General features: G+C 50.8%; 3 protein-coding genes across 6 annotated transcripts; 2 read left to right on the top strand and 1 right to left on the bottom strand.

The window, feature by feature from the left end:
* The first annotated feature begins 15,316 nt into the window (after positions 1-15,316).
* On the top strand, positions 15,317-28,510 carry ACER1 (alkaline ceramidase 1). Its single transcript, XM_054650281.2, has 6 exons — positions 15,317-15,409; positions 23,826-23,940; positions 24,833-24,971; positions 26,304-26,441; positions 27,571-27,708; positions 28,342-28,510. The coding sequence occupies exons 1-6, from the start codon at positions 15,317-15,319 to the stop codon at positions 28,508-28,510; spliced, it is 792 nt and encodes a 263-aa protein (XP_054506256.1).
* Positions 28,511-45,606: 17,096 nt separating this feature from the next.
* MLLT1 (MLLT1 super elongation complex subunit) lies at positions 45,607-80,887 on the top strand. Of its 2 annotated transcripts, none has more exons than XM_077191366.1 (12): positions 45,607-45,801; positions 50,734-50,914; positions 53,701-53,783; positions 62,697-62,840; positions 64,339-64,464; positions 65,648-66,194; positions 71,288-71,383; positions 72,596-72,707; positions 74,167-74,266; positions 74,888-74,959; positions 76,258-76,329; positions 77,060-80,887. In XM_077191366.1, the coding sequence occupies exons 1-12, from the start codon at positions 45,790-45,792 to the stop codon at positions 77,186-77,188; spliced, it is 1,674 nt and encodes a 557-aa protein (XP_077047481.1). In that variant the 5' UTR covers positions 45,607-45,789; the 3' UTR covers positions 77,189-80,887. The 2 variants fall into 2 exon arrangements, with proteins under 2 accessions (XP_077047481.1, XP_054506257.1); XM_054650282.2 differs by having other exon boundaries at positions 45,611-45,801; positions 65,648-66,193; positions 71,296-71,383.
* Positions 80,888-81,328: 441 nt separating this feature from the next.
* Positions 81,329-103,231, bottom strand: ACSBG2 (acyl-CoA synthetase bubblegum family member 2). 3 transcript variants are annotated; one of them, XM_077191401.1, is made up of 15 exons: positions 103,168-103,231; positions 97,924-98,053; positions 95,826-95,905; positions 95,028-95,272; positions 92,762-92,850; positions 92,104-92,224; positions 91,587-91,667; positions 89,822-89,971; positions 88,396-88,572; positions 87,094-87,275; positions 86,167-86,400; positions 85,385-85,602; positions 84,180-84,319; positions 83,153-83,399; positions 81,329-82,616 (listed from the first exon to the last, which is right to left on the bottom strand). In XM_077191401.1, exons 2-15 carry the CDS (start codon positions 98,022-98,024, stop codon positions 82,504-82,506), a joined length of 2,178 nt encoding a protein of 725 aa, XP_077047516.1. In that variant the 5' UTR covers positions 98,025-98,053; positions 103,168-103,231; the 3' UTR covers positions 81,329-82,503. The 3 variants fall into 3 exon arrangements, with proteins under 3 accessions (XP_077047516.1, XP_054506105.2, XP_077047515.1); XM_054650130.2 differs by lacking the exon at positions 103,168-103,231 and adding an exon at positions 98,347-98,501; XM_077191400.1 differs by lacking the exon at positions 103,168-103,231 and adding an exon at positions 98,347-98,501 and having other exon boundaries at positions 95,028-95,269.
* Positions 103,232-105,215: the final 1,984 nt, after the last annotated feature.

The following is a 105,215-nucleotide window of genomic DNA, read 5'->3' as shown; positions in this document are numbered from 1 at the left end:
AGGGATTTTCCCATTTCCAACCTGACCCTCCCCTGGGACAGTGGAAGGTGTCCCTGCCATGGCAGGGGTGAGATGGGGTTGTCCTATACCTGGATTGCCCTGTATCCCAATCTCCTTTCCCCATACCCCAATCCCTTTTCCCTGCCCCCCAATCCCCTTTCCCATATCCCAATCCCCTTTCTCTACCCCAATCCCTTTTCCCATACCCCAATTCCCTTTCCTGTTCCCCAATCCCTTTTCCCTACCCCAATCCCTCTCCCCGTACCCCAATCCCCAATTCCCATACCCCAATCCCTTTCCCCATACCCCAATCCCATTTCCTGTACCCCAATTTCCATACCCCAATCCCCTTTAGCCGTACCCCAATTCCCATACCCCAATCCCATTTCCCCATACCCTAATCCCCCTCCCCGTACCCCAATCCCCTTTCCCCCATACCCCAATCTCTTTTCTCTACCCCAATTCCATTTCCCCATACCTCAATCCTTTTTCCTGCCCCCCAATCCCCTTTCCCATACCCCAATCCCTTTTCTCTACCCCAATCCCTTTTCCCAAACCCCAATCCCTTTCCCCATGCCCCAACCCCATTTCCTGTACCCCAATTTCTGTACCCTAATCCCCTTTAGCCGTACCCCAATTCCCATACCCCAATCCCCTTTTCTCTACCCCAATCCCTTTTCCCCGTACCCCAATCCCCTTTCCCCCGTACCCCAATCCCTTTTCCCCGTACCCCAATCCCCTTTCCCCCGTACCCCAATCCCTTTTCCCCATACCCTAATCCCTTTACCCTGTATCCCAATCCCTTTTTGCCCAACCTGAGCTGTTCCCTCTGCTCCTGTCCCTGTTCCCTGGAGCAGAGCCTGCCCCCCCTGGCTGTCCCCTCCTGTCAGGAGCTGTGCAGAGCCACAAGGGCCCCCTGAGCCTCCTTTGCTCCAGGCTCAGCCCCTTCCCAGCTCCCTGAGCCTCTCCTGGGGCTCCAGACCCTTCCCTGGACACTCTCCAGCCCCTCCTTGTCATGAGGAGCCCAAACTGTCCCCAGGACCTGAGCAGTGCCAGCCCAGGGGCACTGATAGGGCACTGTCCCCACCTCACCTGCACACGGAGTTGTCACCTCCAGCTGCCCCCAGCACCTCCCAGGCCGTTTGCAAGACTTACAACAATTAGTTAATAATTAATTACTGATTTTATAACGTCCCTCAGACCCAGCAGTAACACCAGGAACAAGCAAAATGGCAATTCCTGGTGGCACTGCCAAGGAGCTCTGGATCCCCTGTAAAGGAACCAACACAGAGAAACCTCCTGTTCCCCCAGAACCTTCCAGGCCGTTTGCAAGACTTGCAACAATTAGTTAATAATTAATTACTGATTTTGCAATGTCCCTCAGCTCAGCCAGACAGTAACAGCAGGAACGAGCACAATGGCAATTCCTGCCAAGGGGCTCTGGATCCCCTGTCAAGGAAACAACACAGAGAAATCCCCATCCCAAGGAGCTCACACAGGTGGGAAATGGATTCCAGGCGCCTCTTTAACCCCTGATTAGGGTTAAAGAATGCTGCAGCTGCTGGGATGGCATTTTCAGGGACCCCAAAGAGCACCTCAGTCCAGGATTATGGCACATTCAAGCAAACAGGCAGGAGCTCTCTGCATGTAGCATCCTCAATGTCCTCACTTTGGGGTTTACAGCTCTCAAATGGGGTTTGAAGCAGCACTCGCATCACCCTGTCCTGTCCTGCACCACTTTGCTGCCACCTGAGCTGTGCTCCAGCTGCATCTCAGCCAGCTCATGACATTTCAGCTCAGCATGGCCAAGGACAGCTGAACCCTGAGGTCCTGCCCTTCTCTGGCCTGGGCTTGCACTTGTCTGGAGAATTTCTGCGAACAGGGAGGAAAAAATCAGGATTTCTGTGTTTGCTCCCTGTTGTTGAAGATTGCAATGCAAGATGTTTTCCATTGCCATCAGTATGGCAGATTACCTTTGTCAAGTGGGCAGTTTGCCTGATCTCTCTCTCTGAGTGACCACAATCACACCTCCCTGGGGAGGGGACACCTGCTGATAACAGCCATTGAATGTCCCTGCATGGCTGATAAGAACTACAGCATCCCATGGGAGATGTGAGCCCAGAGGGAGCATTCCTAACTGGATATAATCTAGAGATTTCAAACATTCCTGCCTGGATATAATCTGAAGATTCTGGAACACCAGCACGGCTTCTGCACTGGATTCCCCAGAGGAACAGCAGCTGCCTCTGCCACTGGATCTCCAGAGGAAGATTCCACCCTTCTCCAGGATCCCTGCTCCAGCAGAGCCACCCCTGACACTGCAGGAGGGCTGAGCCACAATTCCAATGGTTCTGCTGCCAGCACCCTGACCCACAGGGTGTCAGGTTGGGTTCTGACTCTGGCAGTGTTGTTCTAGTTCACTGCATTGTTTATTTTATCCTTTTATTTTTCCTTCCCTATTAAAGAACTGTTATTTCCTGCTCCCATATTTTTTGCCTGAGAGCCCCTTAATTTAAAATTTATAGCAATTCAGAGGGGTGGGGAGGGTTCACATTCTCCATTTCAGGGGAGGCTCCTGCCTTCCTTAGCAGACTCCTGTCTTTCCAAACCAAGACACTTGCACAGCACTGCCCCTAATTACAGTTTGTGCTAATATCTTGGTTTTTTTGCAGGAGAAACATTGGAGTGAGAGCATCCCTGGGCGAGCTGGAGCTCCTCCTCATCACCTCCCTGGTCCCAGAGCACGAGGGGGCTGCTGTGCTCTGCTCCCTGCCTGCACTGAGAGTTCAGGACATGAAAATGAGATTTGGGAAACCTCTGTCTCTGGGAAAGAGCAGCACAGGGAGAGTTCAGGACATGAAAATGAGATTTGGGAAACCTCTGTCTCTGGGAAAGAGCAGCACAGGGAGAGGCACACTGTGGGTGGGATGGCTCCCTCTCCCAGCTCCCATTCCAGTTTCCCAGTCTCAACAACAGGGGAGATAGGCACAGGCTCAGCCTGGAGGCCAGAGCAGCCTCCTCCTCCTCCTCCTCCTCCTCTGTCACCAGCCTTGTGCAAGGCTCTCACCCTCCCTCCCAGGGTGTGGGAGAATTCCTGGCAGGCAGGAGCTGCTCAGGGTCCAGCTGGGCTTGGGAAACAGCTCCAGGCTCCCTCCTGCACCTTCTGCAGTCTCCCCTGTAACCCTCCAGAGCTGGCATGGGGTGGGCACATCCTCCACAGGGCTGATTTCACACCCTGGAGCTGTTGTGGTGCCAAACTCCATCCTGATGCAAGCAGGAAATCAAGGGAGTTGCAGCAGCCAGGGGTTATTTGGAGTCCTTTCAGCTTCACCTAGGAGTTGCCTGAAGACTCAAACTCTTGGGATTCATTGGTTTTATTAGCTGGAGATGGGTTTTAGTTCCTGCAGGGAGAGGCAGGAATTAAAAGAGTAACAAGGTAGTGAAGAATTGGGAAGTTATTAAATGGAGGAAGGAAACATTTCTGCAGGGCAAGGGTGGATGTTCAGCAAAAGGAGTGCTCCCAAACATCACCTCCACAGAGTTTGGCCCATCTCCACCTGTTGGCCCATCAATTGTACCAGGGGAAGTTCAAATTGGGTATTAGGAAGAGTTCCTTCATGGAAAAGGTGTCCAGGTTGTTCTGGGAAGTGATGGAGTCACCATGGCTGAAAGTGTTCAAAAAACCTGTGGAGGTGGCACTTGGGGACAAGGTTTACCAGTGGCCTTGCCAGTGCTGGGTTGGTGGTTGGACTTGATGGCCTGAGAGGGCTTTTCCAAGCCCAGGGACTCTGTGATTCCTGTTTGGTGATCCCCAGTGTCCCTGGGGTGGTGCCTTGTGAAGGCTGAGCTAGAACAGAGAATAGACAGAGCTAAAGAATAAAGCAGGGATTTATTAGGAGGCCTCAATGGATCCACCCTGGGCAGCACAAGAGCCCAGCCAGGGCTGAGCCCAAGATGAACCAAAATGGTCCCAAAATGCACAACTGGTCACATCTCACTTTGATCAGTTCTGCTCCATTTGCATATTGGAGTTCATTGTCCAATTCCAGCCCCAGCCCATGCAGTCCCATCCTTGTTTTTCTCTCTCCAGCCCACGTTGTTTGTGCTCTTGGGCTGAGATTTGGATCATTTGTCCTTGGTCCCCAGCTGGAGCAGGAATTGTTTTGTCTCCCTGTTCTGTGCACAGAGCTCACCATCCCCTGATATAAGGCCCAGACCCACCCACTAAAGCAGCACAGAACCTGAAACATAGAAAAGCTCAAACCTGAGGCATCAGGGGCAGCCCTGAGAATTGGGCACAAGGATCAGCACAACCCTGGAAAAGGCATCAGGACCTTCCTATGGAATGTGCACAAAGGGGAAATGCCCAGGGACATTCCTGCACCCCCCTGCACTCGGGCTTTGCCTCTTTGGGTGACAAACTCTCCCCAGTGGCTCTTCAAGGTGTCACCATGTCCCTGTCCCAGCAGCCCCTCTGTGCCCTCAAGGCACTCACACCAATCTTGTGTTTCCAAAAGGGAGAGAGTCCCAAATACCCACCTTCCTTTATTTGTGTAGGGAGACAGAGCTGGAAAGCAGCTGGGATGGGATGTGCTGCTCTGAACAGAGATGGGAAACTCCCCAAGGCTCAGGGATGTGCACTGGGAGTGAGCAGGGTGGGATGGAGAGGTGTGACCGTGCTCACAGGGGGCTCAGACTGAGGGAAGAGATGAGGATCTGACTCCATGGTTCAGAAGGCTTGATTTATTATTTTATGAGATATATTACACTAAAACTATACTGAAAGAATAGAAGAAAGGATTTCATCAGAAGGCTGGCTAAGAATAGAATAGCAAAGAATGATAACAAAGGCTCTGTCTCGGACTCTCTGTCCGAACCAGCTGGGCTGTGATTGGCCATTAATTAGAAACAACCACATGAGACCAATCCCAGACCCACCTGTTGCATTCCACAGCAGCAGATAACCATTGGTTACATTTTGTTCCTGAGGCCTCTCAGCTCCTCAGGAAGAAAAATCCTAAGGAAAGGATTTTCCATAAAAGATGTCTGTGACATGGAGGCTCAGGGGATGCCTGGAAGGTGGGAACAGGGAACAACTTCTTGGGATTTCCCATTCCAGGAGGGAAGGGCTCCCAGTCAGGCAGCAGATAGGCAAGGGGACACCGGTTTTACACTGCCACAGGGCAGGGTTAGATGGGATATTGGGGGAAAATCCTTTCCTGTGAGGGTGGTGAGGCCTTGGCCCAAGATGCACAGGGTGTCAGGGGTTGTGACTGACCCTGGATCTCTGTCCAAGGCCAGGCTGGACAGGGCCTGGAGCAGCCTGGGACAGTGGAAGGGGTCCCTGCCATGGCAGTAGGATGGAACTGGAAGCTTTTTTGGGTCATTTCCAATCCAAACCAATCCAGGATTCTAAGAGGAGGTGCTTTTCCAGCCAGCACCTAATTAAACACAACCTTGCTGCTGTAGAATATGACCACAAAAATTATCTTTAAAAGGCTCAGATAAGCATGGGCAGGACTGGCCTGTCCTGACAGGTTACAGGATGGCCCAGGACCTCCAGCTAAGGAAGTATTAAATCACTGACCACCAGAAGATGGGGCAGGAGGCAAACCTGTGTCTGCCTTCCTCAGGCTCTAATTCCCCTCCTGAAGCAGAGGCAGCAGCTCCTGCCCTCTGCCCAGCAGAACAGGGAGCACAGAGGGGCTGGGGGCTCCTCCTTGAGAGCTCAGACCCAGCCCTGCCCGAAGAAGTCTCAGGTTCCCAGGGCTGCTTGCTGAGGCTCTGCTACCAAACCTCTCCCAGCACTTGCACAAACCACCGGGGTCTCCTGCCAGGTCTTTGCACCACTCTGGGATTGCAGCGTGGGACAGCACAGCTCCTGCTCTGAGCTGCTGCCAGCTGGGGTGGGGAGCTGCAGGCTCAGCCCGAGCAAAAAGGTGTGGGAATTTACAAAACTAGAGGGACAATTAGAGGGGTTTGGGGAAAGCATTGTTTTAACCAAAGGCACGTGTGCTTCTGGTGATTAGATAGAACTACTGTCAATGTCCTTTTGCTTTGTGTAATTGGTCAAGAAGCTTATAAAGTAAGTTGTAACTAAGTTTTTTAGCCTGCTGCCTGAAATGTGAGCTGCTGGCATCTTCCCATTGCCATAATCATGTAATGAGACTGATGCTGAAAAACAAACAGCTCGAAGCACTTTCCATAGCAGCCCCATCTCGTTCGTGTCTGTAAAGAGCCCCCCTTGCTGGCATCAAAAAGGAACTTTCTCTGCATCCCCTTGCATTTTTTTCACATCTCTTCAGAGTTAACATTTGTCCTGGTTTAGGGCAAATTTGGTGGAGAATCTCTAAAGGGCGGGGGCTTTTCTAGTAAGCAAATTTACACGGCTCTTTCTTTAACTGGTTCAGGAAGAATTCTGTGGAGACAAGTGGAAAGAACTTGTTTATTTAACAGGCACAGCACCCCCCAGCACACAGAATGAACAACACTGGATTGTTGGAACTCAGCACATCCCTCTGCATGTCCAGAGCTGCCGAGAACCCTGTCAGGGGGCTCAGAGACCCTGGCACACAGCCCAGAACACCTGGGGGTTTGATTGTGACCCCTGGAGCAAGTTACCAGCTTTGTATGAGGACATGAAAGACAAACAGGTTTCAATGGTGTAATAATAAAATATTCACAGGGTGAAAATGTAGATTTTAGAATTTTTGGTATGGGGGTTATGGGGACAAGATGGAGCAATCTGGGTGTGTCCAGCCTTTCTTCTTCTTTCTTCTTCTTGTTCTCCATTTTCTGCAGTGCTGTTGGCACTTTGGGATTGGTTTACAGTAGAAGTGCACTGTCTAACATAGGTGATAGGTATTGGGAATTAAGTGTAAATATGTTATATGTAGTTTGTAGTATAAAAAGACAACACCCCCTCAGGGGTGGTCAGAGTGCCTGTGGCTGCCCTGCTGAGCAGATCTCGGCTGGGCAGAAAGAAAATTTTATAGATAAGAATTAATAAACAACTTCAAGACCGAAAAGTGAAGAGTCCAGACTCATTCTTCAGTTGTGCAGGCTGAAGCAGAGACATCCTGCACATCTTGGGGCAGCAAATATCAACAGCAACCCGAGACTGGGTGACACTGCTCTGACAAAGATGACAAAGTCAGAAAGTCTCTCTCAGGGGTGGTCACTCTGTTCTCAGTCCCTCCAGTGCTGGGGCAGCTGCTGCAGCCACAAGGGGCAAACTCTCGGTGTTCCCAGGTCCCAGTCCAGAGCAGGTTCAAGTTGGTTCATAAGAGGAAAGGAGAAACAGTCCAGGAAGAAATTTGGACCGTTTAGCTAAACTAACGAATGAGCAGAAGCAAGAGCGAGAGGGCAAAGTGAAAAACAAAAGCAAAAAAGCAAAAGCAGCACCATGTACTGCCCTGTCTCTGTGTCCCACCAGGCTGATAAGAAAACCCAAATAAAACTTTCACTCTTCAGAGCCACTCTTAAAGGCACAGAAGATAACATCCAGCATAAACAGAACACATGGATGGGGATACAAGCATCATAACGTCACCCTAAAACAGCATTCCAGAAAATGTCCCATCCTGGAAGGGCTCAAGGCCAGGAGCAGCCTGGGGTACGTGTCCCTGCCCATGGGGATGAGATGGGCTGCAAGGTTCCTCCAACTCAAACTCTTTGAGGATTTTATGTAATAAAGGTGAGAAGTTGCTGGCTGCAGGGGTTAGGTTTGGTGAGAGGAGCCTCCCTCAGCACTGCTCAGTCAGAGCTACACTTGCCCCTAATTCACAGAGTTTGTTCTAAAATCCTGGGTTTTTGCAGGAGAAACATTGGAATGAGAGCATCCCTGGGCAAGGTAAACCCAAAACCTTCTGGGACTCCAAAAATCTGTGGCTGCTAAACCCAAAATCATCTGGGACTCCAGGCAGCCCAGTGGCTGAGAAAGCCCAGGCTGTGCTGTGCATGGCCAAGAATAAGGTGATTCTTGATTAAATCTCCTCATTTAGATATTTTATTCTTAATGAAGAGTGGGGCAGGGCTGTGTATGGCCAAGAATAAGGTGATTCTTGATTAAATCTCCTGATTTAGAGATTTTATTCTTCATGAAGAGCAGAGTGGGGCAGGGCAGTGCATGGCCAAGAATAAGGTGATTCTTGATTAAATCTCCTGATTTAGATATTTTATTCTTCATGAAGAGGAGAGTGGGGCAGGGCTGTGCATGGCCAAGAATAAGGTGATTCTTGATTAAATCTCCTGATTTAGATATTTTATTCTTCATGAAGAGTGGGGCAGGGCTGTTCATGGCCAAGAATAAGGTGATTCTTGATTAAATCTCCTGATTTAGAGATTTTATTCTTCATGAAGAGCAGAGTGGGGCAGGGCTGTGCTCAGCCCCTGCAGGCCCAGCGGCTCCCAGGGAGTTACACAAGGCCCAGCCTCTCCTCACACCTCGCAGTGCTGGAGGCACATGTGACAGATGACAGCACTGGGAGAATGTCCTTTAATCACTCCTGTTCTCACTGTCACCATCAGCAATTATGGCATTTGCTTTGAAACCCGCCAGGATTTCAAAACAAGCCCGGGGTGCTCAGATTGACAAAGCCTCCTGGGCTGCCTGGTATGGCATCCTGCCTGCAGTGCAGGATTGCTCAGGGACATTGCTCAGTGCTGAGGGATGGCTGGGGAATCTCTCCTGGGCCTGAGAGCAGCGCTGTGGGGCCTGACAAGGCTTGTGGAGGCTGACTTGCACAAGGGGTTGCACCCAGCAGGTGTTTCAGGCACTGGAGGCTCCAAAGCCACACCTGGCGTGGGGTGCTCCTGCCTTTGCTGCTCCTGCTGCTGCTGGATTTTGGTTGCCTGGAGCCTGGTGAGGAAGCACAGAGATATTTGCAGCTCTGCAGAAGGGAAAGGAGTGGGGACATTGCTCCTGAGGGGCTCTGAGGCAGCCAAGGAGGCAAATGTTCCCATTTGGCACATCCAGCAGCAGCACCTCTCCTGCTGCTCTTGTTATTTCTTCCTGACCACAATTTGTGAAACAGCTTCCCACAGCCAGGCAGAGGACAGATTCCTGCCCTTTGGAGCCAGCAAGGAGAGGGATTATCTGACTGTTCAGCATTAGCAAAGCTCCCAGGTCGCCTGCCTGTGGTTTTGTACCTGGAAGCAGGAAATTGCAGCTCTGGATTTGAAGTAGCAAAAGCTGAGGATGGCAGTGGGATGGAGCCTGTCCAGGCAGCTCCAGGGCCTCCCTGGGCATGGACAGGGGCAGCAAGGAGCCCAAATGCCTGAATTCCCTTCCTGACTCGCCCTCTGAGGATGGAGCAAAGTCATTTGTCTCCATCCACCCCGGGGCTCTGACTCACTCTGCTGAGCCAACAGCAGTGGCAATGTGGGATGCCAGCACTCCCAGCCTCATCCTCCCTGCCCTGCTCTGCTGCCCCTCTGCCCACAGCAGCCAAGGAATAAATAAACACACGTGGCCCTGAACCACAGTGGCTGTAATTGGTATCTCTTAAAAAAATCCCTCCTCAGCAGCAGCAGTTTGGGTGGAAATCTCAATCCAAAGTGCCCCAGGATGGAGCAGGTAGGACCAGCCTTGAGTTAAGCAACTGGATTTTCCCAAACTCATCTGCCAGAGTCCCCTTGTCCCAGTTTTTGGCAGCAGCAGCAGCAGAACTGCCTGCCCAGCATGGCTTGGGGGCACACAGCAATAAAATTAAATTGATTCAATATCCTGATATTTAAATGGATTAAATATTTAATTTATATTATATAAATATATATATATATATATTATATTATATGGTCAGCTGCCAGCTGGGCCCTGAGCTGGTCCAGCTCCTGTGAAGCTCCTGCCCCATCCCTCAGTTGGACAAGGCTTGGGACACCCTGGGAGAGTGGCAGGTGCACAGGGGGTGGCACTGGGTGGGTTTTCATGTCCCTTCCAACCCAAACCCTCTGGATTCTGTGGTTCCACTGCCTGCTCTCAGCTGTCCCAGTGAGAGCCTTGGTACCCAGAGCCTGCCCCAGGGGGGACAGAGAGGAAAAGGAGCTGGTGTTTTGCAGAGATAGCCAAAAACTCCACAACAATTAATTAAGCACCAAGACCTACTAAAGATCTTGAAAGAAATCCAAGAAAGCAGAAAGAAACCCTTAATTACTGTCCAATATGATACAAAAAAAAAAAAAAAACCAGAAAAAAAAAACCAAAAAACCCAGAATTCTACAGAAAATAAAACAAAATGCAGACCATCACTAGTAAGATGTGATCTTTAAGTAGTCACCAACTGCAAATAGAATCTTTAATAAGCTGTGGGACACAACCAGGGCGTGTGCCAGGCTTTGTGACACAGGACAGGGTTTAACCTGCACAGCCTCATCTACTCTGTCTCACTGGGATGAGGCTGCCCAGGTTAAACCCTGGGATGTGGGGCTTGGATGAGGCTGCCCAGGTTAAACCCTGGGATGTGGGGCTTGGATGAGGCTGCCCAGGTTAAACCCTGGGATGTGGGGCTTGTATGAGGCTGCCCAGGTTGAACCCTGGGATGTGGGGCTTGGATGAGGCTGCCCAGGTTAAACCCTGGGATGTGGGGCTTTGCAAGAGGGCCAGGAGCAGGAAGGGAGCAGCTGAGGGGACAGGACAGTCCCTGTGTCACTGAGCTGCACAGAGCTGAGGACATGGAGAGGAGCCAGGTGAGGAGGAGGCAGCAGGGCCCAGCAAGGAGTGAGGACTCCAGGGAAGCTTTAAAAGAAAGAATTTTCACATACAGGGAGGTTTAGAGTCTCAGAGTCCTTAAGGCTGGAAAAACCCTTAAGATGCTCAAGCCCAACCCTCAGCCCAGCGCTGCCACTGAGTTCATCGCTGCCCCATGTCCCCAAGTGCCACATCCACGCTACTTTTGAGCACCCCCAGGGATGGTGACTCCATCACTGCCCTGGGCAGCCCATTACATTGCTTTACAATCTTTCTGTGAAGAAAAAGCCTCTAATTTCCAATCTAAACCTCCCCTGGAGCAACTTGAGGCTGTTTCCTCTTGTTGATTGTTGCCAGAGAGCAGAGCCTGAGCCCCCCAAGTGTCCCCTCCTGTCAGGAGCTGTGCAGAGCCACAAGGGCCCCCCTGAGCCTCCTTTTCTCCAGGCTGAGCCCCTTCCCAGCTCCCTCAGCCCCTCCTGGTGCTCCAGACCCTTCCCCAGCTCTGTTCCATTCTCTGGACACATTCCAGGTCCTTCTTGTCACGAGGAGCCCAAATCTCCCCCCAGGGTTTGAGGTGGGGCCTCAGCAGAGCCAGCACTGTGTGGTCTCTGTGTTACTCTCACAAGGCCCAGAAGTTTCACCCTGGGCACCCTCCTGTCCCCAGCCCACCCTCATCATCCTCATCATCCTCAGCATCCTCAGCATCCTCAGCATCCTCAGCATCCTCAGCATCCCAGGCCCTGCTGACCACAGGCAGGAGGATGTAAACATTAGCAGGAGTGTGGAGTGAGGACTCAGCAGGAAACCAAGCTCCCTTTATGACCTAGTTCTTGATGAATCAGGGGAGGTGCAGAGCCATGACACCCTCCCCAGTTATTTACCCACTGCTGGCACAGGATGTAGCAGGGATGCTTGGACGCTTCACTCACCCCAGAGGTTTTGGGGTGGCAAAACTCATTCTTTTCAAAGATGTTCACACAGACCAGGCATCACCTGTGTGGGATCTTCCTCCCAAATCCATCTCTGCCACCTTCCCAGTGGGATGGGCAAGGCAGCACTTGTTTCTCACTGAGATTCTGTGACCGTGCTCACAGGGGTCTCAGACTGAGGGAAGAGATGAGGATCTGACTCCATGTTTCAGAAGGCTTGATTTATTATTTTATTATATATATTACATTAAAACTATACTAAAAGAATAGAAGAAAGGTTTCATCAGAAGGCTGGCTGAGAATAGAATAGAAAAGAATGATAACAAAGGCTCTGTCTCAGATTTTCTGTCCAAGCCAGCTGGGCTGTGATTGGCCATTAATTATAAACATCCAACATGAACCAATCCCAGATGCACCTGTTGCATTCCACAACAGCAGATAATCATTGTTTACATTTTATTCTTGAAGCCTCTCAGCTCCTCAGGAGGAACAATCCTAAAGAAAGGATTTTGCATAAAAGATGTCTGTGGCAAGATTCCCTGAGGAACTGGGGAGCTCCTTTCAGCCTGGGAGCTCGGTGCCTGCAGAGTCCATTGAGAGTTCCAAGTGAAGAAAAAGCAAACCCATCCCAGATCCCTTCACCATCCAGGGGTGGGGGCAGCTCTGTGGGATCCCCTCGGATCCTCTGCCCCAAGCTTGTCCTAGAAGGACACTGAGCCTGGCCTTGGTGACAGGTAACGGAGGCTCCACCATGGTGCAACACCAGCTGCTGCTGCCGTGCTAATTACCCTCATTTCCAAAGCCAGGTGGATTTGTGAGGCTTTTGTAAGCCCTGGCACAGCCCAGGTCTCCCAGGGATGCTCTTTTTCATAGGAGTAGCAAAATAAATGGCTGAAATTCCCAAAGAGCTTCTCCCCATGGCAAAGCTTGATCTCTACTCTTCAGAAAGCACAGGGACAAGGACAGGAACAGGGACAGGAACAGGGACAAGGACACCTCAAAGCTTGGTCTCACCCTGCCTGTGGTGTCTCCACCAGGAAGCAGTGGCCAAATAATAAGTTTCATGTTTAAGAAAACAACATACTTCTCTCAGCTCTACACGGAGGGAAAAAATGTTGTTTTGGGGGGGAAAAGTTTAATTGCTGCCAAATTTCTTGAACGCCTGAATGAGGTCCAGGAGGAAAATATTTGCAAAGCAGTCACCCAAAGGTGTCCTGTTCTGATAGTTCTTTAACTAAACAACAAAATAAACCTGCTAGAAGAAGTGAGATCTGATAACAACCTTCTTTTTGATAATAATAAAACAGCATTTGGGGAAGAAGCTGAGAAGCAGCTTGAATTTAAATCCTGAAATAGGCAGCACCACCTCGCTCCACACTTTCTGGTGGAAACCCTTGCCCTGGGTTTTGTCCTTGTGCAGGGCAGTTTGTGTGGATGTTCTGTGGATGTTCCCTCCCCTGGGAGAAGCAGGGCCAGGTCCAGGTGCGTGCGCCTGCGCAGGGAGCCTGCCCGGGGGCACTGGGATGATTTCAGGCTGCATTTCCACCCCTGCTCCTCCAACCCTTCCAGCTCACGCTTCCCTGCCCTGCCTCCCTGCCCCTGCCCATCTGGGGGCACGGATATAAACCCCTCCAGCCAAAATGTTTCCTGTGGGGACCCAGCTTTGCCTGGAGGCTGCACATGACTCCTGTCCCATCCCAACTCTTTCCCTAGGGACAGAGAGAGGGGATTTTCTGGCGGCTGCTGGCGGTGAGCTCACACTGTGGGCATTCCTCCGGAGCTAGAGAGGCAGGGCAGGTTGCTGCTCCAGCTTTGCTGGAAACCTTGGAGCTCCCAGAGCGTGTGGAAGCAGTGCTGGTCCATCCAGGGATCACAGGTAAGCCAGGCTGGGAGGAGACACCAGCAGCCAGTGCTGGGCACTCCATCACTGCTCCCATTTTTCTGCTTCTCCTTCTCCTCCTTCTTCTCCTCCTTCTTCTCCTTCTTCTGCCTCTCCATCCCTTCACCATCTCTCCACTGACATCCCTTTATCCATGAGCTGGGATTTGCCATCCTGGCTCCAGTTGTTTTTTCACCTTGCATCGCTGTAGAAGCGATGAGGGATGAGGAGAGAGTCCCTGGGGTGTGAAGGAGCACATGGAAACCCAGCAGAGGGAAGAGTCAGCCCTCAAACCGTTCTGCCTGCCACCTCTTGGCCTCCTGTGGCTGTGATCTCAGCTGCTCTGGGGAGCAGCCAGCCTGGATTAAGGAGAGGCCATGGTTAGAGCGGAGCTGAGCCTCGAGTCGGTCGGTCTGGTCGGAGCAGGAGCTGCAGAAGAGCTCGTTTGTGTTCCACTCCTGTGTTCCCTCCCTTTGAACTGCTTGGGAAGGGAGGCAGAGGCAGCTGTGGGAGCCTCACCCTGCTGCACACCCAGTGGACACGGTGGTGGCTCAGCTCACCCTGCTGCAAATGGGGAATTTCTACTCAAGGACATCATTGACTGATGAGAGGGTTTGAGACAAACTTCCCTTCCCTGCATTAGAGATGAAAAGGTTCTCAAAGAAAAGCTGTTTGCCACCAGTGTCTCAGGAGCTCAGAGGTGCCACTGAGGCAGTGTCACCTGCCTGGTGTCACCCCAAACCTGCTCACTCTGCAGGGCTGGAGCAGCACAGCTGGCTGGGTTAGTCCCACACAGCATCCAGGGACTGAACTGCTCAGCTCCAGGGAATTCCTGTCTCTGTTTTGTACCAAAAATCCAGATACCATGGGTTTGGGGGTGCTTCCAGATGCCTCTAAGGTTGGCACCTGTCTTCAATAACAGCCCTAAAGTCTCAAGGATCTGAAAAAAAAAAATATAGCAAATAGGAAACTTCTGATGAAAATAAGATCAGAACTGCTTTTTCAAATTAATGAAAGTGCTGAGAAACAACGAGGACAGGAAAGTCTTTAACATGGGGGGGGGGAAACAGGCAGAAGGTGAGACTTTGTTTTTGTTTGGAGTCCCATTTGTAGCTGCAGTGCTGCCAGAGGCTGGGGCTGGCAGTGGAGAACCCGCTCCAACCCCTTCACTGGTAAACCAGGGTGGACTTTGCCTGGGAGTGCACCCCGAGTGCAACCCAATTCAGAGGAAAGAGGCACCTCCCAGTGCTCCCAGTGCTCCCAGTGCCCCAGGACTCCAGCAATGCCCAGGGTCTGTGCTGGTGCTCCAGGCCTGAGCTCCCACGAGCCGAGTTCCAGCCCTTGGGAAGATGCTGAGGAGCGACAGTGGAGAACAGAACCAATGAGCACCAACCTCTCATGGCTGTCCACTCCCCAGAGGTAACTCACAGAGCACAGGGAAGTCTTCCTGGCAGGAAGGTCTGAGTCATAAAGAAAGTGAGGAGAAGGGAGAAGATGAGGTGACCAGGACTGGGCTGAAATGGGGAAGAGAAATGTGACAGCAACAGCACCTGGCAAGAGATGTTAATGCCATGGATTGCTGACTATCCTCAGAGTCCAAGAGCATTTTCTGGGGCAATTTGCAGCTCCTGCATCGAGGGGAAATAGGAACTGCTGAGCAGTAAGATGTGTGTTGGGGAGAAGATGAGCCCTTGGTAGCTGGGTAAGGCGCTGTGCTGCAGCCACACGTGTGAGGAGCAGGGTCCCCTTTGGGTGTGCAGCCCTGTCCTCCCCTGTGCCCACCACTGACCTGCTGCTCTCCTTTTCCCCAGGGTGCTGAGGATGCCGAGCATTTTTTCCTACCAGAGTGCCGAGGTGGATTGGTGCGAGAGCAACTTCGTGCGCTCGGCGGTGATCGCGGAGTACTACAACACCGTGAGTGCCCTGGGGAGGCTGGGGCTGCTTCCAGGCACCCAGGAGCTGCTTGGGGACACACACACAGCATGGGACATCCCTGCTTTCTTTCCTCCTCCTCGCTCCTCTGAACCTCCTGGTGCTGGAGGGTGCTGGTGTGGGGAGTGTGCTCTGAGCTTCAGGTGAATCGGGGGAGTTTTGTTGCTTGCAATGGTTGCTCCCTGAAACCTGCTGGGGTCAGGGGCATTTCTGTGTTGTGTGTGTGGGGTTGATTCCCAGTGAGAAAACTCTGGCAGAGCTCCTTCACAGCCCAGATCTGTGAGATCCTGTTATACCAGTCCTGCAGCTCTGCTGCCAGCCGGGCTAAGTCCCACACAGGGCTCACATATTCCAGCTAAATGTACAGGAGTGGCAAAATGAGAGGCAGCACTTCCATGAACCGTGTCAGGCAGGTTGGGAACACGGAACTCGGCTCAGAGCATGAGCCAGTTTCACCTCCTGTGATCCTTTATCACCCAGGCTGCCTCCAGTGCCAGTGCCTGGGCTGGAGCATCCATATCTGCCTGCAGAGGGCTGGAGATAAGCAGCCTCTCCGAGCATGTCCTGCTCCCTCAGAGCAATTAAAGAGCTCCCAGGGGTGTGAGGCATGTGGATTTACAGCCTTCCACAGGCCTTGTTTACAGCTTTTGGCAATTGCTGCCTAACACTAGAAGATCTTGTTCTCATGGAAATGGCTCTTCCTCTTTTTTTTTTAAAGCATTTCCTGTTTTTAATAAATTACCTGTAATAACGATAATTCCCCAGCCCGAGTCCTGCAGGCTCCAGGGTCTCAGAGGAGGGGGCTGTGTGTGCTCACTGCTCTTTGGGGCACTCAGCAAAGGAAGATCTGCCAGTCCAGACCAGACCCTGCTTCCCTGTGGCACCCAGCTGGGTGTTTTGTGCTGTTTGCTGCTGCATGGGCTCAGAGGTGCAGAGCAGGGAAATGAGCAAGGAGATGGAGAAATCACTCAACACTCACATCAGCATCTCAGATTTCAGGGCTTGGAGCAACCTGCATGAGTGGAACATATCCCTGCCCATGGCAAGGGGTGGAAGGGGGTGATCTTTAAGGTCCCTGCCAACCCAAACCATTCTAAATGCAGCTGGAAGTGCCCAAAGCCTCTGGGTTGGAGAGAGTGGCTGCTAACACTGCAGAGGGGCTGATTTCCACCAAGAGCATAAAGCCTGAGAGAGAAGGTTTTGGGTTTGGTGTGAATTCCTTCCTTCCAGGAGGTAAATTTGCCTATTGTCCTAGTTTGAGACACAAGGCAGCATTTTTGGAGCTGAGGTACCACTGACACCAGGCTTACAGAGTGGCTCAGATTCCTTATCACACCAACAACTACCTCAGGAGCTCTTCAGAAGCACTTCAGTGTCTGACTCCTCTGCTGGACACCAGCTGGTGTGGCCAGATGCATGACTAATTCTTGTAGGCCTGTAACTCCCATAAAACATTAACTCTCAGCTGCCTGGCTCATTTTGTGGCACGGGTTTCTAAATTCTGTGGCTACTCCTGAAAATCTCACCCAGGTGCCCAGTCCTGGAGGAGGCCCCTGCCAGGCACAGCCACGTCCCAGGTTCCCAATGCACACCACTGGGCTTGTTGGGATGAATTCTCACTGTGTGGGACTTAGGCACAGTGAGGAAAAGCTCTCCAATGCATGTCTCAATGCAGATAAAAAGGAATGTGATACTGAGGGAGAGAGAGAACTTGAAATTTTGCAGCTCAGAGATGCAAGAGTATCAGTGAAGAGGCAGGTCAAAAAAAGTGAAGTTCTAATGAATTTAACTTCCAACCTGATAAAAAAAGTTTAGTGATATTTGTGTGATGAAGTGGTCCAACAGAGCCAACAGAAATAAGTCTGATTTCAATACCAAGGCAAATATTAACATACAATGAAGAGATTTTTTTAAGAAAAAAAATAGGATCCCTCAATGCTGAATTCCCAGGCAGAATCCATATAACTGTATGTTGCAAGAGGGCAATGTCTGTATTTATATGACATAGGGAGGAATATGGACAAGCAAACCCTGCAGGATTTTTTCCCAGTGGTGGGACTTGCCCTTGTTCTCCTCTGTAAGACACTGAGCACCTCTTCCTCAGCAGAGGAAGAGATTTTGGTGGTCCCTGCACTGCTGTCCTTTCTGCCAGGCTCAGGAGATCAGCAAAATGCCAGTGCAGGAAGGGAACAATTCTGTGTCAGGATGTGATTCCTGAGCAGCAGGAATCCAACCCTGCCACGTCAGCTTGGGCTGGCTGGCGACCCCTGCCCACACAAGGGGTGGCAGAGGAGCAAACCCCCCTAAAATCTGCCATTATCTGAGCATCTGACAACAGCCCTGACTCTGTGCTGTGCTCACCTTGGCACCAAAGGTGGGCAGGAACATCACTGACATGGGCATCAGCCCTTCCTGAGCAGCACAGCCTGGCTGGCACTTCCTGGGACCCTGCTTCACCCAGCACAGCCTGGCTGGCACTGCCTGGGTCCCTTCTTCACCCAGCACAGCCTGGCTGGCACTGCCTGGGTCCCTTCTTCACCCAGCACAGCCTGGCTGGCACTGCCTGGGTCCCTTCTTCAGCCTGTTTGGCACTGCCTGGGTCCCTTCTTCACCCAGCACAGCCTGTTTGGCACTGCCTGGGTCCTTTCCTCAGCCTGGGTGACACTACATGGGTCCCTCTTTCAACCAGCACAATCTGTTTGGCACTGTCTGGGACCCTTCTTCACCCAGCACAGTGTGGCTGGCACTGCCTGGGTTCTTCCTTCAGCCTGTTTGGCACTGCCTGGGACCCTTCTTCACCCAGCACAGATTGTTTGGCACTGTCTGGGTTCTTCCTTCAGCCTGTTTGGCACTTCCTGGGTCCCTCTTTCACCCAGAACAGCCTGGCTGGCACTGCCTGGGTCCTTTCCTCAGCCTGGGTGACACTGCCTGGATCCCTGTTTCAACCAGCACAATCTGTTTGGCACTGCCTGGGACCCTTCCTCAGCCAGCACAGCCTGGCTGGCACTGCCTGGGTCCCATCCTTGGCTGGCACTGCCTGGGACCCTTCCTCACCCAGCACAGCATGGCTGGCACTGCCTGGGTTCTTCCTTCACCCAGAACAGCCTGGCTGGCACTGCCTGGGTCCTTTCCTCAGCCTGGGTGACACTGCCTGGGTCCCTCTTTCAACCAGCACAGATTGTTTGGCACTGCCTGGGTTCTTTCTTCATCCTGTTTGGCACTGCCTGAGACCCTTCCTCACCCAGCACAGCCTGTTTGGCACTGCCTGGGTTCCTCCTTCAGCCTGTTTGGCACTGCCTTGTTCCCATCCTTGGCTGGCACTGCCTGGGTCTCACCCCTGCAGCAGCACAGGGACCCCCATTCCTGCTCTGGGATCCCCCCCAGGATCAGGCTCCTTATGGTGTGCCCTATAGAATTGTAGAAATCTAGATTATAGAAAGGGTTATAGAAATCTGGCCAGGCTGAGATCTGGAGCTATCCCTGCTGGCTGCAGCCTGCAGATCCAGCTGGGGCTCAGGGCACTGTGACAGTGCTCACAGGGGTCTGAGGATGAGGGAAGAGATGAGGATCTGACTCCATGGTTCAGAAGGCTTGATTTATTATTTTATGATATATATTACACTAAAACTAGACTAAAAGAATAGAAGAAAGGATTTCATCAGAAAGCTAGCTAAGAATAGAATAGGAAAGAATGATAACAAAGGCTTGTGTCTGGGACAGAGACCCTGAGCCAGCTGGGCTGTGATTGGCCATTAATTAGAAACAACCACATGAGACCAATCCCAGATGCACCTGTTGAATTCCACAGCAGCAGATAATCAATGTTTACATTGTGTTCCTGAGGCCTCTCAGCTTCTCAGGAGGAACAATCCTAAGGAAAGGATTTTCCATCAAAGAAGGCTGTGACAGGACACCATCCCAGCTGTGATCCTACCAGCCTGCATCTTCTCTTCATCTCCCCACTCATTTGTTCCCCACATTCAGGTTGCTGCAATTGTTACTGCCCTGAATTAATTGTACCAATATTTACCTCAGTGTCAATTTTCTGGAGTTTTAGGCTAGCTGGGAACCCAGCCAAGCCTCACTAAATCAGCAGGGTTTGCTCACAGAGCATCCTCCTCAATGTCTTCCTGCCAGGCCTGCCTGGGGCTGGAGCAGAGCTGCTCTGTGCTGCTGGGGATTGCTCTGTGCCAGCCACACTCTCTCAGGCCTGCTTGGCTTGGATGCTTTTTATTGGAAATAAGCACCAGGGGTATGAGAAAAGCATGTAAACAGTACCTTGAAGTACCTAATGATACATGGTGGCTCATGGCTGGATGCAGTTCAGCAACAAAACTCTGTTTATAGTGACTCAGTGACCCAGACATTTATTGTCTTCTGGCTGCTCAGGGGAGAGCAGAATTGTGCTCCAGGAGGGCCATCAGTCAGGGATTTGTCTTTCTACCCTGGTTTCTTTGCTGAAATGACTGATCCAAGATGCTGGCAATGACACCAGCAGGGTCTCTGCAGCAGCTCTGATGCTGCTCACACCCAGAACTCCTGGGTGCTCCATGGAGTGGTGAAATAAAGGGTGCAGATCTATCAGAGAAGGGTGTGTGGGGTGTCCTGGCCCACTCACATTCTCACTAATCCCATGGCTCTTCCTGCCTGCCCAGAAAGTTGTGCCCAGGATGATGCAAGCACTCCCCAAACTGCTGCTTTCTACCCCAAAGCAGAGGCATTGTGATGTCAGCACCTGCAGCCTCATCCCCTACAGCACAGGCCTGGCTTTAGGAACTTGCTGCACAGCCCTGGAGAGCCCCAGAGCTGTTCCCTTCTGTGTCTGGCCCTGTGGGCTCCTCTGTCAGCTGAAGCTGCTTCACTGTTAGTGAGAATGAGCTCCCTGCCACGAGTCCTTCCCTGCCAGGAATCTCCTTCCACTGCAGAAAGTGCCTGGCTGGAGCATCCATTCTGTGAATTCTGTGCATTCTGTGCATTCTGTGAGTGAGGAGCAGCCTCTGCTGCTGTGCTTAAACCAGCCCCTCCTGCCTCAATCCCATCAGAGGTTGATCTCACCTGTCACAGGTGAAGGTTCTGTCCCTCTGTCTCAGGCTGGAGCTGCAGAATTTGGGCTCTTCCCAATGATCCTGTTCATGCACCAGGGTTTGAGCCATGTTGCTGATCCCAGCCTCACTTCTCTCCTAGGAGAAGCAGCAAATAGTTGGGTTCAGCTGAGGCACCTGGGGCAATAACTCACATTTATTGGGGAGTGGGAGCTCAGGCAGGGGGACTCTCACATGTCCTGTCACACCTTGGCTCCAAAACCACATCCTGGACAGAGGGAGCTGCTGCTCCTGGCCAGTGTGAGCAGAGAGGTTGAAACAGAAGCTGTGCTAGGGGCTCCCAGCCTGAGCAGAAACTCCAGGAAAACTCCCAGTGGCTGTCCTGGGAGCAGAACCCTCCCAGCCACATCTGAGATGGAGCTTGCCACATCCCAGAGGGAAGACAGAAAGTCAGCATTTACAAATCAGAGTGATGAAAACCTCGTGTCCCCCACGGGGGTGGGAGCTGTTCCCTAAACTCCCAGCTTGGCTGCTCTGCAAGGAATCCCGTTTATCTTCCTGACCCTATTGGCACGGTTCCCCCGGTTCTCCCTCCCTTCTGCTATCAGATCTTGCACATCTCGTCCCGGGTTAATGAAGTGATAACGCAGCTATCATGTAATTAATGGCGCTGTTGCAATGCCCGGCGCTCGGGGATGCGGGGCTCTCCTCTCTCTTCAGTTTCCTCACTGAATTCGTGCTGGCACTTGCACTCTCCTGCCTTTTCCCCAAAGCGTTTTCCCTCTCCTTGCCTTCCAAAAGCCTCCTTAATCATTTCAAGGGAAAAGAAATGTTTGAAGCGCGGCTGTTGCTTGAACACACGGTTTGATTTCTCAGTCGTTTCTGAACAATTTGACCTCGAGGGTGCAAGTGGGAGCAGCACTTCTCTTTTCATGGCTGGAGTGGGAATTGGCCTGGGTTTGGCTCTAAGCACCTATGGAAAACAAATCCATTCAGCCCCGAGAACTGCTGCTAATGGGAGCATCAACTTGTCTCATGGAAGCCTTAGTGAAAATCAAGATGAATCTCCGGTGTTTAAGGGAATAGAGACCTCACATTAGGCATGAATTGTGTTTCCCTCTGGAGTAGGAGAGGGTGTGTTCCAGAGAAATGACAACATCCTGGTGATTTGCAGCCCTGTTACCATAAACCGGGATCCCAGGGGATCCCAGCACCGATTTTGCAGTTTACCTGGTGCTGCTGAGGGGGGAGACTCCAGCTGTGGATGCCAAATTCCAGGGGTGGGGTCTGGGTCAGCGTGGAGCTGGAAGATGAAAGGAAAAGGCTGAGATAAAAGTCACGCTGGTGCTTTGCCAAATGGCACTTGAGCAGATGGCTGCAGAGCCCCAAAGAGCTGTCTGGCAGGTAAATGCAGCACCACAATCCCAACCTTTCATAAGCAAAAAACCATTTTCACTGGGGAGGCCATGCTTCCCACTGACATCCCCTCCCTGAGCTTGCAAAGTCAGGTGAAAAAGGCAAGGTAGGAACCCACAGAGGGTAATTAAATGAGTTCAGATTTCCCTTCCCTGTGCTGCAGAGAGGAGCAGGCCTGGCCCAGCAGACAGGTCCAGGCTTTGGGCACTCACTGCTCCTCCCCAGCTCCCACATTTTGCCCATCAGCATCTCCTCTCTGCAAAGCACTGGCACCTTCAGCCAGCCCAGCAAGAGGCTGAGCCCCAGCACCATCCCATCCTGCCCAGCACCATCCTCATCCTCAGCACCATCCCCTCTTCCTCAGCACCATCCCCTCTTCCTCAGCACCATCCCCTCTTCCCCAGCACCATCTCCTCTTCCTCATCACCATCACCTCCTGCCCAACACCATCCCCTCTTCCCCAGCACCATCCTCATCCTCAGCACCATCCCCTCCTCTCCAGCTCCATCCCCTCCCCAGCACCATCCTCTCCTGCCCAGCACCATCCTCATCCTCAGCACCATCCTCCCTACCCAGCACCGTCCCCTCTTCCCCAGCACCATCCTCATCCTTGGCACCATCCCCTCCTCTCCAGCACCATCCCCTCCTGCCCAGCTCCATCCCCTCCTACCCAGCACTATCCTCATCCTCATCACCGTCCCCTCCTGCCCAGCACCATCCCCTCCTCTCCAGCACCATCCCCTCTTCCTCAGCTCCATCCCCTCCTACCCAGCACCATCCTCATCCTCATGACCATCCCCTCTTCCTCATCACCATCCCCTCTTCCCCAGCACCATCCCCTCTTCCCCAGACTAATCAAAGTCGGTCAAAGAAGGAATTTTGCAGAGTTGGAAACCAGAGCAGAATCATTCCTCTGTGTTCATTTGCCAGGTGTGTTTAGAGGAGGTTGATGACCTCATGTAATTACCAGTGTCCAGAACACCTCTCCTCCCCAGGCCAGGTGGCTTCACACCTGACACCACAGGATGTCACCTCAGTCCTGCCTGTTCCCACCTACTGATGTCCTGCTCATCCTGCTGCTCCCACCACACCCAGTCGCAGGTCAGGATGTTTTGCTGACCTTGCCTGGCTGTGCTGGCTGAGCTCCTCACACCCTCCCAACCCCTCACAGGGTCAGGAGCCATCCAGGCAGCTCCTGGAGGGTCTGGGTTGACATGAGAGGGAGATGGATGAAAACAGAGGAGTTGTTGGAGGCACCAGGCAGCTGAAGATAAACCAGCATCACCCCAAAGGGACACAGCAGCTCACGCTGGGCTTGCTGGCCCTGAGGGAGGGCAGAGGTGTCTGCAGCCACTGCTGGCTGCCACAGCAAGAGCTGCCCTTCCAGTTCCAGCCTGGCTTCTGGAGAAACACCCCTGCCCTCTCCCTGTGCCAAGAACAACCCCTGCTTCCTGCTGGAGATCAGGATCCTCCTCACACACAGAGACACTGAGCCACGTGGTGGGATGGGGCTTGCCCAGGAGTGTCACAGACATCTTTTATGGAAAATCCTTTCCTTAGGACTTTTTCCTCCTGAGAAGCTGAGAGGCCTCAGGAATAAAATGTAAACAATGGTTATCTGCTGCTGTGGAACGCAACAGGTGCATCTGGGATTGGTGTCATGTGGTTGTTCCTAATTAATGGCCAATCACTGCCCAGCTGGCTCAGACAGAGAGCCCGAGCCACAAACCTTTGTTATCATTCCTTCCTTTTCTATTCTTAGCTAGCTTTCTGATGAAATCCTTTCTTCTATTCTTTCAGTCTAGTTTTAGTGTAATATATATCATAAAATAATAAATCAAGCCTTCTGAAACGTGGAGTCAGATCCTCATCCCTTCCCTCATCCAAGAACCCCTGTGAGCACGGTCACACAGGAGCTGAGTGTGCCTCTTGTTTTCCAGATCAGCAATGTGAGCTTCTTTCTGCTGTCCCCTGCCCTGCTGTACCTGAACAGGCAGTACTGCCAGAAGAAGGCTGTGCCCCTCTACTTTGTCTCAGGGCTGCTCATCCTCGTAGGTGGGTGCCAGCACTGTGGGAAAACTCAGACAGGTTGCCAGACTACCCAACATGAGACCTTTGGAGGGTCTCAGTGGCCAAAGCACAGGGAAAACTGGGATGGGCAACCAAGCAGCCAGGTGTGTTTGAAGCCTGCAGCCCATGGTTGCTGGAGCTGTGGATGTGCAGCTTCCAGCCCTGTAATCCCCATGGTGTGACTGGACTGACTCAGTCCAGCAAAATCCACACCCTGCTCTTCAGAAATGGTGGATCTTTGAGAATGGTGGATCTTGAGAAATGGTGGGTCTTGAGGAATGTTGGGTCTTTGGGAATGGTGGATCTTGAGGAATGGTGGATCTTGAGGAATGGTGGGTCTTGAGGAATGGTGGGTCTTTGGGAATGGTGGATCTTGAGGAATGGTGGGTCTTTGGGAATGGATCTTGAGGAATGGTGGATCTTCGGGAATGGTGGACCTTTGGGAATGGTGGGTCTTCGGGAATGGTGGATCTTTGGGAATGGTGGATCTTGAGGAATGGGTCTTGAGGAATGGTGGATCTTGAGGAATGGTGGATCTTTGAGAATGGTGGATCTTGGGGAATGGTGGATCTTCAGGAATGGTGGGTCTTGAGGAATGGTGGATCTTGGGGAATGGTGGATCTTGAGGAATGGTGGATCTATGGGAATGGTGGATCTTGAGGAATGGTGGATCTATGGGAATGGTGGATCTATGGGAATGGTGGATCTTGAGGAATGGTGGATCTTGGGGAATGGTGGATCTTGAGGAATGGTGGATCTTGAGGAATGGTGGGTCTTGAGGAATGGTGGATCTTCAGGAACAGCCCCCAAGAACCTCCCAGGGCTGGTGGGAGGAGGATGGAGCTTTGTCATCTCAAGGTGCCTTTGCTCCTCGCAGGTCTCTTCTCCATGTACTTCCACATGACCCTGAGCTACGTGGGACAGCTCCTGGATGAGCTCTCCATCCTCTGGACACTGGCTGTGGCTTATTCCTTCTGGTACCCACAGGCTTACTTCCCCAAGTGCATCAAGACCAGGTATGACCAGAGGGGCATGGTCAGGCTCTGAGGGGAGGGTTGGGACACTGACACTGAGGTGTAGGGACCCACAGATCCCCCAGTTCCCCTGCAAGGGGTCAGCTCTGAGGTACCTGAAGGGCTTTAGGATCAGGCCCTCCTTATGGTGCTGACAGAGGAAAAGTCAAAATTCTCCTCTCAGCTGGAGCTGTTTGTGTTTGTGTCACTGCAGAGGAAACTTTGCATGGAGAATTTCAAAATTAATTAGGAAATGAAACATTCCTGAACATTAACATTCAATTACTCATGCTGTCAATCTGTTCCAGCATCCCCTGTCATCCACAGAGAGATTTCCCTCAAGGCTGAGGGGGTTTCCCATAGGACAAGAGGGTCACAGCCCTCATTTCAAGGAGGAGCCCAGCAGAAAGGATGGGGCCACTGGGAGGGCATGGACCAGCATGTGATGGTGTTCACAGGGGTTCTTGGATGAGGGAAGGGATGAGGATCTGACCCCATGTTTCAGAAGGCTTGATTTATTATTTTATGATATATATTACACTAAAACTAGACTAAAAGAATAGAAGAAAGGATTTCATCAGAAGGCTGGCTAAGAATAGAATAGCAAGGAATGATAACAAAGGCTTGTGTCTGGGACAGAGAGTCTGAGCCAGCTGGGCTGTGATTGGCCATTAATTAGAAACAACCACATGACACCAATCCCAGATGCACCTGTTGCATTCCACAGCAGCAGATAATCAATGTTTACATTTTGTTCCTGAGGCCTCTCAGCTTCTCAGGAGGAACAATCCTAAGGAAAGGATTTTTCATAGAAGATGTGTGTGACACCAGCAGAGTGGGAACCCAGCAGGGCTTTACTCAGGGGATGTCCCCTCCTGGCTGGAGCCCTCTGAGCCAGCCCAGCTCCTTGCAAGGACCTGCTCCAAGGCTGCTCTTCCCATGCCGAGCAGGAGGTCACCAGGAGTTCACAGAGGAGACACAGCTGGGGGAGAGAGAGGGACTTGGGAAGGGATTTGCATGTGAAAGGCCCCTCTGAGCCGTGCTGTTGCTCAGGGAGCCCAGAGCGGTGTTTGCACAGCCCTTCCCTGTGCAGAGCTCCCTGCCCGTGCCTCATCCTCACCCCAGGAAAGTGCAGGAGCTGCCTCTGGGCTGTGCCCGGGGTCTGTCACAGACCCACTGGGGGCTGCCACCTCACCCTCCCTGCCAGGACCCCACAGACACTGAGTCAGCCACATGCAGACAGAAGGGAGGTGCTGGAGAAGCTTTGCCCCTCTCAGGACCTTCCCCATCCTGTGAGCCCTGGTGGCACTGACACTCTGTCCCAATTCCCCTCAGGAGGCATTTCTTCTGGCTGACTGGTATCACCACCATCATCAGCACCCTGATGTCTTTTGTCAAGCCCACCCTCAATGCCTACGCTCTCAACTGCATCGCCTTCCACCTGCTGTACCTGACCTGGAAGGAGCTCAAGAAGTAAGGAGGGGGCTCAGGGGTTACCTGCAGCTCCAGCTGTGCTCCTGCTGGGCAGTGACTCCATCCTCAACACTGACCTGAGCCCAAGTCCTCACCAGCCACGTGTACTTGGGAGGGAGCAGGCAGAGGCTGAGTGGGCAGTGGGGGACAGGAAGGGCACCTGGCACAGGTGGCCATGCAGAATGGGGATAACCCATGGGACAGAGGTGGAATCATCATCCCTGGAAGGTTTCAAAAATACATGGGACAGTGGTGGAATCATCATCCCTGGTTTTCAAAAACCCATGGGACAGTGGTGGAATCATCATCCCTGGAAGGTTTCAAAAACCCATGGGATAGTGGTGGAATCATCATCCCTGAAAGTTTTTAAAAACCCATGGGACAGTGGTGGAATCATCATCCCTGGAAGGTTTCAAAAACCCATGGGACAGTGGTAGAATCATCATCCCTGGTTTTCAAAAACCCATGGGACAGAGGTGGTGTCATCACCCCTGAAAGTTTTTAAAAACCCATGGGACAGTGGTGGAATCATCATCCCTGGAAGATTTCAAAAACCCATGGGACAGTGGTGGTGTCATCATCCTTGGAAGATTTCAAAAATCCATGGGACATTGGTGGTGTCATCACCCCTGGAAGGTTTCAAACACAGGGCATTTTTGAAAACATCCCTGGAAGGTTTCAAAAATGCCCTGTGGATGTGGAATTTGAGAGCAGGGTTTTGTGCTGAACATGGAGGTGGTGCTGGGTTAAGATCTGGATGTGATGATCTTAGAGGTATTTTCTAACTTTTACACGTCCATGAGTCCATGATTCTCCCCCTTGGCTGCCACCTCTGCAGCTCCTTCCCCTTTGTGGGGCTTTTGGGAACTAGTGTGGGGCTGGAAGAACCCACCAAGGTCTGGAGAGAAAGACAGGAGTGCTTTGGCATCTCCCAGCATCATCCTCACCCCCAGAAAGTCAGAAATCCTCTCCCCAGAGCCACACTTCTCCAGTTCCTGTGGAATACTCTGCAGAAGGAGCTTGCTGGGGTTTGCACTGCTGCATGTGCAGGCAGGAACCAGCCCTCTTTACACCCCCCTTTCCTCCCAACATGATTACTGTGCTCCCTGTCCCTCCCTGTGTCCTGCAGGTGCAATGACAAGCGGGTTCACCGGATGGCTGCAGTCATGGTGATGTGGTGGGCCCTGGCCATCACCAGCTGGATCAGTGACCGCTGGCTCTGCTGGCTCTGGCAGGCCATCAACTTCCCCTACTTCCACAGCTTCTGGTAAGGGCTCCAGGAACCCCAGCCCAAACATTTCCTGGCCTGAAAGGTCCACGGCAGAGAAATAGAAAAATTATTTCCCCACTCTCTCCCCCTTTCCTGTCACTATTGGTGTTTCTCCTCACTCAGCCCAAGGATTCACTGTTTAATGTCCCTCTCCACTTCCACACTGTTTTGCCAGTGAAATGGTTCCAGAAATCCCTTTGAGGTGGGCTCTCCAAGGGCTGTGGCTGCTCCCAGGCTGCTGTGTGAAGTGCAACATCCTCAGGCTTCTTTTAGCAGCCAAACTGAGAGGCAGGGCTTTGTTTGGAGCTGACATTTCAGTGCCTGCCCAGGTGGGGCTGCAAGTGCTGCACACCCAGATCCATCCCCAAAAAGCACTGGGATGGCTGGGACAGACAATGCAGCCAGGAAATGAGGAATGGTTGGAATGAGTCCCCTCTGCCACCCCAGCCCTGCTGCACCAGGAATTGTCCCCAGCCCAGCTCACAGAGCCCTGCCAGGATCTCCCTGTAGGCACAAACCCTGCAGGCCACAACACTCCCTGCAGCCCTGGTGGGGCCTGTGGGGGCTGCAGCCTCAGGGTGACCATGCCATGACCCTCTGGCCAACAGACATTTCTGGTTTCCTTGTCAGGCACGTGCTGATAGCCCTGTCCCTGCTGTACTGCTGCCCTCTGGTCATCTACTTCGACGTCAGCTACGAGATGCCCTCGTTCAAGCCCAAGCTGGAATACTGGCCCAGCGACTCGTGGCCTGTTGTGGTGCCCTATGTCACCCTGGAGGAGCCCCACAAGCAGTGCTAGAGCTGGGTGCCCTCAGGCCTCCCTGGGCACGGGCTGTGTGTGATGCTCACACTTGCTTGTGTTCCTCCTGTTCCTCAGGCAGGGGCAGCGTGGAAGGGGCAGGGAGCAGCTGAGGCCTCGTGATGCTGGGCATGAAGCAAGGTGGGAGCCCACAGGTGCCTCGGGAGGCTCTGCCCAGGTTGGGGTTCAGGGAGCTGGAGGGTTCCTCCAGCACATCCCCACGAGGGGGAAGGGACACGGTGCTGCTTCTGTGTCCTCTGTGGTAGTCAAGCACCAGCACCCCTCGCTGACAAGGGCACAGCGGAGAACACTGAAGCCAAGCTGGTGGCAGCTGGGTTTGTTGGGGCTGCTCTAATTATTATTATTAACTCTATTTATTGATGTATGTGGTTTTACTCAGGACAGCTGTGCATTAAAGCTGTGGACACTGACTTATACTGAAGCCTTTTTTTTTTCCCCTCTGACTGCACCACATCCTCTTGTCTGCCAGTCACTCCCACAGACAGGGTGGCCAAAGCTCTCTCTGACCCAGGGAGAGCTGTTCACAAAGGGAAATCCTGGGTGAGAGCCAAAAGAGGCTCTGCTGGCCCAGGTCCTGGGGTGCCCTGCCCCAGGCTCTTCCCCTTCCTCAAACCCCAGTGGCTCATGTTCCTCCCCTCCTCTGAGTCTCCAAAGGCCACAAAGGTAACTTGGAGACTCCTCTGCTTTCTGGAAGGGCTGTGTGGGGGCAGGATGAGGCAAGGAGCCAGCATGGTCAAAGCTGGCTGAAGGAGGGGATTGTCCCACTCTGCCCTGCCCTGGGGCAGCCTCACCTCCAGTGCTGGGGGCACTTTGGGCACCACGAGATCAGAAGGACCCAAAGCTGTTGGAGAGTGCCCAAAGGAGGGACACGGAGCTGGGGAAGGGCTGAGGAAAAAAGGAATTCAGCAGCAAATCCCAAAGCCAAACAGGGCCCAGATGTCCTGGAAATCAGCAGACATGCAGGGAACCAGAACAAGGTGCCCAAGCTGAGCTCTTCTAAGGCAGGAGCATCCCTTGGGATGTGCTCAGCAACTGTTCCAGGCATCACAGCAGATCTGGCTCATCTCAGACACTGCAGAAAGGGCCCTGGGGTCCTGGTCAGGGGCAAGTTGGATCTGAGTCACTGCTGGGCCCTGGCAGCCCCAAGGGCCACCCTGTGCTGGGGGCACCAGGCCCAGGGAGGGATTGTCCCACTCTGCTCTGCCCTGGGGCAGCCTCACCTCCAGTGCTGGGGGCACTTTGGGCACCACGAGATCAGAAGGAGCCAAAGCTGTTGGAGAGTGGCCAAAGGAGGGACACGGAGCTGGGGAAGGGCTGAGGAGCAGCTGAGGGCCCTTGGCTGGTTCAGCTGGAGCCCAGGAGACTGAGGGGAGGCTCCTGGGGGCTGCAGCTCCTGCCCAGGGCAGGCACAGGGGCAGGGGCTGAGCTCTGCTCTGGGACAGGGACAGGAGCCCAGCAAGGGCTGGAGCTGGGCCAGGCCTTGGCATGGAGCTCAGGGCAAGGTTCTGCCCCCCGAGGCTGCTGGGCACTGCCCAGGCTCCCCAGGGAATGGTGCCAAGGCTGCCACAGCTCCAGGAGCTCCCAGGGCTGCTCAGGGTGGGGTTCTTGGGGTGCCTGTGCAGGGATGGGGCTGCACTGATCATCCCTGAGGGTCCCTCCCAGCTCAGAATATTCTGGGATGCTGTGACATGAGATAAAACTGTCATTACCTTTGCAGGAACAGAGATGTAGAGCCTTAGAGAAGGACACTGCTGTGCTGTGCAGGTTGTCCCTGCTGCTGCTCTCTCAGCCATGGGACACTCTCCTGTTCCCTAAACCTTGCTGCTCACAGTGCCAGGCTGAGCCTTGTGCTGGGTCTGGGTCCTGGCCCAGCCTGCAGGGACTGTCCCTGAGGGTGGCTCCCTGCAAAGCAGCCACACCAAGGGAATGTCACTCCAGGCACCATTTTTGGGCTCTAGGGGTTAAAGCAACAGCAGAAGCACTCTGGATTTTATCTCTGGGGAGAAAGTGACGGGCAGCGCCTTCTGCCACGGCTGCGGCCGCCTCGTGGCTCCCTCTGCAATGGTCCCCAGGGCCACTAGATGGCAAATTTGGCTCATGAACCCCGAGCAATATTTCTTCCTGGGGGAGAAATACCTTGCCATGGACTGGACTCCCAGGCCTGGTCCCTCTGTTCTCTGGGTTTAGATATGGGAATCCACAAAATCAGAGGGTTTTGGGAAAGCTGCTAAAGGCATCTGCTGCCTGAGATGTGAGAGCTGCTAAAGGCATCTTCTCATTGTTATAACCACGTAATGAGACTCAAGGCAGTTCCACAGCAGTCCCGTCCCGTTTGTGATTTGCACAGAGCCCCAGCGACAGTCAGACACCTCTCCTGCAGCACGGCCACCCCTCAGACACCTGCACAAGGTGCAGGGCACTGGGACCTCGCATCTCCAGCCTGTGCATGCCCCTGGCTGCCCATCCTGGTGCCCACCCAGTCTCTTTGCCTCTTTGTCTCCTCTGCGTGCCACCACTCCCACCTCTCCCCTCATCACCCCGTCTCCCTTTCGCTGACCCTCCCTGCCTCTCTCCCCCTTCCTCACCCTTTCCCCGGCCCATCATCACATTCTTCCCCAGCCTATTAATAACTTCTGGGCAATTGCACCGGGTCCCCGCTGGGCCCGGCCCCGCCGCCGCCGCCGCTGGCCCTGAACGCGCCGGCAGCAAGTTCAAAAGTGCAGCGGGGCTTTCACAGCCCCCAGCCCCGTCAGGGGGTGGAGGAGCCGCTTCCAAAGAAAAGGCGGCGTTGCCAGGGAGCCCCTGGCACAGGAAAAGGGGGTCACCCTCACCTCCGGCAGGAGCCGCAGGGATGGACGGGCGCCAGCAGCCCCGCGGCTGGGGATGAAGGGCTGGGGGATGAAGGGGATGAAGGGCATGAAGGGCTGGGGGATGAAGGGGATGAAGGGCTGGGGGATGAAGGACTGGGGGGATGAAGGGGATGAAGGGCTGTGGGGATGAAGGGCTGTGGGGATGAAGGGCTGGGGGATGAAGGGCTGGGGGATGAAGGGGATGAAGGGCTGGGGGATGAAGGGCTGGGGGATGAAGGGGATGAAGGGCTGGGCTGGGGGATGAAGGGCTGGGGCGATGAAGGGCTGGGGGATGAAGGAGATGAAGGGCTGGGGGATGAAGGAGATGAAGGGCTGTGGGGATGAAGGGCTGGGGGATGAAGGGCCGGGGGATGAAGGGCCAGGGGATGAAGGGGATGAAGGGCTGGGGGATAAAGGGCTGTGGGGATGAAGGGCTGGGGGATGAAGGGAATGAAGGGTTGGGGGATGAAGGGCTGGGGGATGAAAGGGATGAAGGGCTGGGGGATGAAGGGCTGGGGGATGAAGGGGATAAAGGGCTTGGGGATGAAGGGCTGTGGGGATGAAGGGCTGTGGGATGAAAGGGATGAAGGGCTGGGGGATGAAGGGCTGTGGGGATGAAGGGCTGGGGGGAATGAAGGGTTGGGGGATGAAGGGCCAGGGGATGAAGGGCTGAGGGATGAAGGGGATGAAGGGGATGAAGGGGATAAAGGGCTGTGGGGATGAAGGGGATGAAGGGCTGTGGGATGAAGGGCTGGGGGATGAAGGGGATGAAGGGCTGGGGGATGAAGGGCTGTGGGGATGAAGGGGATGAAGGGCTGGGGGATGAAGGGCTGGGGGGATGAAGGGCTGGGGGGAATGAAGGGCTGGGGGATGAAGGGAATGAAGGGTTGGGGGATGAAGGGGATGAAGGGCTGGGGGATGAAGGGCTGGGGGGATGAAGGGCTGTGAGGATGAAGGGCTGTGGGGATGAAGTGCTGGGTCAGGGGCGAGCAGGGCTAATTGGCCACCTCTGGCCAGGCAGCCCCGGTGGGATGCTCGGCCTCAGTGGCCAAATCCCCCCGTGCAGTATGGAAATAAGGGAGGTGTCTGCCGGGAGAACAATGTTGCTGCAGTTGAGTGACTGTAACAGGCCCCGATGACAGCCGGGGCCGCGTTAAAAATGCCTATTCAAGCAGATCAAGACATTGAGAGGCCTCGTGGGGATCTGAAACCCTCGGGGATTTCTGGATGAGGCCAGAAGCTGAATCCCCAGCCCTGGGAACCTGCGGGAAGGGAAAAAAAAAAAAAAAAAAAAAAAAAAAAAAGAGAGAGAGAGAGAAAAGAAAAGAAACCCACAAAGCAGCTTTAAAAGGGCTGCAGTGCCCGAGGCTGGGCCTCCTGCTCCGAGCAGGGCTGCAGCCTGAGAAAGCAAAGCAGCCCCAAAAGCAGCCTGTGACGGTGGTCTGGGCATCCCCAGGGCTGCACAGGGTTATCTGAGGCTGGGTTTGCACCTCCAAAATGCCCCCAGGCTGCTGGGGATGCTCTGTCCTTCCTGCCAGGGAGGCACGGCTGCAGTCTGTGGGGCAGGGCAGACAAACACCCCTAAAAGCTGGCAGGGGGACAAAGGATGGCCAGAACTATGAATGGGGAGCTCCTCAGGGGGTGAGAGGCTGCAGTGGGCCCTTCTTGACACCCTGGGGAGTTGTGAGGGCTCCCTGGGCCATGTGGGTGTGACAGGTGTGACACCAGCTGAGCACAGGACAGGAGCACCTGCAAACCTCTGGGCTGGGACTGGCCAAAAAGAAACCTCTCCTTCATTTTGCCACATCATGCCCCTGCTTTGGTTCTCCACTGCAGCATAAACCACAAAAAAGAGAGGCAAGAGAAGGGGTGGGAATGAGGAAGAGGATGGAGGCTGCTCCTGTCAGCTGATGCCAGATTAAAGAGGTTGGGAAACAACAGCATCAGTTGAGTCTGTTTGGTGGAATTGCAAAACAAATGAAAGAAAAACGTTGATAAGGCACCAGTCCTGCAGCATCAAGGATTAACATTTACCTGTTCTGCTGCACCAGTTGCCTCCTGCTGTTTCAGATTCCCAGGATTTGGCTGGCAGACTGGAAACTTTTCAAGGCAGAGTGATTTATCTGTAAAAGATATTGCACATTCAAGGACCTGCATAAATAATGCAAAAGTAATTAATAATAACTCAGTCCCTGCTCTTAGCAGTGCCAGGAAAAGAAATTGCTTCACTGGAGTGTCGCTTATGCCTTTTGGAAAAGATCTTTATTTGTAAAGTGTCTCAGAGAGAAGGGACAGGGTAGTTTTGAAACAGGGAGTGGATGTCACAAAGTCCTGGGATTTTAGTGCCAGCCTGGCAATCTTCAGGACTGACGTAGAGTCAGGTGAAACCAACATTGGTTTTATGTTTAGTTTTAATCTCCCACGGCTGCAGCCAAAAGTTTGAACACAAAGGGCTGAGAAACCCAGGAAGGAAAGAGATAAGCTCCAAGAATTATTACTTTTAAAAGTCTTGTCCATTCAACTCTCAGTGTAACTTTGGAGGTTTGACACAGGATTTCCTTTTTTTTTTTTTTTTTTGTTCCTCATTGTTTTCCTTACATCCTTGCTGTCTCCTTTGACAAAATGAGCCATAAATTACAGGATTTCATAGATATTGCTGGCTGTTCTGGGCAGGTGGAAGCTATCAGGTGCTGACTAGCTGACAGGGAATATTGTCACTATATTCCAGGGAATGCTCTGTCACTTTTTGTTTTTGCAGGGTGTCCTTCTGTCTGATCTGCACCCACAGCCAGGGCTGGGCTTGACCAGGGATCACAGAGATGTGGGGAAGGAGAAGCACAGCCATTACCTGGGAAAATAAACCAGCTGACCAAAAAATGAGGTTTTAATCAAAAGATCAAATAATCTCTTCAGCTGTTTCTATAAACCCCTGTGGTTTGGTTCCACTTGGGAAGACATTCTCACTGCTGCTGGCAGAAGAAAAACAAGCAGCTCCCTTCTGTCTGGCAAAGTGGTTTGAATAACTTCAACTCTCCACTAATGGCTGCTATCAAAATACCTAAAATGGCAGGATTAATTTTTCTGTGCCTTCCCATTACAGCTCAAAACGTGGTTTCAATTAGGGTCAGTCTGCACTTTTTTTTTTTTGTTCACTTTCTATGAACATTCATTTGCTTCTGTCCCTATTTCTGCAGAGGTTCTTCACAGACGTGTTCAAACATAAAACTGGACTGTCCTGAAATGTCCCACTTTGCTTCTTTGGCACCAATATTTTACAAAAGGTTGTAATTTTACAAAAGGTAAAGATTTACCTGAAATGCTGAAATATTCAACATTAAGATGTGCATGGGGTTATAATTTCACAATCTGCTGTGGATGCTGCATTTATTTAGATAGGCCTTCAACAAGAGACCAGCTGTCTCAGCTTCCTGAAATGTTTAAGCATATGTTTAATTTTAAGAATATGAATAATTCTATTGATATCAATGGCACTTACACTTCAGAATATATTTTGCTGAGCTGGAGCAAGGAATAGTGCCATGTAATGCCAATAAAGTGCAAATTTTAATATCTCACTAAGTGCTTTCTGGGACCAATTTAAAAATTAATCAATGAAGATCTGTCTTGTGAAAATGCAGGAATTAATATATGTGAGAGTTTGCTGTTTGCTATCCTAATATTGCCAAGTATTAACTTCCACCAGAGCACTGACAAGTGAAATCAGCCCCAAATCTGTGAAACAGAGCAAAAATGGCAACAAGTTGCATGTGTTGTTCATCATGAATCATCCTATCAGGCTTCACGATTTGCCCATGTAACATTAAATAACATTTACCATCCTTACAGGCAGACAAAGATACAGATTAATTCCAATTAAGATTTGGAATCAGATGATCTTTAAGGTCCCTTCCGAGCCAAACTCTCTCAGGGATGCACAGGGTGGGATGTTTGGGGTGTGTGTGCAGAATCAGGAGTTGGACTCATGGTCCTTGTGGGTCTCTTCCAATTTGGGACATTCTGTGATTCTATGACTCTTAGTGTTTAAAATATCACAGAGCAAAGGGTCAAAAATACCATAATTTTCTTCTTTCTGCCTCTTACCCACCACAAAACATTTTTATGAGGATCAAATAAAAATTTCCAGCCACAAACACTTCAGCCATTTGGATTTGCCCTCATAATTTTACTCCTCACAAGTTCAACACCCCTGACATTGCCTGTGACCTACAGAGACCTGGGCCATGCCCCTCTTCCCCTGGGATGGTGTCACCAAATAAAAAACTTTATATCCATATGCAAATGATTGCTGTTTTCAAGCTGTTCCCCAGCGACCTCACACCCTGCTCAGACTGTGCAGGAATATGTTTCCCACATATGTCAGATGTTTTGTGACACATTTCACACGGATTTAAAATAGATCTCCTGGCCTATAAAAATGCCCAGGCACCCAAACCAAGCAACCTGCACCTGCAGTGTTTGCAGAGTGCACTTCCAAAACTTGTGTGAAATGGGTCCAAATGGATTGTAGCTTTCATCCAGCTTAAATATTGATGGTTTATAACTTTGTAAGTGCAGTGGATCCACTCATGGGAGGGTGTTACCTGGTTTATTTGATGGCTGAGTAACAAAGGGAAAGAATTTGTTACAGCTTTGCTTCCACAGTGACAGCTCTGAATCCTCCCTGTGTTGGTCAAAACAGCGTTTGTCACATGTGTTTGTCACTTTATATTCCAGCCTGACTCCCTTGAAACTGCACTGGCTGTGCTTTTATGCAACAAAATCCAGCTCCGGGGTGTTTGAGATGTGCCACGCTGCTAAAAAATGGCTTTGCTGCAATCAGGGGCACTCCTGTCTCACAGGTAACGATGGCACTGATAAAGCTGAAGTTTCAGTGGGCTGAATTTCAGCATGGCAGTGCCAGCCAAATGCCCTGAGTCACAGCACGTTGGCATAGCCCCCACTGCAGCGTGGGGCACTATCTGAGCTGGCACAGTACCTGAGCCAGGTAGAGCAGGGGTCATTTGCATGCATTTGCATATGGGGCAACCCCTCCTGCAGTTGCTGTGCAGACTGGTGAAAGCTCTTTTTACACCATTCCAGAAAAAAACAGTTTAATGGAATCTATTATGGGAGCAGATGACCCAGAACCCACTAAAAACATCAGAAATTCTTAAGAATTTCATTCAATCCCAGAATTATTCGAATGGCTCAGATCATTGAGTCCAGCCACTAACCCAGCAGCACCACCACTTAAACCATGTCCCCAGGGGTCACCTCCAAAGTTTTTTGAACACTTCCAGCAATGGTGATTCCACCACTGCCCTGGGCAGCCCATTCCAATGCTTTACAACCCTTTCTGTGAGGAAATTTTCCCAAAATCCAACCTCAGCCTCCCCTGGGCAAACTTGAGGCTGTTTTTTGCCCTGTTCCTTGTTCCCTGGGAGCAGAGCCCAACCCCTGCATGGCTGCACTCTCCTGTCAGGGAGTTGTGGAGAACCAGGAGGTTCCCCCTGAGCCTCCTTTTCTCCAGGCTGAGGTTTGGAATGCTACAGGCTCTGAAGAAGAGCTCCAGGAGCTCTGGTTTTGTCTCACAATGTGCTCTGAGTGCAGAGAGCATCACACAGCACCAGGCTGGGGATCCCCTGCCCAACACCAGTGGCTCTCAAAGCCACCAGGCTGAATTCCTGGGGTTGGAAAGAGCAGAAACACCAGTGCCAAGAGGAAAAGGCTCCACACAAGATGAGAAGAACTCAGGATGCCCAGAAGCAGGGCAAGCATGAGGATGCAGCACTGGAGTGCCACCCTAGAGCCCTAGGAAACTGCCAGCTCTGGGAGGGCCTTGGGAGAGAGACTCTGGCTCTGTATTTGTAGAATCATGGAATGGTTTGGGTTGGAAGGGACTTTAAAGCCCATCCAGTGCCACCCCTGCCATGGGCAGGGACACCTCCCACTGTCCCAAGCTGCTCCAAGCCCACCCAAACTGGATTTGGACACTTGCAGGGATGGGGCAGCCACAGCCAATCCCTACTCACTTTTTGGGCTCTTCAGCCCAGAGCACAGCTCAGAACAGGGTTAGACTTTGGTCTGGTTAGACTTTGGTGCTGGTCAGACTTTTCTACTGAGCTCCTTCTATCATGAACTGTTTTTCAAGCTATTTTTTCTCCCTCACCTGGTATTTTTCAGTAGCCTGAAGGGTTACCCTGCCAAGGGTGACAGTCCCCAGTCACAAGGTGGCCTCTCTCTAAGCACATGGGCACCTTTCAAAGACTTTGGCAGCCCTGTGCAGAGCAGCCAGGGATTTCAGCAGTGAATCTCCCTCCCTCCCTGCCATTGATTGTGTTTGCTCCAGGGGCCACATGAGGTGCCTGGGTCCATCCCTGTGCCAGCAGTTTGTATTCAGCCTGGCACAAATCCAGCTGGTGAGATTCTCCCCGTGGCAGGTCTGGCCAGCTCTGGCAGCACCAGGCTGTTCCATCACCTGGCCAAAGCTGAGCCCTGTGTGCAGAGCACCAGGGGAAGCCTGTCAGGATCTTTAGCTCTTCTCACAGTGACCCCAAGAAGAGCTCCAAAGTCTCTTTTCCCAGCCTGGAGCTTGAAGAAGGAGTCAGGGCTCTTCATTTCTCGGTCTCAAGGTTGTTTATTGTTTCTTATCTGTAAAATTCTTTCTCCTGTCCTGTTGAGATCTGCTCAGCAAGGCAGTCCAGGCACTCTGCCTGCCCCCAGGGCAGGGTTATGTGTTTATACTAAAAACTACCTGTACAATGTTTGCAATTCCTTCCCAATACCCATCACCTGTGTTAGACACTGAGCTTCTACTCTAAACCAATCCCAAAGTGCCACCATCACAGCAGAAGATGGAGGCCAAGAAGAAGAAGAAGGAGAAAGGCTGGACACACCCAGTTCCCTCCATCTTGCCCCCTGAACCCCCATTCCAAAAACCCTAAAATCTACTTTTCCACCCCGTGATAACTTCACTGTTATTCTACCTAAACTGTTGAGCTGCTGATCTTCATACCAGGTTGGTGATTTGCTCCATGGGTCATAATCAAACCCCCAGGTGTTTTGGGCTCCATGCCAGGGTCTCTGAGCCCCTGGCAGGGCTCTTGGCACTCCAGGACAGCCAGGGGGATGCTCTGGGTTCCCACAGAAGGCAGCCTCACCTCAATAGCCAGCAGGCAGGGATTGATGGGTGTCACTTCAGCAGCCCATTATAATGCCAAGCTCACCTTTGGTGTTAATGAGGCCCCTTCATTAAGAGCCTGGAGCAGAGGGGTCAGGGGCTGAATAGTGACAGGCTCCTTTCTCCCCCAGCAGAGAAGCTGGTGCTGCTCATTCAGAACTGGGTCACGTTGGTGGGGCAGTTCCAGGACGCTTGTGCTGCCCATGTTGCATCTGCAAGGGACGTGACGTGTTTGGGACTATTCATCTGGCTCTTTTCACCAGCACTAAATACCCAGAAAGAATAAAATAAATTCTCATTGTGTTCCCACTTACTAAGAAAATTTTCCCTCTTCCTTCTGGTTCGGGGGGTTATTGTACATTTAAATCCTTCTGCGTTTTTCAGTAGCTATAGCATGCTATAATTTAGATTTTCCTCAGGCACAAAAGAACTTAGTTAAGCTAAACTGTATTACAGTGTGGGTTGGGTTTTTTTTTCTACAAAGTCCTTCATTAATAAGGAGCTAAAGAATTTCCAAGCTGTCTGTAATTTTTCCCAGATGCAGCTAGTAGCTGCTAGGAGTATCTTTTTGGCAATCAGAGTTTTTGGTTATTAACAATCTGGGCTTTTGCTACACTCCACCAGTGTTAAATATGTTCTGTGAATGCTGCAGTGTGGAGTGTGAACTGCAGAAGGGGAAGGCAGACACCAGGCAAAAGAAAATCATTTTTCAGAAGAATAAACACTGCTGGGGTTCACAGCTGATTGAAACAGGATTCCCTGCAGGGATCCCAGTGTTGATTAACAAACCAGGAGCCAGCCTGGCTGCAGCCCTCACTCACAGCTTCTCCCTGTCACCCTGAGGTGACCCTGAGCCAGACACAGAGCAGAGCAGCACCCAGGTCCCCCCAGAGAAACCAAATCCTCCCTCAGCTTCAGGTTCAGGACATTTTCAGAGGCAGCACACAAGGAGGTGATGTTGTGGTTGGCAAAGCCTTGGTCCATACCAGGAGAAAGATCTCTGCCCCTTCTTACTTGGATATCAGCAATTCTGGGTTTCAGCTGCAGATTTGCTCATCCTGGGAACACCACAGAGCACTTGGCTCTTGGGGGTGCTTTGCAGAAGTGGGTGAAGGCCACTGTAATCATTTTGCAGCTGTCAGAGAAGGCAGTGAAGTCACTGACATATCCAGAACCTGAGATCTTTCCACTCAAGCATACTGCACAAAGTGGAAGAGTGAATTTTCTCAGAGAAACCCTGCTCAAATGTGAGGTTTGTGTCCTAATCTTTAAATCCTTTAGAGCTATTACAAGATGATAATTTTCCTGCACTGCCTGATTCTTTCCGTGCTGGAATCAGCCTTACTTGTTCCCTGGCTGGTGTCCAAGCCACTCAGAGCCCAGTCTGACCACAGAAGTCGTGGTCTTCAGTGCAAGAGTGGAAGCAGAGAAGGCTGCAACTAAATTAGTAATGAGAAAATAATAATGAATGATGAAAAAGAGTGAAACAAACTTGTTTCTCCAGAGACAGGAAGGGCAAGCCACAAGCACAGACATATGAAACCATGACAGGGACTTGCAGTCAATGTACAGTTGATGTACAGCCCACCTCACAGTGAGGGATGTTAAACCTACAGGAGAGAACTTTTGCTGGAAAATGAGCAATTCAGGCACCTTGGGCTGCATGAGGATGGTCTGGAGGGGCTGCTGGGGAGGGTGGGGGCTGTGTGTGAGGGGCTCAGTGTGTTCCTGCAGAGAAAGGAGCCAGGGGAGGGGAGAGGTGCCTCGAGGGGCAGTTTTGTTTTCAGCTGCTCAGATCATCCCAAGAGCTGGGTGGGCTCTGCCAGGCTGGTGGCTGCAGGAATTTACCCACCAGGACTCACCTGATCTCAGTGCCCCAGCTGCTGCCTCTTTGCTCACATTCCCCAGGAACAGCCATGTTCAAGCACCTGTGTGTGCACAGGCAGGAGGGAGAAAGATCATCAGCTCCTCAGATCATCCCAAGAGCTGGGTGGGCTCTGCCAGGCTGGTGGCTGCAGGGACACCTGAGTGTGCCTGCTCTGGCAGGACTTTACCCACCAGGACTCACCTGATCTCAGCACTCCAGTTGCTGCCTCTTTGCTCACATTCCCCAGGAACAGCCACGTTCAAGCACCTGTGTGTGCACAGAAGGAGGGAGAAAGATCATCAGCTGCTCAGATCATCCCAAGAGCTGGGTGGGCTCTGCCAGGCTGGTGGCACAAGGGACACCTGAGCATGGGCTACTCTGTCAGGACTCACCTGATCTCAGCACTCCAGTTGCTGCCTCTTTGCTCACACTCCCCAGGAACAGCCACATTCAAGCATCCAAGTGTGCACAGGAAGGAGGGAGAAAGATCATCTACTGCTCAGATGATCCCAAGAGCTGGGTGGGCTCTGCCAGTCTGGTGGCTGCAGGAATTTACCTACCAGGACTCACCTGATCTCAGTGCCCCAGTTGCTGCCTCTTTGCTCACACTCCCCAGGAACAGCCACTTTCAAGCATCCAAGTGTGCACAGGAAGGAGAGAGAAAGATCATCAGCTGCTCAGATCATCCCAAGAGCTGGGTGGGCTCTGCCAGTCTGGTGGCACAAGGGACACCTGAGTGTGCCTGCTCTGGCAGGACTTTACCTGATCTCAGCACTCCAGTTGCTGCCTCTTTGCTCACGCTCCCCAGGAACAGCCACGTTCAAGCATCCAAGTGTGCACAGGCAGGAGGGAGAAAGAAAGTGTTGTCCTTTCCCAGGGCTGGAACCTGGGAAAACACCCCCGAAATCTTTCCCATCCCTGGCCAAGGCAGGGATAAGTGCAGTGCAAAGTCTTTTTTCCACTTTATTTTCCATCATCCCCAACTCTCACGGGACAGAACCAGCCCTTGGCATGGTCCCCTAGCATAGGCCAAGCCAGATTAAACACACACCTTTCAGTCTGAGACAAGGATCTTTGAGGCAAGACTCTGGAAAGAAAAATAAAATTAAAAAAAAAAACCCCAAACAAAAATGAAGGAGAGCTGTCGTGTCTCATTTGCATATTTGAATATGCAAATAAGGGCTGCTTCTTATCCATTGGCACTGGCCCTACTGTAGATGGCAGCAGCACAGCAGATCTCTGCCAGCATCCAGTGCCACAAAGAAAAACGCTAATTGGATTTGCAGACGCTTATTGCAAAGCCCAGAAGTTGCTGGAATAGGTATAAAGAACCAGGAGCTCAGCCCACGGCTGCCTCGGGTGCGAAGGCACTCGGCTGACAGCTCGTTAGCTTGAGATCTCCCTGCAAAATGAGGAGTTTGGAGAAGCCTGGATGGCTGCTGGCTCTGGCATCCCCAAAACTCCCAAAGAACCTGGCAAATTTTCTACCCTTGGCTGCGATTTTTTTTTTCCTTTTTTTTTTCTTTTTGAGGGGAGCTTGAAAAGAAAATCGGGGTGGGTTTGATCAGTGGTTGTGCTGGAAAGAGTTCAGGCTGGGAACTGCTAGCAGAGCAAAGGCTGTTTCTAGGAATTTCTCTCCTTGAGTGTTTTTGCAGTTGAATGTAAAGAGCCACCCCAGCACATTGGAAATGAATCCGTTCACGCCACTTCATCAAATATCCTGAGCTGGAAGGGATCCACAGGGATCAGCAAAGTCCAGCTCCAACTGCTTGGCCCAGCTGCAGGGAGGGCTTGGAGCACCAGGTGGTGCTTACCCCAAATTGTTCAGTAAAAATGTGGTTTAATGCCCAATTATTGGGCTGCTAGAGAAGCTGAGGCACCTGGCTCTGGGTTTCCCATCTTGGAAGTGTCTCCAAGTTCTTGCTCAGATCCTGTCCCTGAAAGCTGGAGGAGTGCCCTGTGTCCAAAGCAGAAGTGGGATGGAAGCTGTGTCCTGCACTCAGGGAGAGCACAAAAACACCAGGCTGGGCAAAAATAAAAGCATGGAAAAATTTCCATTGAGGGAAATTAAAACAAAAAGCAAATTCTAATGATGTTTCAGAGGAAGAAACAGGGAATTTTTCAAGGAAAATCTCACGGTTCTGGTGTGTCTGAACAACATCTCTTGCACAAGGTGGAAATTCAGCAGAGCAAGAGCAAAACTTGGGAAAGATGAAGACATTCCCAGGAAATATTCAGCTCTGGGAGCACGTAACCACCAAGGACTGTGATGAGGCTGTGAGTGAATAGCCAAGATGGGGAGGTAGAAAATAAAAAGATTTAGACCCGAGAGTCACGTGCATGGGAATAATGTCCACAATTAAAGATATCAATGAGAACTCCCAGAGAAAGAGGCCCTTTCTCAGTGGAGAAGAAAAGGCACTGTCCAAGGAGATGTCTCTTGGGACTGCATCAGACAGAAACATGGAAAATTAAAGCCAGAGCACTTCAAGCAACCCAAATCAGGCTCTTTTTTGTTGTTGTTGTTGTTAACTGAAGCGATGAAGCATTTTGCTTGGCTAATATCCTCTCTCAGGTTGATGAGGTAAAGTGGCTCTTTAGAACGATTTGGGAACCGATTAATCCTTGCCTGTGGCGATCAGGCAGCGGCACACAAGAGTTATTGGCTTAACACGGGGGGTTTTCAGCTGCCTCGCAGAGATCAACAAACTGTTTCAAACGGGAAAGTTGCACGGAGAAAAATTCCGAGCGAGTTCGCTCGGTAACAGTCACCAATGGCGTTTGTAAAGGTTTTGCTGAGTTGTTTTAGGGCTGGTAAAATTGAGAGCTGTAAGTTGTCGTTTAAAATTCTAAAAGAAAAAAAAAAAAAAAAGGATAAAACTCTCCCCGGGAGGGAGAAAGAGGGAGGAGAGGGGGAAGGAAGGCGGGAAGGGGAAGGGAACGGCAGGGGAATGAGGGACAAAGGGGAGAAGTGAGGGAAGTGAGGGGGAAATGGGAACTGAGAGGAAATGTGGAGGCTGAGGGGAAGAATGAGGGGGAAAAAGAGAAAAAGTAAGGGGAAAATGAGCGAGAATGAGGGGGAAAAGGAGAGAAACTGAGGGGAAAATGAGGGGGAGTGAGGGGGGAAAAGGAGAGAAATGGAGGGGAAAATGAGGGAGAATGAGGGAAAAAAGGAGAGAAACTGAGGGGAAATGGAGGGATAATGAGGGGAAAAAAGGAGAGAAACTGAAGGGAAAATGAGCAAGAGTGAGGGGGAAAAGGAGAGAAACTGAGGGGAATATGAGGGAGAATGAGGGAAAAAAGGAGAGAAACTGAGGGGAAAATGAGGGAGAGTGAGGGGAAAAAGGAAAGAAACTGAGGGGAAAATGAGGGAGAGTGAGGGGAAAAAGGAGAGAAACTGAGGGGAAAATGAGGGAAAGTGAGGGGAAAAAGGAAAGAACCTGAGGGGAAAATGAGGGGGAGAAGGAGAGAAACTGAGGGGAAAATGAGGGAGAAAAAGGAAAAAAACTGAGAGGAAAATGAGGGACAGTGAGGGGAAAATGGAGAGAAAGCGAGGGGGAAATGAGGGAGAGTGAGGGGAAAAAGGGGAGAAACTGAGGGGAAAATGAGGGACAGTGAGGGGGAAAAGGAGAAAAACTGAGGGGAAAATGAGGGAGAATGAGGGGGAAAAAGAGAGAAACTGAGGGGAAAATGAGCAAGAGTGGGGGAAAAAGGAGAGAAACTGAGGGGAAAATGAGGGGAAAAAGGAGAGAGAACCTGAGGGGAAAATGAGGGAAAGTGAGGGGAAAATGGAGAGAAAGTGAGGGGAAAATGAGGGAGAGTGAGGGGAAAAAGGAGAGAAACTGAGGGGAAAGTGAGGGACAGTGAAAAGAGGAAACTGAGGGGCAAAATGGAGGGGACTGAGGGGAAAAAATGAGGGGAATGAGGGTGACAGAGAGGAAATGAGGAAGACTGAGGGGGGAAATCTGGGAGACTGAGGGGAAAAAGATGAGGAAGACCAAAGGGAAAAGGAGATAAACTGAGGGAAATGAGGGAGACTTGGGGGGAAAAATGTGTGAGACAAGGGGGAAACGTAAACTTAAGAGGAAATGTGGGAGATTGAGGGGGGAAAGGAAAGAAAAAGAGGGGGAAAATGAGAAAAAATGAGGGAAAATGAGAGAGAGTGGGGGAAAGGAGAGAAGCTGAAAGAAAGTGAGATTGAGGGAGAAAATGAGAGAAAACATGGGATACTGCAGGGAAAATAGAAAATGAGGGGGACTAGGAGAAAAGGAGCGATAATGAGGGGGGAATGAGAGAAACTGAAAGAAAATGAGGGAGACCAAGGGAAAAAGAGTGAAAGAGGGAAAGGAGCAAAACAGAAAGAAAAAGGAGGAACACCAAGAGTAAAATGGAAACTGAAAGAAAATGTGGGAGATGGATGGGAGAAATGAGGGAGACTGAGAGGAAAAGGAAAGACATTGAAAGGAAATGAGAGATAGGGTGGAAGGGGAGCGCTGAGAGAAAATGAAAGACGAGGGGAAAAATGAGACTGGGGAATGTGAGGGAGACAAGGAGAGAAAAAAGGCGCAGGAAGAAGCGAGGATGCGGAGAACAAGGCGAGCCCTGCCCGGCCATCCTGGGCTATCAGGACCTGCGGCTTCCCTCGTTCCCCCTTGTTCCCACTTCATTCGTGTCGGGAATTAACACACCGCCGGGGGAAACGTGGACCGAGGGCGGGATGGGAGGAGAAGGGGCGGGATGGCGCGGCCGGGAGCACACGGCGAGGCCCACACACCTGCTCCCTGTGTTGGCTGTGCACTAAGAGGAACACCGGGGGGAACAGAAGCGGGGACAGCACCGGGACGGCGACCGGAGCGGAGCGGCCGCCACATCGCCCCACACGGGGCTAGGGTGGGGGGGGCGGCCGGACCGCGCTCCCGCCCCCCGCCTGACCCACCGCGCAAGCCCCGCCCACGGGCCCGCCCACTCCGCATCCCGCCCGCCGCTCATTGGTGGATATGCCTGTCCATCAAGAGGAGGGGGCGGGGCCGCGCCCCGCGGCGTGCGGCGCGCGGGCATTGGCGGCGCGCGGGGGCCGCTGTGGCGCTGAGGCGGTTTCCGGTTCCGCGGGGCGGGCGCGGGGCTGGCGCTGCCTGTGAGTGACACACAATGAGGCGGGCGGCGGGGCCGTGAGGGGCCGCGACCGAGCAGGCGGCGGCCGAGGCGGTGGGGAGGGGGGTGGGGGGGACGGACAGAGCGGCTTCGCTCGTGGACTGAGCGGGGGAAGATATTCTCTACCCCCCCCGCCCCGCCGACCGGGCAGCGAAACCGCCGCGGCGGCGGGAGCGAGCGAGCGGGGCCCGCGGCGCTGCTGTGCCCAGCCATGGACAATCAGGTGAGGGGAGCGGCCGCGCCGCGCTGCCGGAGGGGTGGGGCGGTGCCGCCCCCCCCTCAGAGAGGGGGGCACGTAGGGGAGGGACCCCCAGGAATGGGCCCTAAATGGGGGGGGGCGCCCCTGTCCTCGGGAAGGGGGGGCTGGGTGGCATCGCCCCCCTTTGGGGGGGTATATCTGTTCCTCACACCCTCTTTGGGGGGCACACGTCCTCCCAAGCCCTCATTTTGGGGGGGTACATGTCCTCCCCACACCCTTTAAAGGGGACACCTTCTCCCCATTCTCTTTGGGGGGGGCACACCTCCTCCCTAGTCGCTTTTGGGGGACACATCTCCTCGTCAGTCCCATTTGGGGGGCACACCTCCTCCTACCCACACCGTGTTGCGGGGGCACATCTCCTCTCCAATCCCCTTTGGGCGGCACAGGTCCTCCTCACACCCCTTTGTGGGGGCTCACCTCCTCCCTACAACCCCCATTTAGGGGGCACCTCTCCTTTCCACACCCTTTTGGGGGATGCAGATCCCCTCAAACCATTTTGGGGGGAGTCACATCTCCTTCCCACCCCCCATTTGAGGAGCATGCACGCCTTCTCCCTACTCCCCTTTTGGGGGGACACATCTCCTTAATCCCATTTGGGGGGCACACCTCTTCCTTTCCACACCTTTTGCACAGGCACACCTCCTCCTCAGTCCCATTTTGGGGGGACACACCTCCTCCACACCCCCCATTTCGGGGGTACATCATCTCCCCAGTCCCATTTTGGGGGGGGCACATCATTTGATGGGGACTCCTCCTTCCCACTCCCCATTTGGGGAGGGTGCACGCCTTCTCCCTACTCCCCTTTTTGGGGGGGACACGTCTCCTTAATCCCATTTGGGGGGCACACCTCTTCCTCCCTGCACCTTTTGCACAGGCACACCTCCTTCCCAATCCCATTTTGGGGGGGACACACCTCCTCCACACCCCCCCATTTGGAGGGGTACATCATCTCCCTAATCCTATTTGGGGGGGCACATCACACCCTTCATTTGATGGGGACTCGTCCTTCCCACCCAGCATTTGGGGGTCACACCCCCTCCCTAATCCCATTGGGGGGGGCACACCCTCTCTCTAATCCCATTTGGGGGGGCACACCTCCTCCACACGCCCCATTTTGGGGGGCACACCTCCTCCACACCCCCATTTTGGGGGGGTACATCATCTCCCCAATCCCCATTTGGGGGGCACACCTCCTCCCCAATCCCCATTTGGGGGTCACACCTCCTCCACACCCCCAATTTTGGGGGGGTACATCATCTCCCCAATCCCCATTTGGGGGACACACCTCCTCCCCAATCCCCATTTGGGGGGGCACACCCCCTCCCCAATCCCATTTGGGGGACACACCTCCTCCACACCCCCCATTTTGGGGGGGTACACCCCCTCCCCAATCCCCATTTGGGGGGCACACCTCCTCCACACCCCCCATTTTGGGGGGGTACACCTCCTCCCCAATCCCCATTTGGGGGTCACACCTCCTCCACACCCGCATTTTGGGGGGGTACATCATCTCCCCAATCCCCATTTGGGGGACACACCTCCTCCACACCCCCCATTTTGGGGGGGTACACCTCCTCCCCAATCCCATTTGGGGGACACACCTCCTCCACACCCCCATTTTGGGGGGGTACATCATCTCCCCAATCCCATTTGTGGGGCACATCATTTGATGGGGACTCCTCCTTCCCACCCCGCATTTGGGGGTCCTTATCCCATTGAATGGGGGGACACCTCCCCACACCCTTCTGGGGGGGTTTCAGCCCTCTCCCCTCCGTGGGCGGCCGCTGCAGCCTCGCCCGCGGCGGGGGGTGTGAGCAGCATTTCCCGCAAATTCCTGCCTGGGATTATTGCCGGGAGCCGCTCCGGGAAGGGTTAATGCCACCGGGAAGGGTTAATGCCACCCGGAGAGTCCCTAGGGGCCGGGGGGGGTTCCAGGATGCGTGCGGGAAGTTTACCTGAGGTGATGGGGATGGGGAACCTTTTGTGTGCGGGGAGAGGGTAACAGGTACCTCCCGGGCTGAGGTTCGGAACCAGCCCCGCTATCCCGGATAATCACCCGCAGGAGCGGGAATGGGAGCTGCTGATGGCTTTCAGGCAATTAGCACATCAAACAAAAACCAGAGCAGCCTTCAGAATGTTTATTGAGAAGTTGAAAGCGGGCTCCTTTGTATTATTACAAATTGTTTGAATAGGATCCTGATTTCCCTTTGTTGAGAGACACGCTTGGAAAAAAAAAAAAAAAAGGAAAAAAAAAACCTCCATTTTCAACGGAGCAACTTTGGATGCTGGTTATGTTGGGAGATCTTATTTTCAAATGTGTTTCAACTTCTGGCTTAATTCACAGCGATTGTTAATTGGAGCAGGGTGTGAGGAGTGCAGCAAGTACAACTTTCGCTCTCAGTTAAACAGTTCTCTTTTATGTTTAATTTCGGTCTCTTCCACACAGCCCCATCTGGTTCTCAGCTCCAATTTCTCAGCCGTTTCAACTCGGAAAGGCAGATTTTTGTAGCCTGACAGTCATTTGCACTTCTCAGGAGAGGGGTAGTAACTGGCAACAGTAGCAGGATTTAAAGGGTAATTACGGAATCGATAACGTGAGGCTGCGGCACGGGCTGGCTCAGGGGATGTGAGCGCTGTGGGAAGCATCCCAGATAAAGCAGGCCTGCAGGCACGCTCCGATGGGAGCTGGGAGCCGAGGATTTCGGCAGGCTGGCTCCACACAATGCTTTTGCTGTGCTCGGAGAGAAGCACACCTTGCCTTTCTTCTCAGCCCTTAATGCGACATGAAAGAGCAGCCGGCCCTGGGCTTGGTTCTTAGCGCAGGAACGAGGTGGAGCTGCTGTAGATAAGCCTTAAGAACAGGGAAAAAATGGCCTGCCAAGAGAACTTGCAGAGGAAGGGATCCCAAAGAAATGCTGGAGCAATAATGGTGAAGGAATTAACGAGATGAGTTTGTCCCCGAGCCTTAGGATTGATGTGTTGAGTGGCTGGAGGTATTTTGCTGTAAAGATTTAAACTGCCTGAAAGAGTGTGTTAAGGCTTATGGTTGAAATTGGAACTGGACTGCAATTTGGGAGGTCAGGCTTTGATGCCTGGTGCTCTGCAGACCTCCTGTGAGAGCTTTTTACAAAGACAAGAAGGCTGAGATGGAGTCACTTGTGCTTTTCCAGCAAGTATTCACCATGCTCTGGGAAAAAAAATCTCTGGGTTGGAGATGCAAAGTGAGCATTAATTGTGATCACACTCCTTGCTGCAGTTTGTCAGGGGGAAGATAAGGATGATACTTTCCCTAAACATTTGTCTGGAGCTCAGGGAGCTTTCCCTTTCCCTGCTCATTGTCCAACATGCCCTTGGTTTGGCTCCAGGTCAACATTTAATATAGGTAATGACAAATAATGCTGCCTCTCCCAATGGTAATTGGGACTTGCTAGGAAGAGCAAGACACTTCTTTTCAAGCCTGAAGTGAAGAATGGAGTAGGGACTAAAACCAGCCTCTTTCTGTGAGCCTCCTTGTCCTAAAGCTGGATTTTAGTAGATTTAGTGATTTTGAAATCACTGCTGCTGCTCTGGTTTGTGTAACAAATCTGCACAAAAGTTGGGTACCTTGAGTGTTATTCTCTGTCTGCAAACGTGGCTCTAAGATTTCCTTGATTTATCTTGTGTCTGAATCCCATTTGCCTTTTCTCTGCTACATCTGTTTAATTCATTTCCTTTCTCCTGGCTGTGAAGTCTGCAATACTATGTGGATTTTCACCATTAATTTCATTTCATTTTTAAGGCACTTAATGGGATTTTTGTGCTTTGAGCCTGATGTGGAATGCACCTTCTCTGTTACTCAGTGGTCAGAGTAGGATTCAGGAGTGCAAATCAGAATTAGGTCAGTTGAGTGTTGGACATTGTGCAGGCAGATATGTTAACTTGGTCTTTGAAAGTGAGATAATAAAATATATTTAGAACCATACAGGAAACATAATTTTCTTCTGGTGAGTGATATATTCTAGAGAATATCATAAACCACCAATTCACGATCTGATTTTTCCTGTTTCAAGATGAGTTTTCTGTCAGTGCTGTGAATTCTGTAAGCTGTGAACATCAAGTTCTGTCTCTGACACTTTCTAGAAATAAAGATTCCTCAATTAGGACTTTGCTGACAATTTCACTGATAAGCAGAGGCAGAGAAACCAATCCCTCTTTTAGAGCTGCTTTCTCTGCAATCTTAATATTAGGAAGAAAATAGGTATGAGATGGTGCTGGCAGTTATTTTTGTGGCAGCTTTGCCATCCACAGCAGCCTGAGGCCGATCCCCACAGGGGGGCTGCCGAGTTCCTGGGGGGATTCAGCACAGTTTGTTCTCTCTGCTGATGGTTGGTGCTCTCTACTGATGGTTGGTGCTCTCTACTGATGGTTTGGGCTCTCTGCTGATGGTTGGTGCTCTCTGCTGATGGTTGGTGCTCTCTACTGATGGTTGGTGCTCTCTGCTGATGGTTTGGTGCTCTCTGCTGATGGTTTGGTGCTCTCTGCTGATGGTTTGGTGCTCTCTGCTGATGGTTTGGTGCTCTCTGCTGATGGTTTGTGCTCTCTACTGATGGTTTGTGCTCTCTGCTGATGGTTTTGTGCTCTCTGCTGATGGTTTGTGCTCTCTACTGATGGTTGGTGCTCTCTGCTGATGGTTTGTGCTCTCTACTGATGGTTGGTGCTCTCTTCTGATGGTTTTGTGCTCTCTGCTGATGGTTTGTGCTCTCTACTGATGGTTTGTGCTCTCTGCTGATGGGTCTGTGCTCTCTACTGATGGTTTGTGCTCTCTGCTGACGGGTTTGTGCTCTCTGCTGATGGTTTGTGCTCTCTGCTGACCGTTTTGTGCTCTCTGCTGACTCTCCTGCCTCTGTCCCCACGCAGTGCACGGTGCAGGTGAAGCTGGAGCTGGGGCACCGGGCCCAGCTGCGCAAGAAGCCGACCACGGAAGGCTTCACCCATGACTGGATGGTGTTCGTGCGCGGCCCCGAGCAGTGCGACATCCAGCACTTCGTGGAACGCGTCGTCTTCCGGCTGCACGAGAGCTTCCCAAAACCCAAGCGAGGTCAGAGGGGCTGGGCTTGCTTTATCTGTGTGAAAGAGCTTGTGTTGAAGTGTCAATTTGCTGTGAAAGATCTCCTTAAAAAGGAGAGAAATATCCATTGCGTGCACTCCAGCTTGAACCTTTCCCCACTGTGTTTGAGGAAGGTCAGGGAGAATGGGACCTTTCTTCTGCTGAAAGGGCAGGAGGTGAGCTGCTTTCTCCTCTTATTTAAGCACTAGTGTGTGCAGGTTCTCAGGACACAAGTGACAGCAGAAAATAATTCATGTTACACAATGGGAAAGATGGGTTTGATTTGTTAGAATTCACCAGCAAAAGCTGGAAGCATATGAGAGATGCTCTAATACCGGGCTCAGATGTGTACTGGCCATGGAGAGTTTTGCAGATTCTTGCAATTTCTAGTCTCAGATGCCAGTTCAGGCAGCCTTAACCCAGCAGAAATCAATGCTGCCATGGGGTGATGATGTCTTTGCTGCACATTCCCCCTGCAAGCCCAGTGCAGTCATTGTGCTTGGGTTGGAGTGTTATTTTCTGACTTTGTTTTCTGACTCTGTAGCAAACTGAACCCTGCTGTTGGCATGGGGCAGCAGGAGCTCATGAGTTGAGGTGCAGGAATTGCCCTTTTCAGGGGCAGTGCAGTCACTTCTGACTAGGATTGTGTAATGGAGCTGCAGCATTAGTGCTTTCAGAAAGACAAGCTGCCCCTGAGAATTGTTGAAATGTGCATTTTTGACAATACTGCTTCAGGAGCAGGACATTCAGGGTGCCTTAGGACAGCCTGTGACATTGGGGATTTGTGGGAGTCCACAGTGGAAAGGAACTGAGAGGTGCTCAGCGTTCACAGGGGTGTGACTCTGCTCTGTGTGTTGATAAAATCTCCTTCAGACTGATCTGTTAAAACTGCTGTGTGACAAGCAGGTGCAGGACTGAGCTGAAAGCTGATTTATAGAATAAAAATGCAACCTGTGGGTTACAGTTCCTGTCCTCTTGTGTAATTCATTTATTACAAATAACTGTGTTGGGATAGTACATAAAATAATGGAATGGTTTGGATTGGAAGGGCCCTTAAAGCCCATCCAGTGCCACCCCTGCCATGGCAGGGACACCTCCCACTGTCCCAGGCTGCTCCCAGCCCTGTCCAGCCTGGCCTTGGGCACTGCCAGGGATGCAGGGGCACCCACCCTGTGCCAGGGCCTGCCCACCCTGCCAGGGAACAATTCCTGATTGCCAATGCCCCATCCAGCCCTGCCCTCTGGCAGTACAAAACCATGGCCTTTGCTGTATCATCTGCCTTTCCAGGGTATTTCTTTTCTCCCAGTCCCTGAGTTTTCCAAGCTTCCTTGAGCTTGCTCCTAATGCCACTGTGCCTTTGACCAAGGCGTGTCTGGGTTGGAGCTCAGTGCTGTGGCAGGTGCCTCTCCTAGTCCTGAGTGTATTTGAGGGTTTTTTTTTCAGATGGTGCCCTCTTGGAGCAGATCCTGGTGCTGAAGGTGGGCTCGTGCTGCTGGCAGATTGCTCTTGGAGCCCTTGGAATTTGTCAGAATAGAGTGGCAGAGGAACAAAGGCTGCTTGGCAGATAGGCTTAAGATTCCTGCTGCCATATTGGCACTGCTCTTTGGTTTGGGATTTTTTCCCTCTAAATGACAGGGTTCTTATATGAAATTCAAGTTAAAGCAAGTCTAGAGGTTTTTGTTGTTTTTAAGGATGCCCTTTTTTCTCAGTTGTATTTGGAGTGCTGCTTTCCAGCACCTTAATGATGGTAGAAGTGCTTAGAGCTGGGAGGGGATAATACAGCTACATTAAAAGAAAATAATTTGTGTGCTTTTAGATTTGATGTACTGTTTCCTAATCATATTAATTACTTGGAATTCTTAAGAGAAACTCAAAAGATTTGCACTGAATTCCTCTAATTACCTAATTGACTTTATTTACATATATTGTAGTGCATAAATTACATGCGAGTGCATCCGGTTCCTGAGAGGGAGAATATCTGTGTGGCTCTCATGTTTCTCCTGGCAGCTGCTGTGTGTGTGCTGCTACTTCATGGCCAAAGAAATGATCCTGGAATCCTTCAAACTGGATATCCTGGAATGGATAACAGGAAGGATTCAGGAGCATGAACCACACCAGATAGCGGGACAGGGGGAACCGAGGCAGGGACATGCAGATTAATTTCTGAAAAGCAATTAACTTTTCTAATTGCTGTTTCTGCACTAAGCAGCTCTGACCTGAACAGCAAACTGGTTCACCTTCCTCCTCGTGTTTCCTTGTGTGTGAAATAAATAGCAGTGCTCACCTGCCCTTCAGGTTTGTTCACCTGCAGCGTGGCTGTTACCCAACTGTGAGCACTGGGGAGTGTTTCAAGGAAAAAATAATCACCTGCTTGTGTGGGGCAGTGTTTTGATTCAGAAATATGGGCATCAAAGTAAAGTTTACCTCTCTGTGCTGTTCCACCTTTTGGGTCTTGGCCTTTCCTTGCCAGGCACTTTGGGCTGGCAGTTTGCATTGTTGTGGGCCTGCCCAGAAATGAAATTGTATCTGGGTGCACGGGAGGGGAAGGAGCTCTCTGAGTGTTTTATGTTCCCGTTCCATGGGAGGAGCCAAGAACAGATTTCATGTTCTTAACCAAGCCTGTGGCCACCATCTTATTCTGTGTGGGTTTTTCCACAAAGGTCAGTGTTTAACTGTGCCCTGAGTCAGCAGAGGCCCAGCTCTCCTCTTGCAGCTCTTTTTTGCCTCAAATAAAGTTGTGCTGAATTCCAAGCTCACATTTATTTGTTCTCTTTCAGTGTGCAAGGAGCCCCCCTACAAGGTGGAGGAGTCTGGCTACGCTGGCTTCATTATGCCCATTGAAGTGCACTTCAAAAACAAGGTAGAATCTGATTTCTGGTCTTCTAATTGTTTTGAGCTGTGCCAGAGCCTGAAACTGCCTGACAGAAAGACTCTAAATTATGTGACTGTTTTATGTGTGTGTTTTTTATTAGTCTAATAAATAGAATTTAACTGGGAGTTGGAAGCTCCTGCCAGACTTCAAAAGAAAGCTTTTGGCAGAAATGGAATTGGATAGAAAGGTGATACCAGGACAGTGGATGGTCCTGGAGATTCTGAGCAGAGATTGTGCCACTTGTAGCTTCTTTAGCATGGAGGATATTAAAGCCATTTAAAATATTTTATGTACATATGGAAGTAAATAAACATAAGACACTGATGCTATAAATATTTGTAAACACCGTGTTGATTCTCAATATATTAAAAAAATCTGCTTTTGAATTTGCAAGCTTATTAAATTTAACTGTATAGGTATGAAATCTGCAGAGGCCCAAGACAAACATTTGCATGTGTAGCCCAAGTATTTAGGGCTGTCTTAAAGATATCCTTGTTCTTACTCAGTGCTCTTCCAGAAAGAAAACACTAAATATTTTAAGTCTTAAGATGCATTGCCAGCAAGTATATGCAAGTTAAAATTTGGATTTATTGCTTGCTTTAAGTCTACCACAGAGGTCACATGCTGTAGGTTATGAAAACAGGGAATTGGGCACTTGTGTTCATATTACCTCAGTTTCAGTTAAATTGTTTTGTTAAACATGAATAATGGATGTTTCTGGCTTTGATTACTGCTTAAATCATAAAATAAAAACTAATGTTTTGCTTATGATCCCTAAGAGGGAGCTGAGGTAAACTAAACCAAAAATGTTGAGCCCCATCCCTGTAATCTGTGCTCTCCCACCCTGAGTTCCTGAGCACCAGCCCTTACCCCAGGTGTGTTGACAGCAGACACATGGAGCAGCCTCATTTTATTTATCTCCCATCCTCCTTTCCCTGGCCCTGCCACAAACATCTGTCTGCTCTTCCCTTGTGTCCCCAGTCCAGCCCAGGGTGCTCTCCTGGCAGTGTCACTGGAAATAATCAGCATTTTGGGCTGCCTTCCTGGCCTACCACACTGCTCTGACCCCCTTTATGGGCTGGAGGAATAAGCCAAGATAATGGGAGTGAGCCACCCAAGACTGAGTGCCCTCCTAAACCTGGGAGTGTTTTTTTGGGTGGGTAGGGTAAGCCAAAGGGCTGGCAAGAAGAATGATGTTGATAAAAGCAGCTTTTTTGGCAAACACTGCAAACTACGACTGGAGTGCAACAAAAACACCTCAAAAGCTTGAAGTAGTTCTGCTTCTGGTGGCTTTTCTGAGGTTTTAGATGGGAAGCAGAAAATTCTCCATCTGCACTAAAGGTTGGCTTAAGTCAGGTTCAAGATCCTTTACACTCCTGACCAAAAAATGTGAACTTCTCCAGGCTGATTCCTTAAAAGTGGAACCTCTAATGCCTGGGAGGGGTGAACTGTGGTTTAATTCTACCCTTCCTTTTTCTTTTCACCAGCCATTCCCCACTCTTCCCTTTTCCCTGCAGCTCTCCAATGGTTTCTTTCACAGATCCTCAGATCTCCCTCATTTCTGTCTTTTCAGAGGTGCTCCCATCTTCTGCATTCCTGTGTTTGCTTTTTTCCCTCTGCATTCCTGTGTTTGCTTTTTTCCCTCTGTCCCTCATATTCCTGTGTTCCTCGTGGAGTATGGAGCTGGCAGCTTTTCTGACTAGAACTTGCTTTCACACCCACTGGGGTCATCACTCCTCATTGTTTCTGCACACACGTGACTGCAGAGTTGTTCCCCAGCACTGAGCAGAGAGGTGGCTTTTATAAATAAGGGAAATAGGTGGGCTCTGTTCTCCCTGGAAACAATGGAAGGAGCTGTTAATTTAGGAGAAGGCTCTTTGTTTCTGACATTTTGGTCTTCAGAAACATGACAAATAAATAGGAGAACAGGTTGACTTGCAGACTTGTTTTCAAAGCTACAGATCTTCAAAACACTCATTTATGCCCTGTTTTTTAGCTGCATGTTTGCTGGAGAAGTTCTTTTCCATTTTGAAGCTGATTAACCAATTGCTAATTAAGGAGTTTCAGGCAGCACCTCTCATTATTTAATTGGGCCAAGGAGTGATTGAGGGAAAAGGTAGAAAAAGGTTCCATCTTCCAGCACATCATTGGAACAAAGATGTGTTTTCAAATTCAGCCATGAACTAATTTAGGATTGCAGGGAGCTCAGGAGCTGCTGCTGAGGGGCTGAGCAGCACCTCAGGAACAGCTGGAGCTGGGCCAGGCCTTGGCATGGAGCTCAGGGCAAGGTTCTGCCCCCCGAGGCTGCTGGGCACTGCCCAGGCTCCCAGGGAATGGTGCCAAGGCTGCCACAGCTCCAGGAGCTCCCAGGGCTGCTCAGGGTGGGGTTCTTGGGGTGGCTGGGCAGGGATGGGGCTGCACTGATCATCCCTGAGGGTCCCTCCCAGCTCAGGATATTCACTTGGGCTCCTCTGCCCAGCTCTGCCCAGTGATGATGCCATCTGGGAATTTTAAGAGCTCTGATCATTTTCTGTAAGTGGAGTTGAAGGAAATATAAGAGGCAAACACTTCTACAAGGACAGGAGTGCAAAGACTGGGATATAGTAAAAATTAACAAGATAGGGAAAGGGGAGGAGGAACAGCAAAGGTTTAGGATACAGCCTGTGTTCTCCTGGATGAAAGAAGATGCTGTTAAAACACCAAATAAAGTCTTGATTACTTCAAGACCTTGTTCTCCCTTTGATTGCTGTAACCTGTTGACACTGGTGGGGATCAGCTGCTGGGAGTGCAGCAGATATTGTGAATTGATTGCAGCACTGGGGACTCATCCTTGAGTGATTCTCTTCAAGTACATGGTATGGATTGCTTCTGGGATTGGGGTGAAAAGGCTCTTTGGAGGTGGCTGGGCAGGGGAGCTGGGTGGGTTTTGAGGCCATATGTTCCTCACAATCTGACACATTTTTGTTGCTGTGTGTCCTCAGCTGAAGCCAGACTTGCAGAGGCTTTGGGATTTGTTTATTGATGCATGTTTAGCTTTGTGAAGGTGAGAAGAGAAAGGATTTAAAGAGGGAGTGAGCCAGGCTGTGGAGATTGATCTTTGCCATGGTTGGCTGAAATGGGTTTTTTCCCACAATTTAAGCTTCTTTCTTAGCCATTTCCTTTCCCTGTTCTGATTTGTTACTGGGATGACAAATGCTGGCTGTCAGAGCCCGTGTGCTCTTTGCTTTGGCTAAAGAAATACCAACCTGTGCTCTGGGAAGGAGCAGCTTTACTAAGAACTGTTTTAATTAACTTCATCAGGGATTTTTTTAACCAGCTTGGCATAAAATTGCCCATTGACTCTTTGTGTTGGAGAACTCCCTTTTTGTTATCATTGTGTGTGTTTGGAGCAGCAGACCCGGTGCCTTTTTGTTGGGTGGGGAGGCATCAGCAGAGTGTGAAAAAGGTGTAAGAGCCTGTTCTTACCCTCTGTGAGCATTGCTGGCCTGTGTTTGTCCTTGTGCTGCAATCCAGCTCCTCCATGAGCAGCGCTTTCTCAGCTCTGCTATTTGAATTGCAGAATATAAATTGGGAATATTGCAGCGAGCCTGGGCAGCTGGGGGCTCTGAGCAGCCACAGCACTCGCGCTCTCCTTTACCACTGGCAGAGCCTTTGCTGCTGTAACTGATCCTGAAAAACAAATGGCAGGGGCTCAGCAGGTTGATTGATAAAGCTTTTGCAAGTCGAGCTGGCTAATGCCAGCAGATCATTTGGACTGGAAATGTTAGTGTGCTATTTTTGTTTTCAAATCCTTTGTGTTCCTGGAACCAGGGCTGCTGTGAGTGGCTTCTGCTGCTCGAATCGATACAAACCCGCTACAACAAATGCGTTGCTGTTTTTCTCCTGCTCTTCCCCTTCTCTCTCCCCCTCAATTTCAACAGTCTGGAGGCTTTTTTTTTTTCATTGTTGTCTCCAAATAAATCTCTTCTAGTGGTACACGTTGTAATCTGGAGGCTGTAATACAGGTCTGGCTTTGGTATTCATTCCCTGTGACATTTTTTGCATCCTAATCAAATTAGATCAATCCTCCCCACAAAGCTAAAGGTCTAGTAGATTTTCATGTTCTTCTGATATAAGGCAGATGATATGAATGCAACATGGATAAGATGTTGTATTAAAGTCTCTTTAAAGATGCTACCTCCTAATTTTAGTGCTGGAGATAAAAGCCTTCCAGGATTTACATAATGGATACATGGAACTTGGGCTTTTCCTATTAGTGAGAAGGAGATAAGCAAAGAAAGCTGAGAAATTCGTTTGATTTTTTCCACTGAGGTTCAAAAGAAAAATAAGCATATTTTACCCCTTCTGCAACCTTTGTAGAGGTGATGTAGAAAACAAATAGAGAGAAATATTGGAAAAGGGGAGAATTATTTGTGTATCAGAGTAGGAACTCAGCGGAGACGTTGTAGGTGGGCTGCACATATGGCAGGGGAGGTGAAACAGGATCAGCTACAACTGGTGTCAGGATTGTGCCATCAGGAAGGGACTGGCCTGGGAAATACCCCTGGGGAAGGCTGGGGCAACTGTTGGCCAGGGAGCTGCTCCTGAGGATGGCTGAAGAGCCTGTGTTTGCAGGAGACATTTGATTTTATGAAATTGCCATTTTGGGCAGGATGTGCACAGCTTTCAGGAGAGGCTGAGCAGCTTCAGCCTGTTGGAGTTTACTCAGTGTTGCTGAAAGTTGGGCAAGGAGGAGTGAAACTTGTCCCTTTGTCTGCCCTTTGAGGGCAACATTTTAGCTCTGTCCTGTACCATCTTCCTTCCCAAACCTGCAGCAATTCCTTTGGTCCTGCTGCTGTTATCTTTGCTTTTACCTTTTTCTGTCAGAAATTAGGCTGGATTATTCATTTACCCATTCTTTTATCTGAGCAGGGCCAAACCCTGGGCTGGGTGTGTTTGAGTGGCCATTCAATATGGGACATCCATAGGCACCTCCAGATGCTGAAAATACATACATATGTTTTATATTTTTATGTTTTATGTTTTTATATTTTTATATTTTTATATTTTTATATTTTTATATTTTATATTTTTATATTTTTATATTTTATATTTTTATAGTTTTATTTTTATATTTTTATATTTTATTTATATTTTTATTTTTTATATTTTTATTTTTATATTTTATATATTTTTATATTTTATATATATTTTATATATAAAATATATAAATATTTCATATTTATAAAAATATAAAATTTTCTATTTTATATTTTTATATTTTATATTTTTTATATTTTATAATATTTTATATTTTATATTTGCAGTGTGTGGCAAGGCTGTGTTTGCAAAGACAGAACCTTTATCAACCATGCCAGCTTCATATCATGTATTTGTAAGAGTTAGTAGATTATTAAGTGCTTGTCTTGGAGTAATGAGCAGATAAAGAGATGTATTTACACTAATCTATATTATTTATACTCAATTAATTATTGTACTCATTATATACATATATATAATAAAATATATATTAGAAAAATCTGATTTTCAAGCTAAGTAACAAGTGTCTGATGGAGGAAAGTCCTAAATGCTTCACCCTGGAGATAAGATTGATTCATGGATTCCTGAGTGGAACATAAGATTGATTCATGGATTCCTGAGTGGAACATAAGGCTGATTCTTTCCAAATCTGAATTTTGGGCTATTCCCTCTCCAATGCCCTGTCTGGAAGCTGCTCAGGACCAGTCAGACGGGTTGGACCAGCCTGGGCAGGGGTTTCATTTCTCCAGACGTTCTGGATCAATGCCTGTGTCAGGCTGGATCCATGGCAAAAGGGAAGTGGTGGTAGATGTTGTAGTTATTGAATAACCATGAGCCTGCTTCCTTGGTGTGCTAGATTTTTGGAGATAATTTTGCTTTATGGCTTTCTAAAAGTGATTTATGAGCTTTATGCGCACGCTACCAGCGAAATTCTTTTGATTTGTGTTAAGTGGCAAAGGGCACACCCTGCCTTAAAAACAAGACAAGGAAATTTTAACAAAAGACTTTAAAAAATTCCTGCTCTTACAAAAAAAGTGCCAAAGGAACTTTAACCCATTACTTCAGAACTCAAAGGAAAAATAAAGCAGCTTCAGAGCTCATAAGAGCTCAGTGGCAGGCGGTGCAGACAGGAAGCAGTAAAAATAAAACCTAATGTACCCAGCTCAGGAGATTGGAGGTGGAATTGGGGGATTCACTGGATGAAGGGAAGTTTACAGCAGCTGCAAATAAAAGCCCTGGCTTTGTGCTGCTCACTTGGAGTTTACTTCTCTGGCATCCTGCATTTAAGGGGCAGATGCAAAATGAGGTTCTGAGGTGCCTTGCTGAGCCATCCCTGCACCAGCTTAACCATTTCATGGCCAAATGAGCCACTGAATTTGAATCTGAACAATTCACATCTAGAAATAGGAATTGTTAGAAATAGCTGGGAACCACCCTTTTTAAAGCTTTTCTTGGATATAGGGCCCTTTAGAAAAGCTTATGGTCTTGGGAGCAGCCAAGTCTCTTCCCTTGTCAGTTTTTCTGTTTGTTTGACATCAGAAGGTGAAATTCTCTAAGAGCAAAGCTTGCCTTGTTTGTGTAGCTGCTGCCGAAGCAGGAGCAGATGAAGGGTGTGTAGGATTGGCTGAACAAAGTTTGTAGGGTGAGAAAGAACCTCCTGTGAGTTGCAGCAGGATGTGTGGATCCCAACATGTTATTGAGAAAGGCTTTGAAGTGTGGCACTGTGGGCTCAGCCTTTTTATTTAAAGTCAGAGGATGGGTAGGTCTGGGTCAATTGAGAGAGATTTTCCTTGGGTTTCTCCCCCCCTTCTTCCCCTTGATGGTTGTTTGGGGGGAAGAACCTTTTAGGGAGGGCCGGATGGATTAAGCTTTGGAGTGGCCTGAGCTGTAATCATTAGCTGGGCAGTGAGGGCAGTAAAGGAAAGAATGTTTATTTGCAGCTTTTTGCTTTGAGAGTTTTGTGGTGGCTCTTTTAGGAGTGCTGTAATCTCAGCTATTCACTGGGGGGGGGGTGGGGGGTTCCTTATGGCCTGGGGGATACAAAGGAGATTTTAATGATCAGGGCACTCTGCTGGGGCTCATTCCCAGGGCACTTGTGATCTCTGAGCTGGAGGATATCACATTAAAAAAGTGTCTTAATTCTACAAAAAATTCAACAGACACATGAGAAATAGTCTGGTGCTTGTGAAAAAAAAGCACCAAAAAAATGGAATAGCCAAGGTGAGAGGGAAAGGGATCTGCTGCCTCCCTCCTGCTTGGAAAGCAAATGGGCAAATGACAAAGCAGAGCTGGTAATGGGATGGCAAAACATCTCCTGACCAAAGCTTGCGACTGCTGATAGAGCCAAGATTATTTACTCTGCTGTAAACCAGGGAAAGCATTTTAGAAGCCATTATTAGGCCACATTTGGATTTCTATTCATCCTTCATTTCAGTTTATTAGGCTTTGAGGGACCCTGTGCAGCTGCTGTTTGAACTGCAGCGAGCGCACACGCAGAGCTCGCTAATGATTCAGTTAATGAGAACAGGCATGGAAAACAGGCAAATGACAGGGCACTGCATTTTGCAGGGATTTTTCTTTTTTCCTCCCATGTATCTGTTTTAGTAAACTCCTTTCAGGAGCATGTGGATTCCTCAGGACTTTATCAAAAGAGGGTCTGAATACCTGGTGTTGGCAGCACGTTTATCTGAGACTCTTCTCTGTGTCTGTTGATGCCTGCCCCTGTTTGAGGGTGAGAATCCAAGACCTCAACTCCTTGATGAAACCCTAGATGAGCTCAGGGTACTGATTTTGATGTAAACCAGGTGTAGCTACCACCCTTTGCATTGTTAGAGGTGTAGTTTGTCCAAGGAATGGCCTCTGCAGCAAACAGCAGGAACTGGGGTGGTCTGAAGCTGTTTCAACCTATTTTCAGCAAACCTAATGGCTGGAGCTGGGAGCCTGCAGTGCCTGTTCCCATCCAACAATGCCACTACACCAGGAAATGGAGCTGCTGGAAGGGAATTCTGGAAAAGACTGCTGTGCAGCTGCTCAGTGCTGCACAGGGAATGAGGCACGTGGGATGCATTGATGGAAATGTGCAGGGCACTGCTGGCCTCGCTGGGCTTCCCAGCACATTGGAAATTCAAACTGCAAGAAACACCAGGCAGTGTCCTGCCTGTCCAGATTTGTAATACACAAGAAGAGTATTTGCAATTTTGGAGGTGGGGGGGAAAAAGAGGGGGGATTTCTTCCATTCTGTGCTGCAAACGCAGCAGGTGGAACAGAGGCAGTGAGGCGCAGATGATCCCCCCAGCACTCAAACAAACTCTGGATTGCTTGGCTGAAAGTGCCCTTGCAAAGTTCAAAAGCCTGGGATATCTTCCCATTCAGCCCCTGCAATATGCATATTGAAAAGGATTTTACAAACCAAGCCATCCTTTTCCCATTGCCTTTCATCTTTTCTCGGTGCCTGCAGAGATGCTGGGAGTTCAGAAGTTGTTCCTTCTCTCAAAAAGGATTATGCTTTTCTTAATATTGATACTTAGAGTTGTTTCCCAAAGGAGATAGGATCTGAATTTTGGTGAAAACAGTAGTGCATAAAGCTTGTGAATCTGCTTTTCTGGGGAGACTTGAACAGCTTTAAGCAGACAATTTTCAGTCAAAATCTGTGTCCATGCATTGCTTTTGCAGTGAGAAGCCTCATGCCTGACTTCCTGATGAGCAATGTTAACCTCAAGCACAAATAGTTTAATTTCCAGCTCTCTGATCTCATGGTGAAAAACTCCATGAATGCAGCACTTGGTGGTTTATTTGGGATTTTCAGGAGTGACTGTTCGCATCCCCAGGCTTAGCGTGCTTGCCAAGCTTCTTCCAGTTTCCCAAAGCCTTTCTTGTTTTTAGGAGGAGCCCAAAAAGGTTTGTTTCACATATGACCTGTTCCTAAATCTGGAGGGGAACCCACCTGTGAACCACCTTCGTTGTGAGAAACTGACTTTCAACAACCCCACCAAGGAATTCAGGCGCAAACTCATCAGGGCTGGAGGGGTAAGTGCCCACTTTGGGATCCTGAAAGGAGTGGGCTTGTTTTGCTCTGAGGTTTCTTTAAGGCCAGCAGCCTTCAAGCAGTTTTTTACATTCATTTAAAAGATGACCCAGCCAGTTTTAACTCGTGGTTGTAGGGCTGCAACACTTGCAGCAGAACAAATCCTTTGTTGGTGTGTGATTGGTGACAAATTCTTTTGTCAATTTAAATGTGAGCATTAATATCAAAGCAGAAAACCCCTCTGGAAAGTGGGATCTGCTCTGGATGTTTCCTTGGTGCCAGGAGCTGGGTCAATACAGAAGAGCTCAAGGAAAGAGAGAGGCTTTCAAACCATTCCTTATTATGATTTTTTTAACTCAGTAGTTGGTGCTTCCTGGGCAATAAATGACCTCTAAACCTGGCATCAGCTACTTGTGGCTTAGATAATAAAAAAATTAATGAAAAATTGGACAATGTAGAGGGAAAACAGGCTGGGGTGGGGAGGGAAGTAGATATTCTCTAAAAGGCCCAGTAGAGTATGGGTTGCTACAGGAGCTGAACCCAGGGAAGGTAATGAGTAGTGCTAGACTAAAGGATGACCCTCAAATAACTGCAGGGTCTGGGCAAATCAGTGCAAACCACAAAGTGCAAGAAGCTTTTAATGAGCCAGAGGATGTCAAGGCCAGGTTGGACAGGGCTGGAGCAAGCTGGGGTAGTGGGAGCTGTCCCTGCCATGGCAGGGGTGGAATTAGGATGAGTTTTAAGGCCCTTTCCAATCTTGATCACTCCACAATTCCTGTTCACTGTGTGCCAGTGCTTTCCTGTGCTGGGCAGAGAGAGGAAGGTGCTCATTTCAGCCCTAGGATGGCTGGAACATCATCTGCTCTCTAGGATATTCACAGTGTGGTATTTTAGTCCTTGTGTACTGAGGTGTTTCAGCTGTTAATCACTTTTGATGCCTTTTCTCTGGTGGCAATTTTCCACAGAATTACCTGACAATATAGGGAAGGTAAGAAAGGAATTGTTCCATGGAGCTCAGTGCTTGGTGTTAAGATTTTGTGAAGGGAGAGACCCAAGCCCTGTTTTTTTTTTCCTTTTTCCCCTGAAACAGTGAATTCAGCTTTTCCTAAAACCAAGGAAATCTTGCTCATTCCTTCCAGATTTATCTCCCCAGCCTTTTTCAGGGGAAGAGCATTTGCAGCAGAACACACAGTTCTTGTCCAGAGCTTTATTGCCTGCCTGTGCTCAGAATATTGGCATTCCCTTTGGGAAAGACACTCAATATTGCATTGCTGCCTTTCACTTTTGTGGGTTTAATATTCTGTATTTGAGGAGTTGCCTTGAAACTGAGCATTCCATAGACAATATCTTTTTATGGCCTTTAAGCAGGCAAGGAAAAAAACATTGCAAAGATGAAGAATGGTGTGTTAATTGAGCAAGTGGCTTAACATAATCATGTGTTAATAGTTAATAGTCCGTGAGACTTTGTGCAGACATAATTTCCCTCCTCTTTATTCCCAGGTAATGGTGATGCCAGAAGGAGCAGAGACTGTTTCAAGGCCAAGTCCTGATTATCCAATGCTGCCTACAATACCTCTCTCTGCCTTCTCTGATCCCAAGAAGACCAAACCCTCCCATGGGTCAAAGGTCAGTGCAGCACATGTTTGGGTCAGCCTGAGGTGAGGGAGCCTTTCAGGCCAGGCTGCTGAGAGCTTGTTCAGCAGCTGTTCCTGGCTGCTGCTAATTCTGAACCTGCTTGTACTCTGCAGTTCAGTAGTTAATGGTCTGGAACTTCCCAAGCCTCTAGGAGGCTTTTTCATCATCTGATAGACTTCTCTCCAGGGAAGTTTTGAAAAGAAAATGAAATGTGCCAGACTGGGAATTTTTGGTGAATCGGATCGTCCTTAAAGGCAGATGAAATCCTCTCTGCTGGTTCTGCTTGTGTCCCTGATGCTGAGGGTGGGTTCTGGGGCTCTCTCACTGTCTGCCATGCCCTGCCCCCCTTGGCAGGAAGGCTGAGTGGAGACTCAGCCCTTCCCTGTGCTCAGGGCAGTGCTGGACAGAACTCAAACCCACTTCACTGGGTGTTTGTGTCCAGCAGTAGCCAGGGCCTGAGACTTCCAAAGAACCTCAAGTTTTTTCTTCTTTTCCCTTATGTACTGAAGCTATTTTTGTATAATCCTACATGGGGGAAACAATCCCCAAGCAATGTGTTTTGGAGCAGATTACATGCACTGTATCAGCCTGAACAGTCACAGGTATTAACAACAATTCATTTCCCAGTGTAATTCAATTCTGATAGCCATGTTCTTCAGGGCCCTGAACACTCTGGCACTTCAGTTCTGCCTTCTGATGTTATGAAACAGAATGAAGATGACTTACCTGTTAGTGGCTGATTTAATTTTGGTCAGGAATTAAACCCTGGAAAATACAGCAGAGAAATAAAGGGCTCTGAGATGAGCTCTGGTGAAAATTGCCAGTTGCTAAAGAGACAACATTCTCCTGCTTCCCTTCCTCCAGGGTGCCCTGAGAGCTGCATCTGTGTTTGCATTCAGGTTAAACCTGAATTAAACATCTGGAGATGTTTCTAGACCTTTGACAGAGCCTGGAAAGAAGCAGAACATGTTTCATCCTTTCCTAAATGTTGAAGTGCTCACTGCCAGTTTGTGTGCAGCAGCTTGAGGGAAATGGGGATGTTTACCTGGGCATGTGGGGGTGGATTTCTGCACAGAACAAATATTGCCATGTGATTTATGGGGATGTGTTTTATCATTCTGTGCAGAGCTGCAGTTTCATACCCAGCTTGCATGTTTCTGTTGCTGAATTTTAGGATGCAAACAAGGAAAGCAGCAAAGCATCCAAGCCACATAAAGTAACCAAGGAGCACAGGGAGAGGCCAAGGAAAGACTCTGAGAGCAAAAACTCCTCCAAAGACCTTGAGAGAGAACAGAACAAGCCTTTGAAGGACTCCTCCAGAAAACCAACTGAGAACAAACTGCCTAAGGAGGAGAAGGCACCTCCAAAAGCTGCTTTCAAGGAACCAAAACTGGCCGTGAAGGAGACCAAACTGGAGAACACCTCTCCCAAGGGGGGGCCACAGCCGGAGCTAAAGTCTTCCAGCAAGAGGCCCTCCAATGTGGAGTCACCAAAGCCTAGTGCCAAAAAACAAAAAAAGAGTAGCTCCAAAGGGGTAAAGAATATCCTGGGGACATCTCCCAGAACCTCGTCTTCCTCATATCCAGAGAAGAAACAAACCAAGGAGAAGATGAATGCCAAAGTGGAAAAGGTAAAATCTGAGAGCGAGGCCAAGGAGATCAAAAAGCCTGTGGAAATGGAGGAGTCAAACTCAGAGGATGAAACTTCTTTCAAGTCAGAGGTGAGTAGGGATTTATTCTTTACCAGAGTGTGGAAGGATGGTGTTAAAAATAATCTCTCAGAGAAGATAGAGCAGCAGATTGGTAAATGCTTAGGCTGGCTTGCCTCTCAAATAAAATTCTCCTTTGAAACTCCAGTCAATATGAAATGTTGTTCCTCCTGTGTGGTTTAGCTCCTGTTTCAGATCCAAACTTACTGAGATTTATCTGCAGGCAGTCAGCTGAAAGTCAGAGTTTAAGGTTATGGTCCCTCATTGATCCCTTGCAGTGACATCTCCAGAGCCACAAGAGATACAGGGACACTTTCTGCCTGCTCATAGTGGCAGTGTTTTAGAATGGGATCTTACTCCAGAAAAGAAGGAAATCATCTCAGTTTTGGTAATGAAAAAAACCTGGTATTAAAATGTAAATAAAGCCCCTCTTCCTGCCGTGGCCTGTAAGAAATGTGCCATTGGCTGAAGCTCAAAATACAACCACATGCCACTAAATCTAAATAAGTTGTGTTGTGAAACATAAAACAAATTGTGTTCTTGTACTACTATTTTTAAAAGCTGTCTAAATATTTTTTTCCTTTTTACAACTGAGAACATTCCTCATCCTCTGTTTTCTAAAAAATGTTTTCCAAAAGAAGGCAAAAAAATGCAAGAAGGAACAGACAAATCCAAACTCTTGCTACTTTTCACTTGTATATTTGTTAAAAAGGAGCCATATATCTTGTAATAGGGTTCACAGGATAATGTCATGGGAATTCTGGAACTGGTTCCTCCTGACCACTTTAAGAAAGGTTTATTTTATTAAGATGAATTTTCTAGGGACAGTTTGTATTATGATTTCATCAGCACTGTGATACAAGTATTGCTGTGTTTATCTGGAAGGGTTTTTCCTGCAGGACTCCCAGCAGAGGAGTTTATTGGGCAGTGTTAATTCACTCTGCAGAGAAATCCCATCCCTGGCAGTGCCCAAGGCCAGGCTGGACAGGGCTGGGAGCAGCCTGGGACAGTGCAAGGTGTCCCTGCCATGGCAGGGTGGCACTGGATGGGCTTTGAGGTCCTTCCCACCCAAACCATTCTGGGATTTTCTGACTTCCCAGATGGATACATTTCCACATGGAGCATTAAGAAGAGGCAGTTCCTCTGTCCTTTCAGCCTTTTACCAAAGTGCAGCAGTGCTCAGCAAGCCCACATTGCAATTCCAGATGTGCACCCTGCCTGCACACCTGTGACTGTGCAGATCCCTGAGTGTCCTTCATTGTCCCTGAGGTGTCCCCATCCCCTCTGGTCCCAGCAGTGTGAGCTGGTGGTGCTGCCAGGCTGTCCCTGGAACCCAGCCTGTGACAGTGGGGCTGAGCACCTGTCCCAGTGTGGCCCTGTCCCAGTGTGCCCTGCCCCATTGTGTGCCCTGTCCCAGTGTGGCTCTGCCCCATTGTGCCCTGCTCCAATGTCCCCTACCCTATTGCCCTGCCCCATTGTGTGCCCTGCCCCATTGTGTGCCCTGCCCCATTGTGTGCCCTGCCCCAATGTGTGCCCTGCCCCATTGTGGCCCTGCTCCAATGTCCCCTGCCCCATTGTCCCCTGCCCCAGTGTGGCCCTGCCCCAGTGTGGCCCTGCCCCAGTGTGTCCCCTGCCCCAGTGTGGCCCTGCCCCATTGTGGCCCTGCCCCATTGTGTCCCTGCCCCATTGTGCCCTGCCCCAGTGTCCCCTGCCCCATTGTCCAGCCCCATTGTGCCCTGCCCCATTGTGTCCCCTGCCCCATTGTGTCCCCTGCCCCGGTGTCCCCTGCCCCAGTGTCCCCCTACCCCAGTGTCCAGCCCCAGTGTCCCCTGCCCCAGTGTCCCCTGCCCCATTGTGTCCTGCCCCATTGTGTCCTGCCCCATTGTGTCCTGCCCCAGTGTGGCCCTGCCCCATTGTGCCCTGCCCCATTGTGCCCTGCCCCATTGTGCCCTGCCCCATTGTGCCCTGCCCCAGTGTGGCCCTGCCCCAGTGTGGCCCTGCCCCAGTGTGTCCTGCCCCGGTGTGTCCTGCCCCAGTGTGGCCCTGCCCCATTGTGTCCTGCCCCATTGTGTCCTGCCCCAGTGTGGCCCTGCCCCAGTGTGGCCCTGCCCCAGTGTGCCCAGCCCCATTGTGCCCTGCCCCATTGTGCCCTGCCCCAGTGTGTCCCCTGCCCCAGTGTGTCCCCTGCCCCAGTGTGGCCCAGCCCCATTGTGGCCCAGCCCCATTGTGTCCCCTGCCCCATTGTGCCCTGCCCCATTGTCCAGCCCCAGTGTCCCCTGCCCCATTGTCCCCCTGCCCCATTGTCCCCCTGCCCCATTGTCCAGCCCCACTGTGTCCTGCCCCAGTTGGAAGGGCCAGTCCAGCCCTTCCAGCTCCAGCTCCAGCTCCGACTCCAGCTCTGACTCTGATTTCGAGCCATCTCAGCGCTGGCCCAGCCCCTGCTGGCTGCTGGGGACACTGTGTGTGACAGACAGGGAGTGGTGGCCGAGGCTCCTGTGGAACCCGAGCCCCAGGCCCAGCTGCAGAGTGCGCTGGCAGCAGCCCCAGGCTCTGATCCTCTGCACGCTGGGGGCTGTCCCTGTCCCCAGCGCTGCCTCCTGCCCGGGGTTTCTGCCGGCGCTGCCCTGTGCTCCGGTGGGAGCCACATCCCTCAAGTGAGGGAGCAGCTGGGGCTGGAGCAGGGTTTGGGCTGGAAACTCCTCAATCAGCTCTGCTGCTGCAGCCAGGGCATTGTGCAACAGCTCCGGGCTGCAGCTCCGCGGTGCCTCCCAGCTGACATCTCTGCAGAGGAGCAGCCCTGCTCAGAGGGGGACACTGCAGAGCTTCTCCTGCTGTTTCAGCTCCTTGGCCTTTATTCTTTTGGGGTTTTTTAACTTCTTTTTTTTGTCCTTCCCCCACCAAGTGCAGTTCCCTGAACTGGCCTCATGCTTGGCTGCCTCAGTGCTGACAAAAGGGGGAGGCAGGGGTGGGAGGCAGTGTTGCTTTTTGCTTTGCTCACATCCCAGTGACAGTCACTGAGTGTGTCCATCTGCATCCTCCTCTCAAAGAGCTGATGGCCTTAATGGCAAAAGGAGAGATTGGTTATCTCCAACAGCTGCTGCTTAGCTCCTGTTAAGTTAATTTTAAGGGATTTTAAAGGAATTTTAAGGGATTTTTAAGGAATTTTAAGGGAAGACCTGCAGATTACCAGGAATGAGAGATGTAGGATTGGAGCTCTGGGTCAGATGCAAGAGCTGTGCTCAATTAGCTTGAAAATACTGATAAAATCCCACCATGGTTTGGGTTGGAAGGGACCTTAACTATAACTCAGTGCCAGCCCTGCCATGGCAGGGACACCTTCCACTGTCCCAGGCTGCTCCCAGCCCTGTCCAGCCTGGCCTGGGCACTGCCAGGGCTCCTCTGCACACCCTGTTCTCTCTGTTCTCCACTTCCATGCTGGAATTTCCCTAAACAGCCAGGGCTGCTGCAGTGTGCCAGTAGAGCTGACATTGGAACTGTTAAATGATTCTCCTTTGCTCCTGAACCCTTCCCAAGGGTTCTAATACCATTTTTGACACATTTCCCCCCCCTTCTTACAGTGAAATAATGAAAATCTTGCCAATATTTGGTTGACAGTGTGGCCAGCAGTCCCAGGGCAGGGATTGTGCCTCTTTGTGCCTGTCTCAAGGTTTTTATAGTATTAACCCTTCCTGTGTCAAATTATTTATCAGTGGCTATGTGTGATTCTTCAGCATCAGGAGTAGTAAGTGGATGGATTCCTAGGAACAAAAGAGTGAAACTGAAATGCTGATTTCCAGGGAATTACTTTTAAAAAGACAAGATATTACAGTACTTAGAGAATCTTTAAACTAGAACCCGTCTGAGTAGCAAAAAACCCCATTTTAGGGGATTTAGGAGCTGCTTGGGGGCAGAGGGAGTTGCTGTGGCCTCTTCTGCCCTCTGGCGGTCCCCAAGGGTATTGCAGGTGATTGCTGCCACTATCGGATTTGTGATTAAAATTTCCCAATTTTACCTAAAATTCCTTCCTGGGTGCTGCTAAAATTCCTTCCTGGCTGCTGAACCAGTAGTTCATTAACTCTTCACTCACTCCTACTGCACAGGATCCTCCTGTTGTTTCTGCCAAGTGCTGGCACACAACTTGGGGCACAAGGGTTGGGTTGGTCTCTGTTTTCACAGTTAAACAGAGCCAGTGGATCACTCAGGCTGGTGTAAACAGCTGGGTTTAGGATATAATAATAATTTAGAATTAATTTTGGAGTCATTGATCCAGTTGAGATAGACATCTCCATGCCTGTGAGGAAAAGGGTAGAGAATTGGGATTGTTCATTGGAGAAGTGTTGGAGTGACCTCATTGTGTCCTTCTGTGCCTGAAGGAGCTTGCAGGAAAGATGCAGGGATTTTGTTGTTGTTGTTTTATTTATTTTTATATCCCTGTTTATAAGGGTTGGAGTGCCAGGACCCAGGGAATGGCTCCCACTGCCAGAGGGCAGGGCTGGATGGGATCTTGGCAATCAGGAATTGTTCCCTGGCAGGGTGGGCAGGCCCTGGCACAGGGTGCCCAGAGCAGCTGGGGCTGCCCCTGCATCCCTGGCAGTGCCCAAGGCCAGGTGGGACAGCCTGGGACAGTGGTTTGAATGAAATAATCTTTAAAGTCCTTTCCAACCCAAACCCACTCCTTAACTCTGTGCTCCATGGTCAGTGATCAGTCTGAGGTTCAAGGGAACCTTGGTGGCTACAATAAATCCAATTTTTAAGAGGGTTTGGGTAGTTGTAGGTTCTGTGCTGCTCATCTGTCACACTCCAAAGTAAGGGCTTTAATTTAAATGTTTTTCAGGTGCTCCATATCATCATTTGGGGGGTTTGAACCTCGGGGTGTGGAGGGGTTTGATGTTGCTCCCAGGAGTGCTGAGCCATATCCTGCCAGACTTCCCTAAATGTTGTTTTTATTCACCTCACATTTGGTTTTTTCTGTAACCCCAAGAACTGTACTCAGTGATGGGGGATGCTGCACAGTGCTCAGATGCTCCTGCCTCACAGTGCTTTGTGCTCTGGCTTTCTGGATTAGAAAGATTAAGATTTTTTTTTCTTTTGTTTCCCTTTTATGGGGGGTTAAGTCTGTCCAGTCCAGCCCTTCCAACTCCAGCTCCAGCTCCGACTCCAGCTCTGACTCTGATTTCGAGCCATCTCAGAACCACAGTCAAGGTGTGTTGCAAGAACAGTTTGTTAAAACCTTCCTTGTGTAACCTTAAAATGCTCAGGAGAATTCAATGTGCTTTTCCAGCACTATAATAATACAGTTTCTTGCATGCAGCCATGTGTTGGAGTTGTGATGCTTCAGCAAGAAAAGGCAATAATGTTGTAACATCATGGACAAGTATTTTTCTTCTTTTGGCAGCTAATTTATGAGTAGGGAATCCCTCTGGATTTGATTCTTTCCCTTTTGGCTTTGGCTTCTGCCTCAGTTTATAAATGTCTGTAGAATCACCAGAACAGTTCTCCTCCAATCTCATCTATGTTTTATTAAAAATTATAAATGTGCCATTCATCACTTTGCCAGTGTGTAACAGCTCCTTCCTCAGATCCCTCCACTGATAACCCAGGGAGGGAAACTGGCAACACAGTAAATGTTCCAAGTGCAGCAAATACTGTGCTGCTCCTGTCTCCAGTGACATTTAAATCAACCCCACAGGCATGAAAAATGTCCTTTTGTTCTCCTTTGGGAGGGGAGCGAGCTGTAAAGTTTGTCAGCTCTGCTTCAGCTGCTGCACAGGGTGTCCTTTGCCAGTCCCATGTCACAGGGCTCAGGGTGGGGCTGGGTTTGGCTGGGCTGGGGCTGGGCTGGGTTTGGCTGGGCTGGGTTTGGCTGAGCTGGGTTTGGCTGAGTGGGGCTGGGCTGGGTTTGGCTGGGCTGGGTTTGGCTGGGTGGGGCTGGGCTGGGTTTGGCTGGGTGGATCTGGGCTGGGTTTGGCTGTGGTGGGGCTGGGCTGGGTTTGGCTGAGCTGGGGCTGTGATGGGTTGGGCTGGGCTGGGTTTGGCTGAGCTGGGGCTGGGTTTGGCTGTGCTGGGTTTGGCTGGGTGGATCTGGGCTGGGTTTGGCTGGGCTGGGTTTGGCTGTGCTGGGGCTGGGCTGGGTTGGGCTGGGCTGGGTTTGGCTGGGTGGATCTGGGCTGGGTTTGGCTGGGTGGATCTGGGCTGGGCTGGGTGGATCTGGGCTGGGTTGGGCTGGGCTGGGTGGATCTGGGCTGGGTGGATCTGGGCTGGGTTTGGCTGTGCTGGGGCTGTGATGGGTTGGGCTGGGCTGGGTTTGGCTGGGTGGATCTGGGCTGGGTTTGGCTGGGTGGATCTGGGCTGGGTTTGGCTGGGTGGATCTGCACTGGCTCTGCCCCAGTGCTGAATTCCTGTCCTTGTGCCCAGGCCCCCTGCGCTCCATGGTGGAGGATCTGCAGTCTGAGGAGTCGGATGATGACGACAGCTCCTCGGGGGAGGAGGCAGCAGTCAAAACAAACCCTGTCAGCCGGGATTCCAGGTGGTAACAAATCCACAGCTGGGGCTGCTGGGTTGCTTTTTACCCTCTGCATTTCAGGCTGCTCTCCATTTGCAGGGAGGAATCAAGGGGCAGATGTGTGGGGTGACTCAGCACAGAGGTGGTGGGTGATGGTGTTCACAGGGCTCTGAGGATGAGGGAAGAGACGAGGATCTGACTCCATGGTTCAGAAGGCTTGATTTATTATTTTATGATATATATTACATTAAAACTATATTAAAAGAATAGAAGAAAGGATTTCATCAGAAGGCTGGCTAAGAATAGAATAGGAAGGAATGATAACAAAGGCTTGTGGCTCTGCTCTCTGTCTGAGCCAGCTGGGCTGTGATTGTCCATTAATTAGAAACAACCACATGAGGCCAATCCCAGATGCACCTGTTGCATTCCACAGCAGCAGATAACCATTGGTTACATTTTATTCCTGAGGCCTCTCAGCTTCTCAGGAGAAAAAATCCTAAGGAAAGGATTTTCCATCAAAGATGGCTGTGACAGTGGTGGCAGCAGGGTTGGCTCCAGAGCACAAAGAGGAGAAGGCACTGGGAGGTGCTGAGCAGAGCTGGCAGGTGTCAGTGACTGAGCCCTGTCACCTAATTGTGACCCTCAGATGTCTGCAGAGCTGCTGGAGTGTGACACCTGTGATCTGCAGAGCTTGGGCATCTGTGGGGCCAGGCAGGGTGTGCTCCTCTGGGGCTGACAGGGCTCAGGAGCCACTCTCTGCCCTCCCTGTGTTGGCTGCTCCACTCTCTGCACTCAGTGACAGCTGTTTCCTGCTCCACACCCTGGAAAGAGTTGAACTTTACCTTCTTCCCTCAGGAAATGCTGTTACTGCCCAAACCTGGAGTCTCAGTGAATATTTGAACCCAAATGCTTGGCCCAGAGAGCAGCTGCACGTTGGAAATTCTGGTGGTGGTTACCAAAACAAAGAAATATCCATTATTGAACTTGTCATCATCAAGGAAACAACAACAGAGGGAATTTGAAGGGTATTTTTGTAGACCTTTAGGGGATAATCAGTGTAGTTCACCACAGGCAGGATACCTGTCATATCTGTAGGGCCAAAAGAGAATGAGAATAGATAGGAAATCTCAGAGGTTACACCAGCAGCAACACAAAATCCTTTTTTTGCCTGTAGAACTATCAGTGAGCCTCTCCTGCAGGTACTTTGTGACACTGGGAGGAATTCCTGAACAGCTGCTGTTTGTGAAATGAGGTGGTGCTTAGCTGTTCTAGGGGCCTTTTGAATGGCAGAGTTGAACTCTGCTCTAATGTGTCACCTAAAGCTCCCTGGGAAGAATGGCTCACTGGGGATTGCCAGCAGCCCCTGCAGCAGTCTGTGCTAAAGAAGAGAATTTCACTCAGCTCTGTGTGGCTCAGCTGGCAGCTGCTGCTGAGTTTGCTGCTGCTGCTGCTGCTCATTCTGTGCTGCTTGCTGCTTTTTCAGACTGAGCCTCAGTGACAGTGACAGTGACAACAGCGCCGACTCGTGCCCGCCCAGCCGGGAGCCACCTCCTGGGCAGAAGCTGCCCCCAGCAAACAACAAGGTGTGAAACCTCTGCTCCCCTCCTGCTTTGCTCCCCTGCTCCCCCCATCCCCTCCTGCCCTGCTCCCCACCTGCCCTGCTCCCCCTCTCCCCTGCTCCCCTCCTGCCCTGCTCCCCTCCTGCCCTGCTGCCCACCTGCCCTGCTGCCCACCTCCCCTGCTCCCCTCCTGCTCTGCTCCCCTCCTGCTCTGCTCCCCACCTGCCCTGCTCCCCTGCTCCCCCTCTCCCCTGCTCCCCATCTCCCCTGCTCCCCATCTCCCCTGCTCCCCATCTCCCCTGCTCCCCATCTCCCCTGCTCCCCTGCTCCCCTCCTCCCCTGCTTCCCATCTCCCCTGCTCCCCATCTCCCCTGCTCCCCTGCTCCCCATCTCCCCTGCTCCCCTGCTTCCCATCTCCCCTGCTCCCCCCCTCCCCTGCTCCCCCCCTCCCCTGCTCCCCCCTTCCCCTCCTCCCCTGCTCCCCCCCTCCCCTGCTCCCTGCCTTGGGAATTCTTCCTTGCACCCCATTTTCCCTGTTGCTGTCCTCAGCTGACAGGTGATTCCTCCCTTTCCAGCTCTCTGCTGTGACACCCCCATGTTTCCTGAGCTCATTTTGCTCCTGTTGTTGGTTTCTTTTGCCCTCAGGCATCTGGAAGGAAAAGCCCAGAGTCTTGTAACAAGCCAGAGAAGATCCTGAAGAAGGGAACGTATGACAAGGTGTGTCCTGTGCAGAGGGATCTTCCATGAGGGCCTGGAGGGACAGGACACAGGGAATGGCTCTCACTGAAAAAATGAAATTTAGATGGGATATTGGGCAGAAATTGTTCCCTGGCAGGGTGGGCAGGCCCTGAATCCCTGGAAATGTTCCTGACCAGGCTGGACAGGGCTGGGAGCAGCCTGGGACAGTGGGAGGTGTCCCTGCCATGGCAGGGGTGGCACTGGATGGGCTTTGAGGTCCCTTCCAAGCCAAACCACCCCAGGATTCTCTGATTAAGGAGCTGAGCTTCACAGGATGGTTGGGCCTCACTGTGCACAAAACCACCTGAATCAGCCCAGCCTGTTCATTGTTCTGTCTCAGCAGGGTAAAAGCTTGAGTTTAACAAAAACCAGATGTTGAAAGGACAGGTTTTGGAGAGTGACACTGCACAAATTGTGTACATTAAATAGCTGGAGCCCCAGGTGGTGTTCATAGGCAAAATGCTGAAATTGTTGTGTTTGTTTGCCCTTTGTCTGAACCAATGGCCTGGTCACTGCTGCAGTGCTGGGCCACTTCATTAAAAGGCAGTTTCATCTGGCTTTGATCTTCTAAATTAAAGATTATTTGATGCTCTGCTTTGCAGGTTTAGTTGGAACCTTTGTTTGTTCAATGGAATTCCTTCCTTCCTTGCCTCCAGGGAGGGCAGAGCAGTGTCCATTCTGTGATTCACTGGTTCTGTGAATCAATTTTGTTGATACAGACCTGTTGCCTAAAAAACCCTAAAATTAAGAAAAAAAACCAAACCACTCTTACCTAAGAACAATCAACATGTTGGGCCTGTGAGCAATCCTTCATTTCCTGTTGTGGTTTAGATAAAACCACCTGGGAATACAGTGCACTCCAAGAATTTTGCCTTACATAGATGCAGATCATTATTGCTCAGTAGATTGCTGGGTTTTGGTCCCTGATGCACATGATGTTTTCAGGTAATTTAGAGTTAATTAGGAGAACCCACTGATGAGGAGCTCACAGTGAGGGGTCACCAAGGTGAACTTCACCTCACTGAGATCCTTAAAGGCTCTGCCCAGTTCTTGGAGCTGCTGGTTACAGGTGTGGCTGTCATTAAATCAAAACTAAAAGGCCTTCAGAGCACTTGTACTTAAGGGATGACCTCGGTGCCCCAGTACTTGAGAGGGAGGAGGAGGAGGCAGTAAAAAAGTAGGGAAAACTTGAGAATGTCTGAAAGGGCCTCAAATTCTTGTGATCCTCACTGGGGAGGTCCCTTTGGCAGCTCCATGTGTCCCTGTTTGTGTTTCAGGCCTACACGGATGAGCTGGTGGAGCTCCACAGGCGGCTCATGGCACTACGGGAGCGCAACGTGCTCCAGCAGGTACAGACCCTGCTGGCCCTGCTGGCATCTGGGGGTCCAGGGGCTCAGCCAGGCCCTTCCACTGAGCTTCTGCTTTGCTTTGAAAGCAAAAATACCCAGTGAAAAATAAAATCAGCTGTGCATGCAAGGTTTTTGTTGAAAATGGTGCAGGAGTGTGGTGTGGGCATCTTCCCTCTGCCATCCTGGTAGCAATCCCAAAGGTGGGATTTCCTGGTCTGACTGACAGCTTGGTCTGACTGACAGCTTGGTCTGACTGACAGCTTGGTCTGACTGACAGCTTCCTCCTGGGGGGAGGTGGAGGGACAGGGACAGGAGCCCAGCAAGGGCTGGAGCTGGGCCAGGCCTTGGCATGGAGCTCAGGGCAAGGCTCTTCCCCCCGAGGCTGCTGGGCACTGCCCAGGCTCCCCAGGGAATGGTGCCAAGGCTGCCACAGCTCCAGGAGCTCCCAGGGCTGCTCAGGGTGGGGTTCTTGGGGTGCCTGTGCAGGGATGGGGCTGCACTGATCATCCCTGAGGGTCCCTCCCAGCTCAGGATATTCTGTTATTTTATGGTTAAAAGGAAACCTGCCCACACCACTGTCCAGACTGAGCTGGTCAGGCAGGCAGGGGGAGCTGGTTTGCTTTTTTGGGAAGAGGATTCCCTTCCTGCTTTGAGCCCCTCCAAGGGGTGGGAAAGCCTGGATGTGCTCTGTACCCTCTGTGCTGTACTTACCTCCATCCCCCTCCTCCAGATCGTGAATCTCATTGAGGAAACCGGGCATTTCAACGTCACCAACACAACCTTTGACTTTGACCTCTTCTCCCTGGATGAGACGACCGTCCGCAAGCTGCAGAGCTACCTGGAGGCCGTGGCCACATGACGCTGGGCCTGGCGAGCTGGCTCTGCTCTTCACCCAGACATCCCCTCCACTGGTACCAGGACACCACCCCATGGAACTAGGCCTTCTTATCCTCCTGCCTCACCCGAAGAAGCACTGCCTTAGAGAACAGCCATGCTCTAGGAATGCTCAGCCAGCTGCACTTTTCTTGTAGGCTTCAAACCAGCGCCCGCCTTGCTGAGCCTGTCCCCAGCCCTGGCTTTGTGGGCCAGGCCCCCAGCAGAGCAGGCGTGCTGCACTTAGGCTGCACAGCGCGACCTTTTTGGTTTCCCTTGGAGCAACTGTGTTTCAAGAGCACATTTTCCAGGCATCTCTGAGCTCTGAAGAAGCGTGGATGCTGTTCCCTTCCCCTGGACTCTGCCCCGCTCTGCCCCGTGGGTGACAGCAGCTTTGACAGAGCTGGCCGGGACACTGGGGACAACAGGAGGCTCCCTGGGCTCCTGCTGGTCTGCTGCAGAGGAGAGGGGCTGCATCCCAGCTCCATCCCAGCTGGGATCACCCACTGGGCTGGTGACCTGGCTCCCCGTGGGGACAGGACCCTCTGTGCTCGCTGAGGAGGCCTCTGGAACCTGCTGTCTCCTGCTGGGCTTTGGAGATGTCTTGTTTGTTGATCTGAGCTCCTAAACAAAGTCCCACTCCTTTCAGTCTGCTTTAACTGTAATAGGACTCCAAAACTGTAAGCTGTATATTTTATATATATATATATTATATATATGTATGTACTGTATGTATAAGAAGGGCCTAGTTGGGTCTTATGATCTTAAGGGTGTGTTTTTCTGTTGTTTTTTTATGGCTCTGGCAGGGGAAGGCGCTTAATAAGATTTGACTCGTTTGTTCAATGCCTCTTGTGGACAATTTGTAGTGTAAGGAAGCTGGACAGCAACCTCCAGGCATCCCATGCTCCAGAAGGGGCTCACCCGTGGTCTTTCCATTTGTCAGTGTTTGATAACTTTGCCAAAACATGTGATTGGTTTTGTTCTGTGTTCTCAAAGAGGAATCTCCTTACAGTGGCCCCTATAGTAGTGGCTGTACTTTGGGAAAACCAAAACAAGGGAGAGCTTCAGTCTTTGGGCACGCCTGGGAGATGCTGATGTAAAACACAAAGTGGGGTTGGGTTTGTTCCCTCCTCCCTCTCCCACCCCGCTGCCCGTGCAGGACAAGGCACAAACAGAAACACTAATGCAGCCCTTCCCTGGATTTCTAGTTAAACTAGGATTGACCTCCAAGTGTTGGCCAGGTGGGCATGGGCAAATCCCAGCCCTCCCTCCAAGCTGTGTTACACTCCTGGTCCCTAAATTCAGTATTTGCCCAGGAATTGCTGTTTCCCAAGGGCTGTGGGAAGCTTTTGCCAAATGGGGCACAGGCGGCGTGGGGGCCTCTCTGCTCAGGGAGGGCTGCACCCCTCCAGCTTTGCTGTCCCTTGTTTTGGGTTCCCCCTTTCTTTATCATGGAAATGTTGCAACTAATCAACTGAAGTGGCAATATGATGATAAGCTTGTTTGAGTTGGGTCATGTTGACCCGATTCCCATTAATTTTGTCCTTGTACCACCTTTCATGTGTCGTGTGTGTGTGTATATATATATATATATGTGGTGTATATATATATATATATATATATATGGAAGTTCAAGCTCATGCCGGGTGCAAACCCTGTCACGCCAGTGATCTCAGCTCTTTTCTTTCTTGCTGGACGATGCCAGGGCTGGATAAAAAGGCCAGAGAAGGCTCAGGGCAGGGAGCAGAGGGGGAGGTGGCAGCAGGACACCCACACTGGTGACAGCCTCGTGTCTCTGTGGGGCTGTGCCAGGGGGAGGCAGCTCTGTGCCCACACTGGGCACTCTGGCGTGGGGCTGGTGGCATTGTCCCATCCCCAGAGCAGCAGGGGTGGCCAGGACGAGCCCCAGCTCCACTGAGTGCTGCCCACTCCTCCCACAGCTCCAGTCCCAGCACTTCCAGCCTGTCACAGCTCCAGAGCTGCCCCTCAAGGCCCTGGAGGTGCCACCCCCGTCCTGCCCCTGCCCCTGGCAGCGCCCCATGGCCACAGCTGCCAGCACCTGCAGGAGGCTGTTCTGAGCCTGCCATGGCATCATCCTGTCCTGGAAGTGACTTTGTTGGTAAGTCTGCTGAGCATTGATAGGGATTTTGTTTGGTTTTTATAAGAAGTATTTTACACATGGATTTTTTTAGACTGTTTATAATCCCCCCCCCCCTGAAAACCCCAAGGTAGGATTGTTCCCCAGCAATAGTTCCTCTCCATTGTGTGCACATGCTGATTTGTTACTAAAAGGTTTTTGCAAGTACTTAGTTGTTCTACAGAGTTGATGTTTTTTGGGGTATGTGGTAGCGTGGGGAGCACAGGGGGGTGACTGCAAACCAAGAATGGTCACATTTGGGCCTCATCTTGTGTCCCCTTGCAGTTCCCTGTGTAGATCCCCTCTAGGCTGGCTGAACGCTGTTCTGAACATGCCGTGTACAGGTTCTTGTGGATAAAGTGTTTGTTCTTGTGTCACTCTTGAGAGCATGGATGGATTATTGTACTCTAGGAAGGAGGGGGCAGTGCTGCTGTGGGCATTGCTTCAGGTCCTCGAGGATGTGTAGTAGCTTGCGTTGTTAAAAAAAGGAAGAAAAAAAAAAAAGAATCCCAAATTGACTTGTAGCCATAATGGTTTTTCCAAGGAAAATGGACAGAACTCTGTTCCTTTTTTCCCTGTTCCTTCATGGTGCTGCTGCTGGCACAGGCAGGTGCTGGCAGCCCGAGGGCTTCCCGAGTTGCTGAGTTGGAATCGAGTTGGAGGTGGGCTCAGGATTCGGCTCCTCCCTCCTCCAGGGGGCTCAGGAGCCTTTCCCTGGCTCCTGCTCTGCCATGTGTTGAGCCTTGAGGCTTTGGTCACTGCCATTACCATTAGAACAGTTTCACCAAGAGAGGAGGGGAAGGCTGGCTTGGCAGCAAAGCCCGGCTTGAGGGAGCGAGGCTGGCTGAGGTCAGGCTGGATCCATGGAAGTGCAATGACTCCGCCACCCGTGGGAGCATCAGAACGAGCCAAGCATTGATGCAACAATCCAGAAAGAGTTTTTTTGTCAGATCTTGGACCGTGTTTGATGGTGGGAGAGGTTGAATCGTCCCTCCCGGAGGGGCCTCGCCACGAGCAGAGCCCAGAGCGGCTCCAGTTCCAGTTTTCCATTGGGGATGTGCTGGAGCCAGCTCTGCTCACAGGAGGCTCCTCCCTGCTGGCCCAGGGGCTCTGGTGATGCTGAGACTCCCCTGGAGCACCTGGGACAGTGAATCAGTGCTCAAAGGAGCCAGATGGGCGTTGCTTTCCTGGGGCCGGGAATAGCCATCAAAAACTGACAAGATGAGTTTGCACTCCTAAAGAAAAATGTAAGTACTTCAACTTCTAGAGAATTTTTAATTGTATTTCTGCCTAGAGCCGAGGTATTAAATACCTCAGCACCTGAGGATTTTAAAAGTTGTGTTGGGAGAAAAGTTCTTCACTCAGCTGGAAGAAATGCAGCTGAGCCAAGACTTAACTGCAAGATTAAAAAGAAAAAACACAAAAAAACTCATGTTTGTAATACGTTACAGGATTGTTTGTCCTGAATTTTAAACTTTTTGTTAAATTTGTGGAACTATGGAGGAATTTTCTAGAAAAAGTGAAATAAAGTAAGATGGAAAAGTAAAACTTGGAAGTGTTTTTCAGTTGTTGTTTCTCCAGGGATGGCACTGGGGCTTTCCCAAGACCTCTCATGGCACAGGTAACACCCTCAGGCCTGGGACAGGGAAAGCCAAGTAACAGGGAATTGTTTTAAGCATGGGGTGACTCCAATGCCCCTTAATCCATCAGAGCTTTGTCTGTTCAGGTGAGGGGGCCCTGCCCTTGGTGCAGGGCTTTGCCTGGGGCAGCTCCCATGGGATTTGAGGTGTCCCCACTGCTCCCTTGTGACAAGGACAGAGCCCTGGCAGGGCACAGCACAGATCAAGGGTGGCACCATCCCCTCCCTTCCCCTGAGGGACTGTCCCTGTCCTTGGCTGCCCAGGGAGCAGCTCCAGCCTGGGGCACAGCTCAGCCCTCCCTGCCTGAGGCAAACCCAGCCCTGCTCCATGCCAGGAACGAGTGAGAGAGTTCAGAGACACAAACAGAGGAGTTTATTTCACTTGGACACAGCAATTGCAGCCAGCTCAGCACACACGGGCACAGGGGGAGCTGCAGCTCCAGTGGTGCCTTTGGGCACTGGAATTCCTGACCCAAAGCAGAGACAGTTCTGGGTTTAAGCCCCTGAGCCCACCCTGCTCTAACAGCAGGGAAATGGCACCAGGAACCAGAGCTGGGCTGCTCTCCCTGCTCAGGTGAGGGCTCCTGGTGTGCAAGGAGCCATTCCCAGCCCTCCTTCACCTGCTGGGCCTGCACAGCCTGGAACGAGCACCAGGAGCTCCTGGCTGTGCCCACCCTGGGCACCTGCACAGCTCGGGGCTGGTTGAGCACAGGGCCCCAGGAGAGGCAGCCTGGGCTCCCAGCCCCATCTCCTCTCCCCAGGCACAGCTCCAGAGCTCAGCCCACCCAGCTCCACTCTGGGGCTCCCCCCTTCAGACACTACAACATTCCTGAATTGTAAAACACAGACAGATTTCACACATTGTACACAGCCTTATAAATAATCCCTGGAGTCAATCACTTCTTAGAATACCAGCCATGGATACAACTTCAACAATACAATTTATGGCTTCATTATAACTCAAAAAGGTAAAACAAACTCAAAATATTGCACAGACAAGCCCAGTTCATGTGAGTTTCCACCTCCACTGCTGTGTGTAGTCACAGCATTTGTCATCTCAGACAGGAATAGTTTGTGGGGAAGGAGATTTAAAATTATAAGGATGCCATCAGCATGCAGGGAAACGTGCAGCAGGGAGTGAGGACACTGCTGGAAAATGAAATCTGCCTTTCTCCCTTAGCAGAGAAAGGGCAGCTCCTGATTTGCAGCTCCTGTTTTACATTCATCTCAAGAAAAGAAAACTTTGGTTAGAACGTAACATGTCAGGTGGATTCAAGGTAAACATCATATTGCCCTTATAAAAATGGAAATAAAAAATACAAAGTTGAGATATTTGGGATATCTCAGCAAGGGACACAAGACACAGGAGAAGATGGGCAGGACCACGCTCACCACACTGCAGGACACGGACAGCAAAGCGAGGCCCAGGGACTGCCTGGAGGCTGAGCTGCTTTATTTCACCAGGATCCAGGGAATCCCTCCTGGGCAGCTGGGAGTGTCCTGGGGGTGGTTTCAGGGCTGGGCTCTATGGCCGGCTCGAGGGCTCCCCCGAGGGGGTTTCGGTGTCCGTGTAAAACTGAGCGATTTGGTCCCGGTATTTCTGAGCCACCACCGGCCTCTTCAGCTTCATGGTGGGGCCTGTGGGGAACCAGCAAAGGGTTAAAGGGGAGGGCAGCACTGGGAGCACCCAGCAGGGCTGGAGGGAGAGGCAGAACACGGGAACAGGGACCTAAGAGAAATTCTAAACTTCTCTCTGGGTTTAATGCAATGTCCCTCCCATCCCCTGTGAGCCAAAGCAGCACCCAGGGGGAATGGCCCCAGCCCCAAGCCAGGGGATTCCCCCAGGGAACGGCCCCAAGGCTGCCAGAGCTCCAGGAGCTCTCAGGGCTGCTCAGGGTGGGCTTGCTGGGGTGGCTGGTGATGATCCCTGAGGGTCCCTCCCAGCTCAGGATATTCCATAACCCTGTGAGAGGCATCACAGCACAAGGCAAGTGCTGCTCCACTCAGTGCTGCTGGGCACAGCTGGGAATTCATCCCAGTTCATCCCACCCCAAACAGAGAAGTGGAAAAGCCCCAGGGAGGCAAGGCCAGGGGCAGCTCTGTGCATTGGGGGTTGTGGTTGTGTTGATGTTCAGTGCCAGGGAAGGGGCACAGGGCACACCCCAGGCACTCACCGAGCTCTCCACCAAAGAGGGAGAAGTCCTTCTCCAGCAGGACCCACTTCTGAACCTTCTGGGCATTGGACACAGCTCCCTCATTGACAGCAGAGATCCCTTTCTGGATGGCAGTGTAGATGGCCTTGTCTTTGCTGCTGATGATTTCTGAGACCTTGGTGGCCTTGCTGCCCAGCCTCTGACAGAATTCCAGAGCTTCTGGAGTGAGGTCATCTCCAGGCTCCCCCGTTTCTGCATCCACAACGCACTGCAGGCCAACCAGAGCAGGAAACTGAGCAGTGCTGAGCACCTGAGGCCTCTGCACCAAGGAGCCTCCAGCCCTGGCACAGCTCCTGGGGTCCCTTCTGGGGTCCCTTCCCTGCCCCACTGCAGCCCCTCAGCTCTCATCCAACCCCAATGGAAACCTGGGACAAAGCACAGATAAACCCCTCAGGTCTCTGCCTGTTCTGGAGCCCATCTGCCAAATTCCTCCTGTGCTGTCCAAAGTTCATCTCTGCTTTCCAGACCTTTTCTGGAGCACAGTTTACTTCCCTACCCTGTGCAGCAGCAGTCTCAGAGTCACACACAGCACTCAGCCATGACAACAGCAGCTCAGATCTCCTGCCCCAGGCCAAGGCTGCTGGCCCTGGTCTCAGTAAGGAGCAATTCCCACTCTGACAATCAGCACAGGCCACCACAGATGTGTCCTGGTGGAGTTTAAAGCCAGAGTCTGACAAAGAAATCCCTGACAGGTTTTTACCTCCCTCACTGCTCTGGGAGAGACTGAAACAGGTGAGGAGAGCAGAAGGGTTTCCTTGTCCAGCCCCACTTTTGGGTCTTTTCCTTCTGTTTCTTTCTGCCCTCTGTGGCACAGCAAAAGCTGCCCTGAACAGCAGCAGGGCCTGATGCTCTGGGCAAGTGACAACTCTGTGCTTTCAGCTGCAGCCAATTCTGCTCCACAAGACACTAAAAATGTGTAACTCTTCCTCCCTGGACTGACTCAGATTCAGCAGCACAGGTGGTGGATCCCCATCCTCTTTGCCATTACCTTTAGTGTCAGGAGCATAGAAAGGAATTTGGCTTTGTCTCCAACCAGCATGGCATTGCTGATGATGGGAACAGCATTCTTGACAGCATCCTCGATTGGAACAGGAGGAATGTTCTCACCTCCTGCTGTGATGATGAGCTCTGGAAAACAATCAAATCCTGATTAATGCTTGGAGCTTCTCCCCTTCCCACAATCTGCAACAACTCAACTGCTCCTTTGGATCAAACACTGAGTCTGTGTCAGCAGAGCTGGAGAAGGCAGCACACCAGGACAGGGAAAGTCACAGGGTGACCATCCCCAAAAATGTTCCAAAATGTGGGGATGTGGCACATTTGGAAGGGCTTTTCCAGCCCCAGTGCTGATCCCTGACTGCAGCAGGTCTGAAGAGAGGAGCAGGAGCTGCTCACACTCAGCCCAGCCAAAGCTGCCCTGGTGCTCCAGGGGTGCTGGCAATGCAGGTGAGCCCCTTGGCACAGACCCCTGAGCCTCTAAAGCTCCTAAGTTGGCACCCAAATTATCAGAAATTGAAGTGAAAGTTTGCTCTGTGTGCTGCAGAGCAGAGGGGAACCCCTGCTCAGCCTCCTGTTCCTCAGAGCTGCACCTCTGACTCTTGAGGGCTGAAGGTTTGAGTGACCTTGGCTTCGTCTGGGGTTGCTCAAACTCTGTCCCAAGAGCCACATTGCCCCAAGGCATTTGCACAACCAGTGTTAAGCTGCTGTTTTCCTTGGTCACCCTGCAAAGCTCCTCAAACTGAGGGAGCTGCTGATAAAACAAGCCCCCAAAGCACTAACTGCACTGGGGCTGAAATCAGAGGGCTTCTCCCTCCCTCTGCAAACACAGCCTGGCTCCAGAGGCTGCCCCTCTCCTCCCACCCTGCAGCCACATTCAATGGGAACTCCAGGAGGAGAAGAATTTGAACATTCTTCTGTGCAAGTCACAGCCACACAACCAGCAGAGCATCCCCTGTCCCAGAGGAGGTTTAGATTTTTCCCAATATCCAGGTTAAGCTGGATATTGGGAAAAATTTCTTCACAGCATTGGAACAGGCTGTGCAGGGCAGTGGTGGAGCCACCATTCCTGGAGGGATTTAAAAGATGGGACAGCTGGGGACATGGGTTAGTGCTGAGGGAACAGCTGGGCTCATCAACAACTCACTGATTCCACAGTGCTGCACAACACCAAGACAAAGCCAGGGGATGTGTTACCTTTAATTCTGCCTGTGATGAAGAGGAATCCATCCTTGTCGTGCTTGCCCAGGTCCCCTGAGTGCAGCCAGCCATCCTGATCAATGGCTTCTTTGGTTTTGTCCTCCATGTTCAGGTAGCCCATGAAGACATGCCTGCCTGAGAAGCAGATCTCCCCAATGCCATCCTTGTCTGGTTTATGGATCAGGGTGTGGCACCCTGACAGCTCCTTCCCACAGCTGAAACACAGCACAGAGCAAGGATTCATTTATTTTACACCAAATTCAAGCAGAAGTTACAGCAGCACCTCTCAAGCTGAAGGGTTTGAACAAAGCCCAGCAGCTTTTTAGCACAAGAGCTCAGGCCAAGAGCTTTAAAGGCATCTGCTCATGTAAGGACAGCTGCAGAAAGAGTTGCTATTGCAGAGATCAGTGCTCACACACCTGCTGGTTTGCACTCATTGTTCTCAACACCTGAGCTTTGAATGAGCAGATTTATGTCCTTGGCAGCAAACTTTCACTGTGCAGACTGAACAAGCTGCTCAAAGACCCCCTGCACCCTTTAGTCATTTGCCATTAAAGCACAGGATAGGGTGGAGTTACCAACCTTCCCTCCATCCCACCAGCCCCTCACTTCTTCCCCAGCTCCCACAGAACCCAGCCAAGGTAAATTCACACATCCCCTGTGCCATGGCTCCCCAGTGACCTTTTAGAGCCAGCAGGGCTGTGGGGATGAGCTGCAGCAGCAGAGTTGGATGTGCCAGAGGCAGAACCCCCCTGCCCTGCTGCCAGGAGGGCGCTCACCTGCCCAGCTTGAAGGCGTGAGGTAGGGAGATGGTGTGGGGCCCAGAGCTCTCACTCATGCCATAGAGCTCCAGCACAGGAATGTTCAGGCTCAGAAAGAACTCCAGGGTCTCTCTGGTGATGGGAGCAGCCCCTGTGTAGCACTTGGTGCAGCGGTCCAGCCCGATGGCCTTGCGCACCTTCCTGTACACCAACTGCCGGGCCAGGCGGAAATTCACCGGCTCCTCCGAGCACCTGCACCAGCACAGGGACAACTCACAGCCCTGCCCTTCCTCCTTTCATCTCCACCCTACTCCAGGACATAAAAAATATAGAACTCCTCCCCCTCATCCTTTTATCTTCATCCTGCTTCAGTTCATTCAGTAAAATCATGGATTATTTCCCCCTCCAGCCCTTGCTGTTCCCCCTCGAGGCCAAGTTACACTGGTCTAATGTCATGGACTTATTTTATGAAAAATCCTTTCATTAGGATCTTTTCTCCTGAGAAGCTTCAGCTTCTCCATGTTTTGCTGCTTTGGAATGTGATTTGGAGAATTGTTTACCCAGCATGTGAACTGTTTTTACTTGATGACCAATGACAGCCACCTGTGTCGAGGCTGTGAGCAGTCACAAAATTTTATCATTCTTTTCTTTCCTTTTCTAGCCTTCTGATGAAATCCTTTTCTTCTATTCTTTTAGTATAGTTCTAATACATATTTTTTTTAAATATAATATATATCATCAAATAATAACTCAGCCTTCTGAAACATGCAGTCAAGATTCTCATCTCTTCCCTTGTTCTGGGACCCCTGCAAACACCACTACAGTCTGTCACATGAGATGGAATCCTGGATGGAATATAACCCCTGGATGGAAAAAAATCCCTGATTTGACAGGAAGATTCTCCTAAAAACTCATCAGCATGCCTGAGATGTAGCTCATAATTACCCATCCATCTTCTTGAGGTTGGTCTGCAGCCCCACTCCCTTGGCCCACGCTGCCACTTTCCGGCGGAGCGCTGAGGCTTTCATGCCCACAGATTTCATTTTCTCTTCCATCTTTTCCCAGACACGAGGAACTCCCAAAAAAGCAGTTGGCCTCACTTCTCGCAGGGTCTCCACCAAGCTGCCCTGAGAGAAGCAGGGTTTAATGCAGTTTTTAGAAGTGATTCACTGCAGACTTCAGGTCAGTACTGGTCACAAGCAAAACCTTGGGAGTCTGCCACGAGTTTTGATGAATTGTTTGCTTTTTGCAGCAGCACCAAGAGAAGGGAAGCCCTGAGGCATTGCAGTGGGAATTGTGAAGGGAGCAGGGGTCAGTGCTTTCAGTGCCAGCACTGACACAAGAACCCTTTGCTCAGGACTCAGGTTTAGCTGGGGCCATGGAGCAATGTGGGCAGAGCAAACACAAGGCTGTTGCTCAACCAGCTCTTGATGTGGCACCAGGTGTCAGGTGAGAACTCAGCAGATCCCAGTTGTGAAGGGCTGGGTCAGCTTCTCCCAGTTTGTGACTGAGTCAAAAGCTCAGGCTTCAGTCAAACCAACAGGGGCAGCTGGTCAGTGGGCAAAGTACACCCAGATAGGAAAGCTGACAGAGCCACAAGATAACACAGCCTTATTTCAAGCACCTGTGGGAATCCACACAATCAGAGGGTTTTGGGAAAGCTGCAAAAGGCCTCAGAGACAGCAGAACTGTGATTAGAGCTAAGCAGCAGCCATGAGATTGGTCAGCAGAAAAATTATTTTAAAAGTAGAAAAGCAAGGACAAATAGAACAATGGCCTGTGTATTAACACTTGTCTAGAATAACTCCCTAAGCTACAGAAAAGTTTATCTAGCAAGATATTAGGAAGTTTGAAGCTTAATAATGGAGCTCTGTGTTTTAAGGATTACAAGCAGGTATTGTATTCAAAATAAGCAAGCATTGTTTGAACCCAAGGCACATGTGCTTATAGTGGTTGGATAGAACCACTGTCAATGTGCTTTTGCTTTGTGTGATTGGTCAAAAAACTTATAAAGTGAGCTGTAACATTGAGTTCTTCATCTGCTGCTGGGGATGTGAGCTGCTGGCATCTTCCCATTGTCATCACCATGGAATGAGGCTGATGCTGGAAAATCAAACAGCTCCAGGCAGTTCCACACAGCCCCGTCCCGTTGGTGATTTGTACAGAGCCCCTGGCCAGCGACAGCACCCACCCCAGCTCAAGCAGTGGATCAGTGGAAGTTTATTGTCTTGGTTTTTTTTTTTTTACCTTCAATGCATCTGGTTGGGCAAAGTAAACTTGCACTCCGAGGGTCATGGCTGCCCAAATGTCACACATTTGTGCAGCAATGTGGCTGAGGGGCAGGTAGCTGACCACCTCCTCCTGCTTGTCCCGGGCATCTCTCAGCATGATGAAGCGCGCGGCCACCGCCGCCGTCCACGTCAGCTGCAACAGCAACCACAGGGGCTTCAGAGAGGGACAGCACAGAACACACAAGCACAGCTCAGCTACAGCACCCTGGGATCTCAACAGCAGCACTTGGCTCCTTCAGCTGGAGCCCAGGAGACTGAGGGGAGGCTCCTGGGGGCTGCAGCTCCTGCCCAGGGCAGGCACAGGGGCAGGGGCTGAGCTCTGCTCTGGGACAGGGACAGGAGCCCAGCAAGGGCTGGAGCTGGGCCAGGCCTTGGCATGGAGCTCAGGGCAAGGTTCTGCCCCCCGAGGCTGCTGGGCACTGCCCAGGCTCCCCAGGGAATGGTGCCAAGGCTGCCACAGCTCCAGGAGCTCCCAGGGCTGCTCAGGGTGGGGTTCTTGGGGTGGCTGGGCAGGGATGGGGCTGCACTGATCATCCCTGGGTGTCACTGTCACATTTTCTGAAAAATCTCTTTGCCCAGGATTGTCTCCTGGGAAGCTGAGAAGCCTTGGAGAAAATGAAAACAATAATTATCTGATTTGCTTCTCCTGTGTTTTGCTGCTCTGCAATGAGGTTTGAACATTATTTACCAACAGGTGATTGTTTCATTGCTTTCATGTGAATTGTTTTTGCTTAATGGCCAATCAGTGCCAAGCTAAGCATCATGAGTTTTTCTTTAGTATCTTTTTAGCCTTCTGTCTGTATCCTTTCTGTACTCTTTAGTATAGTTTAGTATAGCATTCTTTAATATAATATAGTATCATAAAAAAATAAATTAAATTAATAGAATAAGATGAATATTATTAATCAATAATATCATTAACGAAATATAATATCTATATAACTAATATAAATATTTATGAGGAATAAATATATAAAGAAAATTATTCAAATAAATAATTTATAAAGACTATATATAAATTATAAGTATATATAATATAATTTATATATAAATATATATAAATTATAAATATATATATCATATAATTATATTATATAGTCATATATAGAATATATATTTTTATATAATTATATATATAAATATATAAATTACATAAAAATAATATAAATGTTAATAGTATTATTAAATCTTAATCATTAATTATTTTTATTAATATATGGAATAATTAATTAAATAAACCAATATATTTTAATTCTTCTAAGAACATGGACTCAGATGCATCATTCCCTCCATCTGGGAACCCCACAAACCCAACACCTGAGGGTCCCTCCCAGCTCAGGCTGCTCTCCCTGCTCAGCCCTGGGGTGGCTCTGGGCACTCACGTTGTCGTGGCTGAGCATGACCCCCTTGGGCTGCCCCGTGGTGCCCGAGGTGTAGATGAGGGTGCAGCACTGGTTGGGTTTCTGCGTCGCGATGATCGCGTGGAGCTGCTCGTCCGGCACGTCCCTGCCCAGCTCCAGGAACTGCCTCCACTGCAGGGAACACAACAGCTCAGCCCCTTTGTGAGGGATTACCCACAGGAACAATGGAACTCTTTCCAAGAGCCTAAGTGAGGGATGTGGGACTCTAGGAGGCTCCCCAAAATGCAGTTTATTCCATCCAAGATATTCTAGCTGTCCAGGATCATGGGTGACAGAGCCTGTGCCCACAGCTGTGAGCTCCAGCTGCAGGCAGGCCTGGAGACCCTCATCCCACATTCAGGCTCTTACCAATGGTGCCTCATGTTGGGCACCACTGTGACAGCCTAAATGAGGGATGTGGGACTCCAGGCTGCTCTCCAAAATGCAGTTTATTGTATCCAAGATGTTACAGCAGTCCAGGGTGATGGGTGACAGAGCTGCACCCAAAGATGGCAGCTCCAGCTGCAGACAGGCCTGGAGACCCTCATCCCTCATTCAGGCTCTTACCAATGGTGCCTCATGTTGGGCGCCACTTGAGAGAGAAAATGAGGGATGTGGAACTCCAGGCAGCTCTCCAAAGTCCATCCAAGAGGTTCCAGCAGTCCAGGATTGTGGGTGACAGAGCCTGTGCCTACAGCTGCCAGCTCCAGCTAGGCCTGGAGACCCTTAGTTTAGGTTACAATGCATTCTGGACTTTTCTATTGGTTACAATGAATTCTAGACTTTTCTATTGGTTACAATGCATTCTAGACTTTTCTTTGCTGAGCATCTTAATACAGTAGAACCAATCTATACCTTAACTTTTATCTACAGCCTATCATAACTACTATAATTACCATATTCATGTTACTGTTCTCCAATCAATAAAAGTCAGTACATTACAGTTTAAGCTAGAAGCTGTTTTTCAGTTTTCTTGCAGTGGAAAATTCTGAGACCCTTTTTCTCCTTGCAACATTTGCTGCCTTGTTTGCCTGTGCTCTCTTTCTGCTTGGTAAAAACATCTTATTTAAAGTAGGTTTATCCTTTGCTCTAAGCCATAAAACCCCTTCTAACTAACACACCCTTTGCCTCCTTGGTTATCCAGTAAGACTGGCTCAGCAGTTCTTTTCTTCTATATCAAAACTTGCTTTCACTTCTATTCCTTCTTCAGATTCTACATCCAAAAATCTTTCTGCCAAGCACACATATCTGTGAGACTTTCTTTTGTCAAACTTCCATCCTTCCCAACAACTCTTTGCTACACACAAAGAGAAGGAAGCTGTTCTCCTGTCCAGACCTCTGTGTACACCCACACTGTCACCCCAAAGTGTTTCCTGGCTGACACAGGGAGAAGCAGAAAGGAGCCAGACCCACCCCCAGCAGCTTTACAGCTCTGTAGCAACTCCCTGGAGTAACTGTGGGGCTCAAGGTGTCTGGCAATGGTCAGTAAGCTCACAGCCCCCTTACAACATGGATTATCCAGGTTGCACAACAGCAGAAACCTCCACCAAAGCCAACACAGCTCAGGGGATCACAGTCACAGAACCCCGGGCTGGTTTGGCTTGGCAGGGACCTTAAAGATCATCTCATTCCAAGGCCCTGCCATGGACAGGGATGTCACCACCAGATGTTGAAGGGTGACAGGTACTTGCAGCCATCAGCTGAACACAACCAGCACTCAGAAGCTGTGAAGAAAGCCAGGACTCACCGAGTACAGTTTTGGTCTGTTCTCTTTGATCTCCTCCCCATACTGGACAATGGCCTTCAGATGAGGTAGTCTGTGTTCAATCTGTGTAAGAAGGGAGATTTGTGAGGAGGAGCAAATGCTGCTTGTCCCTTTCAGGCCTCTGTAACCCCACTTAGACACTCCTCAGATTTGCCACTTCATGTAAAGCCAAGAGAATCCCACCTGTGCTCCTAAAGAATGGGTTTGCCCCACTAGAAACAGTCATCATTTGAGCTGGGATGGTGCCAGATAACCTAGAGGACACTCACTTGTTCATTTTGGCTTCTTTAATTTTAAGCCCAAGGTTTTTAAGAAGTGAAAGCACCACTTAACCTCTGTGAGACACAGTGCCAGTGACAGCTCACCTGGCTGGAGCAGGCAGCACAGCAAGGAATTCATCTCTGCTCTCAGACCCAGCACTCCCCTCCCACAGCATTTTACCCTCCCACATCTGTCAACAGGTTGCTGTAATCCCCAGCCATTTAAAAAACATAATTACTTCTAAGATTTTCTGCAGCTGTTTATGGTTTTCCACCACTATGATGTTGGCACTGCAGTTCTCTGCTACATAATGACAGGCCTCAGGAGAGTTTGTAGTGTAGATCCCAACAGCAAATCCCCTGGAAAAGGGGAAAAAAACAGAACAGAAAAGCAAAACAGAGTTAGAGGACAAGCAGAGTTGCTGGGAAAATTTCAGAGAGAAAACTTTAAGAACAATATCTCATAAAATGACAACAAAAAGGGGAGAGCTTAATTCCAAGAGGAAAGATTCTGTTCTGGGGCATGGGAAATGTCAAGAGCAGAGCAAGGGAGCAAAATATCTCATGTGGAAGGCAGATATCACAATCCAGCCATGGGATTCTCTGGCATTTCCTTAATCACTGTGTACATAAGAATGCTTTTGGATTAACCTACTGGTCATCTTATTTTGAGAGAAGCAGCTGCCTGAAAAAAAGCATTTCATTTTTGTCTCATTAATTCATTATGAAATAGTTCAGCTTCTATCTACCTTCATTAAATCCAAATATAAGCAATTGGATTTGGGGTGTTTTTGTTTGCTTTACTGGGGTTTTAATCAAAACCTGCTTCTCATGTGAATGCTGCAGTCACTCTCTGCCTGCCAAAGCAAAATGCATGGCCAGAAACAAGAGCCTTACCCTGCAAGGATAGCTCCAATGTCAGCAATGAACCACTCAGCAGAATTGAATCCCAGGATGCCCACTCCATGGAAACGCTCCAGCCCCAGCTGCAAACAGAGATGGCATCAGGAACCTGCCCTCTCCTCTGGCCAAAGCTCAGGGAGCATCTGAGATCCTGCTGTGAGACAGCACTGAGGGAGCAGCTCCTGGTCTCAGCATTAGATTATAATAGTTTTTCCCCAAAATAATGTGACAAATTCAACACACGTTCACCATTCAGTACAGCCCAGAAATGAACTGTAGTGCTGTCTTTACAAGATGTTGTTGCCATATTTTTGCAATTAAAATTTGTCTTTTATGTCAATCCTGTTGCTGATGTTTCCTGCATAATAAATCTTATCTGTGGTCCTGTCACCCAGTTTAAATTCTAATATGTGCAATGTCCCCCATACTGATGCAAAGCTGGAAAAATACTGGACTCAATTTACTGGACATTTACATCATGGAGCTGCATGGATAAAACCATTAATTACACAATGAACACAGACATTAGCAGTCTATTGATGATGTAATGATATGTAATGTATATATACACTGAATAACCCCCCAGGAGCCAGCATGGAAGCAGTGAAAGTTTCACAGCACTGTCTCACTGTAAGAGGGCAGGAAAACAGGGATTTGCTGAGCTCTGCCCTTGGAAAGCCAGGCTCACTCACAGGAATATCAACCTGCAGTGCAGTTGGGAATGGGAGGTGAGAGGTGACATCAGACAGCACCTCCTGGGACATCTGGGACAAGCTGGGAATGGCAAATATCAATAATGGCCAGAGCAACAAGCTCCAGTGGTGCCAGGACCCAGAGCATCCCCCTGGCTGTCCTGGAGTGCCAAGAGCCCTGCCAGGGGGCTCAGAGACCCTGGCACAGAGCCCAGAACACCTGGGGGTTTGATTATGACCCATGGAGCAAATCACCAACCTGGTATGAAGGTCAGCAGCCTCAACAGTTTAGGTAGAATAATAGTGAAGTTATCACAGGGTGGAAAAGTAGATTTTGGGGTTTTTGGAATGGGGGTTCAGGGGGCAAGATGGAGGGAACTGGGTGTGCCCAGCCTTGCTCCTTCTTCTTCTTGGCCTCCACCTTCTGCTGTGATGGTGGCACTCACAGATTGGTTTAGAGCAGAAGCTCACTGTCTAACACAGGTGATGGGTATTGGGAAGTTATGGTAAATATGGCACATGTAGTTTTTAGTATAAACACATAACCCTCCCTGGGGGTGGCCAGAGTGCCTCTGTCTTGCTGAGTGGACCTCAGCTGGACAGGAGAAGGAATTTTACAGATAAGATACAATAAAAAACCTTGAGACTGTGAAATGAAGAGCTCTGACTCCTTCTTCAACCACCAGGCTGGGAAAAGAGACTTTCTAACACATCTTGGGTCACTGTGAGCAGCAGAGGTCCCAAGACAGTGGCAGTCACACTTGGCTATGAAATTCCAGCCCTTGGAGTCCCAGTCTTTAACTCCCTCAGCCAGACTCTGGTTTTGTCCCAGAGTGGAAGATCCCAGCACAGGAGTAAAACCAGGCTGGCCTTAATTTGAAGGGGTAAGACTTGATCCCAGCAGTAAAAACAGGTAGTGCTGGTTTCTGTCTCCAAGTCTCCTAATCCCAGCAGCAGCAGCAAAAGGCTGGGCCATGTGGGACATTTAAGTCTGGTTTTTAAGATCCTTTTTTTTCTTAGAAAGATGAACCTTTCCAAGCCTCTGGAGGGGCAGTGTCCAGGTTTAACATAAACCTCAAACACCTCACTTGAAATGTTTCCTTACATGCTTAAATGTGGAAGCAACTGTCAAAAAAAATGAAATACCAAGGTGTCCATAGCATGTTCAGGTACTTCCCTGTCCCTGTAAGATTCATCTGCACTCAGGGAATTTGCAGATTTAAGATAGACTTGAGTGCAGCCATTCCACCACTAAAATGAGTGAACATTAAACTCGACTTTGTTTTGTTTTGACACAGTGTTTCATTTGGTTTGCTTTGACACAGTGGTAGGAAGAGGGAGAACAGTTTTAAATTAAAAGAAGAGAGATTTACAACAGATATTGGGAAGGAATTGTTCCCTGGGAGGGTGGGCAGTGCCCAAGGCCAGGCTGGACAGGGCTGGGACAGTGGGAGGTGTCCCTGCCATGGCAGGGGTGGCACTGGATGGGCTTTAAGATCCCTCCAACCCCAACCATGCTGTTTTTAGGATTCTGTGCCTATGCCAAAGAGAACTCCACAAACCCTTACCTTCAGAAAGCTTTTGGCTGCTTTCCAGCACTCATCATAGTACATCTTATACGTCAGCTTTATCCATTTGCCATTTTTTTTGGATGCAAGGGCATAATAGTCACTGTATTTGCTGACACTTTCCTCCAGGAGCTGGTGCACAGTCTTTGGGGCCTCGCTGCCAGGGCCCTGCTCTTCCATCCTCAGCTTGACCTCTCCATCACGACGAGTTGTCCACATGCTGGAGCCAGGAGAGGGGGAGCCTGCTTTGAAAGGAAAGTGTTCAGCATCTCAGATTTACAAACTTCCTGCTGCCATAACAGCAATAGGAATGCAAGTCTCAAGCATACAAAAGCAAATTGTTACACCTCCTCCCACACCCCTTTTTTGACCTTTTCTTCGTGACCATTTTGCCATGTGAATCCCAGTATTTTAGACTAATAGCCCCTAGAGGACTTTGAAATTTTGTCAAACATTTCCCACTTACATCCCCTCTAACCTGCCCTGCTGCCCTAAGGCTCTTGTACTGGTATGGTGAAAGTTTTGTGCATCTCATACTCTGCTATTTTTAATTTTTTTTTCTTTTAAGGAGGACTGAAAGCAGGACACTGGTACCTGGCAGATGAGCACCAGGCACTGACACTGCCTATTTAACCTTTGAAGCACTGCTGTGCTTTAAAGTCTTGAGTTCCAGACACTTCTGCACAACCCATCCTGCAACCTGAGCTGCTTCTTCCATTGTCACAGTTTGACAAATCCCTCTCTCACTGCAACAATAATTTCAGGCACCCCACAGTCCCCAAACCTCCATCCACTCACCTTTGGGACCGAGTGTGTTCACCTGATATCCCTCAATCTTGGAATCTTGCCCTGGCTCGCTGTTGTGTGGCTCAGCAGTTCTGCAAGGCAAAAGGAATTATCCCTGGATGAGAACACTGAGGGCTGCCTGCCACAGGCAGCTTTGCTCCATCCCTTAATGTCAGTCCTTGGATGTCAGAGTGATTCCTGATGCTCTGCAGGTGATTTTATTCATTCACTGCCCTGCATGGCCCCAGCAATGGAACAGCTCCCTCAGAGTGTGCAAGCTCTGCCTGTGCTGGTTTTGAACACATGAGGATTGTCCTAATTGCAGCTTTCATTGCAGACAAGCTGCAGAAGAATGCATAAACATCATCCTAAAAACAGCCATAATTTAATTCCTAAAGGCTGCTCCAGGTGCCTGGAATAAAGAGTCTGCAGCTGGGAGGAGGAGGAGGAGAAGGGGGGCAGGAAGGGACACTTGGGTCTGGAACTCATCTCCTGTTTGCAATATGTGAGTCCAACCACAGGGGACTGTCCCTGGGGACACTCTGCAGTCACCCCGAGGGAAACCCACAGAGATTTCCTGTAAAAGAGCAGGAAATTGATTCAACAGGAAATCTTGGTCTTAGGTATTCCCATTAAAACCAGGGCTCCCAGCAGATGCTTGGGGAGAAACAGAAACAGGCTCATCCCCACGTGCTCCAGCCACTCCTCCCAGCTGAGCTGTCCTTTCACTTTCAGCCCTGCAGGAGCTGGTGAAGCACCCCTTGCCTGCTTGCAAAACTGTTCTTACTCCAACCCTTCCAAGCTGGAGTGCTCACAGCCCCAATGAGGAGGGTAAGGGACAATCAAGGCTCGTGTCCCACTTGAGAGCAGGAGCTGGAGGCCAGACCCAGTGAGATTTGGGAATGCCACCCTCCAAGCAGGCTTTGTTCCCTGCCCTGGGCAATGCCCTGCCAGGACCATTGATGTCTGGGTTTTAGCTGAGTTAAGGTTTCACTGCAGAGACCCAAAGTTTCCATCCTGCCTGGCCCTACCAGGCCCTTTGCCTCAGCCCATCACTCAGGTGTTGTTCCTCCAGGCTGGTGTTTTCCCTTCTCAACAGCAGCACCAAGCCCAGGCTCTTCCAGGAGGGCCCTGACATCACAATAACCCCAAACACTGCAGGGGCAGCTCTGGGGCACAAAGGAGCCCTGACTCTGCCCATCACAGTCACACTGCACACAGATGAGAGCTCCCCTGGGCCCACACAAACTCCTCAGCCCCAGCCAGGCAGGGCTGCCACCAAGTCCCACCTGTATTTCCTTTCTACCAGGCCAGAGACAAGACAACCAGCACAGGCACTGTGTGAATTTCAGGGTAAGGGGAAATCTCTTCCCTCTAATCTACATTTATGCTGAATTTCTAGGGAACACATAACCATGACTGCTTTGGGCACATGAGGAGGTTCAAGGCCCAGGGAGGATCTGACATGGCTGATCACATCTCCTGTTCTAAAGCAGAACTGCTCCTCTGAACTAATCTGCAGGCCAGCAACCAGGGCTGAGTAAATAATTTCTTTATTTCCCCCTAGGGGATTATGAGATGTTCCCATCTCCATGCTCCCTCCTCATTACTGAGAACATTTTTCAGCACAAATTAATCCTCAGTTGCAATAGTTCTGCACCATTTCTCCACCAGCTTTTATGATCAAAGCATGCAAATGACCCAGTAATATGAGCAGAAAAGCCCCAGCTATTTCCCTTGCAGTCAATCAAGTCATCTTTTTTTCCCCCCTTACAACATGTAGCTCAATGCAACCCCAAAAAATTTAGGTAAAGAGGTTTTAATCAGCTAGATCCCATTATGCTGTGGTGAGATACAGACCCTAATCTGCTCTTTAGTCTGTAAATCCAAGCAGCCTCTTACCAGCAGGAGTTTGAGATCAGTGTAGGTACTGCACATGAGCTGCTCCCTGCGGAGGCAGGGCTCTTCCAAAATCATTTTAATTAATCAAAGTAAGCATGGTAGAATACAATTCTACATACACAGGTAAATAAAACAGGTTCTACACAACAGGTAAATAAAATCCTAAATAGACAACTAAATCCTAAAGAAAATCCTAAATTAGACCAACCTGGGTGAAGAGTTGAGCAGCACATCTTCCCCTGCCACCTCGCAGCTGCCTTGAAGAGCTGAGCTGCAATAAGCCACGGAGACCGGTTCTGCAAGTGCCATCCTGGCGTCTGACTCACACAGCACTGTCCCTGCGAAAGAAAACACCTTGGAAACATTAAAATCCAGCCCCACGTCACAGCGAAGCAGCTCCACTGACGTGAGCCAGGCAACCCCAAAGAGGCTGCATTTGCACCAAACAACAGGAAATTCAGCGGGCAGCAGGGAAAAACGGTGGGCACTGCAAAACCCCACAGCAGAACCAGGCACCCACAGCTCCCCGAGAGCACCACGAGTGGAACCATTTGAATTCCACGCTCCCTTTGCCCCAAATGCTGTCCCAAAAGCTCGGCTATAGCAGCCCCCGATCTCCCCGCAGCCTCACCGCGCATCGCCGGTCCCGCAGCCTCCCCTCCGCAGCCGCTCCGCACCGACGTGTAATATCCTTTATTTTTAAACTAGCGCCCAGGAGGCAGATCTGGAGCATCTTATGTCATGTGCTGCTGCCTCGCAATTGGAAGCGGCTCGTCACCCCACACCACCGCCTCTTAAGGAGGCTCTGGCCCCACACCCGCCCGCCCGCCTCGGCACACCGGGGGTTTCGGGTCCCTCTGGGGAGGACACCTCACATTCAGCCTGTTTGCATCAAAATAACCTTGTGCAACTGTATTTTTCTTTTCTTTTTTTTTTTTTTTTTTTGGTGGCCCCCGCGCTGCTTTCAGCACTTTGTCTTTGGGGGAGTTCACCGTTTTCTAAACGCTGGTTTTATTTAAGGTTTACACTCATCAAAAGCCTTCGGTGATTATGAGTCGCCAGGCTGAGCTTTAATTGTTTCAAGGGATTTCAAGCTGATTGGAGAGGAATCCCATTATCCTTGATCTTTCTAAAAAGTGGATTTTAGGCTGCTATTTTGTACCTGCATTAGACAGACACATTTAAATCGCGTGATGCGAGGGGCATGGTCGCCTCCACGAGGAACAGGAAAGTCTTTTTATAAAAAAAAATCTTTTATGTCATAAATGCGACCGAGCACGCTGCAGCCTCCTGCCTTTACCGGGAGGGGGAAGGCTCAGGGGCGTCCCCCTTTCCGCTTACTCATCTGCACAGGGACACGTTGCTGCTCACGCCACGCTCCGCTACAGCCTGCGAGTCACCACGCCACAAATCGTTTAATTCACCAGCAGCGAGAGGGGGATGTCTGCGAAAAACCCAGCTCTGAAGCGCACGGATGGGCGGCGGGCGCTGCCGCACGCCCGTGGAGGGCTGGAGCTCCAGAGGGGTTCATTGGCAGCGGGGGAAGAGGGTGTTGGAGCCAAAGCCCCGTGCTCGGAGCAGCATTCACCAGCCCGGAGCTGCTCCCTGCCCTTCCCGGAGCTGCTTCCCCTGCTCGGAGCTGGTTCCCTTGCCCGGAGCTGCTTCCCCTGCTCTGAGCTGCTCCCCATGCCCGGCTCGGAGCTCGTTCCCCAGCCTGGCCTGGACCTGGCTCCCCTGCCTGGCCCGGAGCTCGTTCCCCTGCCCAGGTCAGAGTTGTTCCCTGCCCAGCCCGGAGCTGCCTGGCCCGGAGTTGCACCCCCTGCCCGGCCCGGAGCTCGTTCCTCTGCCTGGAGCTGCTCCCCTCCCCGACCTGGAGCTGCTCCCCTGTCCAGCCTGGAGCTCGTTCCCCTTGCCCGGAGTTGCACCCCCTGCCCGGCCCGGAGCTCGTTCCCCTCCCCGATCTGGAACTGCTCCCCTGCCCAGTTCAGAGCTGCCCAGCCCGGAGCTCGTTCCCCAGCCTGGCCTGGACCTGGTTCCCCTGCCCATGTCAGAGTTGTTCCCTGCCCCAGCCCAGAGCTGCTCCCCCTGCCCAGTCCAGAGCTGGTTCCCCTTCCCGACCTGGAGCTGCTCCCCCTGCCCAGCCCGGAGCTTGTTTCCCCAGCCTGGAGCTGTTCCCTGCCTGGCCCGGAGCTGCTCCCCTTGCCCGGCCCAGAACTGGTTCCCCTGCCTGGAGCTGCTCCCCCTGCCCTGCCCGGAGCTGCCCAGCCCAGAGCTCGCTCCCCTGCCTGGCCCAGAGCTGCTCCCTTCTCCACCCAGAGCTCGTTCCTCAGCCTGGAGCTGCTCCCCCTGCTCGACCCGGAGCTCGTTCCCCTGCCCGGCCCAGAGCAGCCCAAACCCACCCACAGTGTCCCCTGAGCTGTCCCCAGGGCCTGTCTTGCCCAAGGAAACCCCAAGAGTGGCCCAGGAGGGACGGAAGGCAGCAGCTGCCATCACTCCTGACCCCTTTTGCAGTGCTGCTCCCCCTTTCCTTCCCAGCACCCCACAACGAGGGGTTCAGGGCACCCCTGAGGGAGGCTTTGGCCTCTGCACTAATTACAGAGTTTCTCTTGCCAACTGTGCCTTAGTGCAGCAATGAAGTTCCAAGGGAAAGGGTGAGGTGTCCTCACTCCTGCTGTCAGGGAATTGTGGCATCCCAGAGTGGTTTAGTGGGAAGGGACCTCAAAGCCCACCCAGTGCCACCCCTGCCATGGCAGGGACACCTCCCACTGTCCCAGGCTGCTCCCAGCCCTGTCCAGCCTGGCCTTGGGCACTGCCAGGGATGCAGGGGCACCCACCCTGTGCCAGGGCCTGCCCACCCTGCCAGGGAACAATTCCTGATTGCCAAGATCCCATCCAGCCCTGCCCTCTGGCACTGGGAGCCATTGCCTGTGTCCTGGCACTCCAACCCTTTCAAACAGTCTCTCTAGCTCTCATTTTCTTGCAGGCTCCCTTCAGGTCCTGGAATGCCACAATAAAAGGTCACCCAAAGCTTGAACAATCCCAGCTCTCTCATCCTCCCCTCACAGCAGAGATGTTCCATCCCTCTCAGCTCCATTTCCATGGAAGGTTTTCTGCATCACCCTCAGGCACCCAAGAGGGAAAATCTCCTCCAGCAGAGCCCATCCCTGAGCTCTGCTCTCACCGTGCCCAACCCGGGGTACACTCACACCGAGCTGAAGTGCAATCTGTGCAGCTTCCCAAAGCAGACACGCGTTTTAGCCAATAAATTCAGGTTAGAAGAAATATTTCCCAATATATACAGACCCTCCCTAGCTTTGCTCAGCCCTTTCTTCCCTGATGCCGAGTTACAACCAAGCCGCTGGGAAACACACAAGTCCCAGGGTTAGGAGGGAATGATCTGTAAGGTCCTTTCCCAGCCAAACCATTTCATTCATGGTTCTCCAGAGCCCGGTGTAGCTCTTGGACACCAAATGTTCCCACCCCACGTTGTTTCCTGAGGAATTAGCACACCGTGATGTAAAGAGTGTTCAGGAACACGGAGGACACGCTCCCAAACAAAAAACCTGCGGGAAGAAACCTCCCTTTTAATTACGCCCGTCTGACATCTTAAATCATTGAAATAAAAACGCATTCTGCTTTAGGGGAGCGCCTGACCCAGAAGAAGGGGAAATGGGGTGTTTCTGTGGAACCACTTCACTGACAAATCAAAATAAAGGTCTGAGTAAAGAGCAAACTTGTGGCAATGAAGGGGATAGGAGTGGAATTTCCATTTCCAACAGGCTTTGGACACACCTTTACCTAAAACACACACGGAGCTCCAACAACACCACTTCAAATTCAAATTACCGAGCGCGTTATCAGCCACTTGACATTTTCCAGCACGGCCCCACTCGGCTTCCTGTGTCGGATTTCTTTTAAGCGGCAAAGGCACCGCATCCGCTCTGCTCCCGTCCAGAGCGGCTCCAGGCGACCGCCACATCACCATCAAAACCGAAACTCGACACTTTTGGTTCCTTTAAAGAGTCACTAAGCGAGGAAACAAAAGCTGAGCGACTCACACTTCTTCCTCTTAGATAAACTCAGTTTTTGGGAGAGGCAGCTTCCTGAGCACTAAAGGTTTTGTCACTGACCACAGGTGCCGGGCAGTGCCCCGTGCCCTCCTGATGCTGCAGTGGAGAAAACAGGAGGAAAAGTAATTTCAGCCTCTGTTGGGATGATGAGTGACTGTCACCAGTACAGACAGGCACCCGACTCTTTTCCTACTTGCAGCTTTGCTGCCTTGTTTGCCTGTGCTCTCTTTCTGCTTGGTAAAAACATCTTCTTGTTTAAAGTAGGTTTATCCTTTGTTCTAAGCCATAAAAACTCCTCCTAACTAACACACCCTTTGCCTCCTTGGTTATCCAGTGAGACTGGCTCAGCAATTCTTTTCTTCTCTATCAAAACTTGCTTCCATCTCTATTCCTTCAGGCCCTACATTTAAAAATCTTTCTGCTAAGAAGCAAACATATCTGTGAGACATTCTTGTCAAACTTTCATCCAACCTGCCCACTGACCATGGCTTGGTCAGCAGACAGCTCAGAACTCTCCACTGCAGGCTCCTTGCTCCTCCAGGGATGTTTCTTTGAGGTGAATTCATCCCGTCGAGCTCCTCCTCCCTGAGCTACTGCTTCCCCACACATGTGCACAGCGGGGAAAGGCCCAGCAGGAGAGCTCAGGGCTGTGCTCTCTGTGTTCCTGTACTCCTATAAAGGCCCTGTATTTCCTGTATTCCTGTTTTCCTGCCACACGTGGCTTTGTGTCCCCTGGGAGCACAGCAGGGCTGGGAGCTGGCACAGGAGCGGCCCGAGCTCTGGGGTCACTCAGAGCACCCCAAACTCTCAGATCGCCTCGGGGAGCACCCCAAAGTCACTTCATAGAGCATCCCCACCTCTCAGGGCATCTCAGAGCATCCCAAACTTTCAGATCACCTCGTGGAGCTTCCCAAAGTCACTTCATAGAGCATTCCCAGTTCTCAGGTCACTTCATAGAGCACTCCCACCTCTCAGGGCATCTCAGAGCATCCCAAACTCTCAGGTCACCTCGTGGAGCATCCCAAAGTCACCTCTTGGAGCATTCCCACCTCTCAGGACACCTCAGAGGACCCCAAACTCTCAGGTCACCTCACGGTCCCTCACAGCACAGGGGAAGGGACACTCCTTCTCCTCGCACCACCTCCTGGGGGAAACTCCCCCTCCAACGCACCCTGTGTTCATTTAACCAAAACCACCAAGAATTTCCCCCTCGCTGTCCGCACGCCCACCCACCCACAAACGGGACACCACCAGAAGCATCTGCCGGGCTGCGATCCCCACACATCAGGAGCCGCTGGGGACACCCAGGGGGGCTGTGCGGAGCCGGGACCCCCGTCCCTCCCTCAGCCCCGGCCGGGTCGGGCTTTAGGACCGCGCGTTACCTGCGGGCCCGGCGGGAGCGCACGCGGCCCCTCAGCGGCTCCCGCGCGCCGCCGGGCGGAGCCTTTAACGCCCTCGTGGGGGGGCGTGACCAAGCACCGATTGCTCCGCCCACTCAGTCAGTTTGAAACACCCCATTGGGCAGTATGGTGGTGGGCAGAGAGGAAGCCACGCCCCCTTCATTAGGGGAGACGCATCGCCGCGCGATTGGAGGAGGCAGCTGTCAATAACAGGAAGGCCACGCCCCCGCCCCGGCGCGGGTTACCCGCGGTCAATGCCCGAAGCGGTGTTCCGGGACACTGGGAATGGGCTGTGCCCAACACCGGGATTGAGCTGTTCCACCGAGATTGGGCTGTGCCGGACACCGGGACTGGGCTGTGCCCAACACCGGGATTGGGCTGTTCCACCGAGATTGAGCTGTGCCCGACACCGGGATTGAGCTGTGCCCGACACCGGGATTGGGCTGTTTCTGACACCAGGAATAGGCTGTTCCCAGCCCAGAGAATGGGTTGTTGCCAACACCAGGAATGGGCTGTTCCACTGGCTTCCAGCCCAGCCCCAACACCTCAACTGAACCCTGGCACCCAGTGCCACATCCAGGCTTTGTTAAACACACCCAGGGATGGGGACTCCACCGGGCAGCCATTCCAGAGCTTTATCACCCTTTCCATGTAAAACTGAAAGAATGATGAATTTTTCCTAATATCCAACCTATATTTTTTTCCTAATATCCTAATTAGGTTTTGCCTAATATCCTACCTATAGGATAGGATCTCACCAACTTCCTAATATCCAACCTATATTTTTTTCCTAATATCCAACCTGTATTTCCCTTGGCACAGTTGAGGCTGTGTGCTCTGGTTCTGTCAGTTCCTGGAGAAAGAGCCCAGCCCCAGCTGAGCACAGGCACCTTTCAGGAGCTGCAGAGAGTGATGAGGGCACCCCTGAGTCTCCTTTTCTCCAGGCTGAGCACCCCCAGCTCCCTCAGTGCTTCCTCACAGGGTTTGTGTTCCAAAAGCTTTTTTTTTCCATCCAGCACAAGCCAAGGGCACAGCTAAGCAGCACCACCAGCACAAGCTCTGCCTGTGATGTCCAGACCCCCTTCATTATCAGAATCTGTGGTCTGGTGGCAGCTCCACCATCTCCTGCCCTCCCTGGGCCTTGCTTGTTTAAGCTGGAGTCCACTGGAGTCCAACACTGTACATTGATTTCTTTATTACTGTGTTTTTAAGGGTTATGATCAGGTGGATCCATGGAACTGTTCTCAGTTGTTCCTGGCTGATAAAGTTGCAGAAAAGCCAGGATTTTGTTTATCCTGTCAGGAAAACAGCTGTAGCTGTGAAATGAATTATTCCTGCTATTTTCCTGGTGCAGACCAAGAATTCCAAGCCATTGTTTTGTTGGGTTTTTTTTTTCCTGTGAATTCTTCTCTGCCTCCTCCCACTCACCCAGGGAGGGGAGGGTTTGGTTCACCCCACTCCAGCTGATGAGCAAACCTAAGGAATATGTGATTAGGGCAGCTGCTGCCAGAAGGTCAGGCTGCAGCTGAGGGATATTGCAGCTGTAAAACAGCTCCAGCAGAGCAGGACAGCAGGGCCAGGGCAGCCTCAGGAGCCCCAAGCTGTCCTCTGGCCCAGGCACCTCCAGTTCTTGCTGTGCTGGCTGTTCCCTGCACTCTGAGCCTTCCCTGCAGCTCCTCAGCCCCTCCAAGGTGGCTCCATGCTCACTCAGATGGTGAATTTATTCTGGAGAGCAAGACAAAACAGCAGCCTGGAAGCTGATGAGATCTGTAAAATTCAGATGCCTGATCCTCATTCTCCAGCCTGGCCTGGTCCTCAACCAGGCTCTGGCTCAAATTCTCACTCAGATGGTGAATTTATGTTGAAGAGAGCAGCCTGGAAGCTGGTGAGATCTGTAAAATTCAGATTCCTGACCCTCATACTCCAGCCTGCCCTGGTCCTCAGCCAGGCCCTCTGTGCTGACAAGGGCAATGTCATTCCCAGCGAAGCATGGAGAGCTGCAGGGGCACAGCCCAAAGGTTAACTCAAGA

The sequence above is a fragment of the Agelaius phoeniceus genome, chromosome 29, assembly GCF_051311805.1.
Source record: "Agelaius phoeniceus isolate bAgePho1 chromosome 29, bAgePho1.hap1, whole genome shotgun sequence".
Lineage (NCBI taxonomy): Eukaryota > Metazoa > Chordata > Aves > Passeriformes > Icteridae > Agelaius > Agelaius phoeniceus.
This window is presented reverse-complemented; position numbering and strand designations above follow the sequence as displayed.

Coding starts and splice junctions, on each gene's coding strand:
- ACER1 (XM_054650281.2), top strand. CDS start 15,317: ATGCCGAGCATTTTTTCCTACCAGAGTGCCGAGGTGGATTGGTGCGAG. Junction 23,941..24,832: donor AGGGCTGCTCATCCTCGTAG/GTGGGTGCCAGC, acceptor TGCTCCTCGCAG/GTCTCTTCTCCATGTACTTC. Junction 24,972..26,303: donor CCCAAGTGCATCAAGACCAG/GTATGACCAGAG, acceptor AATTCCCCTCAG/GAGGCATTTCTTCTGGCTGA.
- MLLT1 (XM_077191366.1), top strand. Junction 74,267..74,887: donor TGCCCCCAGCAAACAACAAG/GTGTGAAACCTC, acceptor TTTTGCCCTCAG/GCATCTGGAAGGAAAAGCCC. Junction 76,330..77,059: donor AGCGCAACGTGCTCCAGCAG/GTACAGACCCTG, acceptor CCCCTCCTCCAG/ATCGTGAATCTCATTGAGGA.
- ACSBG2 (XM_054650130.2), bottom strand. Junction 95,906..97,923: donor CTGCTCAACTCTTCACCCAG/GTTGGTCTAATT, acceptor TTTGCCTTGCAG/AACTGCTGAGCCACACAACA. Junction 87,276..88,395: donor CCCAACCAGATGCATTGAAG/GTAAAAAAAAAA, acceptor TGCTTCTCTCAG/GGCAGCTTGGTGGAGACCCT.